The sequence below is a fragment of the Dysidea avara genome, chromosome 3 (assembly GCF_963678975.1).
Source record: "Dysidea avara chromosome 3, odDysAvar1.4, whole genome shotgun sequence".
NCBI lineage: Eukaryota > Metazoa > Porifera > Demospongiae > Dictyoceratida > Dysideidae > Dysidea > Dysidea avara.
The window spans coordinates 23,463,013-23,574,218 of record NC_089274.1 but is presented as its reverse complement, the minus strand read 5'-3'; the positions used below and the strand labels follow the sequence as shown (position 1 = coordinate 23,574,218).

General features: G+C 38.5%; 10 protein-coding genes and 2 long non-coding RNA genes across 12 annotated transcripts; 6 read left to right on the top strand and 6 right to left on the bottom strand.

Moving 5' to 3' along the window:
* Positions 1–315: 315 nt before the first annotated feature.
* On the bottom strand, positions 316–6,731 carry LOC136250345 (fibrinogen-like protein 1). Its single transcript, XM_066042537.1, has 2 exons — positions 6,628–6,731; positions 316–1,331 (listed from the first exon to the last, which is right to left on the bottom strand). The coding sequence occupies exon 2, from the start codon at positions 1,312–1,314 to the stop codon at positions 508–510; it is 807 nt and encodes a 268-aa protein (XP_065898609.1). The 5' UTR covers positions 1,315–1,331; positions 6,628–6,731; the 3' UTR covers positions 316–507.
* Positions 6,732–17,610: 10,879 nt separating this feature from the next.
* Positions 17,611–18,429, bottom strand: LOC136248420 (fibrinogen-like protein A). The gene has a single exon (XM_066040202.1). It carries the CDS (start codon positions 18,427–18,429, stop codon positions 17,611–17,613), a length of 819 nt encoding a protein of 272 aa, XP_065896274.1.
* A 1,151-nt stretch (positions 18,430–19,580) lies between these two features.
* On the bottom strand, positions 19,581–21,064 carry LOC136251849 (uncharacterized). Its single transcript, XR_010699225.1, has 2 exons — positions 20,877–21,064; positions 19,581–20,627 (listed from the first exon to the last, which is right to left on the bottom strand). It is a non-coding gene; the product is annotated as an uncharacterized lncRNA (long non-coding RNA).
* Positions 21,065–27,289: 6,225 nt separating this feature from the next.
* On the top strand, positions 27,290–32,720 carry LOC136250337 (hepatocyte growth factor-regulated tyrosine kinase substrate-like). The gene is made up of 13 exons (XM_066042527.1): positions 27,290–27,429; positions 27,480–27,567; positions 27,662–27,737; positions 27,823–27,915; positions 28,248–28,371; positions 28,649–28,707; positions 28,761–28,838; positions 28,898–29,040; positions 29,586–29,667; positions 30,305–30,553; positions 30,847–31,095; positions 31,150–31,222; positions 31,560–32,720. Exons 1-13 carry the CDS (start codon positions 27,405–27,407, stop codon positions 32,579–32,581), a joined length of 2,361 nt encoding a protein of 786 aa, XP_065898599.1. The 5' UTR covers positions 27,290–27,404; the 3' UTR covers positions 32,582–32,720.
* Positions 32,639–35,789, bottom strand: LOC136250336 (alpha-N-acetylglucosaminidase-like). The gene is made up of 3 exons (XM_066042526.1): positions 34,697–35,789; positions 33,943–34,244; positions 32,639–33,895 (listed from the first exon to the last, which is right to left on the bottom strand). The coding sequence occupies exons 1-3, from the start codon at positions 35,757–35,759 to the stop codon at positions 32,780–32,782; spliced, it is 2,481 nt and encodes an 826-aa protein (XP_065898598.1). The 5' UTR covers positions 35,760–35,789; the 3' UTR covers positions 32,639–32,779.
* A 7,182-nt stretch (positions 35,790–42,971) lies between these two features.
* LOC136250335 (ankyrin repeat domain-containing protein 54-like) lies at positions 42,972–46,798 on the top strand. Its single transcript, XM_066042525.1, has 8 exons — positions 42,972–43,143; positions 43,205–43,252; positions 44,917–45,015; positions 45,064–45,135; positions 46,133–46,180; positions 46,234–46,364; positions 46,412–46,522; positions 46,574–46,798. Exons 1-8 carry the CDS (start codon positions 42,990–42,992, stop codon positions 46,691–46,693), a joined length of 783 nt encoding a protein of 260 aa, XP_065898597.1. The 5' UTR covers positions 42,972–42,989; the 3' UTR covers positions 46,694–46,798.
* Positions 46,799–46,812: 14 nt separating this feature from the next.
* Positions 46,813–50,823, top strand: LOC136250334 (alpha-N-acetylglucosaminidase-like). The gene is made up of 3 exons (XM_066042524.1): positions 46,813–47,875; positions 49,097–49,398; positions 49,526–50,823. Exons 1-3 carry the CDS (start codon positions 46,813–46,815, stop codon positions 50,633–50,635), a joined length of 2,475 nt encoding a protein of 824 aa, XP_065898596.1. The 3' UTR covers positions 50,636–50,823.
* A 3,703-nt stretch (positions 50,824–54,526) lies between these two features.
* Positions 54,527–57,978, top strand: LOC136250332 (alpha-N-acetylglucosaminidase-like). Its single transcript, XM_066042523.1, has 3 exons — positions 54,527–55,603; positions 55,861–56,162; positions 56,743–57,978. The coding sequence occupies exons 1-3, from the start codon at positions 54,541–54,543 to the stop codon at positions 57,859–57,861; spliced, it is 2,484 nt and encodes an 827-aa protein (XP_065898595.1). The 5' UTR covers positions 54,527–54,540; the 3' UTR covers positions 57,862–57,978.
* Positions 57,979–66,200: 8,222 nt separating this feature from the next.
* On the top strand, positions 66,201–86,271 carry LOC136250339 (multidrug resistance-associated protein 1-like). Its single transcript, XM_066042528.1, has 29 exons — positions 66,201–66,357; positions 66,416–66,607; positions 66,665–66,793; positions 67,382–67,519; positions 67,580–67,705; positions 67,760–67,821; positions 68,569–68,697; positions 68,746–68,970; positions 69,021–69,198; positions 69,558–69,812; positions 70,199–70,402; positions 71,797–72,031; positions 72,079–72,151; positions 72,336–72,462; positions 74,898–75,074; positions 75,793–75,960; positions 76,006–76,189; positions 76,773–76,929; positions 77,317–77,521; positions 77,783–77,946; positions 78,802–79,156; positions 79,313–79,403; positions 79,805–79,913; positions 79,961–80,099; positions 80,244–80,345; positions 80,406–80,552; positions 80,617–80,942; positions 85,765–85,959; positions 86,006–86,271. The coding sequence occupies exons 1-29, from the start codon at positions 66,301–66,303 to the stop codon at positions 86,112–86,114; spliced, it is 4,758 nt and encodes a 1,585-aa protein (XP_065898600.1). The 5' UTR covers positions 66,201–66,300; the 3' UTR covers positions 86,115–86,271.
* Positions 86,272–86,706: 435 nt separating this feature from the next.
* LOC136248419 (uncharacterized) lies at positions 86,707–87,162 on the bottom strand. Its single transcript, XM_066040201.1, has one exon. The coding sequence runs from the start codon at positions 87,160–87,162 to the stop codon at positions 86,707–86,709; it is 456 nt and encodes a 151-aa protein (XP_065896273.1).
* Positions 87,163–89,583: 2,421 nt separating this feature from the next.
* Positions 89,584–90,330, top strand: LOC136248623 (uncharacterized). Its single transcript, XR_010697784.1, has 3 exons — positions 89,584–89,818; positions 89,863–89,935; positions 90,203–90,330. It is a non-coding gene; the product is annotated as an uncharacterized lncRNA (long non-coding RNA).
* Positions 90,331–106,408: 16,078 nt separating this feature from the next.
* LOC136251847 (uncharacterized) lies at positions 106,409–108,021 on the bottom strand. The gene has a single exon (XM_066044249.1). The coding sequence runs from the start codon at positions 107,949–107,951 to the stop codon at positions 106,605–106,607; it is 1,347 nt and encodes a 448-aa protein (XP_065900321.1). The 5' UTR covers positions 107,952–108,021; the 3' UTR covers positions 106,409–106,604.
* Positions 108,022–111,206: the final 3,185 nt, after the last annotated feature.

Sequence of the window (111,206 nt, the reverse complement as noted above, 5' to 3'; positions counted from 1 at the left end):
CAAGGACCTCAATCTCTGATCATAAGATAATTTACCAAAACCCTTTAATTAACTTTGTAGCCTGCTTCTGTACTTTCTCTAATACTTCTATGTCCTTGGCAAAATATGGCCTCCAGATAGATGAACAGTAGTCCAAATGTGGTCTTACATATGTATTATACAAAATGTAAACAGTTCTTTCGAGATGTTAACAAATGCCCTTAATCTAATCACGATAGTTAGAACCCTCATAGTTGATGCATCTGCCTTGTAGCGGTGCCATTAAATGATCAACATAAGTACGTATAGGGCTGTTCTATAATATTAATAATGTGATTATCACGATAAAGATTGCTATTCTTTAAAACACAATATAATGGTTTTATTCTTGTCCACACTAAATACTACATAAAGAAAAAATATATATCTATATCACACAATGAGGTATTAGCAGTAAAGTCCTACAATACGCTAGAGCTACTAGTGAGGTTATCAGTTAATAATAGTGGACAACAAGTTAGTAGAGTATCACTGAGGTGTGCAGTTGAGAGGACGTATTTTCATTTCTATCCACCTGGGGTTGTACCAAATACTAGCAAGGTATAAAGATCCATACTGTTTGGGATTGTATTGGAGGTTGAGATTGATGTGCCAGCAGTCCTTGTACCACCATCCTCCATTATCTTTAGCATCGTTAACTTGTACTGCACAGTTACCACCATACTTATCATTATCATTATCATGTGTGCTAAACTTTAGACCATTATGATTGTAAGTAGAGAATGGGTCAGTAGGAGTGATGCCAGTAAACCCACTAATAATCAGTGGGTATTCTTCTCTAGCACTTCCTACTTTAAACACATTGTAGTGAAGGTAGGATCTGGTCTTGTTCTGAAATTCAAAATCAACTCTGAGCTCCCATTGGCCAGCTTGGGTAAGACAGTTCATGGCTTTGAGCCCATACCAGAATTCTCCATTCAGGTCTCCAAATCCTTTCTCATAGTCAGCCCATGGTCGGTTAAAATTCTCAGATCCATCTTTCCTCCTCTGTATTACTGTCCATCCTCCATTTACTGTTGTAGCATCACAGTAGACATTAGCAACATTCCATTTTCCTCCACACCAACAGTCCATTTGGTAAACACCAGAAGGTTTAGTAAAGAAGTAGAAAGCATTAAGGTCACAGCAAGTTGATATGGTAGTAGTGTCGATGGTACATTTTTGTTTGAGGTTATTAGCTGCTACTTGTAGTTGCTTGAGTTGTTGATCACAATATGGAGTAGCAGTTATCCCAGTAGTGAATAGTGATATGAGGATAATGTGAAGTGTTGTCATAGTGCACGTAATAAGAACTATTGTACGAAATGATAAATACCATTATAACAAATCCATTCACTGTACAATGAGACAATCAACACCATTATATTATAAATCTGGCTGTACGTACACCAACACTACAGTAAATACCGATCATATTCAAGTAGCCATTTTATCTACATGTTAGAGTTAAAGCACCGCCATGCGTGTGTACGGAAAATACAGTACGAGGAGGTGTGTTGAGAGGCTAATACAGCACAAAGCTTCACCTCGTGCTGTATTAGCCTCTCGACACATGAATTCTCGTGCTGTATTAGCCTCTCGATGCACCTCCTTGTACTGTATTTTCCATACACACAAGCAAGGCAGTGCTTTAAGTGTTATATTGTACTTCCTGGTCACTTCTGGCTCGGAGCGATTTTCTCTAGTACTCAAACTGCTGCAATTTTCAGTGATAAGGATATCAGTAAGTGTTCATATAATCTATTTCTAGTCGTAGAACGAGCTAATAGGATTAGTTTGGCTAGTTTTAGCGATTTACAATGTCTCACATGTAATCAATCATGCTGTCTTAGTTTTTATTTTATTTTTTTGCTATTTGAAGATGTATATAGTGGAGTCGTGTTTAAAAGCTTCATGATCAGACAATCAGTAAGTGTTTATACAATCTATTCCTAGGCGTAGAACGAACTCATAGGATTAGTTTGGCTGGTTTTAGTGATTTACAGTGTATTGTTTACGTAACATACTATACCTGAAGTAAATTCTCCGCATAACTGTACTGTATTTTCCCAATTAAGTGCATAACTGTATTTTCCCAATTTGCTGCATAACTGTACTGTATGACTCATACAGTACAGTTATGCAGTTGATTAGTACTGTACGGACAATACGATACGCAGCATCGCTTTGATCCTCCCATGCAAAGTGCAATATAGGTAAATAACTGTAGTTCACCTAAATCACCTTGTTTACTGAGATAATATTATTATGATTTGCTACAAAAGGCACCTAGATTCACAACAATAGATTTAGCACAAAACCTAGTCTCTTTAGTCCACACAGTGTTTGGATCAACATAAAGAGCTAATATACATAAATTACATCACTGCATGGTTGGCAAACGGAGTATGGGGCTTGAATACCATACATTTTTTTCATACAAACTGTTGAAAAACAGGTTAAAGAAGCAACAAGTCGATTCTAGACAAAACTTGCATGCTCATAGACTTGCCAACCATGTGGCCCAGCACTGCTTTGCGCTAAAATACAGTGGTTGATCTTAATGAATATACATACATGTGACAACTGATAAATTTGAGTTCAAAACTTGTTGACACAAAATTGTCACTACTAATTAAGAACATTTCTAACAAATAGTTTTATCATATGTTATTCACAGAGGACAACTGTCAATAACTAAGATATTCTATGGCTGCTTTGTTATATTCAAGTGAAAGACTTGTAAGTACTTTGATGTATATGGCTTTGTATACACCCTGCATTAGCGAAGTACAGTGTTGTTTGCAATAAACACTTCTTTTTGTTGAAGCTGAAGGCAATTATTTAACACCTTACTGGACTGCATGGTACCGTATGGAGGGAAACTTTGGCGCCGTTAAAATTTGGCGAATTTGGCAATTGACCATGAATTTTTTTTTTTTTTTTTTTTTTTTGTAATTGTACATATGTATATATTGATCATAACACATGTACATACTGAAAACTACCACATACTACTACTTATTACCTAACTATATACTTATTACTACCTATACGTACTTAACTTAACCAATGTCAAAGTCAGGAAATTCGTCCTCAGCAGTAAGCGAATACTGGCGGAGTATCATTTTTGCATTGTACCTCCACAAAGTCACAGACAGTTGCTGGAGAAGTTGGCGCCTAGCAAACTTTCGAGGTAAACCGTTTCTAACAGTTGTTCTGTCAGCTATGGATCCTAAAATTGATAGGGCATATGGTGACCAAACACCAAAGGTCTCACATACAAGAGGGATAAAATCTCCTCCATTATCATTCACAATGTCCTGGTATTGGTTGTCCTTAGCTATCTCACCAACAGCAGTGGCCACCCCAGCCTGAGAAGAAGCAGAAGATATGACAGCAGACTGAGTGGTACTCCTGACGGAGAGATCAAAATAGGCAGGACGACCAAGATGAAAGTCAGGGTGGTATATGTCGCCAGGACGAGATCGGTCAGATGGAATGCCTTGCTCCCTAAGAACACCAGGGTGATCTTGGAGCAAGGCATGGTGTACAACAGACACTAAAGCATTATGACGCTGGATCCTCAAGGGACCATGAGAGCACCCCAGCAAATGATCACCAAACTGGTCAATGACAGATAGACAAGTACAGAGTGGTAAAGAAGGGAACAAAGGAATGCCAAGCCACAAACGTAAAGCTATAGTAAAATCGTGAGGAGGAATAGCTAGACCCAAAGCAGGCTGTGGAAGTGCTTTAAGCCAACCACTGCTGGTGCCAGAAGAATGTGATAAAGCACGCAGACGTGCTTGATCACGAATGGTGGAACTGCTTACAAGCTGTTTAAAAAGTGAATCATCTAAAATGGCTTGAAGGTCAGTTTGAGAGGAGTTTTGCAACACAGAAACAGACATACCTTCGAAGAAAGCGAGGGAACAATCCTCCCCGGGAAATGGCATAAAAACATCAAAAGATTCCACTAAAAGTGACACTAAAATACGGGAAGAATTACAGGACCCCACAAATTCAGGAGCAGCAGAATGCTCAGATTCACGTAGGCCCAAGCCTCCTAACCTAAATGGCAAGGTGGCTTGTGTCCAACTACTATCAGATATTCCACAACACAAGATTCTACTAAGGCATTCTCGCAACCTAAGGTCAAAATGTGAGGGGAAGGAACCCAAAGAGGAAGATGGCACACAACGTAAAGGTGAGTGACCTTGCAAACGCTAAGACAGCTCCTAAGCAGATGCAACTCTACTTGAGGGTCCTCAAGGTCAACCAATTTATCCTGAATTGCAACTATTTTATCAAATTGAACAGATAAAAAGGCATCGTAAAACTGTGGAAGTCCCCAAATAGGAGATCCAAGAAGCTCCAAACCACTGTTCTTGGGGTTGATACGCTTGATGGCAGGATGAAAGTTAGGAAAAGAACTGTCACCAGAAGGCCAGTATAGTTCACACTTGGATAGATTGATGTAAAGACCAAAACTGGGACCCGACTCAGTAAAATGTGAAAGTAATACGTGAAGACAAGATCTAGTACCTATAAATGTGCCATCATCTAAATACCACAGGTTAAGAAGACATGTTTCACTAAAAGAGATGGAACGAAGAAATTGCACCAACACCAAAGAAAAAAGTAAGGGACCAAGAGGATCTCCCTGTTGGACACCTGTGGAAGCAAGAATACGCCTGTGGCCAAACCTCAGCTCAGCAGGTTGACTGTAGCACCAATACACCCAGGGGGAAATCTCTGGAAACTCTTTACACACACCATCAAGAAAAGCTGAGCGATTACATTCATTAAACGCATTCTTCATGTCTATTTTGAGTAGAGCTAGAGATTCATCATTGCCAAATTGGGAAAGAGAATGATGGACAGCATGGATAGCTGCCTCAAGACCACCTGGGATACCAACACCCACTTGACCATAAGGTAGGAAAAAGTCAGAGAGAAAGGGATGAGCAAACTGACAGCACAGACGACTGGCAAGGCGACGAAGAATTTCACCAACTGCAATAGGGCGAACACCCCCGTTCTTTTTCAGAAGAGCTGTTAAAGGGGCACCACACAACCAAGGGGCAAGCGATGGAGAAGCTTTTCCAGAAAGCAAAAAGTTCATCAGACGAGTGATGGTGGTAAGGCAAAGTTCAGCAGAAGGTGCAGTGTGGCCACTGACTGCATCAAGAAGGTGTTGTGCCTGTAAACCAGAGGCACCAGGACTGGTACCACGAGGAAAACCCTTCAAACATATTAATTCAGCAGATTCATCTACAACTAAAGAAGCAGTCTTGGGGGCCGAACAAAAAAGGTGGATCAGAGACAGGATGTCGCTTAAGCAACTCTAGAAATGCCAAATCATCATTCTTATCAGCCACACCAGTAGAAGTAAAAGACTGTACAGCATTACTGTACCTACCTTCCCGAGCCCAGAACAAAGCTCGAGAAATATTGTGTTTTGAAGACTGAATACAGTGACTGGAGCGAGAGACATGTAAATCATCTTGTAGAGCTTTCCAAAGATTATACAAACCATCGGGCTGAGACCAGAGATGAAGGCGGTCTAGCAAAACAGAAGCTAAAATAAAACGACGGCGGCGCTGACGAAGTGGAGGCATACGTAGTGCCAGTTAAGCAAACAGAAAAAGATGCATAAAGCCCCAGACTGAAGAAATTGCATTTCGAAACTCGGTAGACAAGACTCTAGCTAGCAAAGGACGAACACTGCGGGGAATGCGAACAACAGTTGAGACAGGACAGGTCATAACATAATTCATCACTACAGAAAGAGCCTCAGACTCAAGATGAAGAGGGCCAACAAAAGAACATGCAGAAGCTGACAGAAGGGCTAACTCTAAAGGATCAGAAGGGCTAACTCTAAAGGACCATGAATTCGCCAAATTTTCCCCATCCAAATATTTTGGTGGCGAAGAAAATAGCAAACCAAGCCTCGAACTAATCAATTTTCTACTCAATCAAGGGATGGTGGGCCAGGCATTACGCTAGAGCCAAGCCTGCCTCGACTACCTCACTAGGTAGCTAGTTACTGTACACGTGGTATCCTCAAACTTCACCTTGAACGGGAACGAGCTAGTCTCGTGCGAGGTCTCGTGCCCAGACCGCTTTTTTTCTTTTTGTGTGGGGGCGGAGTAAAAAGGGTCTGGTGGATCTCCAATACATTTTTTGTGCAGCTGGATCTACAACTTTTGGGGATCGTTGATTAGTGTGATTAGTGGTGATGAATAGCAAAGGCTTGTTAACGAAGCAACAATAGGAATACGGCGCGCGTTTGCTTGGCAAGGTTACATCCTTGGCTACGCGCGCCGTATTTCCTATTGTTGCTTCGTTAACAAGCCTTTGCTATTCATCACCACTAATCAACGATCCCCAAAAGTTGTAGATCCGGCTGCACAAAAAATGTATTGGAGATCCACCCTCGGATCCACCAGACCCTTTTTTTCTCCGCCCCCACACAAAAAGAAAAAAAGCGGTCTGGGCACGAGACTATAACGAGCGGGAATGACAAGTATAGCGAGTCCTACCATGTTAAGTACGATATTCGCTATTCCAGATGGTGTAGATCTACTGTCTATATAGTATTACCTTTTAGTTGGTAGCTGACTCCAGGCGGCGAATCGCTGAAAGGCGTGACACTCTAGTTCTCGCTTCAGGCACAGCGATTAGTGATCTAATTAATTCAATACGGCGTGCGCTTTGCTAACAATTCGCCAAATTTTATTTCGCCAACAGTGATATTTTGCTTGATTCGCCAAATTTCCCCCCCTCCAAAGTTTCCCTCCGTAGGGTAGTTAGCCTGGGTACCACCATACAGTTCCAGTAAACTCCATGAAGTGTGGCTTCAGATATAAGAATAACCCTGATACCAAACTACAGGAATTTATGACAGTGCCATACAACAAATGAAATGAACCTTTTTATAGTAGGAACCTTCTGCAATCTGCCTAATGTAAGACTTAGCAGTGGTGCTCATTCAAGTATTTGACTAAACCTATGTTTTATTTCAGATCTTAGCTAAGAGCTGTCCGGAATGCTTTCAGAATTTATGATATTTATGTAGAAGTTTTCAGCTCAATGCCAAAATATTTTTTTGGCAAAAAAAATTACTGTGTAATTACTTTTAGCTACCATATATTTACTTGGAGCTAGTTTCAATGGATATAGTGCTTGCAGATGTGCTTATAATATGTAGTTGACCATAACAAACTGTAAAGGTTGTATTCAGTTTCACGAGTCTTTGCAAGTATATATACCTATGTAATTAAGATATGCACTTTTTAAAAATCTCCTGGATCAGGTATGTTAGTGGCAAAACAAAAACAGCTCCACAGTTTAATGGCTTAATGCTTTGCATTTGAAACTTGATTTCTGTATATACAAAGTACCACAGTGTGATATTTTTACCATATAAGGAATTGTTGTGAATATAGAAGAAGCCATTAGTTATCATGACAGACACCCATGCACTGTGAACTACTCACATCTATGGCTTTATGTGAGATGTAATGTACCAATAAATTCATGTAAATAACAACATGGCCAGAGTTAAATAGACTAAGAACCAGTTTAAGTGATTAGATGTTTCATCTTCATAAGTGTTTGTCAAGTTAAAACCTGTTACTTAACAACTATGGAATTATACAAGGATGTAAAAATGAGTGTATATAAGTAATGAGGTGTAGTAAGAGTAATGTGGTAAAATTTTCTTCACCTTCACCTGTTAGGTTGTATGAGATGAAATTACATTTGTGTGAATTTGTGAGGTTAAGTATGGGGACATAATTAAGGAGTCGGCTATAACCTGACTCGATATACTTTGGAATCATCTCAGTATTTGTAAAATGTGCATGACATAGTCTCGGTATCAACTTAACTTGCATTAAAAAGGATATGATCTTAACAAGCCATTTACATAGTTCTAACAAAAAGGACACTGTTACATGGCAACCCAGTAAAGTGTCAAATTACTTTTTTTAGTGACTAGCTATAAGTATTGACAAGAGTACATAATATATATATTTAGGTTTGAACTCTTGGTATTGATTATGGTCAGTTGCATTATCCGTATTTGGTTTGAATGCACATAAGTCCATACACTCAAGTAGATCTGTCTGTAGATATTCAGTGTAGAATCTTGTTGTGTCCTGAGATATATATCAAGACACACGGTAGTGTGTCGTGCGGCCCAAGAAGCCGGCGCGCCACACCGTGAGTATATTAACAGGAAGAAAGAAAGCACAATTTTCACACCTATGTAACTCTGTGATCCCTAATTCGATTGGAACCAAATTTTCTACAGAAGTGCCGGCCAGTTATGGGAGTCTACATACCAAGTTTGAAGAAAATCGCTCCAGCTATTTCCGAGATACGAGCGAACAGATTTTCGTTTTACTTTCTTCGTTGTTTTTTTCTTCTTCATCTTCTTCATTTCGCACACTTCGCAAAATCCGCCATAAAACACGAATGTGTGCTGGGATCGGGCTGAAATTTGGCACACATAAAGGACTCATTAAGGAGGATCTCAGTACCAATCTTGGTAGGAATCCGATGAACATTCACGGAGTTATGACTGATTATTTGCGTAAAATAAGGTCGAAGGTCTGTCACGCCTACAGGGTAAACCGCTCGGAGGAATCAGTTGAAAATTGAAATGTAGATGGAGCAACGATCGCAGGAGTGCTTCTTTGTGATTTGAAAGGAATCGGGATAAAGACCATGGAGATATGACACAAAACCCAACCTGTGTCAAAATTACGCGATCGATTTTTATGAATAAAAAAACTATTAGTTTTCGTATCTACCAGGCAAACCGCTCAGAGCAACGAGCTGAAAATCAGTATGTAGCTGGAATAATCATTATAGAAAGTCCTTGCAGTAGTACAGAAGAACCGTAGTACAAACCACTGAGTTATGATTCGAAAGGCAACTACGTGTAGCAAATGCGAGATCGAGATACTCTAATAGAACAGTCACCCTAATAGAGCATTCAGCTGCGTTTATAATTTACTCAATTATATTACATTGCAAGTTATTCTGTAGGGAATTCAGCTACAAACAAGTCACTCTGTAGTCAGATCAGCTAGAAGAAGATACCTAATAGAGAGTTCAGCTACAAAGAAACCATCGTGTAGAGAGTTCAGCTGCAAACAAATCACCCTGTAGAGAATTCAGCTACAAACAAATTGCCCTGTAGAGATATCAGCTAGAAGAAGTTACCTTGTAGAGAGTTCAGTTACAAAGAAACCATCATGTAGAGAGTTCAGCTGCAAACAAATCACCCAGAAGAAAGTTCCACTATGAACAGATCACCCTGTAGAGAGTTCAGTTAGAAACAAGTCATCCTGTAGAGAGATCAGCTAGAAGAAGTCACCTTGTAGAGAGTTCAGCTACAAAGAAACCACCATGTAAGAGAGTTCAGCTGCAAACAAATCACCTGTAGAGAGTTCAGCTAGAAACAAATCACCCTGTAGATAGTTCAGCTACAAACAAGTCATCCGGTAGAGAGATCAGCTAGAAGGATCACCTAACTACAAAGAAATCACCCTGCAGACAGTTCAGCTACAAACAAGTCATCCTGTAGAGAGATCAGCTACTATGGAAGGATCACCCTGTAGAAAGTTCAGCTATACAAACAAAATCACCCTGTAGAGAGTTCAGCTACATTTCAAGTCACCCAGTAGAGAGATCAGCTGCAAACAAGTTATCTATAGGAAATAATTGACATGTAATAAATGTGTGTATTTGTATTATATATATAATTTGTACATTTACTGATAAAATCTGAAATAGCTAAAGTATTTAAAATCTGTTTCATCTTGTTCTTCTTCCTGTGGTAAAGAAAAAAATGATAGGTTAAAAAGCCCTAAAGCTGGCCATAGGCCGGCTTTGGGGTGTACAAATACAAAAAGAAGTGAAATCTAATCCAAAACAGCCAAGCTGTAAAAAAACACCAAATTCACCTGAATTGTTGTTATTAAAATTTTTACCATTAACCTACCATCACAGCCATTTCTTGGCCGCCACCTTGGATTTCACATCTTTTTTCACCATAGCTTTTCTGAGGGCCGCACTCTTTTTTACAGCTTGGCTATTTTGGATTAGATATATATATATATAATATCCGGACTTGACACAGTTAAGCTGGTCTGTCATGGTGTGACCAACATGCATGCATACATGTGGGTGTTAGATGGACACAACCATGTTAGCTATAACCTGATTGTCTCAAGGATTCTGTTGTATTATTCCATACAGAAATGTGCTTGATTTTGTCACAGTATACAAGTAGTAAGGTAGGCTTCAGTAATGTTTTGTTCAATCTAAACTAGAAGGTATTAACAAAGTAATGCCTCTGAATTGGCAACATGCAAGTGATTCATTTATTATTAGTCTTTATATATCATATTTTCCTACAATCAGTGATGGTTGGAATGAATTTGAAAGGCTATATTGAAATACACACCTTGGTTGAAATGCACGAGGACATATTGTACCTACAACAAATTATAAGAATACCTTTTTTAGTTTTAATATACTTGCTGCATGTAAATGCAACCGAAAAATTATTTCCAAGATAGCAATAATCAAAGCTCACATAGTGGATTCTGTAACGAAGTTTCCTTAGAATCAGTTTGTTAGTCATTGGCATCACTGTGAGACACTCATGCAGTACATGGGTTGTTGGTCAGCAGCATGAAAATTGTACGGTCTCTGTACTTCAAAGTATGTAAATATAAAATAATCTTATTTGTGTGTCTACTTTGAGTAAAAAATTTATACCTACATACTAGTACTACAAACAATTACTAAAGTTCTCCAGTAGACACACTCTTACATGCAGTATTGTAACATAAAGTCTTCTGAACTTCTCGACAATGAATCTGCATGGAGTTATACAACAGTCCCAAGGTTGGAATGAAAAATAAAACTTGTTACAATTTACAGTCGGTATAGAGCAAGTTTAGTGAAATTATATAAGGGTCTTGAGAATACAACAAACTTGTTGATAAGGAGCCAGTAGTATGAGCAGTTGATGTAACTAGTAATCTGTGAATGAATATTATGAGTGCATTACAACTTATATATTCATGTGTATTGTTATACATGCTATATACTGGTGGCTCAATGGTGCTGACATGCAGCAGGTTTGGACAGCTGTAATTAATGTCTTCAACTTCGTTCTAAAAGCAACCCTGCAAGTGTAGGTATCCATCATGAGAATTTACTGCTACACTGCTGATCTAGGAGAAGAGATGTACACATGGCCCAAGAAACTTGTTCATGTTCTGCACCTTATACAGTGATTTAAACTTTCATTCATGCAGAAATTACTTTGTAAAGAGTACTAGACTTTCGCAAAAAGTGTTTACATGCACTGACCATGTTGCTGCAGTACAGAGTGGTTTTGGTATACATATATCCCATCCTTATAGCTGTAAAAAAAGTGCGCGTCCAAGTAAAGCAGAGTTAACTGCGACAAAAAGTAATGATATCATAATGCGGCCATGTGCGAGGTGTGCAAGTTGTAAAATTAATATTAGCTAATCAGATAATACAATGTTATTGTTAAAGTGTTAATGAGAACTATACATGAAAGACGACCAAACTCAAACTATTTATTGCTATCAGAGAATCTATACACATTGCTTTATTGAGAATTAAATTTGTGTGGCATTTATGAAGATGCTCACACACTTAAAAATAGCAGCATCACATAGTTCTCATTAACACTTTAACAATAACATTGTATTATCTGATTAGCTAATATTAATTTTACAACTTGCACACCTCACACATGGCCGCATTATGATATCATTACTTTTTGTCGCAGTTAACTCTGCTTTACTTGGACACGCACTTTTTTTACAGCTATAAGCTGTTTTTGGATGGGATTTCAATACTTTTTGTTAGAATAAGCAATGCACTGTTGATAACAGTAGGTGAGTTTCCATGGTTTTGACCTCGGTTTTGACAGAAACCCCAGATTACAGTGACAGAATATTAAAATATAACTGTAATTTTAGTGGCCAGGGCCACCCACATGGGGGGGTGGGGGTAACTGGGGTATTTTTCCCCCTGTCCCAGTCCGAAAGGGGCCCCTTGAATACCTGTTTAAAGAAAGATCGATAGAGAGAGATAACCATCATTAACAATTGTGATGAAAAGATGTACAACAAAACAAATAGGCATGTGAAACCTCGGACAGCATGCGAACACAAAAAGTAGAGGACTACACTGTGGGCATGGCAAGGCAAAAACAACAACAAAAAAGACTAATTACTGTAATTACAAAAATAAAACTGTACTCTAATAGAGCAGTCAGGATCTAGACCCTTCCTTGCCCCTAAGGCCCCTCTTTAACTCTTTTCCCTGGGCTCTCTAATTTCTCTGGACGGTCCTGTTAGTGACATGCAACTGCAGTCAACTACCACCCATTTTAACTAGTAAACCCTTAATAACACTTTGCCTTTCATCTTGTACTGCATTAAAACGATCAAGATACTCTATTAGAGCAGTCACAAAACAGCTGTAACACAGCAATCAATATTTAGCATAGTTACAACTTCTGCTTAGCATCAGATTGTATAGTTTAAATTACTAGCTACTTACAGACTTTACAATATAAAAATATGGCACTTGTAGAAATGTGACTGTTCTATTAGAGTATTTCATTCAAGTGAAGAAGCTACGCCCCTGCCAAGAGGTCTTGTGAAATGAAATGAGAATAGTAAAGAAAAGGCAAGTATGTACAGAGACAATAGAAGGGCGCGTAATTATGTCCTGTTGTAAATAAACGCCTTTAAAATTTATATTACTACTAAATAAGCGCACCAGAATAGGCTTATGAGGCTGTTGTCTCCAAGGTTGTCTCATTACTTGTCTTTTCGTGTTGAAGGGATTTATTCACAATTGGTGAGTTTAACTATACATGTATATTTGTGTTGTAAAACTTAATTGTAAAAAGGCGATTAGCACATATCATGATAAACATGTATTCAAGCATGTATTTGTCACAATAGAGTCTCTCACGATTATTACGAGACATTGGACCAGGGTAAAAAATTTACTGCTATATTTAGAGGTTGTAGCGTTTGTATATCTTAGTATCTTAATAAATCAGGGGCGTAGGGAGGGGGGGTTCCGGGGGGTTCAGGAACCCCCCCCCCCCCCTGTAAAATTTAGACTTCTGCAAACACACCATTTAGTGTGGCAAGACAAAATGAGTGAGCAATATAGTGTAATGGCACAGCACAACAATTGATAAAACTTACATTCATCTCTCAGGGAAGGATTTACAGAGGTAACATGAGCCCTCTTCAAAACTTGTTAAAAAGATCGATATACTCTAATAGAGCAGTCAGGTATATACTCTAATAGAGCAGTCAGGTATACTCTAATAGAACATGCATGTAAATATCCATGTTCATATGAAGTTTTTCAGACATTCTAACATTAAATGCAAAACTTAGCATGATCTTATACTGCTATAGCTTTGGTGTGCAGTGTTTAAAGATATAGAGCTCCAGTAATTTATCACTTGTGTTATGCAAAATGAATTCATGCTATGCATATTTGTATAGTTAGCTATATTGTTTTGATTGTCATTTGTATCAGTGGATTCATGGCTCCTATACCACAGTGAGATATAACCATCACTTACAGATTACTATATGTGTCTCTATGTGTTATGCTGTCTTTCCACTAGGTGACTTTATCTAGTACTACCTTCATCCCAGGGGCACTTAATACATCATAATTAATGTATATACTTTTTGCATAAAATATAGCAATTTGTTGAGTTTTAATTTATTAAAATATTGAAAGTCTCTCAGTGGCTGGGGGCTGCACCTCCAGCTTCTGTAGTACCTCAATGCTGGTGCTGGAACCCCCCTTCAAAAAATCCTGGCTACGCCCCTGTAAATAATCCTCCATGATCACTAATCACTAATAGTACAGTGAAAACTGGTCATTATTCAGGCCGTAGGGACAAAAATATTCTGACCTAGCTTTTTAAAGAGGTGGCTGCATTTTGTGGCCTTAAAAAAGGTAAGAAGCATGCTGTTCTAACTGACTATAGAGATGGATTTAGTGTGTGACAGTGTATGAGACAGTGAGTGCTGGCAGCAAGGGGGCAGCCAATCTGTTAGAGCACCAAAGGCACTGCTTCAGACTTAGGCAGTTGGCTGTCAGCCCAAAGTGTAAAAGTTTCACTATTGGTCCTTATAAGCTTCTGATGAAGAAAGTGATGAAGTCATTATCCATAGGATATATTTTTCAGAGTATCCATTTCAGTTCTACAATACAGTAGCCAAGCATAAGATAAACATAGCACAGCATTCCAGTAGTTTAGTGGTGACCACAACACTGCCTGAGTTAAACTGTGGTGAGATTTGAGACTACCGGAAGCCCTGGAATGCCTTCAACACATGAAATACCAAATATCTAATGCCTGGCTTTCATCCACAGTGGACCTGTCTTGGTGGCCACTTGTACAGAAGGAAACAGCTGCCACACAGTCTTTCGAGCGAACAGCTAGTTTCCACACCTCTTAATTATCTATTTGTAAAATCTTAAGCAAAATTGTGTGTGCGAGCAAGTGTGATGTTGTGCATTGGCAGTGCCGTGTGTATGGTTGCTGCCTAGCATTGACACATCACGAGTATTGAAGTCACAATGTGTTACTGTATCATCCATCTAAATACAATCTCTGAATGTGTCATTTAGTGTAGAGAGCAATCTTCCACAAGAAGTGACCTGCAGGTTTCAGTGTATATTGTTAACCATTAATATTGTTCACCATTGTGATTGTGAACTGTATGTACAGTGAAACCTCACTTAGTGGCCACCTCTTTAATAAGACCACCTCATTATATTGGCCAGCTCTAGTAGATCCCAAATATAGCTAAGCAGTACTTTATGACCTCATTAATAAGGCCATTTTGTTATTCAGGCCAAATTTTTTGGTTCCACAGCTGGCTATATTAATGAGGTTTCATTGTACTTATGTGAATTTTTATTTTTCATAACTTTTCTTCAGGTTTATTGATGGGCACTATGAAGCATTGTTGACTGGTCCATACATAATGTGGTGACTTGAAATGCTAAAACAGTACCTAGCACGTCTTGTATGTACATGTAATGTGTTGTAATGTGTCCACACATCTACACATCTTAGAAATAAATATAATTGTATTCTCTACTCAGTTCCATTGTGCCACTGGGTCATAAGTGGGCTGAGTATGGATCATCCAGGACATTTGAGTCACATTTTGTCCTGGCCAAGTGGATCTCATCCACTGACAGAATATACAGGATCAGATCACGTGTATAAATTATGGTGGAATTTGTTTATTGCCACCTTCACTCAATAAACAGGTAACAGTGTATAAATTCTCAATTGGAATTGGCTTTTCAAGAGAGGTTGTCTTTCTATACTGGTGGCCATTAAGACATACTAGAGATGCAACAATATCCTCCACTTAGTGTCGTTTGATAGTGATGCAATGGAGACTATGTATTATTGTATTTAAATTCTATACTATTATATTGCAACTCTAGCACGTATTTATAACAGGAATGTTTGTTAACTGTTTAGACATACTGGAGCAACACCCACTCATCTGGATTCTACAAATGGAGTCATATCAACTTGTCATCGTACTTACTTGTTACTCCCATTGTGCTTGGATGAATATACATGCCGTCATGTGAGACTTGCTACCATGGCGGGCTACTGGAAAACATTTTCAAAGCAGTTATATTACAGTCATTATTGTACAATTCTTACATTATTGTTGTGAAAAGTGTTTGGTATTCATGTGTCCTCTGTGTGTTGTAATTACATGTGTAATTTTTGTGTGGGGGTGCTATAAAATGCAATAATACATGGTGACAATTGGCTAGCTACATGTGCTAATTACTCGCAGCTTGTGTCAACAACTGGTAACCTCTGTGTCATTCTTTAAGCCGCGCCCTTAGAGGACAAATTACGTCACGGTGGGGGCGACTAAATTCAAAAAACGAACGATGGTATGCAGTAGTCTCGCGTGGCCAGACCCTTTCCGCGCAGCCGCTTATCGATCGGAAATTATAAGCGCCGCGCTACAAGGGTCTGGAATAGTTCGTGAACATGAAATTTTTTGACACGTTATATTGGTGACAATTAATGGACTGGGTAACACCTAAAATACAAAAGTACAAAATGCAACGTGTGTTCCCTTGAATCTTTAGTCTGTTCTGACCGGCAAATCCGCTTAAACCTTTCGCCTACTTTCCTTTTACCTCGAGATGAACTGAGCTTGTTTGTCTTTATTCAACCGTACTTGTGGAAGATTCAGTAGTATAGGTAGAAGGCAAAGCCCACACGGGTCGATAGTCGTCATCCCCAGAGGCCTTCTTCAGTTCGTTCTTCAGTAATCAGACTACTTTGGCGATTGAGGGATCGCGTGAGCCAATTTACACTCCCCAACCACTGAGGATTGTAGATTTTTTTAAATACGTGAACTGTTCCAGACCCTTGTAGCGCAGCGCTTATAATTTCAAATCGATAAGCGGCTGCGCGAAAAGGGTCTGGCCACGCGAGACTAGGTATGCAGCACCATAGATTATATCTGTGGACTATAATCTATGGCAGCACACTTCATTGTGGCTATGTGCACTGGTTAACTACATAGAGCGCCAGTTCATCAATACCCAGTGACCGCAGTTGTGCTCTGCGTCATTCTTTAAATTCCGAGTAAAATTCTTAGAGAGCAAATTACGTGGGGGCGACTAAATTCAAATTTCAAACTAACCATTCTCGAAAACATATGTTTCAATCTGAACGAAACTTTTAGAACAGTTTAAAGATACATTGCCCTACATGCCAAGCGAGTATTGCGGAAAACAACAATCTGGGATTTGTATTTGGCCTCTAGGTCGACTGAGGACGACTGAAACTTCGTTTGGTGCTGAAATTACGACCGTAGGGTAATCATGTATGGTGAAATCGATGATGTGAATCTTGAGGCGATTAAGTGAATACTGAAGCGATAGCAGGGCAATCAATGTTTGGAATGCACAAAGGAACGCAAGGCGGTTGCGTCTAACCGCATGCGATAAAAAAAATAAAAAAAATGAAACTTCCCCTTTGATGTCGGCAATCTCGATCACGAAACAATCGGCATGGATTTGCTTCACTGCTTGTGTGGTTGTTACTAGTGACACGATGAATTCAACTCTAGAGTTTCAGAGGGATAGCGTAAGTGGCGGGTGAGTCACAGGAAGGCCGAATTTGACAACGTTCGTTCCTGTAAAATCCTCACGTAGTGGTCGCGTCATTTATTGTCTGCGGCGCGCGTTTCTGCTTTACTGGCCGCGCGATATATCGATTTACACTATTATGTCTGCGGTGTATAGGTATTGTTGTGGTATTTCAGTATTATCACAATCATGAGTGGCTCTGTCCAATCTTTGTGTTATCATTAGTCGCATATTTACTTTAACAACAATAAACCATGCATGCATACATGTAATTAATGCGCATACAAATAAACACACATAAGTGTGTTTCATACAGTAGAGAGCAAGCTAAATAAGTGTCAAGGGCTGGCAATTGCGAGGACGTATTTTCATTTCTATCCACCTGGGGTTGTACCATCTGCCAGCAAGGTAGAGGAAGCCAAACTGAGATGGACCAAATTTGAGATTCGGATTAATATGCCAGCATTTGTTATACCACCATCCTCCATTTCCTCTGAGCCTGCCATATCGTGTTGCACAGCAACCAGAATAGCGGTCGTTGTCCCTATCATACGTAGTGAAACTCCTGTAGTTGTGGCCCCCAGTACGAATTGGATCAGTAGGAGTGATGCCCAAGAGCTTGCCAAGGTAGACATAATACGTTCCGGGGGGTCCAAGTTGAAAGTAGCTGTAATGCATGTAGGATTTTGTCCTATTTTGAAATTCAAAATCAATTCTGAGCTCCCAAGATCTCCATTCACCAGTATAGGTGAGACAGTGTATGGCCCTGAGCCCATACCAAAATTCTCCATCCAGGTTTCCAAATCCTTTCTCGTAGTCATCAATTGATCGGTCAAAGTTTACTGATCCATCTTTCCTCCTCTGAATGACTATCCATCCTCCATCTCCTGATGTAGTGTCACAGTAGACATTGGCACGATTCCATCTCTCTCCACACCAACACTTCAGTTGGTAAATACCAGATGGTGCATTGCAAGAATACAAGTCATTGACATCACAGCAAGTTTTCACTGTAGTAGTTTTCAGTGTGCAGTTATGATGAAGGTTACGTTTGGCTGTCTGTAGTCGCTCAAGTTGGTAATCACAGTAGTTGGAAGCCATTCCAGTAGCAAACAGTGACACAATAATAATGTGAAATGTAGCCATTTTGATGTGTATGACTGCTTATAGTTCACAGACCTGCATGTATAAATATTGTACTCTCACTAGCATTTTCACCATGCAGCTGTTAGATATGCATGTAATCATAGCTACATTAAACTTGGAAACTGACCATGTAGAGGTCCAAGATTGCACCTGAGATACATACATACATAAATATCTATACTGAAACTAATAATATGGTCTTGTGTAAGTACAACAGTCTATGCCGGCATGTTCTTGAGGCAGTCAAAACTAGTTTCCCATAAAGTTTTTTAGCCAAGTCACATGCTACTGAATTCTTTACTATATGTTGTGCACATTACTATTAACTCTGTTCCAAAACATTAAGACATCATATTATTCAATAAGTTATTTACCTTCTCTGATTAATCCTGTAAATACTACTCTGCAAACCTATACTCTATAATATACTGTTATTTTATAAACTAGTTGATCAGATTTTCGTTTATATTTCTTATTAACATCCTGTAGTGGTATTTCACTATTATCACAAGTGGGTTGGTCCCCCCAGATTTTGAAAGTGTTTCAATTTGAGAGAAATATTTTTAACGTAAACATCATACATGTAAACATTCTGCCTATTGTTCTTTTGCTCTTGTTCATGTGCATGGTTTCTGTTGCTTGTCTTACAACTATCAACTTCAAAAATTTAGATCAGTGTGAAGTGAGTGGATAGCAAAGAAAGGAGACACAAGACATCAGTTTAATAAAAGTTTTTTTTGCATTAAATATCCAACTGCAAACCTTGGACCCAAATGAAACAAATCAATTGTTTTGTATATGGTTGATGGCGATTTAGCCATGGTGGTTTAGTAGACATTGAGTGATTGAGATATGTCTGAAGTTATATCGTTAGCTTTAAATGAAATCTTACTACATCTTCATCTTCTGTATAATGTGGTGTGTCCTTGCACTATGCCACACAATTATAAATGAATTTGAAATTATTTGGCAGCATTTAATGTTACATGAATTATCCATAGGCTTTTGTTTACTTACCTGCGCAATGCAGAAGTACCAAGCCAGTGGATAATCTCATCTAAGGCTGTAGTCAATATTGTTTAGTAAGATTACTATTGTACACTACAAGTTAACTTATGTACTATAGCTATCCGAATACGGAATACCAATACTGTACTAAAAATGAAATTAAATGTGTGTTGCAACTCTACAAACTAAAAATTGAGAGAAAACTAATTGTGTCATACAATAGCCAAATCATGCAATAACACTAACAAACGTGTGTATTGTGCATACATGTAGTAATGATTGTCTAGCAAGTAAATACTTGATAGAGGTATAACGGTATCCAGAAAACACACACACAAACTGCTATGTGATTAGATTATCAGCTCTTAGAAGAGTTACAGTGGCTGACAGTTATAAGGACGTATTTTCATTTCTATCCACCTGGGATTGTACCATCTGCCAGCAAGGTAGAGGAAGCCAAATTGAGATGGACCAAATTTGAGGTTCGGATTAATATGCCAGCATTTGTTATACCACCATCCTCCATTTCCTCTGAGTTTGCCATATTGTGTTGCACAGCAGCCAGAATAGCGGTCATTGTCCTTATCGTAAGTTGTGAATTTTTGCTGTTGGCCTCCAGTTTTGAAGGGATCAGTAGGAGTTATTCCAAGAAAATGTTGCACCCTTAATGGATACATGCTTTTATAGTGTCCAACAACCATTGATCTGTAGTGCATATAGGACTTGGTTCTGTTCTGAAATTCAAAGTCAATTCTGAGCTCCCAAGAGCCCCATCGTCCTGAAGTTGTCAGACAGTTAATGGCCTTAAGGCCATACCAGAATTCGCCGTTCAGGTCTCCAAATCCTTTTACATAATCAGCCCATGGTCGGTCAAAGTTTACTGAGCCATCTTTCCTCCTCTGAATGACTATCCATCCTCCGTCTGCTGTTTGGCTGTCACAGTAGACATCAGCAATGTTCCATTTTCCTCCACACCAACACTTCATTGCATGAACACCAGAAGGTGCATCACAGAAATAGAAAGCTCTAACATCACAGCAGGTTTTTATTGTAGCACTTTCCAAAGTGCAATTTTGTCGAAAGTTGTGCCGTGCAACTTGTATTTCCTTAAGTTGGTTATCACAGTAATCAGATGCCATCACAGCGGCAAATAGTGACATGAGAATGACATACAATGTCATCATTGTGGACTGTAGGAATACAACATTATAGTGGCTAAAAGTGTAGTAAATCAATATAATTTGTGATTATTGTTTACCAAATTAAAACTGTCCAAGTTTTTCACATGACACAGCAAGCATACTGTCTCTTATAGAAGTGCATTAGCTATACATACACAATACTTTATTTCCAACTACACAAGACATTGTTTGTTAGACAAGTATAGCTAATTCTGTTTAGAACATGACAGTATGTTATTATAACAATACATAGTTTACCTCTACTAGTTGATCCAGCAAATATCACTCTTCAAATATACACACTATATAATGTAGTTTATAAACTGGCTGATTGTTGTATATACACGTACATTATACACTTTTAAACATTCAATTTTATTGACATCCTGTAGTGGTATTTCACTATTATCACAAGTGGGTTGGCCCCCTCACATACTGAAAGTGTTTCAATTTGAGAGAACTATTTTAATTCACTAACTACATAACTTCTATCCTTATATATTCAACAAGTAAAGGTTTGTATCATTATTAAAACTGTATAATGAGTACTATGGCTAACAATGACCAGTCATAACCAACCAGGACATGCTTTTAACCCATTGAAGAAAATGGAGAAACGATTTGACAGACTCATGATCATGTCATATTTCGTTAAATGATATAGAACCTACCACACAAACCTTATAATAAAAGGAAGATGAAAAGATCCACAGCACCCAACTTGGTATACATACATGCTGTAGCTATATATAGCTAGTAGTATGTAGCTATTCAGCCTAGGTCAATAAAATTATGATGCTGAGCCATGTCCCCGGCTGACTTAACCTTGCACCACTGCAAAGACTTATTGCAGAGTCATACACAATAATATTCATTAAATGACAATATTATAGTTATGAAGCAAATGTAGTCAGTAGCAAAGGGCAATTGGAAACAGTGGAAATGGAAAACAGAAATGGTCAAATTGTCATCTAAATGTACCCAGAGTAAAACCCTTGTTTAGTGGTCACTTCTTAAAGATCACCTTACAAAGACCACCTCCATACAAAGACCACATTACAATTATATCTCGAAATGGCTAAGACATACTTAAATGACCAGACCACTTAATGGTCACCTTTTATAAAGACTACCCTCTTTACAAAGACCACTCCTTCACATTGTTATAATATCTACATTCCAAACATCTATTTCATGACTTTATCAAAACAGCTAGGTTAGCTAAAAATGCTAGGCTCTTAAAGGTCATCATCTCCTTATGAGACATTATTTTCACTTGCATGGACTATTAAATTTTTTTTATGACACATTCTGGTACAAACTAAGCAAAACAGATAGCCAGATGAAGTGTGGACCAAAGTATGGGAGATGACATAGACCCCTTTCTGTAAGTCATGAAATACATGTTTGGAGCGTATCAATACTACCATTTACCAAGGTGGTCTTTGTAAAGAAGTGTTTCTTATAAAAGGTGACCATGAAGTAGTATGACCATTAAGTATGCCTTAGCTATCTTTAGAACCTAATTACATGTGGCCTTTGTACAGAGGTGGTCTTTGCAAAGGTGAAGAGGTGACCTCTAAGTGAGGGTTTTACGCTAGGATTCACATTTTGATAAAGCTATGAAATAGATGCTTGGAACTTATGCTATTATTACAATGTGAAGAGATAGTCTTTGTAAAGGAGGTGGTCTTTGTAAAGAGAGTGGTCTTTATAAAAGGTGACCATGAGGTGGTCTTATTTATAGGGTCATTAAGTATGCCTTAGCCATCTTTGAGATGTAATTACAATGTAGTCTTTGTATGGAGGTGGTCTTTGTAAGAAGGTGGTCTTTAAGAAGTGGCCACGAAACAAGATTTTTACTCTGGGTACATTTATATGATGATTTGACCATTTCCACTTTCCGTTTCCACTGTTTCCAATTGCCCCATCAGGAATGTGCTATTTGCAATAAACACTAAGTCTCCTTTTGTCAAAGGCAATAATTTAACCATGTATGGTAGTTATTGATAGTATAGCTTCACAGGATATAAGAATAATCCTGATACTGGCCGAATTACAGAAATTTATAACTGCTAATGTACAAAGTAGAAACAGTGGCATACAACCAACGAAACAAGTTTTTCTATACTATATAGTAGGAATTTCTGCTAATGTAAGACTTAGCAATCGTGCTCATTCAAGTATTCAACTAAACCAACATTTTATTTCAGGTGTTAGCTAAGAGCCAAGAAATTGAATGTTTTGTAAATGCCAACAGAATTTATGATATGTATATATGCAGAATTTTTTAGCTCAATACTGAACTATTTTTTCTGGCAAAAAAATTACTGAGTAGCTACCATATTTTTATCTACCATACTTAGCAATAATAACTTGGAAGATATGCATTGATTGCACATTTGAACTTGATTCTCAACTAAAATATAATTGTCTGCATTGCTATATAGAACCCATTTAAGGAAATTATAGTTGCTAGTATACTTTAATTTTTTCCAATATAATAAGTGTTTGCAGATATGTACGCTTATGTAGTTGACAGTACCTATGTAATACACTCACCTTGTATGTAGTTTTAAGTCTCCTGTGTTAGTGACAAAAAAATCAGCTCCACTTTAATGGTTTAATGTTAAAAACTTGTTTATGACAGACTAATAGTATGATTTCTGTATATACAAACTACCACAATGTGATGTGTAGAAGAAGCCATTAGCTATCGCCCATGCACTGTGAACTACTCGCATCTATGGCTTTACATGAGATGTATAACGTACTAACAAATTCATGCAAATAACACCATGGCCAGAGTTAGAAATATAGAACCATGCAGATGAAGTGATAAGATGTTTCATCTCCATAAGTGTTTGTCACCATAAGTACAAGAAGTTAAAACTTGTTATTTAGCAACTATACAAGGATGTGAAAATGAGTACATTGAGGAGTGTAGTAAGGGTAATGAGGTAGATGTTGATGTGTTAGGTGTATGAGGTGAAGTGACATTTGTGTAAATTTGTGAGGCTAAGTATATCTAAGGAGTCTAACATAATATTAACACTATTTGGAATTGTTTCAGTATTTGAAAAGTGCTCATGATGTATATAGTCTCATTATCAAATGTTAACTCGCACTGTGTGATCTTAACAAGCCATTTAGTTCTAACAAAAAAGACACTGTTACATGGAAACCTTGTAAATTGTCAAAAATGACGATGAAAGTTATAGTTCTTGGTGGCTAAGTATGAAGCCATAAAGGTGTACTTTCTATTCCCAAACTTGTGATGGAGCCAAATTGCACGTGTGACACCTTTACTGTCATCACTGATCATCTGAAAGGTTATTTGTCTACAGAAAAATCTACTTGTCTTTTTAGCTGTTTTCTCAGGGCTCAGCTCAGCTTGCACATACTATACAGTACACAAGATGAAATTGAAAGTCAAGCCATGCATAAAATAGTTACCAGTAGCTATTCATCAAGAAGCAACTGTTTTGCTACAAGAATACATGTAGCGTATAGCAAATGATGATTGGTATAGTATGTGAGGTACGCATGCCACTATTTGCTATATACATCTGTTGTGCAGAATTACTGAGTCAAAACCAAAACTATGCAAGGATAAATAGTTTGTACTTCATATATGCATAGATAAGAAACTTTACTGGTTATGAAATCAACTAATATCTCATATAGCAAATTATCTTTATGCTTACCCAATTTTGATTAAACCACCCATGCACATGATTAATTACTAGGTGCCTATAAGTGTCTCAATAAATAGACTTTCCAAATAGTGAACACTCAACTTGCAACACATGATGCTGTTTTGAAAAAATGGAGTGAAACTTGGAGCGAATCAGGAACATGTACAAAGAAAGAAAATGGAATGATGATTCACCATCACCCTATGAAGCAGCTATTGTACATGGATATGCTCTGTGGATGAAGATGCTATAGACTGATGGGAGATGGTCTTCTCAAGCAAATGATTAATGCCGAGCATTCAACAAGTCACATGATTCCAGAGCAGGCTCAGAAGCTTGTATGTAATTGTGTTCTTATTATAGTTAACTACACTTTGTAGCTATGGTAGCATATAGGTGGATGATGAGCTGTGGTAAACAGCAGCATACACTCACGTAGATAAGTCATGCATTTTCAAACAGTTCCTAAAATGAATGTACATGTACAAGCCTCATCTTTGATGGAGGGCTTAATGTCTGCTGCATGGATACTGACTACTGGTATATATCCTCAAGGTTGACTCAAGTTCCAAGTTGAGAGGTCTGCTGAAAGAAAACCATCATCATAAATGAGGAAACATGTAAATACATTACAATATTGATGAGACCTTGGTCTTGTGCGACCACAACCAGACTCTATAAAGAGATCTGTGTGGGCACAGCAAGGTTAAACAAACAAAAAAAACCCTAGACTATGCACAAAAACAGAAAATTTGTTACATTATTACCTAAACTACTCTGTACACTCACTGCAATTCCTGGACAAGAAAATTTTCTGTGAGCAGGATGTGCACGTCTTAGCTGTATCATGAAAAGTCTGTCGAATAGGAAGACTTGGTGGTGGCTGAAGGCTGAATGAAGTCATCAAAACTCTTGAAATGCTAAATACAACTGGACTGATAGTGTCCTAGCACACCAAGTTTTGTAATACTGAGTTATCAATCCTCAAACGATCAAATTCTGCAAGTACTCTGTCTTATTTTGCTTCCTAGATCTATAGCTGCTTCAATGTGATGTTCAGAGTCCAGGGGACAAGTCAGTTCCAATAAAGCTACAGAAGATGCTTCAGAATTGTAAACAACAATATCTGGTTTGTAAGAAGTGATCAACAGGTTTGATGGTATAGTTACTTGAGGACCTTTACTAGCTCGCAATCCTGGTAGGTCAGCATGCATACACATGGATACATGAATAACTGACAAATATGTCCACAAGTCTAGAGGCAAGAAGATAAAGAACCTGGTCATGTCGGTATGTATAGAACTGTTGAGTTAATGCCACAGGGCAACCACCTAAGATGTGGGCAGTGGTATATACAGGGCCGCCCACAGGGGGGGGGGGGGGGGCAACTGGGGCATTTTGCCCCGGGCCCCAGCCTGAAAGGGGCCCCAGGAGGCCCCATGAAGGGCCCCCTGAATACCTGTTTAAAAGATCGATATACTCTAATAGAGCAGTCAGATCTAAATACTCTAATAGAGCAGTCACAGTATTCTTCAGAGGAGCAGTGTAGCAAGCTTATAGATAAGGAGATATGGTTGGTGATGGGTAGTTATTGTCATTGCCAGCAGGTTGTGACCTTTTTTTTTTTTTTTTTTTGGTCTTCACCTTACAACTTGGGTCAAGGGCCCCACTTTAACTCTTTGCCCTGGGCCCCTTACTTTCTCTGGGCGGCCCTGGGTATATAGGCCTGGAAGAGTCACATAAAGTACATCGCACATCAGACTGAATGCACCATTGTCTTAAGTTAACTTCAGTTGGTAATGTGTCAGAAGTTGCGTGCAGGAGAAATGAGAGCTGTCCAGGGTGGAATCCTGCCACCAGTCTGTTCCAGGTCTTACATGAATTTTCTAATTTAGCGGAGTCACTGAACTTGGATTGGACTGTTAGCGTCTTTAAATGAGCTTCACAATTAGACTTAACATTGTTAGACAATAATTGCTTTGCTTTGATGTACAATGATCGAGCAGTTGGGAGGGAAGAAATTTGTTCACAAGCAGTTATTAATAGGGAGTAATCAGCATTCTGTATTTGCAAAGGAATACTTCCAAGCTGTAACTGTAGACCTAGCTCTTGAAGTTGAGAATCAGCAGAAGCACGGCTAACACAGGTAAACTTAACTTGGCTTCTCTAGAAATATGTGAAATACTGAAACATCAAATACTGGGATAATACAGTAAAACTCGAGTTGCACTATGTGGCAGATTTAACCATTTCTTAAGATATCGAGTGGCAGTTGATTCTAGTTGTGTAATTGTGGAGTTGGGAACTGCACCTACACAGAGGTTAAAACGTAGCAAGGAGATGATGTAATTTCTGTATATCCAAAGTTTATATTCTCCACAAATCTGGAGAGAGTCAGTATCAGACAATAAACTAGTAAGGCGAGTTTTCATCTGTGTACCTGCAGCCCTTTTAGTAGCACTTAATGACACATTAATAAGCTTACCCAAAAATGTGGTCTCGCCTTCTACAATGGATCTATTGGATAAAAAAATACCCTGAGAAATTATCTTAGTACCATCAAACGGATAAGAAACACATTTAGCTGGCTTGAAAGATAGATCCAAATCAGAAGCCTTTTTATCAAGTATTTGTAACACTGAGGTGTGGGCATCAACATCAGTTGAGATTAAAGTTACATCATCGGCATACCCTTTCAATGAATGTTTCTGAGATTTTGCAAACTTAGGGGATTGCTTCCAGTTGGTCTTATATGATGATGTACTAGATGAGATCATAGATATTATATGTGCGTAGCATATAATATCTATGATGAGATTAATGGATGATCGCAGTCTGAAATGTACTAGCTACATGGGTGAATTGCCACCACATCTGTGTCTTAGCTAGGAATGATTGCATCTCAGCGTAAACTGTTAGTTTTGATAGTGGCTGAATTGTTTGCTACACAGTGATGAAATAGTGACGTCATGATATTATGTATCCGGTTGTTATGTCATTAAGGAAACTCGTGATCATTTCACAGCAAATTTTGTATTATCGCTCAGTACTCATTAACGCTAGTTATTAATTCTTGAGTTGTCGTGCTATGGTGAATTTCAAGTCCTTGTTGGGTAAGTCATTGCATTGTTCCAGTCATTGTTCACCTTGTAACGGTGTTTAGCGCAAGCCACTGACCCCTCACAAAAAGAACCAGACCTGGGCGCCACGTTTGACTTCGTGGAGGAGATACAAAGGGCGAAGAAAAGCGGGTGAGTTATGTACCAGTAATAAATCATACAATGTCGTTGAAGTATAAAGAGAAAAACTAAGGAGTTTTATGATTCTTATTAATGCACCTCTCAGGGTTAAGGATGCGGTGGCGGCTATTAGACGTAGTTTGCTCACGGGAGAGGCTACAGTACAGTACCACACTATTGAGGTATACTTGTTTAGTTTAATAATTACTACATTGTTATTTAGAATGTGTAAGAGGCTAGTTGTTATTGTATTTGTTATGTCTGTAGGTACTTAACGCTTGTATGAAGAATTGTGGAGAAGACTTTTATGTTGAAGTGTTCTCTAAGTCATTCATGGAAGCAATGAAGACAGTTATTAAAGTAAGCAATGGCTTTGGTAATGTAATTATAAGAGTGATTCATTAAATGCAATTCCTATGCTGCGCTTTCTTTCAATCATGCTACTAAAAGTCTTAAGAGTTTAAATTGTTCCCTGTAGTTTTGTTTGTTGCCACCACCAAGTGGAACCTTTCTGTAATGGGAACCAACATATTTTAGTTACAATAAAGGCTTCCCTCTTGCAAAGGTAAAATCTCTTTGCAATGTTTTTTTTTTTCCAATGTAAGCGTCTTTGTTGCTGTAGTTGTGCATTAATGTTGGATGATTAGTAAAAATAAAGTTAATATTTACTAACTCTTGGTATATTAAATTAGGAGAGTGGAAACGACAAGCTAATCAATAGAGCTCTGGAGTTGTTGAGTGAATGGAATGCTGGCCTGACTGCATCAAAGGGTCATGGCGTAGTGAAAGAGACATGTGCTGAGTTACAACGAGATGGTAAGAGTTACTCCCGTGTTCTAGTCAATAGTAGATCAATTTGACCAACAGAAATGACCTTGTAATAGTGAGGGCATTGTTCAAATTTGTACCTCACCACTACATGGAGATGTTTTCATTTTGTCATTAATTACATAATGGTAACTAAGCACTTCATATAGCACAGGTTTATGATAAGAGATTTTATGTAACTGTGTTTGTAAGGTAATAAATCGATTGCTTTATTGTAGTAGATTTTTTTGTTAATTAGAAGTGTTGAGTACTTGTACTTTTGTAGGAATTTTTTTTCCTGAAGTTCAAGTTGCAAAGTCCTCATTTGTTGAAAAAATTGAAAAGGTAGTCATCATAAAAGCACGTTTTTTGCACTTATTTAGGTCTTTTGTTTGTAGGCTCCTGAATGGGTGAAAGGAGAGCGATGCTTCTACTGCCGTGATGAGTTCTCAATGATGTCATTCACAAAAGGAAGGGTTAGTTTGTTTGTCGCTAATGTTGTTAACCACCATCTTTGTTGTTTACCTGTTTACAGCATCACTGCCGCAACTGTGGGAAGTCTGTGTGTGGTGGTTGCTCAGGTAATACCATTCCTCTTCCTCATTACAACATGCAGAATCCAGTACGTGTCTGTGATGTGTGTTATCGCAAGGTCAAGTCTGGAGCCCCCATAGTCAAGTATGTATTACAGGATGTATGTATTTTAATCAGTGTCTGTAATGTGTGTGTGTGTGAACGCGTGCAATGTTGGTGTGTAGATAGATGTTCAAGGATTTGTATTGCTTTATTAATCTTTAATTGCCTTATTTAGAAAACATTTTCAGTGTAGGTTTTTGTTATCCTGAGTCTCCTGGATATTATGCAAATGATGTTTAGTGATTGTTTTCAACCAAGTCGTAAATGCTGTATTGAACTTTGAAGGATGCGCATGTAACTGTGCGTATATGGTACACATGTGCCAGTATAATTGTATACATGACTACTTGTGTGATGGCCAGACAGAAACAAGATACAGGGAATGCATGTGTACACATTACATCAGAACTGTTTACACTAAAATTGTACACACCTTGATAATCAGAACACTGATGGTCCCCTCAATCAGTATACCTCACTGAAAAGTACGGGCGTGGTTCCAAGCCTTCAGGGGAATATAGTATTTCTACTGTGGCTCACACATTTTGTTGATATCTACTAGCATAGCATACATGTTACTACAACAGGGATAATGCTGATGTTATTAATGATGATGATGGGGTATTACCAGAGGAGTATCTTCGCAGTAGTCTGGCCAAGGAGTCCCAGGTACACAACACTACACTTCACGATAAAACTGCCTTGTAGTAGACACTGATTCCCTTAATATTTGTCTGATTTATAGACCATGTGCAATCTAGGGTGTGGTCCTTTATAAACTCGTGTGCTCACAATAAGATGCCATTTTTGAGGACAAAATATGTATGCGCTGTGTACTTTTACCTAGAAACTTTATCATATTAATACCCTATCTTCCAGTATGATTCTTTCGCATAAGCATTTAAAAAAAATTTCCTTGCAAACACAACATACTTATGCTGTGGTGAGTTAAGGGGATCCAAAGCCATAACGAGACATGTACAGCACCCAAGATCACACATGGTCTATAGATGACTTCAGTTGTTAAATTATATGGAAGTAATCTTTTTATTACCACATTTTTTTCTCCAAGTTTTTTATACCTTAGTTGTCCTGTTCTATAATTTACAAATGATTTCTCTAGTTGAGTATTTACAGCAATCAAGAGTATGGACTGTACTTGTGTGTTATATTGATTTACAATATATTTGTATTTTCAAATACACAAACACTTGGTGGTCCATTGAATTAATTTCACTTTAGTTCCTTTGTGTCATTGTGTCATACTACTGCATGTATGGCACTTAAACTTTATTTCCATATGCAGAAGCCATCTAGTACTCGTGAAGCAGAGTTACAGGAGCAAGAAGAGCTTGATATGGCAATGGCCATGAGCCTCAGTGACCAGCCTCACCCTCCATCTTCTTCCTCCTCCTCTCAGCCAAGGAAGACACAATCCTCTTCAACCACCTCTGCTCCAATAATGCAGGCCACTGATGACCTGCCAATGTACAGGGATATACCATCAGCACCTTCCTATGATCCTCTCCCTGAACCAGAGTATACTAACCCTCAAGTGAGTCTGTGTTAATGTGAGCCAATGTCTCTATCCATGTAATGGGATACGTGCTGGGGGTTAGTGATTATATATAAGCACTGGTGCTATCTGTAATTTCAACCAGCACAGCAATGCTCTGGAACTAGTGTACCACTATCTGGGTCTGTTTAGATTGGTCAATTCTTGTTCTAAACCCAATTAGCAAACATTGTTTATAGAAAAGTACTTAGGGGATTTTGAGCACTTGGAAAATATAGGGCCAGCTAATGCATATATAAAATTGTATATCATATTGATATTTGGAAATTTAGTTGAATGCTTACTTGGATCGTGGACGATGGGAGCAACAGAAACAACAACAACAACAAAAACGATCACATCAACAACAACAGCAGAAAGATATTGGTCCCAGTGTGACAGTAGTTCCCAACAGTGAGCCGTCTTTCTCTTCAGGGAGTCCATTGGCAGTTGCCATGAAGAAAACCATCGAGACATTCTTACAGAGGATGCAGAAAGTCAACGCTACTGGGAAGAGTATTGCAGCTGATGCCTCTGTACAGGTGAGTTGGTATAGTCATGAAATTACCTTTTTTATTCTTGTGCCTGTGGTATAGACGATGTTTGAGTCACTAACTGTTATGCACCCTCAACTATTGGCACAGCTAGAAGCATTGCAGGAGCAGAAAAGTGAGTTCAATTGCAATTGGATGTGGGTATTTAAGTGAAGTATACCAGAAGGTAGACATTTTTTAAATGCACATACAGCCTGCTATACAGTAAAAGCGTTTATAGATCTGTTACACAAAGGAGTGTTGATTTGTAAAATACATTCTTGTGAGTTTAACTCTCACAACTTTGGACTTACACTGCAGTGAAACACCTCTATTCCAAAGACCTTGAGGCCATGTTGTATTGTGAGGTGTCTGGGGGTCTAAATGTGTATACACTAATACAAAAGTGATCACATCCTGATTATACATTTATGGGTGTCCCACTTATGTACCTATCATGTTACTCATTGCAGGTTCTGAGGAGGGAGTGTTAAGGAAGGTTGATGAAGTGAAGCAAGCTAGGGTATCACTAAATGCTATGAGGAGACAGCACTTGGAGAGGGTACGCCAGCAAGAAGAAGAGCAATCACTACTAGCCAGGATGCAAATGGAGCAGAAGCTGGCACTTCTGAGACAGCAAAAGAATGAGCAGTTGACATTCCAAAAGGAACTGGAGAACAAGCGCCGGGAAGAGATCGAGGAACAAGAGTCAAAGCGGTTACAGGCACTGCAAGAACAGCTAGAGATGGAGCGGAGCAGGTTAAAGATGCAAGAGCAACAGTTGTTTCAACAACAGTTTGGATCTTACGTTGTCCCGGGCATGCAGCAGATGACAATGACTGATTATCCTTCATCATTACCATCAGGTCCACCAGAGCCCATATCTAAAGGAACTATCATGCCTGACATGTACTCAGGGATGTCCAACCCAACTGTTGGCTATACAACTTTACCAGGAGGTGGTTACTCTTATCAGAATCCATCATTAACCGGAACAGCACCATCGTTAAATGTACAGCCACCTTCACTGAATGTACCACCACCAGGTATTAATGTTCAACCTTCTAGTTTACCACCCCCAAATATGAGTCAACATCTTTCTGGGATGAGTGTTAATCCACAGCCATCAGGTCTACCATTATATGCTAATCCACAACACGGTGGAGTAGCTCCTGATGTTACTAATCCGTTGTTGAGTACGAGTGTCCCTGCTTACCAACAGCCGTCGGCTCTGCCAACTGCAGCATATGGTACCCATTTGCCTTCGCTGCACCAGGCTCCATCTTCTACTGGCTACATGCAGGGTATTCCTCCAGCTGATGTACAGTATAACCAGCCCAACCCATCCCTGCAACATGCTCCACCCATGCCACAACAAGCCCCACCTATACTGCAACAAGCTCCACCCCCTTATAATGCAGCTCCACCCAATATGTATGGCATGCCACCTCCAATACAACCAGTACAAGAAGCTGAACTAATTAGTTTTGACTAATACCAAGAGTATATAATAGGGAGTTCCCCGATATATACTCTTGCTAATACTAAGAGATACAGTATATATATTGTATTTTTGAATGCTAACTTGTACACACAAATAATCATGTAAATTTATGTGTAAGAAAATTCAAAAACTAGCGAACTAACAAATAGCAAAAGTAGCAGCACTAGTGATGTTGGGGGTGTACAGTTTTCAAGGTGTGTTCAGTTTAGTGTACAGTGTTACAGAGGGTGACTTAGTGATAGTGCCTGTGGCATTGTAAGCCACTCCAGTTGAAGTGAAGCCAACACAGGTGGGGTTGATGTCACAAAGATATCGCAACTGATTCACATCCTTTGTCCATGTTTTGTAGCCAGCTCCAAACAAGTAAATGTATTCTCCATTCATTTCACTGTCCTGTGTCTCTTTATATGTGATCTGGGAGCCTTGTACTGAGATGTATTTGAGATAAATATCATAGACTATAGCCATTAGTTGACCCTTTGGTTTAGTCGGGTACTTTGTACGCTCCATGCCCCATTCTTGCTCCAAAGTATACCTCTGATTCTCATATGTGTCAAAATACAGGTGACTGCCATTGTCAAGACAAGCTAACATTAGTCCACTGAACAGTTTCCATCTTCTCATGTAGTAGTCTCCAACTAGCCCCGCCCACTGCTTGCTAGCATAGTCCTCAATGTTCTCATGGTAGCCCCACATAGTGATCTGATTACGAGCATTAAACTCATACAAATCTTGTACTTCTTTTGATTCCTTTTGCACTGAATTACGAGCACCTTCTATCCACTTGCCAAGAAGGAAGTTAGTATTTGAGGCTAATAACTTATCTAGGTCACTAATCATTTCTAACATGGCATTAGTAATGGACATAAACTCTTTGGTGGAATTTTCATTTCTAAGTTGCCATTTCTGATAGGACAGTCCAAACATTACTTGTACATCAGCAAAAAGATTGGTGATAGCCTGTCTGGTGATGTCTACAATGTCATACTGGTAGGGACCAACTTCAATTAAGTTTTTATCATTGTGACCAGTCAACAATTGTTCAAGAGCCTTCACCATGATTGTGGCATTTGGAAAACTTTCCCAGTTAGTAGTAGTACCCATTGAAATAGCTGGGGCTCTCTCCACACGAGACTTGTAATCCCAAGAAAAGTCATGTACATAACAACACTGGTATAGCAGACTCCATGCTGATCCCAAGTTGGCCCTTATCACAGGATCACTAACATTGCCATATCTCCTCCTAGCATATAACTGCAGCCACTTCTCAACATCAACTGTTTCATTTCTCCAAGACATCTCCATCTGTAGGGAAATATGTAAGGATTGAAGAAGTCACAACAAGCCCTTACCATTAAGTCATACACAACTGGGTTTTGCTCAATGGCCTCAGGAGTCAAGCCAATTCCAACAAAAGTGCTCCCCTTCTTAGTAGCTGCAGTGATTGGGCCACTGCCAATAACATCCAGGTTACCATAGATACCCCTCATCCCACCAAAATTGTGGAGCAAACAATAAATGTACGGCTTGCCAAAGAATGACTCAGTTCTTTCCCAAATAGGTCTTGCTTCAGCACTGAGGTCAAGGATGATCATTTTGTCATCAGAAACACCTGATAGGAATGCTTTGATAGCATCATTGGTCCAGAATCCAGCTAAGTTAAGAAAATAGTGAAAATGTAAATAACTGGATACACTCAACACAGTGAACAAACAAAACAATGTGTCCGCAGTACAATCGTCAAACAATAATAACTGGGCATGTATTTTTTGTTATTTATGGCACTATCAAATACATGGTGGGTTTGAGGCAAGCTGGGGTCAATAGGTACAACATGAAGATAGGCCAACATTCTTAAATTTTTGTTTTTTTTTATGTGTAGGTTTCTCCTTAGTACACACAGTAGTAGTAGCACAAGCTCCCACCTATAGGATTCTCATTCACAGTTTGTTTTCAAAGTAATTCACCTTTAGTGATTGCTGTTAGTGGACAGTTGAAATCTGCAGCTTGTACATCTGGACACCCAGCAACCAGATGCCCAGTTGCATAACCGGCAATGCAGTTATGGAACCAGACTAATTATACGTCCATGTTGTGATAACTTACTCTCCTGGAACAACCATCCCTGCATCACAAAGATTCCTTCCTTATCTACAGCAGCCATTGCATCATATATAGCTTTGTTGGTAGCAGCTAGAAATGACTTGTCTTTTGAAGATGGCTGCATCTCATTGTAAGTATCAGAGTTGAATAAATGGTCAGTACCATACTCAGCTATTAGTATTTCATAATATTTCTTCCCCAGTTCCATGAACAATGGATCAGTTGGTTCCAATAAAACATCTCCAGAGTAGGTAGCATTAAACCGGCCCCAGTTTGAGTTTTTGATAAACGTACTGTTAGGATATTGCAGTCTAATGGCATCAGGTACATGTCCAGCAAAACCAGGCAGTACATTCATCATTCCAAATTCTCTTGTCTTGTTCAAGATTTGTAGTTGTAAGTCTCTTTGTGCGTCAATCCAGGCATCGTTCAGTGGTCCACCCCAGCCCTTCAAGTTACCCATCCTCTGCCAGGCCAAGAATGCAGGACCTGAAAAGTAAGCATCAATCTCTGATTCATTCAGCCCCAGTGACATGTAAAATTTCTTCCAAACATATTCTTGTCCTGTGAAAGAGAGAGGCATGTTTATACCATTCAGTGCCATCCAGTCAATTTCTCTTGTCCACCTGTCAATATCCCACCACACCATAGAATAGGACACTGTGCACACGTTCATGTAGTATCGAAACTTTGCCATCACTTGTCTGACTTTAGGAAATCCAGTTGGGAGTGGCTCGGGTAGCTGTAATTGATCACCTGATCCATCGTCTCCCCAACTGACTGAGCAATAACAATAATACTTGAGGTAGTAGTTTAAAGCAGAAGCTAACGCAACACCATTGTTACCACGTAGTACGGGAACTGGGTTTCCATCTTGCATAGTGGAGTCTACTTCAAAGACATCCTTTAAAGTTCCAGGCTCTGGGTCAATAACCTCGTATTGAAATCGCTTGACAAATTTCTCACCAAGTACACGGGAGACCAGGCCTTGAATGGCGCTAATGGAGTCGCCGTTGCAACAAACTAGCAACGTCGAAAGGAAGCAAACCGCAACAAGGATACGCATTTTCAGCTAAGCACACTGCTATTTATTTGTAAGAAATAAATTTAACACGTGAAAAAAAAGTGCGAATGTAGAGGCGCGAAAACTAGAAGTTTTAGCAATTAATAAAAGTATCAATTCTCTCTCAGTCTGTCAAGGTCTGTAGAGCGGCATTGCAATACGACCTCCAGCTTTCTGGGTTAACTGTCAATCTTGTTCCCATTGAAATTGGTTGTTTAGGCCACTTTTTGTCAGAAACAATTGCTCAAATGGCTAATGCTTGTGAAGTGCCAAAGAAAACCGTCAGATCCTTGTTTGAGCAGGCAGCTCGCATTGCTATGTCCTGTTCTTACAGAATTTTTAATTCTAGAGCCTCCCCGGGCTGGGATCTTTTAGACCACCTTAGGTAATCTTTAAGTATTACATGTATGTAGATATAGATTTTTTTTTTTTTTGGTGTATTGTAATTTAATTTACTTTTAGTTAATGTAAGTCTTGCCAGCTAGGGCTCCTGTACTGATCCATCAGCACATGGTACCCCTGTGTCTAGGCCCCTGTATGCTTGTAATGTATATTTTGTCTTAATCATTAAGACGTTTATTTTCTCTCCTAGCAAAATATTGTGTAGAAAGCATGAAACTTTGCACATAGTACCTACATACCATGAAGTGTATTTTGAGATAGTGGAGCCATCGCAGATTTTACCTTTGGTGTCCTCTACAGTTCAGTCATTTTATGCTCAAAATAGTGGCCTTTGTCTATATATCACCCATACAACACTCAATTTTGTTCAAAGTAGGTGCCAAATTGAAGATTTTTATCCAAGAAACAAGTTGATACTTGTTGCATGTACATCAGCTTGTTCTATACAAAGTTATGGTAGCTATATTTTTACCAGCATGCAGCAAATTCATATAAATTCAACCGCCCACACAATTAACCCTTCACCTACATTCTTTGTTTGCCATTCAATTAAAAAAATTTTTTTTTTAGATAATCATGAGCATGCACTGCTGGTAACATATAGCTACAGCCAAAAAGTGGAAATATCCAGGGGTGGGGCATAGGGGTTATGTACACTCCTTTGAGTTTTGTGACAAAGGCAGCCCTCTTGAAAACTTGTTAGAAAGATCGATATACTCTAATAGAACAGTCAGGTATATACTCTAATAGAGCAGTCATATACACACTAACAAAACATGCCTGTAAATATCCATATGCTAAGGAACTTCATTAGTGGAATTTTCCACACATTCTAACATTAAAATCAAAACTGAGCATGACGTTATACTGGTGTGCAGTGTATAAAGATATAGAACTCCAGTAATTTATCACTTGGGAATGCAAAATGGATCCATGCTATGCATATTTGTAGTTATAATGATTTGATTGTGATTTGTATCAGTGGTTTCATGGTTCCTATACTAGTGGGATACCTATCACTTACAGATGCCTATACGTATGCATCTCTGTGTTATGCTGCAGCCGTCTGTTTCCACTAGGTAGCTTTATCTAGCACTAGCTTCATCCCAGGGGCACTTATATGCATTATAATTAATGTACTTTTTCACATAGAATATAGCAATTTGTTGAGTTTTGAAATATTGAAAGTCTCTCAGCGGCTGGGGGCTGTGCCCCGAGACCCCTGCTTCTGGTAACTCAATACTGACATTGGAACCTTCACAAATCCTGGCTATGCCCCTGTGCTACTATCAGTCACATTTGCTGAAAAAACCTTTCATAGATTACACACATGGCATCTGAAGGTACATGCCATGCACTTAGGATATTTTAGACTCTCTCAGGTGCATTCTCAGGTATCTGAGAAGACCTCTCAAGTACCTGAGGATGACTCACCTGAGAATGACAAGAAGTAATCTCATGTTTGTATTCTCAGGTACAGTAGCTACTCGGCTATTGTACCTGGCAAAATACGCGTTTCATGTGTTTCATTGTTGTTGATGTATTCACTGAGATTTTGATTTAGAATGTCAGGAGTTTATCAAATGAAGTGCTGCTAGTATTACGGAAACCCCCATTGTAGTTAAAGCTGTTGGTAGAACATATTATGATTTATGAGCTTTGTTCAACTACCTCCAGAGAAGAGGGTACATGCCCCCATTCCCCACCCCTGGGTAGCTAAAAAATATAAAAATTAAATAGCAAACAAAGAATGTAGATGAAGGGTGTAAATACATGGGCGATTGAGGTTAAAAAAATACCATAACTTTGTGATAGAATAGACTATGAACTTGCAACAAGTATCAACTTGTTTCTTGGATAAACATCTTCAATTTGGCATTCTATTATATAGTGCTAGCTGGTAGTTAGCTACCGCTACTAAACCTGGAATTGTGGCTGGAAAAAGCTGTTCACTCTATAGACTACATCTTTCAAAATGGCAGAGATCACAATTGCAGTAGTGTTACAGTGATTGCATGGGCAGTCTTGCTCAGGATTCAAAATAATTTTAATATTGTGGGCGGGCTTATGTGACTCTTGATAACAGTACATAATTCAGTTGTCAGTCCTCCTATACTATCCCTAGCTACCAATCTTTTTAAATTACTTTCTAGCTACCCCATAGTAGATCTGCATGATTTGGTCTTGGTTCCTGATGATTCCACTTGTTTTATATACTTGAATGAACAACATAATTATTATGTAGGTTGTAAGAGTTCGAAAGGAAGATCAACATTCTGGATTAACTGCAGAGATTGGATGTTATAGTCACTTTATGTCAGAACGTGCACTTGCTCAATTGGCTAATGCCTTTCACTTAACAAAGAAAGCTGCTGGCAAGATCACTATTCAAGAAGCTTCCCACATCACTGTCTCCTGTTCATTAGGCCTTTTAAGTCCATGCAGAGCTTCCCTGGGATTTGTTGGATCTACTAAACTGAACCATATAGCTATATATGTGTTTTTGTGTTGTATACTTGAAATTATGCCATGCTAGGGCTCCTGTGCTGGCTACATTGTGCTTGGTACCCCCTGAGTCTTAGCCCTTGTATCTATCAATAAGATGCTTTTCATCATTACAACAGATCTGTCTACCACACATTGCTTTACAGGGTTGTGGCGCTGTTGTACCACTGCAACTCTAAAAGGCTTATAAATGCAATTTGGTGCATTTATAAACCTTTTTTATTATCAATTTCCCTTTGGGCATTGAAGATTCAAACAGAAGGCCAGGCCTGTGTGAAGTGTTTCTTGCTGCTATACTAATAATCATATATACTTGCTGCTACTGCTGCTGCTGCTGCTGCTGAAGCTATACATGTATGTATATGTATTGCATACTTTACAATACCATCTACATACCTACTGCATGCATGCAGGGATCCCTAGCAGATCGCAAACATTCATTGCAGAAGATAGAGGGGGTTTTGGAAGTCTCCTCTGAAATTTGAACTTGTAGACTTCCATTGCAGCAGAAACATAGCTAGCTCTATCCTTAGAGAAAAGACAGTATTTACATTCAGGTTCCTCAGTGTAGGTGCATGAAGGAAAAAAAAAAAAACTTAATTTTAGCCACACTGAAGAAGAAATATAGTCTAATAGAGCATTCAAATGTATAGTGTATTCAAAACTAGTCTAATAGAACAGTCAATAGAGTTTCATATCAGAATTCCAAGCATAAAATGTGAGACTACAAGGAATTATATTCAGAACCCTTAACCCTTCAAATTTAGTAGCTAGATTTTAAAGTTCCCATCTTCAATTGGAAACTGTGGTAGGTCTCTGCTAATAATATATTTCATGATTACACATAAAACTGATTAACACTATTACCACTATAAAGCTATAATGCTATAAAGGAAACCATTGAAATTGGTTTATATCATCCATGCACAGAATCATAAGTTCGGTGAATCTGAATCTTGATTGCATATGCTATATATACTCAGCTATAGAGAAATCATTCGTAAATTCTGGGATCTTGGTAGAAGTAAGAACACTGCAAATAAATTTTGATGTCTTGTATATCTTCAATAACATAATTAAATACAGATTTTCAGGACACATGATGAGATCTTTAGTACATGTAATTTCTTCCTATTGGAAGAGTTCCTCAATATTGTAATAGCTTTGCAGTATAAATAATATAAATCTCTGTGACTCACTACCAAATCTAAAAACTACCTTTGAAAAAATCTGAAAAGGTTTACTGTTTTGATTTATATATCATTGTATACATGTGCTTTGTGTATGTGTGATGTGTAGTAGTGCATTACTTGCATGGATGTTACAAATCTACAATAAGACCTTAAACTATATGGGATGCATGTTTGCATGTAATTCATGATACGGGCTATCAAGGAATCCCATGTAGTTCTGTTTGCTTGCTTGATTTGATTTGATTTATATATTTAACCTTCAGGCAATCAGTTACAGCCGTTCTTCCTTGCCCAGAGGAATACATAACATACACAACACCAAAACAATACAAAAACAACCATCAAATAGCTAGTTATAATACAATTACAAAACAAAAACAAAAAGACTACACATACATAAATTAATAAAGTGAGTCTTCAGTGCTTGCTTGCATAATAGCACTGAAAACTCTTTTCTAACAGCTAGGGAACTTTGGAGCCAGAATTTAATAACTGAATATTCATGAATGATATACTGAGTTAGCTACACTGCAGGAACAATGGCTATACGTATAGGGTAGAATATAATTCTGTAAATAGTCAGTTCATCATTGGTCTGTAATATGTGCAGAGGCTATTAAAGAGGACCACATCTTTCACTGCTGAGGGTAAGCATTGCTAGATCACTTACATCCACTTATGTATGGATGTAACACAGCTAGTATAGTAACCTCATAGGATGGAACATAATTATCCATTAGAGCCCTTTCCTGCATATATATGAGCTCAGTTGTAGCTTGGCGTTTATAATAGTAGTAGTATAGTATAACACTGCAGAGTGTGCAGTGCATGTGTAAGAAACTTGTTGACCCAAATCCAGTAAATGTGTATCATATGCAGCTGCTATATGTGGCTAGAGACAGGTAAATGTCCACTGCTATACATGTGTTGGGCAGGGGCGGATCCAGAGTTTGGAAAGAGGGGGGGCACCTTTCTGAAAAACAATGAAGACCAAAAAAAAACTTGCTGAAAACCAGTTGAAGACCAAAAAAAAAAAAAAAAAAAAGGTTACGGCAATAATAGCTAGTTATCCTTACCAACTATATCACGTCTGTTGTGTAAAATAAAATCCTATTTTTAACTTCATAGGTAAGCTACACTGCCTCATGAACATTGTGACTGCTTTATTAGAGTAATTGACTGCTCTATTAGAGTATCTCGATCTTGTATGTAATTTCTTGAAGGGGGGGGGGGGGGGGGGGGGGGGCATTTGCCCCAAATGCCCCATCCTGGATCCGCCATTGTTGGGTGCATGCAGCTTGCATAAAACACGCTGATGCAATTGTCAAGTTGACTAGTTTATGGCAACGTCATGTAGGTGAGTTTATATCACTAGTTCAGTATAAGCTATACATTTTGTCACTTTTTGGTCAATGGAATTAGCAGTACAGTGTTGGGCAAGTTACTTTGTAAAAGTAACTAGTTACATATTACATATTACTTGCAACAGAGCTATTTAGTTACAGTTACATATTACCCATAAAATAAAGTAACTGTAATAATATTACATATTATATTACTTTGTGTCCACAGCCTTAAGCTGTCACGTGTGAAACTACCACCTTATCACGTGACATGATTGCGTTGTTGGACAATGTGTAAACCTTGGTTATAAGCAAGAAGCTAGTGAATAAGCTTCATTCAGTAGGCCTCGTTACTTCGTTATGGTTAGGCGTTACTCAGAGGATTACTAACTAGATTAGTAACTTCGTTACTTTTAATAATAATATTACGTCATATTAGACTCGTTACAGTAATTATATTACTTAGGTAATGCGTTACGTTTGTAAGTAAAGTATCTTGCGTTATATTACCTGTTTTCATAGCGTATATTTCGTTATATTACTTTGTTACCACAAAAGTAATAATATTACGTAACGCGTTACATAAGTAGCGCGTTACTCCCAACACTGGGAATTAGTATGTATAGGTTAGTATGCATGCATGGCTCTGTTTGGATACAAGCAGTGACAGGCACCAAAAAAAGCAATAGCAGCATACAGTTGTCTGATTCCCAGTGCATCAGTGGCACATACCACTGACACCAGCATATTTGTATCTGTGTAATGGTGTTCTTCATGGTACTGCCAGAGAATGCAACCTGGCACTGTCTATATGGTTGAGTAGCATTAGGAGCTTATATAAGCTCCTGGTAGCATGCACATGCAATGAAGAACCGTCCCTCAAAAGTGTGACAGAATAACCAACAATTCTAAACCAATGCAAAATTCAAAGCAAAGGAATTAAGGAAGTTGCCCATGCTAAATACTTAGGTGTAACAATAAGTCAGTCTGAAAACTAATATAAAGCAAATTACCTACAAGGCAGGACCAACAGCTTTCTGCAATGTAACTTGCATAACTGACTGCATGCCCACCTGAAATTAAAAGTAATTGTTACAAAACAATGGTATTAGACTATATACAGCCATTATTTGGTCACCATGCACACACACACGCACACACATCAATATGATAGAAAGAAGTCAGAGACAAACAGCAAGATTTGTGATAAATAACTTTGGCTCCTCTTATACCAGTGTTACACAAATGATAAACCTTAACTGGCCAACCCTTAGAGAAGAACAGAAAGCTGTATGATGTTTATGTTGATTACTAATCATCTTGTTCACATTTCAGCACTGAAACTCTTACCTGACACCTAATGGTACCCTGACACAAGACGAGACACAAGAGGCCATGCAAGATGTTTGTAGCTACAACCACTGACAATTAAGAATTGATATTCCGGCCTTCTTTCCCTCCGCTAGCAAACTCTGGAATTCTCTACCCATGCAACACGTGATTGATTCTAAGGACATTGATCAATTTAAGTAAACTGAAGGACTAGCTGCATGGTCGCTCTAGCAACAATTAGCTAATAGCTAATTTGTCTGTGCATCATACTCTTTTCAGAGGTCTGTACAGTAATAAGAATTGATCCAATACAATGTACATGCTGCACCAGCTAATCTCTCAAATGCACCGTATATATACATTAGAGCAGAATATTACCAAGAGTTAATAATAAGAGTGGTATTACCCTAATAGAACATACAGCTAATTGCAGCCCACAATCAAAATATTTGAGCAAAATGAAGACGTATCGTGATCTCTGTAGCGAAATTAGTGAAGAGATGTTTGAAGGATATGATCAACAGCGCTCTTCTCGTGTGGGTAAAATAAAGAAATCTAGCTATGCCAGATCTCTAAGACATAATCAACTAATTAGCCGAGCGCCAGCAATCGGTAAATTTAGTAATCTTCGGCTGTCTGACTACTCGCTGTTTTGAATCTTGACACATTTTAGATAGAAAGAAGTTTGTTCAAGCAATTAATGACGGATATTATGATAAAGGTAAGTTAATTTGTTTATACCATATTTTTTTGCATGTGAAACGCTGTGAAATGTCGAAGTGTATACGTACTTAGAACTTGTGTATTGTCTATGATTTAACAATTATTGTATCTGTGTATGTAATGTTTTGGGGGCTACACTCTAGCCTGTGCAGCAGGCTTAGTCTTTTAGGCCAGGCAAAGTTGATTATCAGTTCATCCAATGTGAATGGTTTCAAAAAATTGTTTCTCATCCCCGCCTACATCAGTTTCACCTTAGTCTCGCATAGCCAGACCGCAATTTCCCAACACACACACAAAAGAAAAAAAAGCGGTCTGGCTATGCGAGACTAACTGACTAGTTTCATTTTTGATACTATATTTATCACATGCATGCATACTAGAAAATTAGCTATGTTAATAGTCTGGAACAAACTGACAAAGTTTCTATGCTATTTATAGAGACACAAGAACAATAATGTGGGCAAGAGCTACACCCACAAATAATTAGTGAGGCTGCAGGCTGAGGTAATTAATTGTGGGTACCCAAGCCCACATCATCCTAGGGGCTTTAAGTAGCATAGAAACCAATGTCAGCTTGTTCTAAGTACTTCGGAAATTTTCCCTGAGGGAAGCTGGCTGGTAAAAAAAAAGCAAAAGAAAATGGCAAGATTTACCCTTCAAGTTGATAGTGTTGGCACTACACCATGACATTAGTGCATTATAGTATGTACAAGTTGGGCTATATCCTGAAAGACAGCTAAAAATGAAAATTGGATTTTTTCTTAAGAAAATTTGCGACTCAACCAACCAGATGATTAGTGGTGACAGTATGAAATCTACTGTTTTTTGTGAAATTCTGAAGACACCATGGGTTTAGGTTCTTTGTGGCACTCTGGTAAAGGAAGGCATACATATTATTTTGTGAAACGGCAAAGTTATTGAGGAATACATATCATTTAAACATTACCAGCAATCTTCACCTCAGTCTGCTCTCAGAGGTGACTGACACAATTATTGCATCATCCTTGGCACAAAACAATTGCATTCCAAGTGTTCACAGAAAGTGTGCAACAGTGACCGAACAGTTTATTGTTCCCCCCACACAAACCATCCTAGCATGCAAGACTAGTGTGTATTGCAGGAACAAATCCATGTCTGTTACTGTCTGCAGGTTTATGTGGAACCATGCCCACTAGTCAACTATTGTATAAGTCATAGTCTAGTCTTGCGGCAGGCCAACTTCTTTTGTGATCCACGCCCACTTTTGGGAATATGATACTACTGTTTGTAGGCATATATGGAGCCGCGCTAATTTATTGGTACAATGTGTATGTGGTACTGACACAGTTTCAAAGCTGATGCTGTCCAGAAACTGAGCTAACAGTAAAGCTACTTCTCTGAACAAAGCAGGTAAAGAAAGTGACAAACTGTGGCTGTGAGTATCAAGACCTACTCCTTAATTTGATGGTGGGGCCACACCATGACCATACTTGTCCAGAAAAGTATGCTATCAGTGAAGCTGTTTTGTTTTGGCTTTGCCAATTTTCATTTGGTCAGTGTAGTAAAATCTGAAATTTGATGGATGTCTGATAATAATCAGGTTTGCCTGGCTTACTACCGCTTTAGTACTAGTTTTCTAATTTGTCTATTTAAGTAACCTTCTGTGTGTTTTTTTCTGGCAAGTTTTGAAATTTGTCGGTGATGGTGCTGATGTGAGACTAGCTGATGACAAAGGGAGGACACCTCTACACTTTGCTGTTACTTCTGGGAACAACAATATCGGTACACATGTATTATAATCCAATAGCTTGTGTTATTGTATGATCATAGTGAAGCTATTGGTTGCTAACGGAGCCAAAGTGAATGAAGTTGACTGTATTGGAAACACCCCATTGCACCTAGGTACGTAGTGTTTTATCATTCTATTAACTAAGTGTTACTCTAGTGCATCATTAAGCTTCACACATTCATAGAAGATTTTTATATGTAATTGTTGCAATAAATGTAATGCAAGTCCAGCACTGCCAAAACTATACTATAATGCTATGAGCAACATGACAGTGATAATTTTGCATGGGATTAGCCGTTTACCATCAAAAATACCCAGATGACAAGTTTTTGTTCAGATAATATAATAGCTGTTCATATGAACAACTATTGTACTGTTTACATAGTTAGTAACGTTTGAGAAGTGAACAGTTGAAACACCGCAGTAGAGTGTTGTGGTGTTGTAAATGTACTATTACATTGGTTGGAGTGTTGCAGTAGAGAAATATATAATCTAGACAAGCTGTTTTATGCATTTGTGAATGTGTCATAGAGGTGTTGACGAGGTCACCACTTCCATTGCAGACATGTATATATGTCAGGAGGCAAATTCTTTGCCTCTCACTAAGGTGTTTGTATTACCATAGTATTATGGTATGTATCAATGTCACAGGAAACTTGTAACCAGGATTTCCTCAGTAATCTGAGCTCACTCTGTAATGTTGTCATGATAGTATTCATCGTACTAGTGACTATTTTTTGAGATGCTGTATATACTGTATAGCCTAAATATCTCGAAGGGGGGAATTTTTTTGCTGATTTTGGGGGTTACCAGTGAAAATTTTATCCTTGAAACATTTAGACCTCCATATAGTCTAATACATTTTGGGAGTGTTTGCAATTCCACAAAAAATTTATTTTTAGCAACATTGCTCAACCTCGAAACATTTGCCCCTCGAAACATTTAGGCTATACGGTAGCCCAAACGTTTCAGAAGGAGTTATTTGTTGATCTCTAGTAACTTACATTTCATGTAAAAATTTTTATTACACAAATCTGACTCAAACATTCAAACAGTTTAAAACTCATGTGGTATTCCCATGAATTACCATTGTTCATATCTACTCTGTAGCTGTGTGCACTGGCCAAATTGGGATAGTTACAACTCTACTGGGAGCTGGTATGTGTTATTTGCTTGTAATAAATGTAGTCTAAAGATTGCTATACCCCAAGGTGCTGATGTAAATAGTGTGGATAGACGTGGCAAGACGCCACTTCACCTTGCCAACTCACGACTGAGAATGATACATGATGATAAAGCACTGAAGTCAGTTCCTGAGAGAGCAAAAAAGGAGATCAGTCAGGTACCGTCACATTGATGTAGCAAACAAACTGTAACTTTCATCTACAGGTTGTTGAAATGATGAGGGTGTATTTTGATCGTGCAAGATGTGAAAAGAGTACAACAGATGAGCTAGAATCGCTTGCTAGTCGATTGAGTATTTCAGAAAGTGTTGAGGAGGTTGTGTACAATATTTGAAAGTTTTAATGTACGTCTCCCCATACATGATAGGTGGATGAAGTGCAGAGTATGTTGGAAACTTTCACTTCACTGTCACTGCAGAAAACTACTTCAGCTGCAGGTAGCAGCAATAAAACTCTACCTCTAATGAGTAGAACAGGTCTGACTTGATTTTTCTAATATTTTCTTAAATCAATTAATTACATGCGCCACTATTTTTACAAATTATTTTCATGCGCCTCTGTTTTATTTATCATCCACAAATTAAAAAGGTGACGCGTTTAGCTGTAATGCGTTTGGTTCCTGTGGTCTGTGTCCTTGTAACGGCGTTGATTTGTTGCAAAGGCGACTCCATTAACGCTATTGAAGGCTTGGTATCCCGTATACTTGGTGAGAAATTTGTCAAGCGATTTCAGTACGAGGTTATTGACCCAGAGCCTGGAACTTTAAAGGATGTTTTTGAAGTAGACTCCACTATGCAAGATGGAAACTCAGTTCCCGTACTACGTGGTAACAATGGTGTTGCGTTAGCTTCAGCTTTAAACTACTACCTCAAGTATTACTGTTATTGCTCGGTTACTTGGGGAGACGATGGATCAGGTGATCAATTGCAGCTACCCGAGCCACTCCCAACTGGATTTCCCAAAGTCAGACAAGTGATGGCAAAGTTTCGATACTACATGAACGTGTGCACAGTATCCTATTCCATGGTGTGGTGGGATATCGACAGGTGGACAAGAGAAATTGACTGGATGGCACTGAATGGTATAAACATGCCTCTCTCCTTCACAGGACAAGAATATGTTTGGAAGAAATTTTACATGTCACTGGGGCTGAATGAGTCAGAGATTGATGCTTACTTTTCAGGTCCTGCATTCTTGGCCTGGCAGAGGATGGGTAACTTGAAGGGCTGGGGTGGACCACTGAACGATGCCTGGATTGAGGCACAGAGAGACTTACAACTACAAATCTTGAACAAGACCAGAGAATTTGGAATGATGAATGTACTACCTGGTTTTGCTGGCCATGTACCTGATGCCATTAGACTGCAATATCCTAACAGTATGTTTATCAAAAACTCCAACTGGAATGGCTTCAATAATACCTACTCCGGAGATGTTTTATTAGAACCAACAGATCCACTGTTCATGGAACTAGGGAAGAAATATTATGAAATACTAATAGCTGAGTATGGTACAGACCAGTTATTCAACTCTGATACTTACAATGAGATGCAGCCATCTTCCAAAGACCCATCGTTTCTAGCTGCTACCAACAAAGCTATATATGATGCAATGGCTGCTGTAGATAGGGAAGGAATCTTTGTGATGCAGGGATGGTTGTTCCAAAGTAGTAAGCTGAGCTCTTAATTAGTCTTTAACTTGTTAACATAACAGTGCATGGTAAAATCTTAGTGTTCTATTAGATTATTCAACCAAAATTGCTTCATATACCGTATAGGCAGAAATTTTTGAAGGACGAAACTTTTGCGAATTTCACGAGTAGTGATAGCTTCGTGAAAATATAATCGTGAAATGTTGAGATTGCATACAGCTACATGTTACCAATGTGAAAAGGTTTTCTAGACTTTCGTGAATTAAAAAAAACATGAAAATTGGATTTTACACAGTTTCGCGAAAGTTTTGTCCCTCGAAAATTTCTGGCTATACAGTAATTAGACACATGACAGTGTTGTACCGCCAACTAAAGCCAGCAGTGTATTGCATTTTTTAAACGCAATTTTGGAGCTCTGTCAGGCCCCCTCCCTCCCTACATTTTGAGTGTTTGCTTCACATGAGGTCTCTGCCACAATCAGAACTACAGATAGCTTCCTATACCCCTGAGAAGAAATTCAACATTTGAATTCTACATACTCATATATTAGATAGTTTTGTAGACTATCGTTAGGCGAGTTTTTTATACCATATTTTTTCTTATGGTGTTTTTTTTTCATGGCCAGAGCCCACGGTCCAGCTGGTTCGGCATTGGCAAGACCACTTTTCATCTACTTGCATTGAATTTGTAAAAAGATCAAGATACTCAAATAGAACAGTCATCAGATTATACTCTAATAGAACAGTCATCACAATACTCTAATAGAGCTAGAGTATAGTCAATGTTCTAGTTACACTGCTTGAATTGCTGTACTCAAAAGTTCCAGCGAGTCACTGTTTCGGGTTAATTGATCACTCATGATATGAAATAGCTACGTCTGAACTGATCCATGTTCAGCAGAAATATAATAGCACATCGGTGCTGTAATGTAATCACTCCATGAGTGCAGTATTTTGTTTGTAGTTTGGTAGAAATCAGTCTATGTCAAGACTGCTGTATAAGTCTAGCATAATTCAATGCATTAATTACAATTGTTTAAAATGATATCAGAGTTATTTTAGAAGATATTTTGCTTCAGCTTTCCTCTGTATATACCCCTGGCTGGAAATCAGTTCATACTGTCGGCTGCATGTGTTTTAAAACCTCAGATGGGTGTTACACATAGCAAGTGAGATACTCCAAGTGACACATACATAAATAATGACTTCAGTTGTTCACTGTTGTTTTCTCGTAACTTAGCTGGATTCTGGACCAATGATGCAATCAAAGCATTCCTATCAGATGTTCCTAATGATAAAATGATCATCCTTGACCTCAGTGCTGAAGCAAGACCAATTTGGCAAAGAACAGAGTCATTCTTTGGCAAGCCATACATTTATTGTTTGCTCCACAATTTTGGTGGGATGAGGGGTATCTATGGTAACCTGGATGCTATCAGCACTGGCCCGATCACTGCAGCTACTACTGAGGGAAGCACCTTTATTGGCATTGGCTTGGCCCCTGAGGCCATAGAGCATAACCCAGTTGTGTATGACTTAATGGTAAGATACTGAAAGAAATTATTCATAGTACTTTTAGGGAAGCGTTTGTAAGAAAACTTGTACTGAAAGTATGAATGCTTTGCCCCTTTGAACGCTTTAACGATTTATTGAAAATTGTATTTTTCAGACGGAGATGGCTTGGAGGAATGAGACAGTTAATGTTGACCAATGGGTACAACAGTATGCACTGAGGAGATATGGCAACGTTAGTGATCCCACAATTAGGTCAAATGTAGTGTTAGCCTGGAGAATGCTTCATCAGTGTTGTTATGTTCATGACTATTCTGGAAGTTACAAGTCTCATGTGGAGAGAGCCCCGGCTATCTCAATGGGTACCACCAACTGGGACAGTTTCCCCAATGCCACAATCATGGTGAAGGCTCTTGAACTGTTGTTGACTGGCCAGAATGACAAAAACCTAGTTAAACTTGGCCCCTACCAGTATGACATTGTAGACATCACCAGACAGGCTATTACCAATCTTTTTGCTGATGTACAGGTAATGTTTGGACTGTCTTATCAGAAATGGCAATTTAGAAATGAAAATTCCACTACAGAGTTTATGTCCATTACTAATGCCATGTTAGAAATGATTAGTGACCTAGATAAGTTATTAGCCTCAAATACTAACTTCCTTCTTGGCAAATGGATAGAAGGTGCTCGCAATTCAGTGCAAAAGGAATCAAGAGAAGTACAAGATTTGTATGAGTTTAATGCTCGTAATCAGATCACTATGTGGGGCTATCATGAGAACATTGAGGACTATGCTAGCAAGCAGTGGGCAGGGCTAGTTGGAGACTATTACATGAGAAGATGGAAACTGTTCAGTGGACTAATGTTAGCTTGTCTCATGAATGGTAGTCATCTCAACTTTGATGAGTACAAGAATGAGAGGTATGCTTTGGAACGAGAATGGGGAATGGAGCTTACAAAGTACCCCACAGAGCCAAAAGGTCAACTAGTGGAAATTGTAAATGATATTCACCTCAAATATATTTCAGTCAAAGACTCCCAGACCAAATATAAAGAGACACAGGACAGTGAAATGACTGGAAAGTACATTTACTTGTTTGGAGCTGGCTACAAAACGTGGACAAAGGATGTGAACCAATTGCGATATCTTTGTGACATCAACCCCACCTGTGTTGGCTTCACTTCAACTGGATTGGCTTACAATGCTACAGGCACTATCACTAAGTCACCATCTGTGACACTGTACACTAAGAACATGTTTTGATGACTTTAAGCTTACAGTACATGCTTGTACTACCCCTGTTGTTAGTGCGTAATATTGTATATAGAAGAAGTATTGTACATACAAAATACTGTATTGTATTATTTTTCTAAATGTGCAAATTTTAGTGCACAACATGTATCCATTTCTCATACTGGCTATACATATATTATAAGATTTTTTTTTGTGGATCAGCCTATAGCAACCATAAAACAGGTGTATCACAAAGAATATTGCATTTTGTAGAGTTTTGGCATTTATAAAGGGATCATATCTTGGCACAGTAGTACTGTTTAAAACTGCATACTGAAATGTGATTGCTGATACATTGCAATTGATAATTGTTCAAGAACAACTCCTACTTAAATCTAGTACTAATAAGAACATGGTCCCAAGCAAGGGCCAAGGAGTCTGCCACAAGCATAATCTGTAGTAGAGGATTCTCAGCTGTTAAAAATAGAGTTGCAATTGTGGATGGAGCAGCTGTACCATGCACCTTGGCTGCAGATATATAGTAAGATTAAAAGTGCACGTGCATGTACGTAGCAAGGAATTAAATTTGAGCTAAGTATTATTAATATCTTAGTAACCATGCAACTGTACTATTGCTGAGCTCTACAACTTGTGATACCATGCAGGAGACAATCAAAAAGTACATGAAAACGGTTTTGATCATTTTACAATGCATGGTTTATTTTAATTGTTGCATTGATATATGCAAAGTACAGTGGAACCTCTCTTATCCGGGTGGCCTGGTACCTACTACTGTCCGTATCTCAGAAATGTCCGTAACTAAGAATAACATGCTAGCTATTATGCTAAAGTGACTAACTTACTAGTAAATACAAGTAATGTTGTTATTGCTATCAGTCAGTGCTATGCAGTTTAGTGGGCAGAGGGGGAAGTCACTACAGAGCGGTCATGGTCACTCCCCTGGGCTGTAAAATGCATTATCACCTAGCAACCAAGTGGTAGTTATTAGTAGTACAATAAACAAGCCATCAAACAGGTAAACAGCAGCCTTTAGGCTCCCTCCTTGTGCTTTCATCTAAACCAAACTTCATTATGGTCAATAAACTACAAGCCACATGACCAATTTGGGCTGTCCGGACAATGGAGGTGCCCGGATAATAGAGGTCCGGATAAGGGAGGTTCCACTGTATATCCATGCAGAGTGTATATTCATGCATGCATATTATGGAAGTGTACCCAACCACATTGCTACGATAACCCACCCACTACAGATTTAATAGAGAGAGTGAGTACACTACTTTCACCAAATGTCCTATTTATACAAAAGAGGAATGATAATAGATTAGTAATGTGATGACCAAAAATCAACATGAACTTGGTCAAATTCATAGGATTGGTCATATGATGACATGACAGATTGAGAGACCTATAAACTTACCATCTCTACAACACCATCAATGTTGATTTACTTGCATCATACATGTAACAGCATATAAAAATTCAATCTGTTTTTCTCACCGGCACTGCTTAGCAGTAGCACTAGCATGCAGTGTGGAAAGTAAGAAAAAATTGACTCAAGATAATCGGTTTACCGGCACAATTTGAACATAATAACTACTCGGCATAGTTACTAACTAAAGACATTTTACTAAAAAACCACTGCAATATATGCAGCACCACATGTGCCTTTCAAAGTAGGTATAGCTACCAAGCCTTTCACCATAATTTTATAATCAGCTAACATGGCAATATGGTACTCACTATGCCACTTGACAGTACTACATTCACAACAAAGCAAAGGATGATAACTATAGTGATGAATATTGATTGACTAACTACTGAACTGAGTTAGTAGCTAGAATTCCTGAGAGGAAGTAGATAGCAACTGAGTAGCTACTTCTTGTTGATGTGAGGTATGCACTTTTTGCATAGCAATAGGCACTATAGCTAGGTTAAATGATGAGCTGGAGTATACTACAATTATTATTTTGTGCTAGATGTAAGCAGAGTACAAGGGTGGATTTAGGGGGGTGCATGGGGAGCTGAAGCACCCCCTCCAAATTTTAGTAGAAGCAGCTGCAGTTGTATCTAAAACATATATGAGCATGCAATGAAAACATAGAAAGAGTGAGAAGAGAAGATCTAGAGCTAGTCTCTTCTAGGAATCAACAATAGAGGATCAAATTTATATTATAGGGGTAAAACTGCTAAACATTGAAATACTCTAATAGAACAATCAATTACTCTAATTGAACATCCATCATCAAAATTGACTGTGAGGGCATACCCCCAGACCCCCTAAATACAGCAAACTCCTCACACTGCAGTCAGTTGCCACATTTTTTAAGCCTCCACTACAGATACCCCTAGCTTAGCACCCCCTTGGGAAATCCTACATCCACCCCTGGAGTATTTGACAGATAAACCAGTTGCTTGCCTTGCAAAATGCGTAATACTGTTTGAATATATAGGCAGTCCTCCATATTATCATTCCTGTGTTCCAGTCCAGAAAAAAGAACTTAGTCAACAACCACAGACCCATATTCTTATGCAATACATCAAAAGTCCTTGAAAAACTTGTTAATCAACTTTGTTTCTAAATCTATTTCTTTAGTGTAATTTGGTGCACTCAAGGGCAGATCAATCCTCCAACAATTATTAGTATTTTTGGATTATGATTACAACAACTCTGGCAAGCAAGTTGATGTGATTTATTTAGCTACACTTAGATATAAAGAAAGCATTTGATAACATTCCCCATGATGAGTTACTGGTACTTAGCAAGCTTTACATTTGTGATATCCAAGGCAAATTGTGGAGTGGTTTAAGAGCTATTTATCTAGTAGAATCCAGCATGCTTGTGTTAACCATGCAGTCATTATCTACTCCCTTACCTTATCGATCCTATCTGGAGTCCCCTAAGGGAGTTGGGGCCCTTACTTTTTATTATTTACATGAATGATTTACCATAATTTTATTGTGTCACCATCTGTAAAAGATTATTGTAGAGTTGGAAATGGGATACAGCTTGTATGTGTTTTAATCCTACTAATATTTAAAGGAGAGCAACAAATTTAGTTTAAATGACTACAGCTCCAATTATTTTATTATTGTGCTAAAGTCACTAAAGCTTCCTTCGATATCACAAACTATGTCCTTTGCTAATGGAACGACTATAGGTTTTCAACAAGTGGTAAAATGAATCACATTCAGCCACAGTAGTAACATACGTCAGTAGACATTTCTTCTTCAATAAAGTCCCTCAATTATGGAATGTCCTATCCCCAATTGATTTATCTCTATCATCAAGACTAACAAGACTAGAATATTCAATTTTTATAAATGCATTTTTTTTTTATCTAGCTAACTTGAGATGTGACAACCCTTGCAAATATCATTTTTATGCCCACTGATGTAGTAGACTAAGATGTTCCAATACTCCCCAGCCTCCCTTAATGTAACTTTTATAAGTAAGTAAGTTAAGTGTTTTTTCTTTTAATGACTGCTAGCCCAGAGCTAGTGGACCTTCACTAGTGAGGCTGTACCATATGCAATGATTGTAATTACTGTACACCTGTATGCAGTACTGTAGTCATAATCAAATCAAATGACCATGTGGGCTGAGCGCTAGCAGTGTGTGCACAACTTCCATAACAATGCAAGAGACAGTTTTTGTTGTATACTTCCATAGCTTAAATAGGTGGATGAAGTGTGCTGTGTGCAGCCACGGCCAGGTATGCTGGAGACATTGCTGTGAGTTTTTTTTTCTTTTGCAACAGGAAACAAAAACACTTCATGCAGACAGCATTGCGTACTTATTGCAACGTCACATTGCACACTAGCAGTTCACATTGCATACTTATTGCAAGGTCAGGAAGATGTCCTTAAAATAAATTTTATATGCAAATTGAAATTTGAAGCGCTTAGTGGAAATAATGCGTTTCCCTGCTGCAATTTGCTTGTTAGCTGCGGTACTGGTTTGCTGCAAAGGTGACTCTGTTAGCGCCATTCAAGGTTTGGTCTCCCGTATACTAGGTGAAGAATATGTCAAACGATTTCAATACGAGGTTATTGACCCAGAGCCCGGAACTCTAAAGGACGTTTTTGAAGTCGACTCCACTAAGCAAGATGGAAACCCAGTTCCCGTACTACGTGGTACCAATGGCGTCGCGTTAGCTTCAGCTTTAAATTACTTCCTCAAGTACTACTGTTATTGCTCAGTCAGTTGGGGAGACGATGGGTCAGGTGATCAATTGCAGCTACCCGAGCCACTCCCAACTGGATTTCCTAAAGTCAGACAAGTGATGGCAAAGTTTCGATACTACATGAACGTGTGCACAGTATCCTATTCCATGGTGTGGTGGGATATTGACAGGTGGACAAGAGAAATTGACTGGATGGCACTGAATGGTATAAACATGCCTCTCTCCTTCACAGGACAAGAATATGTTTGGAAGAAATTTTACATGTCACTGGGGCTGAATGAGTCAGAGATTGATGCTTACTTTTCAGGTCCTGCATTCTTGGCCTGGCAGAGGATGGGTAACTTGAAGGGCTGGGGTGGACCACTGAACGATGCCTGGATTGAGGCACAAAGAGACTTACAACTACAAATCTTGAACAAGACAAGAGAATTTGGAATGATGAATGTACTACCTGGTTTTGCCGGACATGTACCTGATTCCATAAGACTACAATATCCTAACAGTACATTTATAAAAACTTCCAACTGGGGTAATTTTAATGCCACCTACACTGGGGATGTCTTATTGGAACCGACAGATCCATTGTTCATGGAACTAGGGAAGAAATATTATGGAATACTAATAGCTGAGTATGGTACTGACCAGTTATTCAACTCTGATACCTACAATGAGATGCAGCCATCCTCCAAAGACCCATCATTTCTAGCTGCTACCAACAAAGCTATATATGATGCAATGGCTGCTGTAGATAGGGAAGGAATCTTTGTGATGCAGGGATGGTTGTTCCAGAATAGTAAGTTTCATAACTGAAATTGTATAGCCTGCTCCATTTTTCATTTTGATTTTGGTTGGCTTGATCAAAGAAGGGACCGCTTGGCTATATGCAAGACTACCGAATTCCTTCACCTGTTAAACTTCCATTACTCTCTACTCTATATGTATGTTTTGTGTGTGTTTTATTAGAAAATAAAGTACTTAATAAATCTTTATGTTCTGCTTTGATAACTCAGTTGTTTACCTTTTTTTTTCCTTAACTTGAATTTTACATAGCTGGATTCTGGACCAATGATGTTATCAAAGCATTCCTATCAGGTGTTCCTGATGACAGAATGATCATCCTTGACCTCAGTGCTGAAGCAAGACCGATTTGGCAAAGAACCGAGTCATTCTTTGGAAAGCCATACATTTATTGTCTGCTTCACAATTTTGGTGGAACAAGAGGTATCTATGGTAACCTGGATGCTATCAGCACTGGCCCGATCACTGCAGCTACTACTAAGGGAAGCACTTTTGTTGGAATTGGCTTGACTCCTGAGGCCATTGAACATAACCCAGTTGTGTATGACTTAATGGTAAGACACTCACCACTTCTGGCCAAGGGGAATGGGACACTTTCATTATCAGCTTTGTACCATGTTGTGTAAATATTTTGAAGTGAAAATCAAGGTTTTTGAGCTAACAGTGAAAGTTTTATTCTTGAAACATTCAGACCCATATAGGCGATTCTAAGGGGGGGGGGGCCATGGCATGCTCTGCTGAAAAATATTTTGAAAAATCTTGGGGAAAAGTTGCAGGAAACATTGGCATTGTTATTTTAATGTTTTTAGCATAAATTTTAGGCTGTTTTCAAGCCTTCAAATTGAAAAAATCCTGCAGCTTCTGGGGGTTGCACCCCCAGACCCCCCTGAAATTCTACTTTATATTACAGCCATACAACAATATTCATGCTGTGCCCCCATAGGTCAGGTCTAGAATCGCCACTGTTTATAAACCTCCATGTAATACATTTGCAAATCTTTTGTTTATATTAAAATAACAAATACGATGTAATTTAGTTTCCAAGTTCTTGTAAAAAAACATTATTATAATTTAAGCAGAAAAATATAATTATGATGAGCAAAAAGTGTTCTACTCTAAAATATTCTTTTACAGATGGAGATGGCGTGGAGAAATGATACAGTCAATGTTGACCAATGGATACAACAGTATGCTAGGAGAAGGTATGGCAATGTTAGTGATTCCACAATAAGTGCCAACCTGGTGTCAGCATGGAGCCTGCTACATCAGTGTTGTTATGTCCATGACTTCTCTGGGAACATCAAGTCACGTGTTGAGTTAGCCCCAGCCATTACAATGGGTTCCACAAACTGGGACACATTTACAAACACTACAATCATGGTGAAGGCTCTTGAACTGTTGCTAACTGGCTGTAATGATAGTCACCTTGTCAAAGTTGGACCTTATCAATATGATGTGGTGGACATCACCAGACAGGCTATCACCAACCTTTTTGCCGACGTACAAGTAATGTTTGGACTGTCTTATCAGAAATGGCAATTTAGAAATGAAAATTCCACTACAGAGTTTATGTCCATTACTAATGCCATGTTAGAAATGATTAGTGACCTAGATAAGTTATTAGCCTCAAATACTAACTTCCTTCTTGGCAAGTGGATAGAAGGTGCTCGTAATTCAGTGCAAAAGGAGTCAAAAGAAGTACAAGATTTGTACGAGTTTAATGCTCGTAATCAGATCACTATGTGGGGCTATCATGAGAACATTGAGGACTATGCTAGCAAGCAGTGGGCAGGGCTAGTTGGAGACTACCACATGAGAAGATGGAAACTGTTCAGTGGACTAATGTTAGCTTGTCTCATGAATGGTAGTCATCTCAACTTTGATGAGTACGAGAATGAGAGGTATGCTTTGGAACGAGAATGGGGAATGGAGCTTACAAAGTACCCCACAGAACCAAAGGGTCAACTAGTGGATATTGTCAATGATATTCACCTCAAATACATTTCAGTTAAAGATTCCCAGATCACATACACAGCGACACAGGACAGTGAAATGACTGGAAAGTACATTTACTTGTTTGGAGCTGGCTACAAAACGTGGACAAAGGATGTGAACCAATTGCGATATCTTTGTGACATCAACCCCACCTGTTATGGCTTCACTTCAACTGGATTGGCTTACAACGCTACAGGCACAATTACCAAGTCACCCTCTGTGACACTGTACACTAAAATACCACATAACACATTTTGATGTTGACTTTATTTAGCCTACTGTGCTAAGTGCACTTTTGCTACTTATAGGGTTAAGTATGAATTGAGTGTGTTTAATTTTTTCAAATTAATTATTTTATGTATTTTAGTATTTTAACCACGATTTAGGCATGCATGCCAGGAGGTAAATTGGTAACACTTTCTTCATGTTCTTGTGCATGCAATGCTTCTTAGTTATGCGTTTTAATTGTGGGATACAATTAGTTACATTACAAATCAGCTGCTTAAAATGAAATTATATACATAATACAAATCACTGAAATTGTTAATCCATGTGCATCTATTGTAAATCACCTACAGCTGTCATTATTAAAAGTGTATATACGGTATAGATCAACTGATTACAGGCTTTCTGTGACAAGTATAGTATGATGGCTTTCTGTGACAAGTATAGTATCATACTATACTTGTCACAGACAGCCTGTAATCAGTTGATCTATACCGTATATACACTTTTAATAATGACAGCTGTAGGTGATTATCAGTACTCCATTGTAAAGTGGTATAAAATCTTTAGCCCTAAAGCACCGACTGTGCTATTATCCTGCACTCTGCATGCAGTAGATGGATTCCACCTTTCTACTTTCAAAGTGCACTTCTTTAAGGGATGATTATGTATACCATGCTCTATACAAAGTATGTAGAGCTGAGAAAATAGTAGGCAATGTAGAGACTAGAGGAGTGTACATGCATCCTCCCCACAATCCTCAGCGGGACTATGTACTCTAACATAGCGCAGTCATTGCAATATCATGTTTAGAATTTTGCTGTATACTCAACAAGACCTTTAAAATTACATTGTCACTACTTTTAGGTCACTCACTGAGATGCAAAAGTGACATTTAAGTATTTTATTGTAAAACTGATTGTATAACACTACATATATATAATAACTTATCTCCCTACGTGATCACCTGCATCTTAGCCAAAGTGTGCCCCTCTCTTGTCAACTCCTGGATCTGCCCCTAAATAAACACGCTTAGTACTTTACAATCCATATACATTATACTGCTGATTTTAAAGTTGCAGAGCCAAAGAGACACAGTGAGTACATTACTTGTTTGGAGCTGGCTACAAGACGTGATGTTAAATTGTGAATCAGTTGCGATATCTTTGTGACATCAACCCCACCTGTGTTGCAATCGGTTTCACTTCAACATGGCATCCAATTACTCATCCTCTGTGACACTGTATATACACTAAAATGCTGTAGAACACATTTTGATGTTGCAATTGACTTTATGTACTATTATTAGTTTGCTTAAATAGACTATGAGTTAGGATATACGTATAGCTATGCATTGTGTAGCTACATAAATAAGTATGCATTTTTTTTATTTTCAAGTTTGTTTTAAATATTTCAGTACATGATTCAGGCCGACAACACTATACGCTTCCTGTTCTTGCTGCACATCATGCATTTTAATTGTGGGATACAATGTAAATCATCTGCTTAACTATCACTGAAATTGTCAAACTCACAATTCATCTATTGTAAATACAGCTGTCATGACCCCTTAAATTACCCTCCTTCAGCCTTAATGTGCAAATTGCGTACATATGGAATGATGTGTTCAATATCTCGTGTATCAAGTATATGCAGTTAATAGTTGTATGACTTCAAATAATCAGTAATAGAAGACACTACAAACATCTAAACAAGCTGCCATGATAATTCCTTTGTGTGTAGCCTGCATGACTATCCCATCCCACTGGCCACTACAGTAAATTAACTGATCACAAGTTTTCTCTGCCAAGTAATATCGATGGGACATAACCATGTAGTACTCCATTGTAAAGTGGTGTAAAGTCTTTAGTCCTGAAACACTGTGCTGTTACCCTGCACTCTGCAGCAGATGGATTCAAGGAATTAGGATGATCATCTTCTGTCCATTTTGTTCCATCAAATCCAATTATACAGGCTCGATTAATGTAGCTTCTCCTGTCTCTATCATACATTGAGTGAGCAATGAGGCAATCAATATAACTATTCCAAGATAAACTCATTCTAACTGATGATTATAGCTAGCTATATCAGCTATATAATCAACTGACCAAACAGGCACACACTCACCGCTTAAGTATGATTTCCAATTTGCTGAATCAGCTTTAAATAATTTATCAGCTTTACCCCATATGGCTAGTTAGTATTCAATGTCAGGAATCCATTATAAACAATAAACAAGTGCTGCATTCCAAACAATATTATAGGTATAGGTATGCAGCTCCAATACTAATTGGAACTTTAAACATGTATAATAAGGGGATACCCAACATGTAATAAGCTAGGGGATACCCAATATGTAATAAGGGGATACCCAACATGTAATAAGGGGATACCCTACATGTAATCTCCCCACATGCACATGCGCCTTGAACCTCTGATTGATTAAATAGCAACACACATTCTGTGCAGGTAGCTATGCATGAAAATTAAAGGATTTGTTAGTTCTGGCTGTGTAGCATGGCCATAGATTTCTATTTTGCTAAATCTTTAATAGTGCATGCATGTTAACATTTTGCCATGTAAGTTAAGCACTTTTGTATATGGATCAATGTGGCCAGATCTAGCATGCATGGGACATTTAGTGCAAACACCTCCTCCCTCATCCTTCTTCGGTGTCCTGAGACTGGCACATGGCATTCTCCCCATAGCCTTTTCCAGTGTCTACTCTGTAAGGATTCGGTCTTCTCAGGAGAATTAGAAATTTGGGGCTATGGCCTAAGGTCTTTTCCAATTTTTGATAGTTGACTGTTTAGTCAATAATAAATGTCATGAGTACTGATTTTGTGTGATTGGGTGAGGCCTGCCAGCTAGATCCTATATTATGATTGGTAGTGCTTAAGGATTGCAATGATGACACAATGGTGTAATGTCTAGACACATGAGCACCTCATGCACACAATTCTATAAGTAGTGTACTGTGGACTGTACAGTGGGCAGTGTTGGGCAAGTTACTTTGTAAAAGTAACTATTATAGTACTTTGTGTCCACAACCTTAAGCTGTCACGTGTGAAACTACCCGGCACTTTATCATGTGACATGATTGCGTTGTTGGACAATTAATTAAGAAGCTGGTGAATAAGCTTCATTCAGTAGACTTCGTACTTCGTTGTGGCTAGGCGTTACTCAGAGGATAACTAACGCGAGATTAGTAACTTCGTTACTTGTAGTAATAAGGGTACGTAATATTAGTAGCGATTTCCAACCTACCAATTTTTCACACATATTTTTGCTACTTAAATTATACACCTTCAATAAACGTTTCACAAGCTGTCGTTCCAGTAAATGGTAGCCAATGCTTCGTACTTTGTATTGCACTTTACTGGATTAAAATCCATGTGGTATTTATTGAAATACAGCAAATCAAAGTTTGAGAAATAAAAATCCCCCATAGGAAGCCCATACAAATAATTGCGTACGTAATTCTAATTGGAAGAATGTGGCACCTGTGATAGCCGAAGTTTCCGAGTGTTTCCGCGTGAATCTGCTGCTGATGAGGACGAAGAAAGTGGTTCTGGGCAAACCGTATATGCTGATTTCGATTTTTCCATGTGTTTTTTGATTGGAGGACGATTGATGTTGGATTACGATGGAAATATGGCCCTTTTAAAGGTAAATCGCCATCTAACAGTGCTCAGAATTCAGCATTACAATCACCCTGGGCTTCAAGGCACCCCCCTGCATCGATGCAAGTACAGTTTGAAGGTGAGCAGTTTGTTGTCTTGCGCGGAATTGCAAAATAAGGTTCAAAGTTGAGCATAATCTGTTCAAAAGTGGAGACTGGCATGTGATACCAACCTTACATGGCTTCACACGTACCTGTTGTTATATTCTGGTGTGTTTACTGCTGTTTTGATCCATTTTATAGCAGCTTCAGTGATTGTAATTTTGATCAGAAACTATTTATAATTTCTCTTTGTAGTACAGTGATGTCATTGTGTTATATAATAATTATCATCCTTAGTGCTTACAATGTGACAAATAAAGCTGAGCAATGTCCAAACAAATCTATTTTAAAAAATAATGTTGCTCTTACATTGTGTTATCTGATTGTCATGTTTCCGAAGTACGTGTTAATTGCGACTTGTGATGCCAGTACTTGCCATTTATAAAATATTACCGATTTTTCTAGTTAGTTATCCTTGAAAATGCATTAAGTACCTGTGTATATATATTTAGTATTACATAATACACAGTTTTATTTATGCATCACTTGCTTTATTCATGTAATATTCTGAGTGGTCAGTCTACAAGAAGTGGTCACTTTTGAGAGGTTTTACTTACTTCATATGCTGTTCTTCATAAAATAGATATGTGGTGAAAATTTCATGTCGTTATTAGTTTCCTATCTAGATTTATGACACTTTGTATATTGTGTTTGGTGCCATGCAATATACATAAAAAGCATTGAAATGCTGTACACAAAAATCATCACACTGTCAACTTCTTTTCCTTATATCTTTTGATAGGAACCACTGATTGAGGTGGGGTTTGTACTAAAATGACCCTGACAAAATGCACAATATTGTTCATACCAATGAATGTATGGAATGTTAATTATTTAATTTAGTTGGAAATCCCTAAATTATTAGACTCGTTACAGTAACTATATTACTTAGGTAACGCGTTACATTTATAAGTAAAGTAACTTGAGTTATATTACCCGTTTTTGTAATGTATTTCGTTATATTACTTAGTTACACAAAAGTAATAATATCACGTAACGCGTTACTCCCAACACTGACAGTGCATGGGTTAGCTATGTGTGCAAGGTCCAAATTTCCCAGAAATTCATGAATTGAAGCCTAATTATAGCTCGCAAAAAATTCTGCTGACAAACTAAGTTCTTATATTTTCAAGTGAGTGCAGTTTTGCCACCAAACTTTCTGTATTCTGAAGTTTCTGTAACTATGCCATAGAGATGTATAGAATTACAGAGAAATTGTATCTTGCAGATTTCACAATCGCAGGAATTTATGTTGAACAAAAATTAGACCTCACAACAATAACACACTGTACAGTATAGCTATGTTCCACCTTTAATTAGATTGCTTAATTAGTGTATATAGCCATGGGATTGACTACAATTGTGCATTTGCCATATGGGTGTAATATAATTATATTGCTTGTAATTTGTAATAAATAATTATTACTGGTGAACCCACCTGCACATACTGTATCAAAAGAAAGGCGTATCATCAAATTAACTGCATGTGTGAACATGTCTCCCAACTGAGGAAAAGTGGCATGGTCATTTTGCTTCAGTTTCTGCTTGCTAGCTACACAGTGCTCCCCATCAAAGAGCGGTGCAAGAAGTGTCAACCCTAATACAAACACAATAGCCAGCATAGGAACCATTGACATACTTCTCATGTATCAACATTTCTTGATACTGGAAAAAGAAACGGGGTACAAGCATAAAAGCATAAATCTATGATACACTGTACGTAAACGCTGTGGTAGACAAAACTGAAAAGACATGGGTCAGGTCTAAGCAGCATTTAACAGTGAAGATATCAAGTTTGTAGCATCAGCCATTATTGAGTTACACTTGTCTGAAGGCAAAATCAGTCAATCAGTAAAAAATTCCAGAAACCTAGTGGAAGTGTTTCAAGCCATGCACTCACTCTAAAGGCATGTACGTACTTAATTTAACAAACCAGTACTACCAAGTCAACATCATTGGCACAAGTATACAAACCTTCATGATCCCTATAATAAACAGTACTATCGTACTGCCCAGTATGATTGAATTCAAGAGTGCTAGATAAAAAATTAATAGTCCGTCTATATCCAGTAAATCTATAGGCATAGTTAAGCCAAGTTTAGCCTGGTATATCCTGTATCCCAACCTTTATCCTAATATAAAAGATGAGCCTTGACTTTTGATTTCAGCTACTTGCTGACCATTGACAAATTCTCATGTTTGTACTATTCTAAAAGTACCTTACAGACATGCTTGTCCTTTGATCTACGGAAGATTTTTTGCCTCAGTGACTGTTGCTTTGTCTGACTGATCATTGAAGTGTCCCCTTGCTCTAAAGCCTCTCTGTCTGCAACTCCAGTGACACCACAAATATATATCATCAAGATTCTTGATATACAATAGACAACTGCACAATAGTAGGGTGTCAAAGGTATCACGTCTCTGTCTTTAAGATAACTGTGTCTGTGGACCCCCGCTTCACACATCTCCCTAAAGTCAGAGTGAATAATAAAATACTCATATTTGGCTATCCAACAAATACCATGCTTTGTAGTCTCCACCCAAACATATTCTCAGAAGTCACATGTTTATTTTTTGTAAAAGAGTCTCATGCAGCACACACACAGAGGGACCTTGCCGGGGATTATGAGTACAAGAAAAAATTGAGTAGTGGTCTTAGAAATAAAGCAATGAAACAAGGGAGATTGCAGCTATACTATATATAATGCACATTCATATCACAGTCTATCAATAGTAGCTATATCCATGACTGTCACTGAAGTATGGATTAAATCATGTTCAAAAGCATCTAGTGGTTGCACCTCCAATCCCTTCTTTTTAATGCCAAATTTCTACTTTTCCTTATACACTTGTTTGTTTATTTTATGTAATAACATAATTCACTATTGCATGCTGCATCAAAGAATCCAGGGGGTTTCTGAGGTTTCCAGAAACTGTTCAGGAAAGATTTTGCATCGATTTGTAAAGGTATCAAAAGTTCATATCAAAATACTCTAATAGAGCAGTCAAATACCCTAATAGAACAGTCAAATTTTGCATATTTAATACACAGTAAAATCATATCTAAGAGTCTGAAATAAGGAGAATACCCCCAGAATGGCATCCATATCTGTTGTATACACCAAACTTCACATCACTTCACCTCTTATGTTAACTCTTTAGCCTGCTCCTGATCATGCCAGCAAGCAGAAGCAGCCTAAATCAATTCCTAAAATGTCATGTGAAAATTGTTACCAGATTCAATCTCAGAGTATATAATTTTCAAGGGGGTGCATGCCCTAGATTTAAGTGTGGGTGCAACAGAAAATTTGGAAACCTGTCACCAAAATTCCTGGAGCCGCCCTTGGGAAAGAATGGTAACAGATACAAGAATTAATTGCATGCCTGATCACATGCTCCGACTATCAATCACCAAAACATGACGTAGCCATCTGATTCATTTTCATCTATATGTTTCGCCCATTTAATATAGAGTATAGTCAAGGTAACTATGAGACACTTACTTCAAAGCATTGCTATCACTTACAACTGTAATCCTGGTATTTCACACTACTTATAAGGTAAGGTGTACCAATAAACTAAAACTTTCCTATCATGTGGTCATGGACTGTGTGATCTTTTTTTCTGGAGTACTGGTAAGTGTGGGTAGCTAGCTATTATGAGACATACGAGTCACTACTGATGTTCATAAGGTGACTGATTATTTCATATATTATTGTAAAATTAATTAGAAAAGGGAGCAGGAATACTGTATGTAGACAGTCAAAACAAAATAATTGTTGACTTGGCATATTTACTTTTACATCTTTGTGCACTATATTTACAAGTATAAGGAAAAAATATGAATTTTAAGTCCAATTAGGGATCATATAAATAAAAAGTAGTTACACCTGAAGATATACTGGCTAGTGGACATTTAATCCCTACTTCAGTCTATACCCATACACTAGGATTACTGAAACGTTCACTAGCTAGTATATCTTCAGTATATAGTCTTGCATAGCCAGACCCTATTTCTCTGCATGGCTACTAAACTTGTGTGACCCACAGCCAGTACCCCCTGCCCCGTAATACCAGCGGCATCTACTGGCTGCAGTATCAATCCAGTCACTATGGAAAGTGCATATGATAGAAAGTACGACTGAGTATGTGCCTCAGCTACCATTACTGAAACACAAAGTTACATACAGCCGTGTTCCATGCATTTATTGTATAGCGTTACAAACAAAGAGCAGTATAGCAAGCACCGTGGCACATCTGACAGAAAATCAAGCCATGATTTATAATATCTCAGTGTGTCAGTGGAGAAAGAAATGGGAGGACAGCGTTTATAGTCCCATGATGCATGCATTAACTGCTGCAGTTAGTGTATCGCTACTGATTCCAGGCCGAAGGGATGTCCAAACAGTGAAGAATTCATCAGTCAGTCAGGCTGGTTATTTGGGGTCACTCTAACAGTCAGGCTATCTATATGGGCTTGAATTTGATTGGGGTTGATGTCATGATCATGAAAGAAAGCTGAGACTGCATGGTTTCAAATTGATCCCTATTATACAGTAAACCCCAGTACCAAATTAATAGGGTTTGTTTATATCTATGCTGTATGGGGAAACATTCCCTAATTTTTCACGTGATCTGCAACCCACCTCTTTTTGGGCGAAAGATAAAGGATCGATCGAGGTGACGACATGCCGTTGGAGGAAACCATCTCCAAGGGACTGTGCCTTCGAAGTTATGATTTTTGGGTTAGGCGCGTTTCGCGAAAACAGTGATTTTAGAACTTTTCTAACCTTTTTTGTGCAGCCACACCGAAGACCAGACTACTTAGCTACCGACGATAACTGGCATGATGAGGTGGACTTGTCACAATGTTTTCAGGACACAGCAGTCCTCTACTCCATCTGTGTCGTGCTGTGGGTATTGGCTGCCCTTCGATTCTTTTTCTACACCCGACGACCTCCTCTGTCGTTCACGTGGCTTAGCTTCTTAAAAATAGTAAGAGCTCAATAAAATGAAATAATGTTTTACGAAATGTTTTAATTTTTTTTGCAGACATTTTGTTGTATGGTGATGGTGACATCATTGTGTGATCTGGTAAAGACTGTGATGGACTGGCTTAAAGACAGTGATAATGTACCAAATTACCAGCTAATATCTCCCATCGTCCTGTTGATTTCTGCAGTAAGTGTGTGTGTGCTGTAGTGTATGTAGTACGTATTACGTACCTATGTGTGTAGTAAGCATGAGCACATATGTGTAGCTTAGTGTATGTAGGTGTTTTGTTAGTCAGCACCTCCATACAGTAAGTGGCTATTAGCTAGCTAACATTGACAGCAATCTTGAGGTTAAATTACTGTGTGCCAAGCCCAGGATACTGCCTGACATACACCATCCACAGGGGGAGGGGTTGCAAGCTTCTTGGGCATACACTGCTGCTGTAGTTTCAGTAGTTCCTCTGGATTTAGTGTGGCTGTGCCATGGTCATTGCCAGTAAACCAGGTGTATATTGATGGCGTTACAGTTCACCTTTGCTGTTGTCTATCCCTGAAGGTTTTGTGTCCCCTATTGGGTAGTGAAGAAGAATAAATGTGTTGTAGTGCACATAACTGTGTGTAGTGTGTGTGTGTGTGTGTGTGTGTGTGTGTGTGTGTGTGTGTGTGTGTGTGTGTGTGTGTGTGTGTGTGTGTGTGTGTGTGTGTGTGAGCGAGCATGAGTGCGTGTGTGTCCCCTGGATATATGTAGTGTGTGTTATGATATCACATCATGTAGGTGATAATGATAGCAGTGATAACAAATGAGATACGTCAAGGTATCCCATCTTCTGGAATCCAGTTCTGTTTCTGGGGAGCACTGGTTGTGTATGCTAGTATTAAACTGCGTAGTCTCATCTTAATAAGCCGAGACCAGGTATGTAGTCACACGTCTACATAATGTAAAGTGTTTTATTCCTGTTATAAATATATGTAGGGTGAAGTAGATGATATGTTTCGTTTTGTCACATTTACCGTAAACTTTGCCATATTTCTGGTTCAGTTTGTGCTCAGCATGTTGTCTGACAAGCCATCAAGGTTTCGTTTTCTCGAAGAAGACGATGTAAGGAAATTACCCCATAGTGTTTTCATTTGTGAGTTTGTAAATGCTCAACAGAATCCTAGTCCAGAGTTGACAGCAAGCTTCTTGTCTCACTTGACTTGGTGGTGGCAAAATGGGTACGTATTATGGTGGAATTATTTTGTAATTTGTCAAGAATAATATAGGGTCAGTATTACTCAGTAATTACCGTATGCAAGGAAATTTTGATGTAAGAAAATTTTGATGAGTTTGACGAATCATTTTAATTCGTCAAATTTAAATTCATCTGCCCATAAGGACCTTTAAAAAGTACATGTTTCTTGATTTTCATCAACATTTAATTCGTCAAATCTGATTAATTTGTCAAATTTTTATTCCATCAAAATTTCCTTGCGTAGCCAGCTTTTGAAGGATTAAAGGTTGCAGACCAGAATGTATCAAATTGTGAGATTAGTAAATGACTGTTGTAGTTATAGCACTGTTTCTTCTTTTCACTACTAGAATTTTCATCCATGAACTAGCTATTTCCATGAAATGTAAAATATTTTGATGCAAATTTAATGGATGATTATTCCATAAATATATGAAATAATATTTGATGTATAAATTAATGTTTCATGCACATAATTATGCCTTTGATAAGTGTTTGGATTGTCAGTGACATCTGTATGATGACATTTCATGGATGAAAAATCTAGTAGTGTTTGCCACCATAGTCACTGATTTAGGGTGGACATATGTTATGTTAGCACCACTGGGTGCTTATTAGCACCATTTACTATTTATTTTATATTCTGTATAATATTAGGTTCTATGGTCACTGGGCTTCTGTCCTTTGTTGGGTCCCAGTAATATGACATTAAGTCTCCTTTTCTTTCTCCTAGGATGATCATTACTGGATGGCGTAGAGCCCTCCAGAACTCAGACTTGTGGTCACTCAATCCTAATGATAGGTCACAAACAGTAGCACCAAAACTGGCAGAGAACTGGCAGAAACAAGTGGACAAGTCAAGGTCAAAACCCAGCTAATGATGATGATGTAATTTGATGTATTATTACAGTACCACATTTTATCCCCAAGCAAAGCACACATCCGGTTATGAGCAGTTTGACATTCCCGCCCATCTACGGAGGAATAGTGACTCTGCTGATGTCACAACAAGGAGTACGAAAAAACCGTCCTTGTTTTGGGCGTTGGTCACGGCGTTTGGACTCTCTTTTGCTGCCGCAGGATTTCTGAAACTGATTGCTGACTTACTCAGCTTTGTGGGACCACAAATATTAAAGTGAATGTTCTTTTTTTCCTAACTGTTGTGTTACTCATGTAAACACACAGGTTGTTGATTGAATATGCGAAGGACAAAGATGAGCCATCGTGGAAGGGATACTTCTATGCTGTAATACTGTTTATCTCTGCTATAATACAGTCGCTAGTCCTGCAGCATTACTTCCACCGCTGCTTCGTGGTTGGCATGCACTTGAGAACATCTGTCATTAGTATTGTTTATAACAAGGTGATAACATGATCTTAGTGGGGGACAATAATGCTTTGTGGGTGGGGTTCAAGATGCACGATGCACTATAATCTGTTTGTGTTCACCTCAGCTCTAGTAATATAAATGAGTTAAATATGTTTTTCAATGGTTTTCTATGCTGGAACAACCACCCAACTAAATTTGCTTAATACTAAATGTTTTGGATACCTCATGATTCCTTTTTTTCTGGCTTATATCATAGTGCATTCTTGTTAACATGTCTTGTATTCACCTAACCTTTGTTTTCCCTTAATAACTACTTTCCAGAACTTTTAGTAGTACTGCAAAGCCCTTCCAACAAAGTGAGCAATTTTTATGACCAATGTGCTTTTTTTCAGGCCCTGCGTCTTAGCAACAGTGCTCGACGACAGAGCACAGTTGGGGAGATAGTCAACTTGATGTCTGTAGATGCTCAACGTTTCATGGACCTGGTGACCTACCTTCACCTTATTTGGTCTGCCCCACTGCAGATTGTCTTGTCCATCGTATTCCTATACATTGCCATGGGACCATCTGTATTTGCTGGTGTGGGAGTGATGGTGTTACTGATCCCAGTGAATGTCATCATAGCTGCTATCAGTAGGAGGCTGCAGGTAAGTTTGGGATGTGGCTGTGTGATTGCACTAAAGGTGTAGCTATATGATGGGTGTGTTATAGGGAACTATCTCTGTAATAAGCAGTCTAGTAGCCTTTCATAACTTCTGAATGAGCTAAAATTTGGTGTTGTTAAAGTTGGTTGAATGTGAAGCTGATTGGTCAATTAAGTGAGGAGTTATGAGTAGCTAAACTTTAAAACAAATGTATAATTTACCACAATGTCTGTGTTTCTGTTGTCAGGGAAATGCTGTGTGCGTGCATGTGTGTTTGCGTGCGTACACGTGCGTGGGTGTTGTATGTGTGCATGCATGCGTGCGTGTGTGTGGTGTTCATGTAATCTCAATATTTCATGCCTTTAGCCTTGTTGTGTTTACAATTTCAGGTGAAACAAATGCGACAGAAAGATCGTCGTATTCGTTTAATGAACGAAGTACTCAATGGTGTTAAGGTGATCAAGTTGTACGCATGGGAGGATCACTTTCAAGAAGATGTGAACAGCATTAGACACAAGGAACTGGTCACTTTAAAACACACTGCCTATTTGAATGCCATCTCTGCCTTCACATGGGGTAGTGCTCCTTTCTTGGTGAGACATAAGCTAGTGTTTTAGAAAATGTATATATCCCTCTCTTACTCAAACACATATGTACACACAAAGCAATACAAAGCCTTTAGCTAACTCGCAGGAAGCTGTCCAATGTCTCACATGTGAAGGTGTGGGAAACTTTCACCTGCTGTGTCATGCATGCAGACATGGATTGGAATTTTGCTTCCCCAGTTAACACTAGTATTGTTTTAGTTTACTTAAACTAAAACCTATTTTAGTAAGCATTAATTACGTTTAGTGTACTATACAAGCTGTAATTTGAATTTTACTAAAACTACATTTACACTAGTATATTGTTTTACTAAACTATTAGCTAAAACTAAAACCTATTTTAGTAAGTAAAAATTACTTTTTGTATACTATTCTAAAAGGTTTTTATCTTAAGTTTACTAAAACTACCAAAATGTTTTTTCCTACTGGCACTAAAACTAAAATGAAAACCTGTGCTAAAACAACACTATAGCTAGTTAACACCAGGTACCCATTGATGTTACAGCTGGGTGGGCAACTGGAACAATGTGAGTAAAGTTTCTTACTCAAAGAAACAAGTACAATGGTGACAGGCATGCCTGGAATCTTTCAATTACTAGACCGATGCTCTAGCCAAGTGGCTGTGTGTGTTGCACATGCACACACACACACACACACGCACATAGTACTTGAAAAATACACCATAAGGATCTATATGGCTCCAAGGTTCTAAACCATTGTCTTGGCCCCGATACAATGGTTTTGATCCCAATAGATTGATCTACTCCCATATATTTATACAATGGCTAAAGAAGGCCAAACAGAGGCCCCACTGTATACAATAAATAGAGCTTGAAAAGTACACAAACTAATGTGTTGATTATTGCTGTAAGTGATGTCAAATTGAAAGGAATTGAGAAGGTTTGTTACTAAACCAGGTCTTAAAGTATTTGCTGAAGTGAAAATGTTAATAGACAAATTTCATAATAAGGCTTTATAGCAAACTGTTACCCCTAGCAACCTGAATTTTGCATAATATGTAGTTGACAATATCTAAAGTAACTTCTTCAAATTTTAAGAGGATAGCATATATGTATGTGTCATAAGATATGACATCTTGAAGTTTGTAGTTTTCCCATACATACCATGTGAGGGGCAACAGTATGACATTTTTGAATCCCATGATTTATATGATTGCCGAGAAGGGGCAACTGTTGCCCCTCTCATTGACAATGTATGGGAAAATTACAATTTCAAAATGTCATATCTCATGTCTTATATATGCTAAACTTGGAGAGGTGACTTTAGACATTGACACCTCCAAATTAGGTTGCTAGGAGCAACAGTTAATTTTTCGTTATTATGAAATTTGTCTATTGTGTGATCATGCTGTGTAATTCTAGGTTGCTCTGGCAACTTTTGCAACATTTGTTTGGACCAGTGATGATCCTTTAACTGCTGAGAGAGCATTTGTGGCACTGTCACTATTCAATATTCTCCGCTTCCCACTTTCTATGTTGCCATTTCTGATTACTAATATAGTTCAGGCTAGTGTGTCAGTTACGAGATTGGCATCTTTCTTACAATATGAGGAGCTTGATCCTGACAACTTGGAGATAAGAGAACAAGCTGCTGTTGGTATGGTTACGTTGTTGTTGTTATTACATCCAATGATGTCACTACAGGTAATGAGAATGCCATCACTGTACAAGATGGAACATTTTCTTGGGATAGAAATGATAAACCAATTTTAGAAAAGTGTGTAGCGTAGTGTGTGTGTATGTGTTGTGTGTGTGTATTCTTATTTGTGTGTGATGTTGTTTACTTACGTGACTTGTTGTGCTGATATTTTGGTGTTTACATAACAAGTGCGTGTGGTTACCAATGTGGTGTCTCATGTACAAGTGTTAGTAGGTCACTTTGCTACTGTTCTTATTCACAGTATCAATCTGAACATCAAACCTGGTCAGTTGGTGGCAGTAGTGGGTCATGTGGGAGCTGGCAAGTCATCACTCATATCAGGTCTCCTTGGAGAAATGGAGAAGATGACAGGAAATGTTACAATCCAGGTACAGTAATTATGACGTTTTATTGTTAGAAGAGTTTCTTTTGTGAAAAGGGATCATGGAGGTTTTGCATTGTACATTGTCACTAAATATTGACCAGAAACCAGCCTCACAATACCTTCACAGTGCCACGGCAGTAAAGGTGCTACTTTGCTGCAATTTTTTTTGTTTTTTTGTTTAGTGAAATTTTCTTCTGATGACGGACTAACATAGTTAGTTACTAATAATGCTTCAGCAAACATAACTTGATAACATAAGAGTACAAGTTCATTTTTTCACTGCTAGACATTGCTTTTGTACAACAGAAAATATTGACTTTTAGCATACCACAGTATGTACTGTACTTTGCTTTTTAAACCAGGCACACACCCACAGCCGCTGGTTTACTGAAATTGTTTTCCGTAAAAGTGTGTTTGTATACCTATCTATCTATGTTTGTCCGTACGCACCCACGTGAGCAAGATCGTTAAATGGTAAAAGCAGCTTTTATGTAAGAAGTGAAGTCTGTATTAAACTTACACACAGGTAAACTTTGTTCTGAGGTGGTATCTTTTTGGCAGTCTGAAATAGGGGTGTAGCAACTCTCTTCAGACTTTGTGAATTACCTTCCGTTTGGGCTTAACGGCATTTAACAACTGAAAAACAATGGTACAGGCCATTCGTTGAAATGGGGTGTATCCCCTATGTACGCGAATGGAAATGAAGAGCAGTTTTGAAGCTTTGTCAAGAGAATTTGTGGGAAAAACACTATGGTCAAACTACAGTTTAGAAGAAACTTCCTAGTGTAATATCAAGAGTTAATATTATTAACTCTTGGTAATATGTTGTTAAAAGTGGTTTGTTTAACAAGCGCTTCCTTAGCAGTGTAAAGCAACGCAATTGAAGAATTATGAAAATTTCATGAATTACAAAATTCGAGAATTACAATCAATTAATTATGTATTATTCGACAACCAAAAACCTATTGGTTAATACATAGTTGCTTTATTCCAGATGAATTAGCTAGCTGCACGGCACCTGATCTTTAGAAGTTACACAACATCAACTTGTTTTTGTTGTACCAAGTAGTTTTTGTATGCAAAAATTATATGAAATATTCTTACACAAATTTTTTTCACAACTAGTTATGGAAAGTAAAATGTAGCTATCGACTAGTTTTCAACTAAGACACAATAAGCATCAACAATGTGGTTAACTAGCTGATCGTTTTACAGGGTAAAGCTGAACTCTTTACAGGTTGTCTTTAAAATGTAGTTGAACTCTAGAGGGTACTAAATCTTTTTTACAACTGCAGCTATAAAACAGTGAGATACTCTAATAGAGCAGTTGTGTAAAATAATTTTCATTTGGTAAAAAAATATATTACACCAAAAAGTTTCATGATGAATTAAGCAAATTATGGTGGTACTGTATAATAAAGAACCATTCATCATGGACTTACCTTTGTCCATTTATTCATTTGTCCGTTTGCCCCGTTTATTTTCACTGACAGTGCAAGGTATTGATTTGCGGTAGTACGTTGTGGTTTCTCTGTGGTTTCTCTGTGGTTGTGCTGACTAGCTATCACGTTTATCATCCATATTTCCATGTGATTGGATTGATTGTTTATCGTACCGTTCTTTGTTTGAAACACCGTCTTGAACATCATGTAACGGCTGAACACTGCTGAAACAAAGTGTACTCACTTGATGATTGGGACACATGTTCAACTCAAAATTAATTTATGGTATGTCTGGCACCAGTCACAATCACATTACAAAAAGTATGTAAATGAACAAACACACAAGAAAAAAACAGAACTAGCTTAGCCAAATGCATCCTCCTGCAAAGTTTCAGCCCCATATACCAATAACTTTTGAAGTTACAGCCCTACAAAGTAGAAAAAAAACAGAAAGATTGATTTGTACAGCAAGTTTAGGGGAAATAAATTACATGTTGCTTACTAAAATGGTTGTAACTTACGACCAGAATTACACACGGAGTACCATCCTGTTCGCCATAAGTAGGAGAATCGATTACTGGGTAAGATTTTTCTTGTATCACCTTTCTTCTCCATATACTAAGGTGAAATTAGTGAACAAAGATCACTATCATTTTGACATAATGTAAGCAAACGCCCATGACTTCCGAATTCTTGCGTCTACTGCAATGAAACAAAGATTTTTGAACTCTTGAGTATAAGGTGATATCCAGGTTTTTATTGTTAGGCCCTTTCTTCACTACAAATGAAGCGTTTAACAAATTTACGGAATTTTTTTAATAATACACAATATACTGCAAATTTAGGCTTGAGTGATTGTGTTGGGTTTTCACAGATCCGGTCACATTTACTAAGTAACCTGCATAATATGGCCATCTGTTAACATTAAGCAATGTGGCCCAATGGTATACTGAATTAGACCATAGTAGTTGTACCATATGTAATTTCTCCCACGCAGGGTCAAGTGGCTTATGTCCCACAACAAGCATGGATAAGGAATGCGACGGTGCAGGATAATATTTTGTTTGGGAAGACACACAACATGTTACTGTATGGTCGTATCATTGACTCATGTGCCCTCGGACCTGATCTGGAGATCTTACCAGGAGGAGACCAGACTGAGATTGGTGAAAAGGTTAAGTGCTAAATGTAAAAACTGCACGCACACATACATGCGTACACGCACACATACATGCGTGCACGCACACATACATGCGTGCACGCACACACGCGCAAACACACACAAAAGCAAAAGAGCAAAGCCTTCGGCTACCACTACCATAATCACTCTTACCCAGATGGTATAGCCTCCTGCATCTTTCCAAAGAAGGATTTGCCTGCGTTGACTTCTAGCACCTGAGTAGCACACAGGTGTCCCCCAGTGCTGATTCACTGTCTCACAGGTGAAAGTGTGGGCGCCCACCTGGTCCTTCACCCACTATGAGAGACATGATTAATCCATTGATGTTACAGATGAGTGGGCCATTGACACCAGGTTCCCATTTAACAGCTAGGTAGACTTGAGCATTGTGAGTATAGTTTCTTGTTCAAGGAACAACAACAGCACCAACTTGGTATCGAACCTGAAACCTTTAGGGAGATGATGCTCTAGCCATTCAGCTAGAGCATCAGCCAAGTGACTGATGCTATGCCTTGCACAGATTTCAAAATACACGTACATGTGCACACACACACACACACACACACACACACACACACACACACACACACACACACACACACACACACACACACACATACACACACACACACACACACACACACACACACACACACACACACACACACACACACACACACACACACACTTATAAGGATGATTTCCATTACAGGGTATTAATCTTAGTGGAGGTCAAAAGCAGAGAGTGAGCATGGCCAGAGCAGTTTATCAAGAAGCTGATGTTTACTATTTTGATGATCCTTTATCAGCTGTTGACTCTCATGTTGGAAAACACATCTTTGACCAAGTAATTGGACCACAGGGTCTGCTGAAGGGAAAGGTAAGATACATACAATTAATATGCTGTTTAGTCTCCATATTTCAGACGAGAGTATTTGTCACTCATGGGTTGTCATACCTACCACAATGTGATGTAATTGTTACCATAGAGAATGGTAGGATCAGTGAGATGGGTGCCTATGCTGAACTGATTGACAACAATGGAGCTTTTGCTGAGTTTGTGCGTACCTATGCCTCAATGGAGGATGGTGATGAAGAGGGGGAAGCAGGTGTGCTTTTAGTAGTTAAACTGTGTATAATGTGTCTCTCAGCATGTGTGCTTCTGTGAAGTGACACGCACACGCTTACACACACAGGCAAAAAAAATTGTCTACCAGTCACTCCTATCCAGTAAAACCAACATTGGGACACCTGTGAGCTACTCAGGTGCTACAATTCAGCCAAACTGGGGCAAGACTAGTAACCCACAATACCATGTGACAAAAGTCACACCTGGAGCTTCACCCATTGTGTGAGAGATGGAAAGTTGTCATTTTATACATTTAGGTCCCCATTAATACAACTGAGATACCATATAACCGTCATCATTTAAACAGCTGTGTAGGCTGCAGGAAAGTTCCTTGTTCAACAACAACTGAGCACCACTGAATATCTGGAATACCAGGCTGTAGCCAATACCTCCAACCACTTGCACATGTCAAAATACACACACACACAACACACACACACACAACACACACAACACACACACACACACACCCACGCATGCGCATGTAGGCACAGACACATTTCTGTTGTATTGTAAGGAAATTATGTATGCCATTGAAGCAAGGTTTTGTGTTCTTTATCCAGTTTTGTCAGGCTATACTGAACCAGAAGCCGATGATCTCCCACTCAATGAAGATGGTATGACAATCCTGAGCCCAGGGGATGACCCTGAGGGAAAAGCAAGAAAGGAAGTACGCCGAAAGTTTCTGGAAAGACAACGTTCAGAGGATATAGATAGGAAGTCAGTGAGAGTGATATGATACAATGTATTGTAGCTTAATTTTATGTGGGGGGCGAGGAAGGTGACAGGTCTTATCCATATCAGGCTGTAATACCAGGTGTCCTACAGACCTTCAGCACTTGTGCTGTAAAGCCTTAAAAAAATTAAAAAATCATATCAGGAAGTGTAAATCAATAAATAGTATGGAAGGAGGGTAGACCTTAAGGTACTAAGGTACAGGTAAGGGTGCAACTTACAATAGGGAATATGAAATAGGATTGTACAGTTTGTGTATAGGGGCTTACAGCAGGTGTGATTTGCAAAAAAGGGTAGAGGTCTAGGGGATGTCACATAGTAGATTTTGTGACTCGCATTGTGTGTAATGAATAGTTCTGATTGTGGTTGCAGGTCTGCTTCTGAAGTAAAGAGCCCACGAGTAAGTAGGTCTAAAACAGATTCTCGAGCAAGAACAGACTCCTCATCTTCTGTTGAGCGTAAGAAGAAGCTGAATAGACAGATGAGTCGACAGAAATCAATGGAGGAGGAAAAGGTTCTTGGTAAGAAGACTGAAAAGTCTCAGCTTGTCCAAGAAGAAAAGGCTGAGAGTGGAAATGTACGAAAGGGTATATATAGTATGGTATAGTATAGTGTGTCTGTTTGTGTGCTGTATGATTAGGTGGGTGAGCACACACACACACACACACACACACACACACACACACACACACACACACACACACACACACACACACACACACACACACACACACCATGCACACTTACAAATGTACATTACATTCATGCTAATACACACAACAGTACGCATGAGCCAGCTGCATCAGGACAAGGGATTACTATATTTTGTTGTTTACAGGTTAAACTATCAGTGATATGGGAGTATATCAAGTCATGTACTTTATTTATGGGATTCCTCACACTAATCTTCAATATTGGCTATAATGGCTGTTCAGTAGGATCTAACATTTGGCTGGCTAAATGGAGCAGTGATGAAGACAAAGAAAATATGGACCTGACCACGTTAGTACCTTCCATGCACAATACAAATATGTGTATGGTGGGATCTCCATTATCTGAATATCTTGTGTGCTAATATCACTGATTGAGGTTTGATTCAAGTATAATCGAGATTCTACCATACAGCATACATAGATAAAATACTGCCACCCTACCTTCAATTCCCAGGACCATGCAATATGAACTACTTTGTGTGTTGCAATACCTGTAGTGTGTTTCAGTATTGTAGTGTACTTCAGATATTTGAGTACTCTGTCATACTTTGGGTGCGCATATGTAAATTAGTTTTTGAAAGGATTTACATTACTGTCTACAAATTATTGCAAAGAAAGTAAGTCACTTTGAATACTATTTTGTGCTTTGAAAATGCATCTGTTGTAAAAGTACAGGTAGGTATTTTGAAGTAATTCTATCTCAACATACACATTTATGTCAAATTTACTGTTGAAACACAATATTTGTTTGTCATTCTTCAATGTAAACAACACAAATGTGAATAACAGCATTACTGCTATGTGGTGGTTTGTACTGTATCTGACTGTTTTATTTGGTAGTTTCATTCATAATGTCTAAGGGTTTGCTGACTGCACAAAATGAATGCATTAGTGCAACTTGCCTACCAATGTTACACTCAGGCTGAGCAGCAGAAGGGGATTTGTCATCCCCAGGGTGGGGCTTTTGTTCAGTTATTTTAGTAAGCAATGTTAGAACATGAAGTTGTCTTCAGGGGGTGGCAGATAGCTTTTATTTTTATTTGTTTTTGTAAATCCCTACTAATGTGGAAATGCTGATAGTGCATAAAGTTTATCAAGAAAACAGCTAAATTAATTTTATAACTGATTATGTGCTGTTTTGTAGAGGTGAATATTTGGGCATTTACACAGCTTTTGGAGTGGGTCAGGCCATTCTTACACTTTTTGCATCATTCTCTCTTGCTATGGGTGGCATATTTGCTTCAAGACTGATCCACAATCGACTACTGGTGAACATCCTACGACTACCAATGTCATTTTTTGATACTACACCATCTGGTAGAATTTTGAATAGATTTTCAAAAGACATTTACACCATTGATGAGATAATTCCTCGCTCTGTTCGATCATTCATCTTTACCTTCTTCTCAGTGTTTAGTACTCTTTTTGTGATCAGTTTTGCCACTCCATTTTTCATGGTTGTTATCGTTCCCCTGGCCATCTTTTACCTGTTAGTTCAGGTGAGTAAGGATGTGTGTATTTGTTTGTGTGTGTGTGTGTGTGTGTGATGTGTGATGTGTGATGTGTGTGTGTGTGTGTGTGTGGGTGGGTGGGTGTGTGTGTGTGTGTGTGTGTGTGTGGGTGTTTGTGTACATATTTATTATAATGTATTGTAGAGATTTTATGTGGCCACCTCACGTCAGCTGAAACGACTAGAATCCATCAGTAGATCACCAATCTACACTCACTTTCAAGAAACACTTTTGGGTCAGTTTGTGTGTGTGTGTCTGTGCACATGTGCTAGGGCCAAAACAGATAGCAATTTTACTATCCAGATATCCTGACAAAATCTTTTGCAATATCCTACAGATAGTGACATCATCATTTGCTATAAAAACATTGTATATTTTATGATGAACATGCTAGTACTTTAGAATAAAACATTCATATGAAAATTATGTTTAGAGTAATGTTAAATGTGGAAGCTATGTATCAAGGAAAAATTACCATAAATTGACTAAATTATTAAACAATATACTGATGGCTTCATATTACTATCCGGATAGTAAATTATTATCCAGATATCCAGATAATAAGTGCCATGTTTGAGTGCAGCAAATTCTGTGTGCTTGAAAGTGCTCATGTACATCAAGTCATGTTGGTTTTAGGTGTGTCTAGTATTCGAGCATACCGTCAACAGGACAGGTTTATAATGGAGAGTGAGCGTAAAGTGGACTCTAATCAGATTGCATATTATCCAGGAATTTGTGCTAACAGGTGTGTGTTGTGTGTGTGTGCTGTATGCATCAATATATTTTCGCTAGATGGTTGGCCATTCGACTGGAATTTGTTGGCAACTTAGTCATTTTATTCGCTGCATTGTTTGCTGTGATAGATCGCAACAGTGGCAGTGGTTCTCTTGACCCAGGCCTTGCAGGTCTTTCTATTACATATGCTTTACAGGTAACCATTACTTAGGTGCCCATTAGATTTTCTTGTATGTTGTAGTATTTACTATTTACTATTATGGCTAAAATAATTGTGTACTGTTCTCTATAGACTCTGTTCTGCTGTGGGGCAGATTTATGGTGTCTATTTTGTATACAGGTAACTCAGTCACTAAACTGGATGGTCAGAATGACCAGTGAACTAGAGGCCAACATAGTAGCTGTAGAGAGGACTAAGGAATATGCTGAAGTGACTAATGAGGTTTGTAGTGTAATACTGTGCTAGTGTGCTGTGGTGTACTATTTGTGATGTGTTGAATAGGCACCAGCCATTATTTATGATCATCGTCCACCTCATAATTGGCCGAGTACAGGCAGGGTCCAGTTTGAACGATACTCCACTAGGTATAGAGAGGGACTTGATCTGGTGCTTAAGGAGGTGACCTGTAACATCAGAGGTGGAGAAAAGGTGACCAATTAGATGATGAAACTACAACTAACACTGTTACCTCCTAACTATGTACATTTTGTAGGTTGGCATTGTTGGCAGAACAGGAGCTGGCAAGTCTTCAATGACATTGGGACTGTTCCGGATCATTGAGGCAGCTGGGGGCTCCATCATAATTGACGATCACAGCATTGCTACATTTGGGTTACAAGACCTTCGGTCACGCATCACCATCATTCCACAGGACCCTGTGCTATTTGCTGACACATTACGGGCCAATCTGGATCCTTTTGACAAGTACACAGATAATGAAGTGTGGAAATGTCTTGAGAATGCACATTTGAAAGACTTTGCTTTGACATTGGATGATCAGTTAAGTCACCAGATTGCTGAGGGAGGAGAGAACTTGAGGTGAGAATTGTTCCTGCAGTAGAAGTAGGTGACAGTCACTACCAGTGGTGATTTAATAGCTTTTCACACTTGTGTGTTGTTTTGCGCTGGTGCAGATCAAACCAATTTTCAAACCAGTGTAAGCTGAACGGGTCCACTCTATTTTGAATTTGCTACATGGTGAATTGTGTACGGTTTGTTTCACTCTTGAGTGTACACATTTGCAGTTCTTTTGAAGCTAAACTCAGCTGATATAGTCATAAATTTGTCGAATTGAGATGGGCTTTAAGAACATACTGCAGAACGTGTCTGCAATTTGTCTGGTCTAGTGTGCACAATTTCCGGTGTTTGTTCTTACATGACAGCCAATGCATGAAACCGCTGCTCATGGACCAACACTGTCACACTAGAATAGAAAGAAATGGGGCACAAGAAGGATCAAAGACAAGTGTTCATGCATTTCATCCTCTGTGATACTCGGAAAGGCATGCCTGAAGTGATCCCAATCAACAACTATAAAAAAATTAAGCCTGTGACATTAGATGTAACACTTTGACACCTCAGATCAAAGGAATTCCAGAGGATACATTTGCCATGTATACCTCTTTACATGGAGACATCTAAATGTACGCCAGTGTACATTGAAATGTATCCCGGGAAAGTGGTTGCACTTCTAAGAGAGCAGGCCACTTTCATCAAAGCAAGCATGGCCATGATGTGGATGAAGTAGTGGTACCGCCCTCTGTTTGTTTTATACAAGCTCAGACCGAAATCGATTGTGGGAATAAATTAATGCTCACATGATGATTACCACAAATTGAAGTGTTGCCAGAAGAAGCACTTAAATGAAGGCATTTCAGCATCCTTGCTGTTCTACAAGTTGGGAAATGTTAGTGAGAACTAGTCTTGCAGTACATTCACAAGCATTTCGGCACGTTTTTGAATGTGGACACATCCACATTACGGACGACACAAGTTAACTACTCTGTAACAAAGCTTACCCCTTTAGGTCTTTAATATACGTTGTGATTAGTCTTTAAACAATGTGAAAGCATTAAACACTTGTAAGTTCCCTGAAATTTGCCCTACTCGATTTTTCTGTGATATCCGTAGGACTCGTCTGTTTATTATAACAATCGTAACCATGCTGCCTAACCATAATCAGGAATGCATATATAACGAATCCAGTGGTTATACTTATATTGGCATCATTTGTATATGACACTGCTGCGGACCGCAGCGAGTGCATTATAACTTATATTGCACTGGTGGTGGTCTGCAAAACCACAACGAGTGCATTATAAGTTATAATGCATCAACCGCAGTACAATATACAGATATTGCACTGGCTGCGGTTTTGTGCAGCTTCTAGTCTGGTGCCATCTGAGCCCAGATTAAACCGTAGTCCACTTCGACAATGACTCAATAAAACTATTACATTCTAGCTAATACTCACCATTACGTTCAGATATCAGTTATCTAATATGATGACTGATCTTGTACAGGTAGTTCATTAAAAGCATTTTATAATCTCAGACTAAGCTAATTGGTCAATTGTTAGCTGAATGATGATCACAGCATTGTTACTGGAGTCTGGTGTGGCCTCAATTACACCACCCAGACAATCAGCAGTGACAGCACTAGTGTTCTGCGATACAGTGCATTTTGTGTATCACGTATCACCATCAATAAACTGTTCGATACAATACTGTATCACGATACTATAATGAAGTGGTCATGGCTAGTTATAACTGGCATATTAACTAATAAGTATAACAATAGCCAATTTATCTGTACCTTAAAGAGCTGACACTGATTCTACATTCACTGTGTATACAAATTTCTTTATTCAGTGAATGCTGATAAACTACAGTATTATACTGATGTGACAAATATAGCTAGTGTGTTCTGATATGATTTTTAGTGTGGGAAACAGAGTTGCTATTAAAAATGGTACCTGCCTCTATTACACCATCCAGACAATTAGCTACCACAAACATTTTAACACATGCTCCCACAAAGGCTTGTCCGGATTACTCCGCATTTTGATGAGTTGTCAAGACGGCTAGTATATACAGCAGATTTGTTTATTGCTTAATGGTGCAGTTCTTTATACTTAAAGTGTAACAGCTACTGTTTTTAGAAGACCCGGGTAAGAATATTTTAACCATTACAGCAGCACGTATACATGCATATTTGTATGGCTTCTTGTAATGTTCCATTTTGTAGCACAGGTAAATAGAGAGGCTAGTATCTAGATCACTGCTACAGTAATATAGCGATCACTGACTGTTCTGCTAGAAAACTTTGATATATCGATATTTTCTAAGTACAGTATCGTATTGTGATACTTATTTGGTGTATCGATATATTGCTGTATCGATATGTATCGCAGATCCCTAGGCAGCACCCACAAATATTTTAATGCATGTTCCTATCAAGACTTGTAGGCTGTTGTAGCAGAGATTCTAATAGTTTAGTCTATTTGATATGGTGTAGCACTATTCATCCAAAGACCTCTGGTAAGTTCAAGGGTTTCAGTATTTAAAACAGCTAACTCACACATGTTTGTATGGCTTCTCATAGTTTCAATGGAGAGATGGCACTATACTTCAACTTATTTCATAAATGGAGCAGAGAAATGATAGAAGAAGTCTAAGAAATGGTGATTAGAAAGATCGGTATCATGAATCGGTGGCTTCAAAAGAAAATCGGTTCTACCAATTTTGCCAAAATTGTCGAGATCAGCACCGATCCAATACTAGATCAGTACATTTCTATCGACTAGTATTGTTTAGTAGTTAGGTTTTGTTTATTCAAACCGTCTATTAGCTGCTTTTTTTTTTGCTCGAGAGAATCACAGGCAATCGAGTGATCATGTATGTTGAGCACTACGTGATGAGAGTCAAACAGCAAATGCAGATTAGTGCTATAGCCCACAGCGTACTAGCTTTCAATATCTCAGATGGCTGAGCCATGATACTGTAGAGGGATCGTCACCACAGCACCACAACATTCGGCTCTGTCACCCACAATCAATGTTAGAAACCTGGCCTTTATAAGAGGTGCCGCTGTCTTGTGAGACTCTCCCCACCTATTAGGTGAGTGGTACATAACAGTTATACAATGTGCACTCGTGCTCTGCCTGATATAAATGCACGAGCCCAAGCGCGGTTAGCTGAAGGTGAGTGCATTTATACAGGCAGAGCATGCACGAGTGCACGTTGTATAACTATATAATAGCAGCACAATGCAAAAATCATGCACTTTCATGAAAGCATGAAACTTTCCACATAAGTAGTACTCCTCGTGACATATAAATTTTTTGATGTAGTGCCACCACAGATTTGATCTTTGGTGACCTTTAGGCCTACAATTGTAAATTCCTTGTTTCCTGTCCTAGTCAGACAAAAAACACCATGCGGGCGGGCGGCTATTTATTATATTGTTAAAATCTATTATTTAATATCAAGGATATTAAAGGGAGCCCATTGCTTTTTTCTCAGAGCTAGATTCAAGGTTACAGTTGTGATTTGAAAGATTACTGGGATTCAACAAGATTCAAACCTCTAGAAGGTTAGATTCGAAGTGTTGCAGACCCCTCGTGTTTCCTGCACAGCCATGCAGAAAGGCATTTGTCATGTTTGTGGTGACACATGCTATAATAGCCCTAGCCTGACTCTTTACCATCAACTTCAACAGTGCGAATTTTCCGAATGTTTCACACACATTAATAGAGAATGGGACTTGTGTTCATTAATGTATCTCAAGGCTACTTGAAGAGATCCACCACTAGTGTTCAGAGCCATGCACTGCATCTGAAGCTCACATCAGAGTCCACCTATCCAATAATACTAGTCTTCATCCCAATGACATGACCACACAAGTCCCTGCCAGTAGTAATATTTAGGTCACGTGACTATCAAATGCAATAATAAATTTGCATGCGGCTTTAAAATTACCATGCAGGCAGGTGACAGGAAACAAGGAATCTACATTGGTGACCTTATGGCTATTTTTGCTCAGAAATTTGATCGTTTTTGTCTTTATCTCTCTGAAGCATTAATTAACTTGGTAAAATATGGTACCGAAATAAAGATCTTGTTGAACAAAATAACTTTGAAGTTAATAGGTGATTTCATTCCAAAGCTATGATCATTTATATTATTCCCCATAGGTAATTTACACCCCAAGGGCAAGTAAACTCAAAGCATTCCAAAGCTACTAAAAGTGATCATAACTTCAAAATAGAATTACCTATCAACTTCAAATTTGTTTTGTTCAACAATACCTTTACTTTAGTACCATGTTTTAACACGTCAATTAATACCTCAGGGAGATAAAGACAGAAATGGTCAAATTTCTGTGCAAAAATGGCCACAAAGGTCAAGTCTGCAATGGCACTATATAGAAAAATGTGTATCATAAGGAATGCTATTTATGTGGAAAGTTTCATGCTTTTATGAAAAAGTACACGATTTGGCTAATTTTTGGGCTACATCGCTATACTATTAGTGACATGGTTCTCTTGCTACTTTTATATATAGCAACAGATGTTTATTATGCAGTGAGCATTTGGCAAGTTTTTTTTACGTTTTTTATGACTTTTGTCACCACTAAATAGAGTATAAGCTTTAGTTTGCATCTAATTGATAGGCTATAATTATACTGTACTTGTGTTAAATTATCTCAAGTTTGGTTTTTTTTTGTGTGTGTGTGTGTGTGTGTAAGCTAATGTAATAAGGTATGTTGTTTTCTGGTTGACTTTTTTGTTGCTGTCATTCCTACTACTATTCTTGTAAATGAAAGAAATAAGAGTGATCATGTTTCTTGGGGTTTACAGTGTTGGACAACGTCAGTTAGTGTGTCTGGGTCGAGCCCTGCTACGCAAGACCAAGGTACTGGTCCTGGATGAGGCCACAGCTGCTGTGGATATGGAAACTGATGATTTAATCCAACGTACAATCAGGACAGAGTTTGCTGATTGTACAGTAATCACCATAGCCCATCGCCTTAATACCATCATGGATTATGACAGGTAGGGAATCCTCTTAACTGATCTGATGTGATATTGTTGTTTTTAGAATTCTTGTTCTTGAGGCAGGAAGGGTAGTTGAGTTTGGCACCCCACATGATCTACTAGAAAATAAAGGAAATTTCTATGGGATGGCTAAAGATGCTGGACTTGTTTAGTTTTTAATACATTGCTGTTGAGATCAACGATTGTGACATAATTAACATACGCTATATTAACTACAATGAAAATCAAATTTATCTGTTGTTATTTTATATATTGTGTGTTTATTTATGAAGTGTACTCTCTTATGTTTATGATCACTTGTAACCTACAGCAATGTGTCTTTACTAATGTGTATATGGCCTATGGGTATCTAAAGTCTGAAGGGACACAATATTAACAGACAGGACCAGTCATTAGGCATGTCTGATAAGAGCTTTGCATGTACTGTTTGCTAAATGTAAAGTCCCAGGTTTGTCAGACACACTCCGTGTGAGACCAGTGACCAATGTTCATACTATTTCACTAGAGACCAGCATAAAAGCTATTTTGTAAAACAGCAAAGTTGGGATCTTAGAAACTGTTTCTGTTGAATGTATATATGTACATGTGCAGGATATACTGCACCATTAGTGTTGTGATAATTTGAAATGCTTTCCATTGCTTTTGAAATCACTGGAAGGACAGATTCTGTCTTGTAGAAGTATCACTCTAATACACACCATCACGACTAGCTAACCTTCATCATCCTTCAATAACCTTAAAGTGTTATATCTGGATGAACCCACCTGGGACAGCTACATATTCTTCAGGCTTATTATCAGGAGGTTGGCCTTCAAACACCGATGTAACTCCACCAGTTTCTGTTGCTTTCCTTACAAGCCTCAGTGCCGTCTTCTCTTTGTGACTACCAGGGACATACCATAGACAACCACTGTCCACACTGGCATCCTCCAGTGCTATCCACACTCCATATAACAGCATTGGATCGGTGTCCATAAAGTTTGAATCCCTATGGGGCACAACTGTGCCACCAATTCTGGGCTGCTTAAAGATGTACATGCTTTGGTTGACAGCTGGTTTTTTCATCCCCAGACTTCTGCTAAGGTTTTTCATTTTGTCGCTGTATGCAACTTCCCTGAATTCTGGTACTAGGTCATGTAGGGCATGGCCTAATTTGTTGAGCGATCTCTCCTTGGGACAATTTAACTGATGAGTGACCATCAGCATTAAAAACTCCTTTCTCAAAGAAAAACCTCACTTTGTCACCAGGTATTCTTCTGTAGCCATTTTATTGTTGACTGTGTTGAAAGTGACTTTCGCGTGCTCACTGAAGTCCGCATCCCGGATCACATGGAGACAGGCATCCTTCAACATGTCACATTTCGCATGAGTTAGAAACTCATCTACTACTAAACAGCCTTCTTTATGGAACTTCTCGAGTTCACTTGCCGAACAATTCTACTATGGAAATAGGAGATGGATCCACATCCAACAATGATACACCTGCATATGTCCAACCATTTACTAAAAAATATCGGATGTACAGACCCTAATATAAATGTCAAACAGTTTCAGGAATATAAACTTTTTTCCTTCACTGTAAATTTATGGCACTTGGCTAATCAGTTTTTGTAATTATGATTAATATCTGTGCGTTACAATCTTGTAGATTTCTGCACAGTACCTATAAATAATAGTAATAATAAAAAGTCTTCCATTTTTAGGCCAATTAGGGTTATATAGGAATGTGGTGAACTCATTATCGACCTCATTAATGGACCTTATCTGCAATGACATCATAATTGACAAAATGGCTGTGTTTAGTGTGGGCACTTTGTATGTAATCACTAAAATGAGCTTTGCTTGGAAATGACTGATAAGAAATTATTTCTAGACAACATTTGTAGCTATTGCAAATTGCTAATTGTACATATGTTCCCCCCTTGTAAATTCCTTCCCCCCCTCTTGTAATTTTTCTCCCTGGGCATAGTAAATGAAAGAGCTTTTATCAGTCTTCTGGGTATTGATAAAGCCGGGAGGGGAGCGGGAGCGGGAGATTTCTTGGTAAAACCAGGAGTTGGGAGATCATGTGCACAATACTACAAGCAATTGTCAGTTATTTTTGTACTAAAGATGGTTTATTGATGCAGAAGAGGACTCATGCAAGTAGTCTCCCCTCCTTCCAAGCATGCGATATTAGCTGGGAATTGCAATACTTTTTACAAAAGGTTGAGATACTCTAATAGAGCAGTCAGCCACTGTGTGTCATGTATGCAGACATGGATTGGCATTTTGCTTCCCTAGTTAACACTAGTGTTGTTTTAGTTTACTTAAACTAAAACCTATTTTAGTAAGCATTACTTTTAGTGTACTATACAAGCTGTAATCTGAATTTTACTAGCTAAAACTACATTTACACTATAGTATATTGTTTTACTAAACTAAAACCTATTTTAGTAAGCAAAAAGGTTTTTATTTTAAGTTTACTAAAACTACCAAAATGTTTTTTCCTACTGGCACTAAAACTAAAATGAAAACCTGTGCTAAAACAACACTATAGCTAGTTAACACCAGGTACCCATTGATGTTACAGCTGGGTGGGCAACTGGAACAAAGTGAGTAAAGTTTCTTACTCAAAGAAACAACTACAATGGTAACAGGCATGCCTGGAACCTTTCAATTACTAGACTGATGCTCTAGCCAAGTGGCTGTGTGTGTGTTGCACATGCACACACACACATATACACATGTACATGCACATAGTACTTGAAAAATACACCATAAGGATCTATATGGCCTCAAGGTTCTAAACCCGGCATTGTCTTGGCCCCGATACAATGGTTTTGATCCCAATAGATTGATCTACTCCCATATATTTATACAATGGCTAAAGAAGGCCAAACAGAGGCCCCACTGTATACAATAAATAGAGCTTGAAAAGTACACAAACTAATGTGTTGATTATTGCTGTAAGTGATGTCAAATTGAAAGGAATTGAGAAGGTTTGTTACTAAACCAGGTCTTAAAGTATTTGCTGAAGTGAAAATGTTAATAGACAAATTTCATAATGATGCTTTTATAGCAAATTGTTACCCCTAGCAACCTGAATTTTGCATAATAATTATGTAGGTGACAATATCTAAAGTAACTTCTTCAAATTTTAAGAGGATAGCATACGTATGTGTCATAAGATATGACATCTTGAAGTTTGTAGTTTTCCCATACATGCCAGGTGAGGGGGCAACAGTTACCCTTCTGGGCAAACACTTAATTGAGGGATTTCAACATATGCAAAAGCCAAAAATTCAAAAAATATTACATTGCAATTTTTTACATAATTTGTAGGTGTGAATGTTAACAATAATCCCTCCAAGTTTATATAGGTCATAATATTTGACATTTTTGAATCCCATGATTTATATGATAGCCAAGAAGGGGCAATTGTTGCCCCTCTCATTGACAATGTATGGGAAAATTACAATCTAAAAATGTCATATCTCATATGCTATCCTTTTAAAACTTGGAGAGGTGACTTTAGGCATTGACACCTTCAAATAATGTAAAATTAGGTTACTAGGAGCAACAGTTAATTTTTCGTTATTATGAAATTTGTCTATTGTGTGACCATGTGTGTAATTCTAGGTTGCTCTGGCAACTTTTGCAACATTTGTTTGGACCAGTGATGATCCTTTAACTGCTGAGAGAGCATTTGTGGCACTGTCACTATTCAATATTCTCCGCTTCCCACTTTCTATGTTGCCATTTCTGATTACCAACATAGTTCAGGCTAGTGTGTCAGTTAAGAGATTGGGATCTTTCTTACAGTATGAGGAGCTTGATCCTGACAACTTGGAGATGAGAGAACAAGCTGCTGTTGGTATGGTTACGTTGTTGTTATTACATGCAATGATGTCACTACAGGTAATGAGAATGCCATCACTGTATAAGGTGGAACATTTTCTTGGGATAGAAATGATAAACCAATTTTAGAAAAGTGTGTAGCGTAGTATGTGTGTGCGCATAGGTGTGTGTGCATGTGTATGTGTTGTGTGTATATATGTTGTGTGTGTGTGTGCGTGTGTATGTGTGTGTGTGTGTAGTGTGTGCATGTGTGTTCTTATGCGTGTGTGATGTTTACTTACATGACTTGTTGTGCTGATATTTTGGTGTGTACATAACAAGTGTGTGTGCCGTGTGGTTACCAATGTGGTTTTCATTTACAAGTGTTAGTAGGTCACTTTGCTACTGTTCTTATTCACAGTATCAATCTGAACATCAAACCTGGTCAGTTGGTGGCAGTAGTGGGTCATGTGGAAGCTGGCAAGTCATCACTCATATCAGGTCTCCTTGGAGAAATGGAGAAGATGACAGGAAATGTTACAATCAAGGTAATTGTGATGTTTTATTGCTAGAAGAAATTCTTTTGTGAAAAGGGATCATGGAGGTTTTGTATTGTACATTGTCACTAAAATATTGACCAGAAACCAGCCTCACAATACCTTCACAGTGCCTGGATAATATTGGTGAGGTGTAAATGTACCTTTGGTGCTATTCTTTGCTACAATTTTTTTCAGTGTTTAGTGGAATTTTCTGATGACTGACTAACATAGTTAGTTACTAATAATGCTTCAGCAAGCATAACTTTATAACAGCTAAGGCCACAGGTTCATCTTTTCACTACTAGACATTGCTTTAGTACAACAGAACAAGTATGGGCTTTTAACATACCACAGTATGTACCATAATTTGCTTTTTAAACCAAGCACGCGCCCGTGTGTCTGCTTTACTAAAATTGTTTTCATAAAAGTGTGTTTGTATATCTATCTACCTATGTTTGTCCATATGCACCCATGTGAGTAAATTCATTAAATGATAAAAGCAGCTTTTATGTAAGAAGTGAAGTCTGTATTAAACTTCCACACAGGGAAACTTTGCTCTGAGGTGGTTTCTTTTTGGCGGTTTAAAATACGAGTGTAGTGACTCTCCTCAGACTTTGTGAATTACCTTTCCTTCGGGTTTTACAGGCATTTAACAACTGAAAAACAACAGTGCAGGCCTCATAGACTACGAGGAATAGTCTATTCGTTGAAATGGGGTGTATCTCCTATGTACACGAGCAGAAATAAAGAGCAGTTTTGAGGCTTTGTCTAGAGAATTTGTGGGGAAAACACAATAGTCAAACTACAGTTTAGAAGATACTTCTGTGTGTAATATGTTGTTTAAAATGGCTTGTTTAACAAGCACTTCCTTAGCAGTGCATAGCAGCGTAATTTAAGAATCATTTATAGAACTTTGTGTGAGCAAGATCAAAGGGAAAAAAGGTGTACTTTAAATTTCATAAAGTACACGTTACGTCAGAAAACAGTGCTTTATTGCTCACAAAGGGTGCTTTATTGTACCACAAAGAGTGCTTTACTCGTACAATAAAGCACTCTTTGTGGGCAATAAAGCACAGTTTCCCATAAGCATGGATAAGGAATGCAACGGTGCAGGATAATATTTTGTTTGGGAAGCCACACAACATGTTACTGTATGGTCGTATCATTTACTCATGTGCCCTCAGACCTGATCTGGAGATCTTACCAGGAGGAGACCAGACTGAGATTGGTGAAAAGGTTAAGTGCTTGATGCAAACTGCATGCACACACACACACACACACACACACACACACACACACACACACACACACACACACACACACACACACACACACATACACACACACACACACACACACACACACACAAGCAAAAATCCTCCTGGGGCAGGGCTAGTAACCCGCAGAACACCCATTGATGTTACAGTTGGGTGGGCTGCTTCCCCAGTTGACACCAGGCCACCAGGTCCCCACTAACAGTTGGGTAGCTATGTAGACTGGAACAATGAGCAATGTGAGTAAAGTTTCTTGCTCAAGGAAACAACAACAAAACCAAAGTGGCGTAACCAGAATTGAACCTGGGACCTTTTGATCACCAGGCAGATGCCCTAACCGCTTGGCTATGCTGCCACACTTACACACACACACACACACACACACACACACACACACACACACACACACACACACACACACACACACACACACACACACGCACACACACACTTACAAAAGTATGTTACATTCATGCTAATACACACAACAGTACGCATGAGCCAGTTGCATCAGGACAACGGATTACTATACTTTGTTGTTTACAGGTTAAACTATCAGTGATATGGGTATCAAGTCATGTAATTTATTTATGGGATTCCTCACACTAATCTTCAATATCGGTTATAATGGCTGTTCAGTAGGATCTAACATTCGGCTGGCTAAATGGTGTAGCAATGAAGACAATGAAAATATGGACCTGACCATGTTAGTACCTTCCATACACAACACAGATACTGTGTATGGTAGGATTTCCATTATCTTGTGTGCTAACATCACTGATTGAGGTTTGGTTCAGGTATAATTGAAATCCCACCATACAACATACATAGATAAAATACCACCACCCTACCTTCAATTCCCAGGACCATGCAATATGAACTACTTTGTGTGTTGCAATACCTGTAGTGTGTTTCAGTATTGTAGTGTACTTCAGATATTTGAGTACTCTGTCATACTTTGGGAGTGCATATGTAATTTAGTTTTTGAAAGGATTTACATTACAAGTTATTGTAAAGAAAGTAAGTCACTGTGAATACTATTTTGTGCTATGAAAATGCATCTGTTGTAAAAGTACGGGTAGGTATTTTAAAGTAATTCTATCTCAACATACACATTGATGTCAAATTTACTGTTGAAACACAATATTTGTTTGTCATTCTTCAGTGTAAGCAACACAAATGTGAATAACAGCATTACTGCCATTTGGTGGTTTGTACTGTACCTGGCTGTTTTATTTGGTAGTTTCATTCATAATGTCTAAGGGTTTGCTGACTTCACAAAATGAATACATTAGTGTAACTTGCCTACCAATGTTACACTCAGGCTGAGCAGCAGAAGGGGATTTGTCATCCCCAGGGTGGGGCTTTTGTTCAGTTATTTTAGTAAGCAATGTTAGAACATGAAGTTATCCTCAGGGGGTGGCAGATAGCTTTTAATTTTATTTGTTTTTGTAAATCCGGGAAATACTGATAGTGCATAAAGTTTATCAAGAAAACAGTTAAATTAATTTTATAACTGATTATGTGCTGTTTTGTAGAGGTCAATATTTGGGGGTTTACACAGCTTTTGGAGTGGGTCAGCCATTCTTACACTTTTGCATCATTCTCTCTTGCTATGGGTGGCATATTTGCTTCAAGACTGATCCACAATCGACTATTGGTGAACATCCTACGACTACCAATGTCATTCTTTGATACTACACCATCTGGTAGAATTTTGAATAGATTTTCAAAAGACATTTACACCATTGATGAGATAATTCCTCGCTCTGTTTGATCATTCATCTTTACCTTCTTCTCGGTGTTTAGTACTCTTTTTATGATCAGTTTTGCCGCTCCACTTTTCATGGTTGTCATCATTCCCCTGGCCATAATTTACCTGTTAGTTCAGGTGAGTAAGGATGTGTGCGTGCATGTCTGTGTGCGTGTGTGTTTATTATCATATATTGTAGAGATTTTATGTACCCACCTCACGTCAGCTGAAACGACTAGAATCCATCAGTAGATCACCAATCTACACTCACTTTCAAGAAACACTGTTGGATCAGTTTGTGTGTGTACGTGTGTGTGTGTGTGTGCATGCTAGGGCTGAAACAGATGCCAATTTACTATCCAGATATCATGTTTTGCAATATCCTATAGATAGTGACATCATCATTTGCTATAAAAACATTGTATATTTTATGATGAACATGCTTGTTTTACTAGTACTTTAGAATAGAAACAATTATAACATTCATATGAAAATTATGTTTGTAGTAATGTTAAATGTGGAAGCTATGTATATTACAAGGAAAAATTACCATAAATTGATTAAATTATTAAAAAGTATCCTGATGGCTTTATATTACTATCTGGATAGTAAATTATTATCTAATCAAAAACAGCCAAGCTGTAAAAAAAGGTGCGGCCCCCTAAAAGGCCATGGTGAAAAAATATGTGAAATCCAAGGTGACGGCCAAGAAATGGCTGTGATGGTAGGTTAATGGTAAAAATTTTAATAACGACAATTCAGGTGAATTTGGTGCCGCTTGGTCTTGGCACAAAATTCACCTGAATTGTTGTTATTAAAATTTTTACCATTAACCTACCATCACAGCCATTTCTTGGCCGCCACCTTGGATTTCATATCTTTTTCACCATGGCCTTTTAGGGGGCCGGGCCACACCTTTTTTACAGCTTGGCTGTTTTTGATTAGATATCACTTCTTTTTGTATTTATATACCCCAAAGCCGGCCATAGGCTGGTTTTGGGACTTTTTTAACCTATCCTTTTTCTTTACCACAGGAAGAATAAAAAGACAAAGCAGATTTTTAATACTTCAACTGTTTTTTATTTTATCAGTAAATATACATATATTTATTACATGTCTATTATTCCTACTGGATAACTTGTTCACAGCTGATCTTTCTACTAAGGGACTTGAACTCTCTACAAGGTGATTTGTTTGTAGCTGAACTCTCTACAGGATGATTGGTTTCTTTGTAGCTGGTCTCTACAAGGTGACTTCTCCTACTACAGGGTGACTTGTATCTATAGCTGAACTATTTATGGGATGATCTGTTTGTAGCTGAATTCTCTACAGGATGACTTGTTTCTAGCTGATCTCTCTTGGGTAACTTGTTTTTAGCTGAACTCTCTACAGAGTGGGTTCTTTGTAGCTGAACTCTCTACAAGGTGACTTCTTCTAGCTGATTTCTCTATAGGATGATCTGATCTCTCTACAGGGGGTGATTTGTTTGTAAGTAATATCTCTACAGGTAGATTTGTTTGTAAGTGAATTCTCTACAAGGTGATTTGTTTGTAGCTGATTTCTCTACAGGATAATTTGTTTGTAGCTTAACTCTCTACAATGTGATTTGTTTCTAGCTGATCTCTCTACAGGGTGATTTTTTTGTAGCTGAACTCTCTACAGGGTGATTTGTTTGTAGCTGATCTCTCTACAGGGTGATCTGGTTGTAGCTGATCTCTCTACAGTGGGTGATTTGTTTGTAACTGAAACCTCTTGTTTCAAACTGATCTCACTGTAGGGTAACTTGTTTGTAGCTGAACTCTCTACAGGATGGTTTCTTTGTAGCTGAACTCTATATAGGGTGATTTGTTTGTAGTTGATCTCTCTACAGGGTTTCTTTGCAGCTGAGATCTCTACAGGGTGACTTCTTCTAACTCAGCTATCTCTTGTTTCTAGCTGATCTCTCTACAGAGTAGCTTGTTTGTATAGCTGAACTCTTTATAGGGTGGTTTTTTGGTTGCTGAACTCTCTACACGGTGACTTGTTTGTAGCAAACTTCTCTACAGAGTGACTTGTTTGTAGCTGAATTCTCTTCAGAGTGACTTACTTGTAGCTGAACATTGTATAAACTATAAAGTGACTTGTCTGTAGCTGAACTCTCTACAGGGTTACTTGTTTGCAGCTGTTCTCTATAGGGTAACTTGTTTGTATAGATGAACTCTCTACAGGGTAGTTTGTTTGTAGCTGAACTCTCTCCACAGTGACTTGTTTGTAGCTGAATTCTCTAGAGAGTGTAGCCGAACTCTCTACAGGGTGCATGACCTGAACTCTCTTCGGTGTGATTTGTACTGTTCTGAATCACTATAGCAATATATTTGTAGCTGAACTCTCTATAGGGTGACTTGCTTCTTGCTGAACTGTCTATAAAATTAACTGTTTGCAGCTGAACTCCCTACAGAATAACTTGCAATGCAATAGAATTCTATAATGGAGTAAATAAATTAGCTGAATGCCCTATTAGGGTGACTGTTCTATTAGAGTATCTCGATCTCGCATTTGCTACATGGAGTTGGCTTTTGAATCATAACTCAGTGGTTTGTAATCCGATTCTTCTATACTACTGCAAGGACTTTCTATGAAGATTATTCCAGCTATGCACCAATTTTCAGCTCATTGCTCTAAGCGGTTTGCCTAGTAGGCGTAAAAACTACACTGTTGCTAACTGCCTACAGAATTTTACTATAAAGTGTATTATGTAGTAGAGTTCCACAGGTTCCAGAGGTTTCAGAGGTTGTACGGTTCCAAGGTTCTAGAGGTTCCAGGGTTCCAGAGGTTCCATGGTTCTAGAGGTTCCAGGGTTCTAGAGGTTCCAGGGTTCTAGAGGTTCCAATGGTTCCAGGGTTACAGAGGTTCCAGGGTTCTAGAGGTTCCAGAGGTCTAGAGGTTTCAGGGTTCTAGTGGTTCCAGGGTTCACTAATTAACTAAGGTACACTAATTGACAATAGAACGAATGGATAGTACTACAGAAAGTTGTATGGTAGCACTTGGATTTAGTGCTACAGCCTGACATTGTTTCAATGCTGTTGCTATAAAATATGCTTTAATAAAAGCATTAAAGCTTTTAAGTATACTGAAATAATCTAACTATAGGAAATGCAGGGTACCAATGACTTTCTATCACCTAGCTAACTTCAATGCATGTTGTGCAAAACAAAAAATATTGCAGGTGCAAAAAACAATAAAACGTGGTTGTGTTTGGTGCTTGCCCTACATTTCAGAACTGAGCAAGTTACTGGTTGTTTTTCTGCTTTGTGTTCTTTCACCAAGTATGTCATCTTTTCCTCTCATTTTACATGCACCTTTTTCAACATCACATTTTATTTGTGCTTTCAGTACACCTAAATGTCACTGACAACACCAATATCCACTATGTAGCATGTGCATGCATGCAATATCTTACCAAACTTTTCAGTAATGGCATTATACTTAAAGGGTGTGACTAACTAGGGTTAAAGCCATACACATAATTGGACAATGTTAAGTTTCTTTAATGTCAAAGTTCTCTCCACTGGGTAAATAATAGCTGTACCATATTCAAACACTATGTAATAATTACAGTGCACACTTGCAATGAGTATGCAATTGTGGCATAGAATAATGTAGCTTACCCATACCAATTTAAGTAATTGCTAAATCTTTATACCATAATTTGTTATAAAATACAACTAAATGCTTATTGTTTTCTGTTATGTTACTATTTAAAATTATTGGTTGGTAACAGGTAGTACTTGGCACCTTACACATGGTATGTACAATACTATGTGCACATGCAATTCCCTTAGCTATATACATGGATCTATGTGTTCACATACATGATTTTCAACAGGTATGAACAGTACTACATTAAACTTTCCATTACATTAGTTTGTTTTTAATTTTTGCAGATATGATAAGTTAGCTACTAGGTATCAATGCTAGTATAAATAATTTCAATAAAGTAGATCTAATCTTATGTACAATAATAACAATTTTATGTATGAGAGTTTTAGCATCTATAAAGGTATCAGGGGCGTACGCAGGAATTTTGAAAAGGGGTTTCCACTACAGCAAAGTGACTGTTATATTAGAGTAGTTTACATTGCCTGACTGCTCTATTAGAGTATCTCGATCTTTTCACCAAAATCATACTTCAGAACAATGCTATAAGTGTTGCTGTTATGTTAGAAACTATTATTTAACTAAGATAAAAGTTTAAAATGTGTCCTGTTCCATGATAGATTCCAGATTCTGGAAACCCGAAGTTTCAATTTATTAATGTTTCAAGAGTATGTAAAATCCAAAGGGGCTTCCTGAAACCCCTGGAAACCCCCCTCGATATGCCCCTAGGTATATAGTTATTATAGAGAACACCTACATAGGGAAGTCAGCATAGTTGCTGGTTATAAGATGGTAATTGCTAGAGTACACCTGATCCACATACGCTCTCACAACCAGTCTTGCATGTTCCTATATTGTAGTAATTTGTCTGAAATGGTAACTTTAACCACTAGAACCCTGGAACCTCTAGAACCCTGGAACCTCTGGAACCCTAGAACCTCTGGAACCACTAGAACCTCTGGAACTACTAGAACCCTGGAATCCTGGAACCACTAGAACCCTTGAACCACTGGAACCTCTAGAACCTGTGGAACCTCTAGAACCCTGGAACCTCTGGAATCCTGCATGGAACCACTAGAACCTTTGAACCCCTGGAACCTGTGGAACCCTTGAACCACTGGAACCTCTAGAACCTCTGGAACCACTAGAACCCTGGAACCTCTAGAACCCTGGAACCACTAGAACCCTGGAACCTCTGGAACCATGGAACCTCTGGAACCCTAGAACCACTGGAACCTCTGGAACCATGGAACCTCTGGAACTCTGGAACCAGTAGAACCCCTGGAACCAGTAGAACCTCTAGAACCGCTAGAACCCTGGAACCTCTAGAACCCTGGAACCACTAGAACCCTGGAACCTCTAGAACCCTGGAACCACTAGAACCCTGGAACCTCTAGAACCCTGGAACCACTAGAACCCTGGAACCACTAGAACCTCTGGAACTCTAGAACCACTGGAACCTCTGGAACCATGGAACCTCTGGAACCCTAGAACTACTGGAACCCTGGAACCTCTGGAATCCTAGAACCCTGGAACCTCTAGAACCCTGGAACCACTAGAACTCTGGAACCTCTAGAACCCTGGAACCTCTAGAACCCTGGAACTTCTGAAATCACTAGAACCCTGGAACCTCGGGAACCCTAGAACCTCTGGAACTCTACTACACAATACACTTTATAGTAAAACTATGATTCTGTAGGCAGTTTAGCAACAGTGTATACTTATAATGTCTGACAGTTAATAGGTGGTGCCAGTTCGTGACATCTGCTACATGGACATAAATAAAGGTAGGTACAGTGGTTTTATCATCGAGATGATCTACAAAGTGATTCCACATGAAATCCTTTAGTTTTGTCTTGATGACTACATTGGAGAGGTTGGTATCAATTACTGGAATGGTATTCTACAAGTGAGGCAGGTGATGAAAATAGTGTGTACGAGATGATTAAGTTTGCTACATGTAGAAGACCTGGTGTGTCCTTGGCATGAGAGAATGTAATGATATTATAGTTGTTGATGTCAAAATTTCATGTAGGTCACAGTGACTTGAGCTAGTGACGTGATTGCAAATAAAATATCTTGGTCTCGAAGATATACATTAGAGGTAGGAGTCTGAGTAGCCTGGATTTATAATTAGTATCATAGCTAGTTGTTCAAAATGTATTTTGTCGCTCGATGCTGAATACGCTCAAAGCACATAATATCCTTAATAAGGTATGGTTGCCACAACTGTGAGCATGCAGTAAGTGAGGTGGGAACAAAATAAAGTATAGTATACAAGTTTACTTTAGCTGATAGAAAGTGATTGGAATAAAATGTATGCCGTATCATTAAAGCATGGGTGTGGTACTGGGCGTTATATAGAATTACACGTACGTTTAAGTCATCAGCACGGACAGGCACAACGATTATACGTTTGTGCCTTCATTCACAGGCGAATCAATCCCCGGTTAGTTTGTGTCTCTAGGCCTCATAGTTTTCTCAAACATTAATTATTTATTTATTATTTATGATGTAATTTTAACCGCATTTCTTATTATCTTTAGTACTTGGTTTTTTTTTTTTTACAACATAAAGATAGCTACGTATAGCTATACGTGTAGTATAATATATTAAATACAAAATTCTAACTAGCTTAACTACCAAACTAAGTACTTTAACTACAAAACTAGCTACCTTAACTACAAAACAACCTTAATTAATAACCTTTAGTACTTGGTTGTATAATTATTAAAGTTAACTTGACTCAGGTCGGAGTTAAATGGCCTACGTGCAGTGAACGACACACCCAGTATTGTCTGAATACTGCAAATTGGCTAGTTTCGTGTCCAGACCCCACCCCTGACAGGTGGTCAATTGGACTGGAGACCGACACGTGAATTAATTCTTGAGTTCTGGAAGCAGAGTCCTGCGGCCTAGCCGCCTGGCAAATTGATTTTGCTAGGACATTCCTAGTCTCGCCTTGGAATTATAAGCGCCGTGCTGCACTTGTACAGCGCTGTTCAAGGTGATCGATTTTCCATCAAAAAAGAAATTTATCGCTTGAAATTCTCTGCAACTTCTTCCACCAAAGCCAGTTTATTAGAAGGAGCCAGCTAGTTTTAATTTGAAGAAATCTATTGAATTGGCCTCTGAAAAAGGAGCTTCGAACTGGCTAACTGTTCTGTCATTGCAGGAACACAATTTCAGCCTACACAAAACTGCTTTTCATGATGCAGTTGCTCTCAGATATGGCTGGGATCCAGCCAGGCTCCCTCAACATTGTGCCTGTGGCACAAAGTTTTCTGTTGAACATTCCTTTACATGCCCCAAGGGTGCATGGCTTTCTATCAATTTGTCATAATGAGATTCGGGATTTGACAGCTAGTTTACTTTCAGAGGTCTGTCATGAGGTTGAAGTGGAGCCCCATTTACAACCAGTCACTGATGAGCAGTTTATTTTAGCCTCTTCAAACACCGAAGATGGAGCTCGTCTTGACCTTTCAGCAAACAGCTTTTGGGGAGATTGCTGTGAGAAAACCTACATTAATGTAAAAGTTTTCAATTGTCACGCTCCTAGTAATCGAACCACCAATGCCGAGAGCATTTACAGAAAACATGAATTGAGTAAGAAACGTTTGTATGAAGCTTGTATTCGTGAAGTTAAAGTTCCTTTACTCCTTTAATTTTCTCAGCCACAGGAGGAATGGCTAATGAAGCAGCAGTTTTTTACAAGTGCCTTGCCTCCCTGCTATCCGACAAGTGGGACACAAATTATGCAGCTGTAATGGGATGGGTACGGTGCTGCCTGTCCTTCTCACTTCTGAGGTCTGCAATCAGATGTTTAAGGGGATCTAGGTCTTCAAAGGGCTGCTTTGGTCATTTGTTAGGAACAGCACCAATTCAGGTTGAGACTAAATTGCCAGCTTTCTAAATGGTGACTGTCATTATAGTGTTTGTTCTTGTTTTTTTTCTTTGTATATATTCTTTTGTTTATTGTTAATATATATATATTTTTAAAAACTTGTACAGCGCTTATATTTTCCAATCGATAAGTGGCTGTGCGGAAAGGGACCATACAAGACTAGGGAATTCGAGCCTCATCCAATAATAGTAATAAAAGTAACTAGACAGATGTTGAAAACATCGTGGGGCAAGCCTGAGCGAGTTGAGTTGCACAGCAATGTATTTGTGCATGGTTGAGGTATGTTGTTTTTGTTTTGCTATGAAACAAAACAATTACAACACCTCAGCCACATGCGACTGCATAAGGCCTAAGCTAAAGTGGCATGGCAAGGGAAATACTAAAAGAAATAGAATAAAATAATTAATGCATGAAATTCAATGCCATTTGGTTAAAACATAGAAACTGTGCAGCGTTGGTGCTACTGGTGCCATGATCTATATTATATGCATGAGCTGGCGTTGATCGTCTAATCTTATCTCCCTGTCTTCTGCAGTTTCATTGGCAAACTGCATGCAAGTGTGCATAGCATCTACTTACTTCTGCTTCATCTGGCATTTCTGCTGCTGTCCTCGCCCTGTCTTGTTCTCTCCTGGTCTTCTTCTAAGACAGTCTTCTTTGTCCATGTCTATGCAGATAAGAAGTTGTAACCCACGTGACAAATTCTAAGCCATGTGGCGCTTTTTTCCGTGTTCGTTACGTAAACTCTTGGGAATTATCATATGTACGGTCAGAAGTACGAAGTGACTATTGCCATTTCTGGGGCTCGCTCAGGCTCGCCTCAATAATTCCCACATAGTACTTAGCTACTATTATAATGTCAATCACAGTCCTTTTCCCATTCTATATCTATCAAGATACACGGTAGTGTGTCATTCCCGGCATGTGTACTGCCAGTAAAATGTGATTTTCACGCCTGCATAGCTACATGGTCCCTTCTCCAAAGTACTGTCTGCCAAGTACTACTGTAGGGTAGGCCACACAACAGATTTGCTCCACAAACTGACCCATTCGTGTCAGTGATAGCTAGCTATGGGCGGCCAATTGCAAAGTTTCAATTTTATTCTTCGTTTTTTTTTTGTCATAGTCATAATGAAGTGCTATGCTAGCAAAACCTGTGATATAACAGGCTGGAAATCGTATTCTAGATGCTGGATTTGCTTTGGTTGAGCACATAAGAGGTGGAAACGCCCCTCCCCCACACTTTTATGGGACAATGTTTGCACGAGATACTCTAATAGAGCAGTCTCAGTATTCAGAGAAGCAGTGCATAAATAAGGAGATATAGTTAGCTAGTGGAGGGTAGTTATTGTCAGCAGGTAGTTACCTTTTTTTTTGGTCTTTAGCTTACAGCTGGCCTGGTCCCCTCACTCTTTGGCCTGCTGGTTGAGCAAATGCGTTTTTCATGAAAAATCTAAATACTTTATAGAACGGTCACTACAAAATAAAAATCCCAGCTAAACTCCTAATAGACAAATAGTGAGACATATATATGTACAGTCATGCATACTAAACAATTTACTAACAAGCACTATAGTACAACTTTATATAGCCATATTGCCATGAAGAAGCAAGCTATATTGCATATATAACTAGATTCTTTGGCTTTGGTATCGGATCGGTAGGTATATCATCATCATTGTATCTGTAGATAAGAAGAACAATGATGTGTAAAAACAAGTCTTTATATGGTGGGGTATTTAAAATACAAAAAGAAGTGAAATCTATTCAAAAACAGCCAAGCTGTATAAAAAGAGTGCGAAGCCTGGGTGAAAAAAGTTGTGAAATCAAAGGTGGCAGCCATTTCATGATGTTATAATGCACCAAGCTATCAATGTATTGCTCCACCACCCTCCCCTCGGGCATAGGTGGGAGAATTTACACGAAACTGTTGCACTGTAGGGAATTTGACAATCATTCATTAACACCCAAGTATTTTTTTGTTGTAACTTTCTATGCTATCTCAAATCCCTGCATTACAACTGGGGCCGACAGTGAGGATTTGACACTATAAGTTTGCTCTACTATGGGACATTTGACATTCGGCTGTGTCAAATCCACACCATAACCCCACGTATGCCCGAGGGGGGGCACTACATTGATAGGTGCATAATGATAATAAATTTAGCTATTTCATGACCGCCCACAATTTTTTTTTGACCTAGGCTTTTGAAGGCCACACCCTTTTATACAGCTTGGCTGTTTTTGAATGGATAATATTATTAGGTGAATTCACGTACTAAGTTTGCAAGGAATCTGATAAGTATCCGCGGTGCTATGAACATTTACTCGTGTAAAAAGATCAAACTTTTGTCACAGCTACAGGGTAAACCGCCATTGAAAAATTTGGTGTCTACATAGGCTATAGCCATTGTAGAAGTACCTTTTGATGCATGGTTAGAAAAAAGAAAGTAATGACTACAGAGTTACAAAGCAAAAACAACTGTAAATGGTGGGGTCGAGATACTCTAATAGAACAATCATCGCAGGAAAAAGTGGATGAAATCAGTGTTGTCAGAGCTGTCATGCTACAAGTGGTCTCTCCAAAAATCAGTTCCCCAGACCACTTACGACTGTCGTAGATGGTCCCCCTGACCACTTACACTGCCACAACTGGTCCCCCCAGACCACTTACAGCAGGCATCTTGGATTATAAAGGCATTTATGTACCTCTCTATAATCTATGCTTGGATGTAGTCCCCCACCTGTAATTAACTTCTACTTTATAGATGAAAATTCTATATGGCTAAAATCTGCTCAATTGTAAAAGTTTATAATTTCATAGATCTACCAACCTACAACGTTCTATATGCATTCTATTAGAATTCCTCAAAAAATGTGTGCTCTATTTGAGTATTGCAAGAATATTATCAAAAAGTCAAATATTCTGTCTTTAATAATCATAATTGTATCTGTAGATAAGAAGAAATGTGGGTAAAACAAACCCCAAAGGCCAAGGCCAGCCTATGGCTTATAGTGTACAAAAAGAAATGAAATCTACACAAAACAGCCAAGCTGTGAAAAAGGGTCAATAGCCTGGGTGAAAAAAGTTGTGAAATCAAAGATGGCGGTCAAGAAATGCATATGACTAGCGCTGCAATGATGTTAATGCTATATGCAAACAGCATTATTAACGCAGTAATATCATTGCAGCCATTTCTTGGCCACCACTTTTGGTTTCACAACTATTTTCACCCAGGCTGTTGACCGCACCTTTTTCACAGCTTGGCTGTTTTACGGGTTAGTGCCTCGGCTAGTGTATATATCAGTGGTACCACCATTATTTTCAATAGGTGCAGAGCATCCGGCAGGAGATCTGTATGGGAGGCAGGGACAGCACAGGCAGCAATTGTATACCCCTACCCCCCACTCCCGCCCCCCCCATACACACACACACACACACACACACCTATACAATACATACTACAACCATTCACAATACTTGAAAATATCTACTAAATAAAAAAAAAGTCAGTAATGGACAACAAAATGGGAAGGGGGTAGCAATTTTATGACAGAGTCAAAATAGGGATTTGTAGATTACATTACTACCCCATGCCAGTGATCCCTTCTTGTTTTGTGGCTTTTCTCAGTGATCCCTATTCTCCATTTGAAATTTTCAATTTTTTGTTCATCTAGTACTTTTGCTTGGCATATTATTGTGATGAATTAGTCATCATCGTAACTATTTGGAGCAGGCACTTACAATTTCTAATCGATAAGCACCATGTGGAGAAAATGGCTTGACTATGCAAGACTAGTACTACTGCTGATTTCACTGCCTATGTGCATGAGCTAATCTTGTGCTCGGGGTGCTTTGTTTTCTTTTGTGTGGGAGTACGATATATATTCCACAAGTCCTAACATTATCGCTAATGTGGGCCATCTCATCTTGGCCTGGGTGCATCACTCCCCTTGCTAGCTCAGTAATACAGTATATATTACCATAGTAAACCCCTTGAAAAAAGACGTTGACTTAAGTATTGCAAAATTCAGTAAATGATTAGCTATTGCATAATAACAGGTGCTTTTGACCATGACTAGAAAATGAATGATCACCCACACACAGACATAGCTATACACCCACGTACATGCATCCACAACCAGATGCACAATATCCTCTTTTTTTTACTGTACTATTAGAGTTATTAACTGCTCTATTATACAGTATCTTGATTACTCACAAATTCCTTTTGTAATTACTATTAACCTGATAGCTGTTGTGAGGATGCCCCTTGCCCCTCTAATGAAAAAACCAGCTTCTCTGTGCATGTTTTGTATATTATGATGCATGCATGCATGCCGCTTAGTATAATTTTAAAGCGTGTGTTGCAATTAAGGCATTTTCCCCTATGCTGGATCCATCATAGCAATTATATATGTATAATACAACACAAATTTAATTTCTAGTTATATCACGGTATGAGTATGATATCATACGAGTAAACGTGATATAACTGGCTTGTACCATGACTCACCACACTGGCAGACTGGACTCACGGGTTGTGCTGAAAATAGCTTCTTAAACCCATTCTCTCTTGTATTACTGCTGCTACTCCTCTTCCTTACAAGTCACAAGTCGTGCATGCACTAGATTAGAATAAAGTTACGTAAATACGTGTATCCATGTGTACTAGTCTACCCGGTACTGCTGTAGCAATAGAAGCTAGTTAAAGCTATGGTTGAAGCATAGATTCATTCCTTTGCTCCTGCAGTACTTAGCACAAAGCCAACTATATTTGCTTACCTGGCGCTGTGTCATTGACACCTCCGAGTCACTTTGACTCGTGTTCAAACTGCCAGCTAAGCATGGCCTAACTAACAACCAGTGGTGTATCTTAGTTATACCATGGTGGCACACTTTGATCTGCCCACGCACCATGGTACAAATAATTTCATTTACTGGCATCCAGGGACTCAATAGATATTAGAACCTTGGATGACTCTAATATCTATGGCCTTAGGCATGTAGCTCTAAGGCCAGGAGTTAATTTACAGTTGGTTTTTCAACAAAGAATGGGGCGGGCGGTCATTTTTCATTATGCATAGAGATTGAAATGTGAGTATTCATAGTTGAGTTCAACTAAATTTTATAGGCTTACAATGTACAACAGCTAGCAATTAATTATTATGATCAGTATAAGTGTAATTCAGCATCACTACTACATAACCATGTGATATTTCACAGATAATTTCCCTAAAAAGAGAAACTGAAAGTTTGGTATACTGGCACTTATCTGTGAGATACGTATGTGTATATACAGGTGGAGTAAATCATAACCTACTAAACAATGCTCACTCACGTATGCATACCTTCACAAAGAATGCTGCCTAATTACAGTGCATGCAGCCTGTCTCAGCTGTCCGTTGTGTGCTTATGACCACTGTGTCACTTTCAAGTTTCTTTTACAAGGTTGCTCCACTACCCTTGTTATTACACATTTTCTACAAATCACTGACAGAATGATTCAGTTGTTGCGGTGCCTGTATGCTGCTATGTAAAGTAGATAACCACACTTCTATAGTACAACAAACCAACAGGAGTAGCAAACAACTAAAGATCACAATTGTTCAAACTACGTAACAACATTATAAGTTTTTATTACATTCAACCTCAAATTCATTACACATTACTACAAACATGCATACATAGCTAAACACATGTACTGAAGTACATATTATTCTGGTACAGTAGCCAGTATAGAATTAACCAATAATCTACCCGCAGAATGGCCAGGTTTTTCACCATGAAAATCAAAGCTTACTTTCACACCAGGTCGGAATAGCAGGCAATGTGTAGAGCCACCAAAGTGAAATGAGCCGATCTGTTGACCTTTCTTCACTTTCTGTCCTTCATTGATTGTAATCTCACAGGATGACACCTCACCCATGCCCACAGCTATGAAGCACATCAAGCCTATATAGGGATTATCTGCCTCAATAGCAATTATGGCTCGGGTCTGCATTTCAGCGATGTAAGCTTGAGAAGAATCAGTTTCACCGATTGGCCTAGAATAGTAGGTACCTTCCTTAACATATGCTCTGCGAACTACGCCATCCACAGGGCTATGCCATCCATGATAGAAGAAGATGTCAAGAAAGCCTTGGTATACAGTGCCTCCTTCAAATATGTCAGTGAGTGCATCATCTCCTAGCATGAACTTTATATTATAAGGTTGGCCTTTTATCCAAAACTTGCCATCCTTCGGGACATTTCTTTCCACCCTCCATGGTCCTGACTCACATGCATTGACGATTACTTTGTTATCAGCTGGATATGCAACAGGACGGGCGTTAGGTCTAAATTGTCTCGTAAAGAAACCGTCCCATGAGGTGAATCCATAGTGTGGTTTACTAGGGTCACATATGAACTCTTGTTCAAATTTTCCTCCCATCTTTTCCATGCTCTCCTTACTAAACCATCCATCAGTTGTCAAAACATAACATGACTCCGGTGATGCTAGAAATTTCGCCCACTCATTGAAGATGCTTTTAAGATGAAAATTTACAGTCACATTTAAAAAAGCAGCATACCCACCAATTGTTCTGCTTGGCTTATACATTATTGCAAACATGGGAGCAGGAAAAAAAGCATTATCCGAATGGAATTCTGGTGCCTGCAACAAAATGTGATTCATTAGTTGAAGCATGTGTTGATAGTCTCTGATTTTGGGCTGGGGAGAAGACTGTTTCACTCGAGGTTTTGTTGGGGGTTGAGCAGGAGTTTCAGTAAACATTTGATTGAAGAACATGGTAAGCTCTGCATTATTTTCTATTGCATCTTTGAAGCTCTGAATAACCGGATTCAAAGGTTCGGCTAGTGTCTTAGTGTCAACTTCTTCGATTAGCCTCTGTAGCCATCGATCTAAAGCGAATTGATGAGAAGGTAACCACTTGCCTGCACAATACGGCAGACTCCTGGCAATCTTGTCCAATGATTCATCCAACGTACCATCCTCCGTTGTTCTTGTATACTGGAAGAAATAGCAGCAGCTCGAACAGCAGTTAGTAAAGCAGTGGGCCATTGCGATGCCCGACAGCTACGTAGACTATTAGTGAACTTATATCAACGGTTTCGAGAAACAGACATTTAAGTGGGCGACACGCTCAGTGTTTGAATACCACAAAGCCATAATTGGCTAGGACGGATAGACTCTTTCCAAAAATACGTCACTGCTTAGCAACACCTTTCCGACATTTTGATTGGGGCCACTGTCAATAATCACAATTGCGCTACGTAGAAATACGGTGATGAAAACAGCTCGAGCAGAGTCAGTAGTATTGTTAAAGGACAGGCCATAGAAGTCTTCAAGTTTGCAAATTAGATTAAGTAAAATTAAGTATATTAAATACAAAATTCTAACTAGCTTAACTACGTACCAAACTAAGTACTTTAACTACAAAACTAGCTACCTTAACTACAAAACAACCTTAATTAATAACTTAGTTCAACAAGTCTATGCCATCTTTGCAAATTAGTGTTCTGGGGGAAGCAATAAAACCCGGCAGTGTTGGGCAAGTTACTTTGTAAAAGTAACTAGTTACATATTACTTGCAACAGAACTATTTAGTTACAGTTACATATTACCCATAAAATAAAGTAACTGTAATAATATTACATATTATATTACTTTGTGTCCACAGCCTTAAGCTGTCACGTGTGAAACTACCACCTTATTACGTGACATGATTGCGTTGTTGGACAATGTGCAAATCTTGGTTATAAGTAAGAAGCTAGTGAATAAGCTTCATTCAGTAGGCCTCGTTACTTCGTTGTGGTTAGGCGTTACTCAGAGGATTACTAACGAGATTAGTAACTTCGTTACTTTTAGTAATAATATTACGTCATATTAGACTCGTTACAGTAATTATATTACTTAGGTAACGCGTTACGTTTGTAAGTAAAGTATCTTGGGTTATATTACTTTGTTACCACAAAAGTAATAATATTACGTAACGCGTTACATAAGTAACGCGTTACTCCCAACACTGAAACCCGGAATAACGGAACAGCGGAATAACGGACTAAGCGAAAATTACATTCTTAATATTTTACTACTATATATACAGTCTATAGCATTTATACAATACTCACCTCGTAGCAATTCCACAGAGAATCACTAAGGCGATCCTCAGGGCGATTTTTAAATAGAACTAGCACAAAACTAACCACTCTAGAATAATCTAACTAAGCTAAAATACTTTCTAATACACTTTACTACAAAATCGCTACAACACTATAAGTTCTTTCTGCTACAGCTACTTATACCAGCCATCACACACGAGCAACTGCCCGAATTTATTAGTGACAACATTCCATCCTAAGAAATCTTCTCTGAAATAATCTACTTTGGCTAACCTGTTAGTTATCCATCGCCAAACAAGCTTAATGTAAATTCAAAAGGTTAAGTGCTGTATTTAGCTGACATCACTTTGTGCAGCTTGATTCTAATAAATTCGGGCAGTTACTCGTGTGTGATGGCTGGTATAAGTAGCTGTAGCAGCAAGAACTAATAGTGTTGTAGCGATTTTGTAGTAAAGTGTATTAGAAAGTATTTTAGCTTAGTTAGATTATTCTAGAGTGGTTAGTTTTGTGCTAGTTCTATTTAAAGATCGCCCTGAGGATCGCCTTAGTGATTCTCTGGAATTGCCACGAGGTGAGTATTGTATAAATGCTATAGACTGTATATATAGTAGTAAAATATTAAGAATGTAATTTTCGCTTATTCCGCTGTTCCGTTATTCCGGGTTGTATTGCTTCTCGGTGGCTATCAGGGCTGAACAAGGTGCGAAACATCGACAACACTAATTTCCTTGACTGCCCGTACAAAAAGCTATTATAATCATTAGTACTGTATTGGTGATAGTAACTGCAACAGCGGCTGACCTCCCACACGCTGTTTAACAGCTTCTTGTACGGGCAGACAAGAAAATTAGTGTTGTCGATGTTTCGCACCTTGTTCAGCCCTGATAACCACCTGCCTCTAACCAGAATACTAATTTGCAACCTCGAAGACTTCTATGGCCTGTCCTTTAACAATACTACTCTGCTCGAGCTGTTTTCACCACCGTATTTCTATGTAGCGCAATCGTGATTATTGACAGTGGCCCCAATCAAAATGTCGGAAAGGTGTTGCTAAGCAGTGACGTATTTTTGGAAAGAGTCTATTGGCACGTGTTTCCACACTAATTATAATCTAAACCAAAACAGCCAACACTGTGAAAAAGGTGGGATATAAGATGGTTTTTCCAGTGGCTTATTGAATACAAATAAGCCTTAATATAAATCCTGTTTTATACTCATGTTATACATTAGTATAATGCATACTATACTATTACATATATACCATCACATATATGGTTTCAGTATGTTTAACACATTAACTAAAGCCTTACATGTGATTGTTAGTATACTACAGGTTATATCAAGCTTTTTTGTAATCAATAAACCACTGGAAATACCCCTCTTTTTTCACAGTGCAAGCTGTAAAAAAAGAGTGCGGCCCCCCAAAAAGGCCAGGATGAAAAAAAGATGTGAAATCCAAGGTAGCAGCCAAGAAATGGCTGTGATGGTAGGTTAATGGAAAAAATTTTAATTACGACAATTCAGGCCAATCAGTTTGCGTTGCCTCCTCCACTAGGATTCGGCACCAAATTCACCTGAATTGTCGTAATTAAAAATTTTTGCCATTACACAGCCATGCATTTCTTGGCCGCCACCTTGGATTTCACATCTTTTTTCATCCTGGCCGGCCGCACTCTTTTTTACAGCTTGGCTGTTTTGGTTTAGATATCACTTCCTTTTGTATTGCAAGCCACAAAGCCAGCCATTAACTGGCTTTGGTGCTTCCTTCTAACTTGTTTTTTTTTCTTTTCTGCAAGGATTGTCTTGGGAATTGTGGAACAAAGGAAGAAATTTTGTGTACAGCTTTTTGTCTGATTAAAAATATTTGTATATTTAACAATGAAAGATAATCACACACTGTAGGTAATAAGGTGACTTCTTATACATAACTGAACTGTAGCTGAAACTCCCATTGTTTGTAGATGAACTCTTTTCAGAGTGACTTGTTTCTAGTTGAACTCTCTACATGCATGGTGATTTGTTTCCAACACATATTTCTACAGGGTGATTTGTTTGTAGCTGATCCCTATAGGATAACTTGTATCTAGCTGATATCTCTACAGGGTGACTTGTTTGTAGCTGATTTCTCTACAGGGTGATTTGTTTGTAGCTGAATTCTCTACAGGGTGATTTGTTTGCAGCTGAACTCTCTACA

What these genes read in the sequence shown, in the direction of transcription:
- LOC136250345 (XM_066042537.1), bottom strand. Translation starts at nt 1,314, where the DNA reads ATGACAACACTTCACATTATCCTCATATCACTATTCACTACTGGGATA.
- LOC136248420 (XM_066040202.1), bottom strand. Translation starts at nt 18,429, where the DNA reads ATGGCTACATTTCACATTATTATTGTGTCACTGTTTGCTACTGGAATG.
- LOC136250337 (XM_066042527.1), top strand. Translation starts at nt 27,405, where the DNA reads ATGGTGAATTTCAAGTCCTTGTTGG. An exon ending in TTGTTGAAAAAATTGAAAAG is followed by an intron (nt 28,708 to 28,760) that starts GTAGTCATCATA and finishes TTTTGTTTGTAG; the next exon opens with GCTCCTGAATGGGTGAAAGG. An exon ending in TGTCATTCACAAAAGGAAGG is followed by an intron (nt 28,839 to 28,897) that starts GTTAGTTTGTTT and finishes ACCTGTTTACAG; the next exon opens with CATCACTGCCGCAACTGTGG.
- LOC136250336 (XM_066042526.1), bottom strand. Translation starts at nt 35,759, where the DNA reads ATGCGTATCCTTGTTGCGGTTTGCTTCCTTTCGACGTTGCTAGTTTGT. An exon ending in GGGATGGTTGTTCCAGGAGA is followed by an intron (nt 34,245 to 34,696) that starts GTAAGTTATCAC and finishes TTCTTAACTTAG; the next exon opens with CTGGATTCTGGACCAATGAT. An exon ending in CAGTTGTGTATGACTTAATG is followed by an intron (nt 33,896 to 33,942) that starts GTAAGGGCTTGT and finishes ATTTCCCTACAG; the next exon opens with ATGGAGATGTCTTGGAGAAA.
- LOC136250335 (XM_066042525.1), top strand. Translation starts at nt 42,990, where the DNA reads ATGAAGACGTATCGTGATCTCTGTAGCGAAATTAGTGAAGAGATGTTT. An exon ending in AAACACCCCATTGCACCTAG is followed by an intron (nt 45,136 to 46,132) that starts GTACGTAGTGTT and finishes TCTACTCTGTAG; the next exon opens with CTGTGTGCACTGGCCAAATT. An exon ending in TTTCAGAAAGTGTTGAGGAG is followed by an intron (nt 46,523 to 46,573) that starts GTTGTGTACAAT and finishes CATACATGATAG; the next exon opens with GTGGATGAAGTGCAGAGTAT.
- LOC136250334 (XM_066042524.1), top strand. Translation starts at nt 46,813, where the DNA reads ATGCGTTTGGTTCCTGTGGTCTGTGTCCTTGTAACGGCGTTGATTTGT. An exon ending in GGGATGGTTGTTCCAAAGTA is followed by an intron (nt 47,876 to 49,096) that starts GTAAGCTGAGCT and finishes CTCGTAACTTAG; the next exon opens with CTGGATTCTGGACCAATGAT. An exon ending in CAGTTGTGTATGACTTAATG is followed by an intron (nt 49,399 to 49,525) that starts GTAAGATACTGA and finishes TGTATTTTTCAG; the next exon opens with ACGGAGATGGCTTGGAGGAA.
- LOC136250332 (XM_066042523.1), top strand. Translation starts at nt 54,541, where the DNA reads ATGCGTTTCCCTGCTGCAATTTGCTTGTTAGCTGCGGTACTGGTTTGC. An exon ending in GGGATGGTTGTTCCAGAATA is followed by an intron (nt 55,604 to 55,860) that starts GTAAGTTTCATA and finishes AATTTTACATAG; the next exon opens with CTGGATTCTGGACCAATGAT. An exon ending in CAGTTGTGTATGACTTAATG is followed by an intron (nt 56,163 to 56,742) that starts GTAAGACACTCA and finishes ATTCTTTTACAG; the next exon opens with ATGGAGATGGCGTGGAGAAA.
- LOC136250339 (XM_066042528.1), top strand. Translation starts at nt 66,301, where the DNA reads ATGCCGTTGGAGGAAACCATCTCCAAGGGACTGTGCCTTCGAAGTTAT. An exon ending in TTAGTATTGTTTATAACAAG is followed by an intron (nt 69,199 to 69,557) that starts GTGATAACATGA and finishes GCTTTTTTTCAG; the next exon opens with GCCCTGCGTCTTAGCAACAG. An exon ending in GAAAATATGGACCTGACCAC is followed by an intron (nt 77,947 to 78,801) that starts GTTAGTACCTTC and finishes GCTGTTTTGTAG; the next exon opens with AGGTGAATATTTGGGCATTT.
- LOC136248419 (XM_066040201.1), bottom strand. Translation starts at nt 87,162, where the DNA reads ATGGTCACTCATCAGTTAAATTGTCCCAAGGAGAGATCGCTCAACAAA.
- LOC136251847 (XM_066044249.1), bottom strand. Translation starts at nt 107,951, where the DNA reads ATGGCCCACTGCTTTACTAACTGCTGTTCGAGCTGCTGCTATTTCTTC.